At 38.2% G+C, this 144,179-nt stretch overlaps 2 protein-coding genes across 2 annotated transcripts; one reads left to right on the top strand and one right to left on the bottom strand.

The window, feature by feature from the left end:
• The first annotated feature begins 27,383 nt into the window (after positions 1-27,383).
• lhx8a (LIM homeobox 8a) lies at positions 27,384-30,647 on the top strand. The gene is made up of 8 exons (XM_067363486.1): positions 27,384-27,437; positions 28,427-28,567; positions 28,799-28,920; positions 29,351-29,571; positions 29,729-29,832; positions 29,944-30,039; positions 30,272-30,455; positions 30,571-30,647. The coding sequence occupies exons 1-8, from the start codon at positions 27,384-27,386 to the stop codon at positions 30,645-30,647; spliced, it is 999 nt and encodes a 332-aa protein (XP_067219587.1).
• A 1,575-nt stretch (positions 30,648-32,222) lies between these two features.
• On the bottom strand, positions 32,223-143,200 carry slc44a5a (solute carrier family 44 member 5a). The gene is made up of 22 exons (XM_067362679.1): positions 143,072-143,200; positions 79,742-79,790; positions 58,319-58,392; positions 52,710-52,794; positions 51,845-51,929; positions 51,632-51,760; positions 49,174-49,234; positions 46,544-46,667; positions 45,890-45,973; positions 45,349-45,461; positions 44,274-44,405; positions 44,098-44,197; positions 43,915-44,007; positions 40,774-40,861; positions 40,306-40,568; positions 40,122-40,216; positions 39,844-39,947; positions 39,681-39,754; positions 39,521-39,591; positions 37,168-37,256; positions 36,986-37,070; positions 32,223-32,479 (listed from the first exon to the last, which is right to left on the bottom strand). The coding sequence occupies exons 1-22, from the start codon at positions 143,106-143,108 to the stop codon at positions 32,340-32,342; spliced, it is 2,175 nt and encodes a 724-aa protein (XP_067218780.1). The 5' UTR covers positions 143,109-143,200; the 3' UTR covers positions 32,223-32,339.
• Between the last annotated feature and the right edge of the window lie 979 nt (positions 143,201-144,179).

Genomic DNA, 144,179 nt, shown 5'->3' with positions numbered 1-144,179 from the left:
TGCACACTAAAGAGGTCAAAGGTCAAGACAGACATCGGTTGTGAATTAAAAAGTGTATATTAAAATTCACACAAAGTGCATGTTATGACATTGACCAAAATAGGCAATAGACATAATAAAGTCCATGGGAACATACTGGGATATTAGTTGAATGTGTTTTAGTAACTACGCTGTATAGCAGAAAATTTAATTTATAATAATTACTGACTGTACACTTATCCAAAATAAATAATAGTGCACAATCAGGAGTAGAAAGTATTTTAAATTAAATAATAATTGTTTTTTCTATAAAGATCTTCGACATATCAAAATAAAAGCCCACACTTACACAATGTAAATGGACTGAAGAAGTAGGATTTAGATGTAAAAACTACTACTGTTTGAACAAATCTTCGCTCAAAAGGTTTTAAGAAAAATGAAAGATTATGTTTACTTGAAATGTTTACACATACTTAGTTGTTTAAACTGTGAATATGCTAAAAAAAACAATCATCCAAGGGGATTTTGAAATGTATTCTTTCATAACATGCACATTTGATGGAGGTGGCAGAAAGGAATTCATTGTGAACTAATCAAGTGTGATTAGAACTGAGCCGAGAGTCTGACTTGAGAGTTGTACTGTACATACAAACAACCTCTGCCATCAAGCCCTCATAAATTGCTAATGCATTCTTAATGTATGCTTAATCAGCAGTCTAACCACTCTTTGATTTCATTTCACATTATGAAAAATGATTAGCAGTAAAAGTGGTATAAAACATGCAGATTGCTCTTTTTTTTGGTGCATTTTAACTTTGACCTTGTTGCTTTTATGTGAATACAAAAATCAACCAACATCTGTACTTGCAGCCAGGCAAACAGAAGTCATTCAGTAGTTGCTACTGAATGATAAGTGGAGGTATTTTTAACTACAAAATATCTAAAATTGCAATCACTGCTGAACTGAAGACTATTATAGTTAAAGGTTTGGGATCAGTACAATTTTTTTAAAAAGAAATTCATACTTTTATTTAGCAAGAGTGTGTTAAATTGATCAAAAGTGACAGTAAAGACATTTATAATGTTACAAATGATTTCTATTTTAAATAAATGCTGTTCTTTTGAATGTTCTATTCATCAAAGAATATCACGACTTCCACAAAATTAAGCAGAACACTTTGTTTTCGATAATTATGATAATAAGAATGTTTCTTGAGCAGCAAATCAGCATTAGAATGATTTGTGAAGGATCACGTGACACTGAATGTGCAGATCAGAGGTGTAAAGATTACCTGAAAACAATACTTGAGTAAAAGTACTGATACCTTACACTGCAAATGACTCCAAGTTACAAGTAACCAATTCCAATACGACTTGAGTAAAAGTCTTAAAGTATCTAATTTTAACAGTTCTTAAGTATTTTACTCATGCTGAATATACTGTAGGCTCAAAGATGCACCAGTTCTCAACACCTGAGAGACATGCCAGTGAAAAAAAGAAACAATTGATTTGTAAGATGAGAAATCAAGTTTATTTTCTAAAATTAAAATAAAACTGAACACCTCAATGTTGCTATCAATCAAGGTCGGCACAACGACCTTTTAAACATCTACAAACTCTCAAGTCTCAGTTGAGCTCAAGTGCACAGAAAGGCCATAATTAATCCAATATACTTCAAAAAGGTCTTGTCAATATAGCGGATAAATAAAACAATGTTAAGTAAAATTAAATAGTCCAAGTCTACTGTATGTGCTGGTTTGAGCCTCATCACCAGCTGCAGTCATTTCCTCATCTAATAAATAAAACATCGGCGATAAGCAACTACCTGCTAATACACTCACATTCATGTAAAGTAGCCTTGTTGACAAGTTTTGGGTGAGTAAAGGCAAAATGCACAAGATATAGTACCTTCAGTGCCCTTAGATGGCGATATCACTTCTTTATATCAGAAACAAACTGCTGCAGAAAAAGTTATCTGCAATGAAAAATGTAATTTGTAATTGCATTACACATCACAAATGTAGTGGAGTAAAAAGTACATTCACTTGTTCAAAAATGTAGTCAAGTAGAGAGTAAAAGTTGCCAATATCTTTGATACTCAGTACAATTACAAAGTAGCCAGAAAGATACTTAAGTACAGTAATTAATTACATTTACTCAAGTAATTTACACCACTGGTGCAGATGAATATGTCCCTTCACAATATAATGTTTTTCAATGAACTCTGCTACATTAAGGCAATTTATCTGTTCAATATAATACTCACCTATAAAAACACCATTGAGATTTAGCAGCTCCATGTCAATGTTTCTCACTCATTGTGACAACTTACCTACGCCACTCCCGCACCATATACGCATCAAAGTTTTAAGCATTTTGAATTAATATCATTCTATGTACTTAGTATAATCATTAACTGATTACTCGATTTGTCATGACACGACACAACTTTTCTCTATTTGTGGATATGGCGAGACACGTACGAGTGATGCTGCCTTGACATGCTCTCGGTATTATCATAAATACAAGTTTCCCAGGTAAAAATTGCACATGAACGCCCTCCCTTTTAATAATCACAACTTCAGAAGTGGGAATTATCAAATTTCCGATAGCAAGTGAAGGCAGCATAAGTTACGAATGTACGCAATTTCCCGAGAAATCCATCCGGTTGGTCTAAAATATAAACACTTAAAATATAGGCTTACCATAGTGAATCAGGGTAAGACAAAAACACGCTTTGGAAGACGGATTGATGATGTATTGACTCATTATTAAAACTTTATTAATTTTGAACAAAATAGTTACATAGTGTACCTTTAATCAAATAAATGCAGCCTTGGTGAGCATAAAATAATTCTTTCAAAAATGCAAATAAAATCTTACTGATTTCAAACTTTTGAATATATATTATACACACACACACACACACACACACATATATATATATATATATATACATATATATATATATATATACATATATATATATATATATATATATATATATATATATATAGCATAGCAAAATAAAGTAAACTGTGACATATTATAACCAAAAATTCTTCATATAGTGGACTACCAGTAAAACTGATAAAAATTTGGAACCAAAAATTATTCAGACACTTTGACACTCTGACATAGTTAAGATATTTTTTCTGACACAGTTTAACTCTGAGATATTGTCATATTTTATTTCCATTTTTTTTAACTATAGTGAATAAACTGTAATAATGAATGAAATGTTCAGGTCAAATTTTGGTTTGACTGTATATATTTCATGGGGTTCAGTCATAATCTGGGATTAAAATATCATTCTAACCTGAAAATTAACATTTTTAGTATTTGAAGAAAAAAATACAATTTCACATTATTGATATATTGAATAACACAGTGAGAGTTTTTTGTGTAAGAGTAAGAGAAATGTAATATTTTGTTAATTTAACTTTTTAGTCAAAATGTTGATATAATTCAAAATATAAGATTCTAAAAGAAATTAGAAAAATGCAAAATAAAAGCATTTTCACAAGTCATCTATAGACCCCACTGTAGATGGTAATCATTGTGCCATCAATCATCAGCACAGAAGATAAACATCTGTGCACAGACGTGTGCCATTTTTAGAGAGAAAATTAAAATAATTTATGCTGCTTTAGAACACTATCCTTTCATGTAAGGAGAATTTAGTGTGCCTAGATGTGATAATGAGGCCCTTTTAAGTTGGAATTAAGGGGGATTTGATACATCTGTAGTAATAATACCACAGATTTCCTCCCAGAGCCATAAGCACCTCCAGGACCGCCACCATCATGAGATATAACAAAACATTGCTACAGTCCTGTGTTACTGCACCCAAAGCCAATCTGATTGGCACATCTCCCGTTGTTGGACATTTCAGTGGTTGTCCTACATGGAAGCTGCTTCAAAGAAGCCAGAGCGGAGTGCCATGTTTTCAGATGGGGCCTGTGATAACAGCCATTCATCTTCATTGGCTGGAACAAGCCTTGGAGTGATCAAGGCACGCTAAGCCCTTTTATACCTCATATCTGTGGGGAGGGCAAGACTAAACGATATGGAAAAACCTTCATGTCAGTGCAGGTTTCTCAAAACAGCCCTCAGATTGTGTGCCACACCGGTCTCTCCTTTCGACTCGCGTCATACTCACTGCTTGTGTGTGTGTGCTGTGTCAGACGGAATTGGTTTACTGCTGACACAGATTGCACAAACATTTATTCATGCGACACTGTGTTGATGTCCTCACACGCTTTGCTTTGTACAATGTTTTTGCATGTAAGTGTGGATGCCGATGCATCCATGTGAAAATCTAGTGTTTTATTTGTCATCGCGGTGCTCACAACAACAAAAAAGATCTTTAAAAGCCATTCACAATATAAGTTATATTCAAACCACCATGAGTGATAACTTTTGACTCTTACTAATAATTCTGTATGACGTCCTCTTTATGGCACTGTGTTTATTTATGATGAAATAAATTCACAATGTAGCAAGTACATGTGAAATATTTAATGTAGTCTAACTTTATCTTCAAGAATAATCTTGTTTGAAGTAAAAATAAACATTTTTTTCCTTTGTGGTATAATAATTCGGGGTTCTTATAGTTAACTAAAAGCATAAAAACACATTTCCATTACTTGAAATAAAATAAATGTTAACTGAAATAAAATATAAATAAACTTAAAAATTATTTTATTTCATCTAGTTACCAAAGCAACATTTCTCATTTTCACTTAGATTAACATTATGTATTAAAATAAATAGAACTGAAATAAAAATGAATAAAACCCATATAAACTAAACTAAAAAAAATGACAAAAAAACAGCAAAAAGTGACTAAAATATAGACATATAAAACTAATCAAAATATTATTAAAAACTATAATAGTATCTTAATCATACTAAAATAACACTGTAATAATTCATCAGAGTGTTAATTCATATCCATGTGCAAATATTTACATGGGATACAGAGCTGTATATCAGAAGAGAAAACTAATCTTTAAGAAAAGTCATTTTCAATGACAACTAAATTCTTCATCTGTGTTTCTTTCGACTCTATAAATGAACCGACACATCAAGACACTTTCTCCCTTCAAACGCTCCGCGGCAACATCTTACCGCAAGTTTTTCTCTAATCTTTCAAAAAGGCTTCTATTCTTGTAAACACTCCAAATGAAGAGTGTTGATGGGTACAGGATTTCAAAGCATGCTTTGTTATTTCAGGACACTTGACAAAACTCCTTTAAGAGGAAAATTTAAAAAAAAACCCTGAACATGTATTAAACCACTAAAAGTGCTTCAACACATTTGCACACTGTGCAGACTATAATCTTCAACCATCTCCTTTATGAAAGGCTTATTTGTTTATCATACAGCACCATATCTGTAACCGTTTTCCTGTCAGTATCAAGTAGGACTGTTAAAAGCCTTTGATGTGGCATAAATTTGCACAATACATCCACTCTCCCCTCTTATGTCGGTCTAACCTTTGACGTATCGTTTGACGTCCAGTTATTTTTGAGACAGACGACTTCAGAATAATGTTTTGTATTTTTTATCCTGTTTTACATTGGCTGGTCCTAGCAGCTCTCCAGTCACGCTCTCAGGCACGCAATTGGCGGAAATTGGTAAATAACAGGTGGTAAGTGATGAGCTATTTTTGGTCAGTAAATGGCCTAAACAAACCAAAATAATAGGGTTAACGTCCGGGTTAGTCACAAGTATCGCTCCTGAGGTATGGATGCAGAGACAAAAGGGTCAGTTAGCAGGGAAGTAGACAGAGACACCATTCGGAAGTCTTTGTGTTTTTGGAGCTGTACAATGACTAACTTATCTGAATAATAATGATATATGTCAGTTCAGCAACACTGAAAGTGAATAAATCTCTGACATCATTTATCTTTGAAGACAGTAAATGGGGTGGAAATAATACTTCATCTCAATGATAACAACATAATTACATCGCTAAAATGTGTTAGTTCATGTGAGACACCCCAGGGCAACATTTAACATTAAAGTTTTGCAACAAAAAATGAGAAAAAAAGCACAAAAAAAAAAAGATAGATCCCATTTCATTACGCCCTGTAGCATGATGGGATTGCAGCTGGAGAAGAAGCCAAGGAGAATTAGAGTTTATTAAAGGATCAATATGGAAACTGCTGCATTATGGACCTTTTTTACTCCCTAATCACTGGGAAGAGCTCACAGGCTCACCGGAGGAAGGCCCCACTTGTTCTGATTGTCAATTTAGGGCTATTATTTGTTTGATGAGGCCCCCTGATATGATGCCTCGCTCCTGGACAATCAGGGCTGAGCTGGTGGCGGCGGCAAACCAACACCACAGGAGGACTGGAGCATCACTCTGATTGGAGCACCTCGCAGGAACAGACAACATGTGGTGCGAGACACTGAGCAGTTTCATGGAATTTAAGAAACGATTACAGTGATTCAGAGGGAACACTGGACTGAGGCTGAATTAAAATGAATGGACAGGCAGACAGAGAGACAGAGAGACAGAGAGACAGACAGATAGATAGATAGATAGATAGATAGATAGATAGATAGATAGATAGATAGATAGATAGATAGATAGATAGATAGATAGATAGATAGATAGATAGATAGATAGATAGATAGATAGATAGATAGATAGATAGATAGATAGATAGATAGATCGATAGAGTACAGTCCAAAAGTTTGGAACCACTAAGATTTTTAATGTTTTTAAAAGAAGTTTCATCTGCTCACCAAGGCTACATTTATTTAATGAAAAATACAGTAAAAAACAGTAATATTGTGATATATTATTACAAATTAAAATAACTGTGTACTACTTAAATATATTTGACAAAGTAATTTATTCTTGTGATGAAAAGCTGAATTTTCAGCATCGTTACTCCAGTCTTCAGTCACATGATCCTTCAGAAATCATTCTAATATGCTGATTAGTTCCTCAAGAAACATTTATGATTATTTTCAATGTTGAAAACAGTACTTTTTTTTTTTCAGGATTCTTTGATGAATAGAAAGTTCAAAAGAACAGTGTTTATCTGAAATACAAAGCTTCTGTAGCATTATACACTACCGTTCAAAAGTTTGGGGTCAGTAAGAATTTTTATTTTTATTTTTTTTAAAAGAAATTAAAGAAAAGAATATTCAGCAAGGATGCATTAAAATCAATCAAAAGTGGCAGTAAAGACATTTATAATGTTACAAAAGATTAGATTTCAGATAAACACTGTTCTTTTGAACTTTCTATTCATCAAATAATCCTGAAAAAAAATATTGTACACAAATATTTTGTACAGTTGTACACATTACATGTTTCTTGAGCAGCAGATCAGCATATTAGAATGATTTCTGAAGGATCATGTGACACTGAAGACTGGAGTAACGATGCTGAAAATTCAGCTTTGCATCACAGGAATAAATTACTTTGTCAAATATATTCAAATAGAAAACAGTTATTTTAAATTGTAATAATATTTCACAATATTACTGTTTTTACTGTATGTTTAATTAAATAAATGTAGCCTTGGTGAGCAGACGAAACTTCTTTTAAAAACATTAAAAATCTTAGTGGTTCCAAACTTTAGGACTGTACTGTAGACAGACAGACAGAAAGAAATTAAGAAAGAAAGAAAGAAAGAAAGAAAGAAAGAAAGAAAGAAAGAAAGAAAGAAAGAAAGAAAGAAAGAAAGAAAGAAAGAAAGAAAGAAAGAAAGAAAGAAAGACAGACAGAAAAAGCAACACCATCTGACCAAAAGTTTACAGGAGATAGAAGTTCTGGGATATGTGGAATAATCTGAGCACAACAAAACCACAAGACCTACCAATACAAGATGGAGAAATCTGGACAAAACATTTTGAAAATTTATATAAAGAAATCCCACCAAAACAACTCATTGACAATTATAATCTGATCAACCAAAATCTACAAACTTATGAAGACACAATTAAAAATAATCAAAATCCACTCGACTTCCCAATTACACATGAAGAATTGACAAACAAACTCAAAAGCCAAAAATTTAAGAAATCTTGTGGCGCTGACAGCATTCTGAGTGAAATGCTGAAACACAGCACACCTGAGCTGAAGACGGCTGTGCTCAAATTATTCAACATTGTACTTAGTTCAGGCTGTTTTCCTGACATCTGGAGCCAAGGACTTATTACCCCAACTCATAAGAGTGGGAATAAATTGGACCCTAATAATTTCAGAGGCATTTGTGTGAGCAGTAATCTGGGGAAGTTATTTAGCAGTATTTTAAACAATAGAATTGTAAACTTCCTTACCGAACACAATGTCCTGAGTCCGAGTCAGATTGGCTTTCTTCCAAATCACAGAACAACCGACCACATTTATATCCTACACACCCTAATCAATAAACACGTAACACAGACTTTGTTGATTTTAAAAAAGCATTTGATTCTATTTGGAACAACGGATTATATTACAAACTTTTACAAAGCGGTGTAGGGGGTAAAGCTTATGACATTATTAAATCAATGTATTCAAACAACAAATGTGCAATACGAATTGGCAACAAACATACAGAATTCTTCACCCAGAAGACAGGAGTGCGGCAGGGCTGTAGCCTGAGTCCAACGCTGTTCAACATTTACATTAATGAACTAGTGGTGCAGCTGGAACAGCTCCCGGACTCACTCTACAAAACAAGAACATCAAGCTCTTGCTGTATGCAGACGACCTGGTGCTGCTGTCACCCACAGCACAGGGACTACAGCAGCACCTGGACCTGCTGGACAACTACTGCCAGAACTGGGCCCTGGCAGTAAACATCAAGAAGACCAACGTTATGGTCTTCCAGAAAAAGCCCAGATGTCAGGAACACAGATACCAGTTCAGTCTAGGAAGCAGCGCCCTAGAACACACGCTGCATCGGGGAGTTTCAGTATGGCAGTGAATGCTCTCAAAGATAAAGCTCGAAGAGATCTATACGCCATCAAGAAAAAATTCCAAAACATTGATTTACCAATTCCAATCTGGTGTAAAATCTTTGATAGTGTGATTCAGCCCATTGCGCTGTATGGAAGTGAGGTTTGGGGTCCACTAAGTGATCAGAGCTACATTAGATGGGACAGACATCCAACAGAAGCCCTACACACAGAATTCTGCAAAATGATCCTTAAATTACAAAGAAGAACAACCAACAATGCATGTAGGGCAGAATTAGGCCGATTCCCATTCATTATTAATATGCAAAAAAGATCCCTCAAATTCTGGATGCATCTAAAAAAAAAAAAAGTCCCACAGAATTGCTACATTTTAAAGCATTACAAACCCAAGAACTGACTGTGACACAACATTACAAACCCAGCACTGGCTGTGAGATACGTGTGGATGTGCCACAGCCTGAGAGACAGCAGGTTAATGTGTGTAATGTGTGTCTAATGTGTGCCAATTTTGAATTTGATAGATAGATAGATAGATAGATAGATAGATAGATAGATAGATAGATAGATAGATAGATAGATAGATAGATAGATAGATAGATAGATTGATAGATTAACAGACAGATGAAACGTCTGTTTCATACAACCTATAGCACTGAACACACTGCCCAGTCTTGCCATAGAGTTTGAACCGTCACTGTACTTGCAGTGTGAAAACACTGATGGAGTGTGATGGATGTGTAGCTGATCTGTGCTGCGCTCACTATAATGACAGGTGTGTAGGTGCATGTGGGGAGAAGGTCTACCTGCGTGTTTGTCTTGTTTCAGTGCGTCTTCTCTGGCACACTTGGTTTCATCTGTAAGCACTTGAGCATATGTAGCCTAGACTAATACACACAAATACAGATGCTCTGACAGGCCTCTTCAGCATGTCTTTATTTACCTTTGACACCAGAAGTGAGAAATGTGACAGTACACTACATTATGGGTTTAAAGGTTGAACGGCAGTGATTTAGGGAATTTTTGGAGGATTTTGCAAAGAAAAAAAAAACAGCCCAGCAAAAACAGATCACCAAAATATGCTTTGATACTTTTAGCCATTTGACCCATGTGTGTAAAATTGATGTAGAAACTGCGTTTGTTTATAAATTAAGAAAGAAAAAATAAGATTTATTTGTAGAAAATCAAAAACAAGATATTTAATGAATACCTGGAATAAATAAATGACAAAATACATTTCTTTCAAAGATTCAGCGAAGAAAAACTCAGTCATGATTGAAATAACATAGGAAATGAATACGGCTCATTTTTGACCCATGTTGCGCATTAGAAGGGTAGTGATACAAAAATGATTTTTATTCAAAAAGTAAGAAAAAAAAATAAAAATTAGGATTTGTGATGATCAAAAAGAAGTTAATTGAGGAATACCTGGAATACTGAATGATGAAATTCATTTCTTGCAAAGATATAGAAAATAACAACTCAGCCGGGTCATTTTTGACCCATGTTGTGCATCAAAGGGTTAAATATCCTGTTTCTCCTTAGTAATCTCACGTCTCCCCTGGAGTTTCAAAAGTGTCTTAAACTGTGCTCAGATTTCCCAAGACAACCAATTCCGAAATCAACAGTTAAAAATTTTAGTTTGACCTCTGATTTTTCTAATTTCTCTTCTAAATGATGCTACTCATTCTATTTTTAAATTTAAATTGATTAATTTAATGCAATTTTATATATATATATTTTTTTTTTTCCTATTCACTGTGTGCACTAATGCCATTTGCATCTATTTTTATTTCTCTTTTAGGAAGGAAGAAATTTTAGGAGAAATGTCTGATACAAATTTGATACAAATTTGCTCAGCATACAAAAAACAAGGTTCGTCTATGAGCAGACAGGTTTGTCAACCAGTAAATCTCACCTTTACATTCAGGGCTCATTTATTGCCATGCATTTACTGTCACTGTATTAGCTCAGATAATTAGCTGCAATAACAATTAGTACCAGTGTTTACTGACGGGAGCCTTCGGGCTTCATCTTGTGTTATCCAATGGGGCATAAAATGATTCCCTTTGTAATGACATGTAATCTCCCTCAGTGATTCGTTGTCTAAAAGAAATGGTTACTAGCCTGAGAAATCTGCTGTTATCTGCTGAAATCTTTCTGCCAATCTGTCAGCACTCGCTACAGATGCTGTTTTATACAGGCACACACAAGACATCCCCTGAGTCAGCGGGCCTATCTGTTAGTGTTCTGAAAATAAGGGCTGTGTGTATGTCTGTGTCCCCATAATCTGAAATCTGCTCGTAATATAAAATATGCCTGCATTGTTGTGGCTGCAATGAAGCAGAGAAGTTCCTGGGAACCTTTAGACTGAGCTTTGTTTTGTTTTTATGACATATGCATGAATATAACTGCTGTGAACACATAAAAGTAAACTGCTTCTGACAGCTGTTTCTATTCGTGATCCACAAGTCAGAAAACTCGACCTGTCGGAAACAGTTAAAACTAATCTCATATTCTCAGTTGAAATCGACACTCGCATTCAGGCCACGTCCAAAGTTTTTTTTTTCTTTCTTTTTTTGCCCTGCTGATCTTTGCAATGAAATGAATCTATTTTGGGGGTTTGCCTAAGTTTGAAGGTGACAAAACCCTGGAGAGAAACGATTACTTTCTGACACGCAAACACTCAATTTAGGAGCTGCTGCCACATTCAGGCTGAGGCATGCCATCGGCTCCAAAAACTATTTTGACAGATGGTGGTTCATGATAAACGAGTCTCTTTTTTCGTTGCAAGGTAAGTATTTCTCACAGCTCATAGACAGTTTTGGCAGAAATACCTCCTGTGCATTCATGGGAACCAGGTTATGTCAGGTTATTTGCTGCTGTGCACATTGTTGTTGAAACTACATGTGTGGCCACTTCATGTCTAAATGTGTAGTTCATGTGCCAGCTAGTAAAAACCCTGACCACCATTCCCCACATCACAACCATTTTGATGAAGATGTATCTTTCTTGCTCTGCCTCCACTTATAAACATTGGCCACATTCACACAGCAACAGAAAGGGTTTTCAGCCCTGTATTTGAGTGCTTAAAGGAGCAGTTCACCCAAAAAATGAAAATTCTGTCATTAATTGCTCACCCTCATGTTATTTCAAACCCTTAAGACTTTTGTTCATCATTGGAACACAAATGAAGATCTTTCTGATGAAATCTGAGAGCTTTCTGTCCCTCCATTGACAGCCTACGCAACTACCATTTTCAAGGCCAGGAAAAGTAGTAAACGCATAATGAAGGTAATCCATGACTCCAGTGGATTAACCTTTAATCAATTTTATAAAGTGAGGCAAGTACTTTGTTTGCACACACACACACAAAAACATAATTTACCGCTTTCTTTAGAAAATATTCATCTCTGGTGCACGTTCACGAGAGCACCACGACACATGCATGCTGTGTTGACATGAGAGCAGATGTTACCAAAACGCACGTTGGAGATTCCCACACTTATTCATGGGAGTGTAAATATAACCAAGCTCACACAGTACATTTTAAGGACTCACAACTGTATTTTTGGTAAAAATACTCACTGGACAACTATTTATTATGTTTAAATAGTGAGAAAGTCATTATGCGCAACACCCGCACGTCTCTTGTGTTTTGCATGATTTCATTTGTGGTTTTCTAGTCACTGCCTACTGCAGTTTTGCAGTCCAAATGGTCAGTTACAAACCCACTTCAAATGTTACGCACGCCGCCGTCTTCTATACTGGGTCTGTTGGCCGTTGGCCCAAAGCAAACAAGAATAGCCTCTATATTTTGAATTATATTAAATACTTAAAAGTGTCAGGATTAATCAATAGAGTTAACTTAGGATGTAATAGTAATTTATTATTATTATTATTCTGATCCAACTATAATTTGTACGTTCCACACTCCAGTCCAGTAGGTGGCAGAGATGCATGTTTGACGTTGGTTTAAGATTTTTGTTTGCTCAATGGGACAGACTAAATCACTGCATCAATGTGGTGCTTCATTTTCGAACGTTTTACAAACTACATATTATCTTTCAACCTAATCTCACAGCAATTTGTACGTATTTTATGAGGTGGCTAATTCGTAACTTCTTTGCTAAATCGTACATATTTTACAAGTTGCCATATTTTATGTATGAATTTGTATGAATGACCAACCTCTAACCCCACCCCTAAACCTACCTGTCACTGGGGTTTAGACAAATCGTATAAATTTATATGAGTGACGTTGTACGAATTCGCCACCTTGTTAAATATGTACGAATTGGATGTGAGATAGCATTGAATCTCTGCACTAATAAAAAATGTGCAACACAGTTTATAAACAGATTATATTTAACATCTAATTAATTTAGCTCAAAGTTTTCTTAGACATGACACAAAACTGGGCACTTAAGTTCATGAATGTGATGTATGACGGAATACGCTTAGTCTCAAAGATCGCTTCGAAGTGGTATAGATAGTGTTGATTAAGTGTGTGTTAAGTGTTCCGCGCTTTGGTGTTTTTCAGACTTGGGACAGTCTTGCGCATTTTTTTCCTGTCGATTACACACGCTCTCAAGTGGCTGCAAGTGTAAATATTTGGACTTGGTCACTGGCTGTATCACAATTCCCTACATTACGACACTACTTCCGACCGATAAAAGTATGAATGTGTATAGTATGAATGTAATCAGTACATACTACAACCCTCTCTCATGTTCGGCAGAAGTAGTAGGTCATCAAAGTACTTTTCGCCCACCGTTTTATGAATACAGACATACTACTCTTTTGTCTTTTCACATACTGTTTTTTTGCATACTATATAGTAGCGAAGTATGCAATTTCGGATGCAGCCTGAGTGTGCTGGAAGCCATGCTCTGGTGGGACGCAGGATTCAGCAAGACGCTCAAAGTGCGTGGGTATTCTACCAGCTAGCCATTGAGTGTACATCGTTTGTACACTTGCTATTGTGGTGCATTATGGGATTGAATAAATGCATTCAGTAATGTCCTCTAAGGCTACGTTCACACTGCAGGGCTTAATGCTCAATTCCGATTTTTTGAAAAAATTCGATTTTTTTGCAAGGCCGTTCACATTTTCAATTAAATGCTACCTTTTGTGATCTCCTGTGTGAACGTGAAATGACCCAAAAGTGACCCGCATGCGCAGAAGAGTATGCAACGGTCAACGACGTCACTCGTTGTTTGCGGAAGTAGACGGCCACTTCGTTTGTTCCAGGCTTTAACCTCCTTGTATTTGGCTCGGAGGCTTTTTATTTTTCGCTGGCATTGGAGCCAGGATCGTCTGTAACCACGCTCTGCCATTTTGCTGGAAATGTTTTCGTAAACCGCCCGGTTCCGATAAGAGCCCTCGAGTTTGGCCTGAATAGAGCTGTCACCCCAAATATTAATTAAATCTGTGACCTCGCTTCCCTTCCATTGACTGGTCTCAGCAGCATCGTCCGCCATGGTTGTTGTTTATCTTCTAGTTCCCGCCTACTTCAACGCACAATTATGACATTTGTAGCGTATCAATGACGTACGGGTCGGATACATGTGGTCTGGCCGTTCAGACGGAGGTCGCATTTCAAAAGATCGGATACGTATCGGATTCAGGACCACATACCCAAGTGGCCTGGGTCACATTTGAAAAGATCGGATCTGTGTCGTTCAGACTGTCATGAAAAGATCAGATACAGGTCGCATAGAAAAATCGGAATTGGGTCGTTTCAGCCTGCAGTGTGAACGTAGCCTAATAGAGTGCCCCAGGGTCGACGCGTTTTTGTAGGCCAACCTGGAAGTTAGCGGCGCACGGGTTCCCTCGGTTGAAAGCCTATGTATTTTCCCATAGACTTTTGGAAAATCGCAGAAAATAAGCTCTGTGTTTAACAAAGGGTTATGACACTTACACGTTTTGTCTATCAAGATAATCTTTACAAGTTAACATAACATTTATACATTTTGAAGCCTAAATAAAGTCGTCAGATATAAAAGGCTAACAGTAGGCTATAAACGGACTACAAAACACCATGGTTGCGGATCAACGTCGTCACCACCAAGCGTCCTCAAACTTTATTTAAAAAACAACTTTATTTAAAAACATGCTCACTGATTATGATCTGTGCTGTTATGAATACTTTTCCAATTTTTCATGAGAAATGCTGTCCAAATGTCCCATTTTTAATGATGATGTCTAAAGTCCCCGCCAAAGGACGTAGTCCCTTTTAGCAATTTGTTAGCAACCGCCGATTTTAAGACACAGTAAAAGTTTAAAAAAGTCATAAGTGGGTTACATCTGGTGTGTTTTATGTCATAGATCAAAACGTGAAAGTATTTAGAGGCTTTGTTAACCACAGACCTTATTTCAGGCCATTTAGCAAAAACCCATTCAAAAAACCCATAGACTTTACGGCGTTGGAACCGGAAGTCCTAAAATGCTAACTCGCTTCCGGGTTTTGCCTACAAAAATGCGTCATCCCTGAGACACTCTATGGCTGTCCCCTGAAATAGTGCATTATGGGGCAATTTGGGTCTCAGCAATTATTTATTTGTTCATACAGTAGCAGCTTGAATATGTAAACTGTTGTGCGATCAGGACAGTTTGAGAGTAACACCTGTTATAAAATACAGTTGCCAACTCTAAAAACTCACTAGTCTAACCACAGAAAAAAACAAGACTAAACTGCCTGGATCTGTCCTCATCCACCGTTCCCAAAAAGAGAACAAGCCATCAGAGCAGCAACAGCTTCTGAATGTGAATCCCCAACACTGCAGCTCATGGCCAGATCAGCGTTGAAATGTGGCCGGTCTGTTAGGAAAACAGTGAGTGTAAAAAGGCTTCCTGCCGAGAGTTTAGGCACCATGTAATTTATGCTCAGCGCCAGCCAAGAGTATTTCTTTCACTTGAGAACCACCTCTGCAGCTCCACTTTACCTTAAAAACCAACTGCCGTAATAGGAATAACACAGGTTGTTTACTGGTGGTCAGGCAGGACCTGCGGAGTGTTGCGCTGGATCTGGGTCTTTGGAGGGGCGATGCATGCACATGTCAGATGTCACTAGGGCTCTGAATAGGAGATCACCCCCCCCTTCCCCTCACCTTCCCCAAGCTGTTTATGTAGGCCTAGCAGGATATCCTGCTACATGATGAAATAATTAGAGGCCCAGCATGAGAGGGCAATGCCATGCCTGAAGTCAGGAGAGTCTGTGGAAAGGGGGAGGACAAGTCAGATCATTTCGATTCCTGAAAGATTGGTTTCCCTCCTCTCAAGAGCCTATTTATACATGTTATTCATCTTTGGCTGCTGGTGTGATTTTTTTTTTTAACCATTCACCCAAAAAAGTTACCCCACTGACAATGATCTTTAACACTTAGCCCAAGGGAGGATGAATTTCTTGGCAGCTTTTAATATTAAATTATCCAGAAATATGGAAGGCACAAAGATGCTTGTCATTCTGATAAAACCTGAGCTTTGGAAATTGCAGTGCAAACCACAAAATTATACAAATTAAACTCATCCAGCAGCTGTTTGTAAGATAATTCACTATTTATTTCTTCTGCTATTAACTCTGTATTCTAAGCATGTATTTGAATGAACTGGTATAAATAAAACAAAGCGGCGTGGAATGCAAACGCACACATTCTGTTTGTTTTAGAAAGCTTTCATGGTTGGTTTCCTTCTACAAGAAAAAAAAAAGGAGGATAAACAGAATCTCTAAAACTGTGTGATACTGTATATCATTGCATTAATGTTATATGATATCATAACAATTACGCAATCTCCACACGCAGCTCGAAACTATTTACCGTTGTGAAGAACTATGGGAAAACATTCAACATCTACGTCAACACCTTGTGGCGAGAGCCGCGCAACTGGAAAAAAGGCTTTGCTTGGAAAAGTTGTGTGTGTGTGTGTGGTGATGTCATGCGTTTGGTGTGCATACAGCTGCAGTGAGGTGAGGAGGCTGCTGGGACAGGTGCAGGGCTTCAGTCCTCTGCGTTTCTGTTGTCATAGCTGAAATAATTGGCTAGATTACCGTCACCTCGCCTGCTTCACGCCTGCCTTCCACTCAAAAGCTGCCTTTTCATCCACACTCGCTTGTTTCTTCTTCACAACTTTACACTGGGATGTCAAGGAACAAGAAATGCAGAAAAGTCTGGCCGCACTTATGTGTGTTGAACTCCATTCATATATAAGATCCAAAAGAACTGCGCAAAACAGGACAAGTGCTTTTTGTATTTATTAAAAATGACATACATGTTGTTTTTTCAGTTACTGTATAGTTATGCAGGTTTACATTTGTCATTAAGGTGACAGCATGGGGAAAATGCTATAGTTTTGAGTTCAGTTTTTATTAATGTTTTAACGGTTGATAAAGTAAAATTACTGATAAAGTAATTTGAGATATATCAACAGAATTCATGTCTAATCGCGTAAGTACAGTGTTTATTTGGATGTTTACATTTGATTCTGAATGATTTTGAGGCTGTGCTCCGTGGCTAATGGCTAATGCTACACTGCTGGAGAGATTTATAAAGAATGAAGCTGTGTTTATGAATTATCCAGACTGCAAATGTTTAAAAATTAAAATAGCGACGGCTCTTGTCTCTGTGAATACAGTAAGAAACGATGGTAACTTTAACCACATTTAACAGTACATTAGCAACATGCTAACGAAACATTTAGAAAGACAATTTACAAATATCACTAAAAATATCATGTTATCATGAATCATGCCAGTTATTATTGCTCCATCTGCCATTTTTTGCTATTGTTCTTGCTTGCTTACCTAGTCTGATGATTCAGCTGTGCACAAATCCAGACGTTCTGCCCTTTTCTAATGCCTTTCATAATGTTGGGAACATGAGCTGGCATATGCAAATATTGGGGGCGTACACCCCGACTGTTACGTATGTTGTTATGTTGAGATTCGCCTGTTCTTCGGAGGTCTTTTAAACAAATGAGATTTATATAAGAAGGAAGAAACAATGGAGTTTGAGACTCACTGTATGTCATTTCCATGTACTGAACTCTTGTTATTTAACTATGTCGAGGAAAATTCAATTTTTGAATCAAGGGCACCTTTAAAGGGTAAGTTCACCCAAAAATGAAAATACTGTCATTAATTACTGATGAATGAAGGTCTTACAGATGTGGAACGACATGACACCCTCATGTCGTTCCACATCTGTAAGACCTTCATTCATCTTCGGAACACAAAATAAGATATTTTTGATGAAATCCAAGAGGTATATGACTCGTTATTTTTCGACTGTTTTAACGATGTCTTTAGTACCTTTCTGGACCTTGAAAGTGTTGATTATATTGCTGTCTATGGACGAGTCATATACCTCTTGGATTTCATCAAAAATATCTTAATTTATGTTCTAAAGATGAACAAAGGTCTTACAGATGTGGAATGACATGAGGGTGAGTAATTAATGACAGTATTTTCATTTTTGGGTGAACTAACCCTTTAAATGCAATTTTTGGTGAACTCATTAAACTATACAAAATGACATAGAATTATGATGATATAACTTAAATTTCTTTATCAATATAGCTCACAAATCTGAGCTATTTTTTTGAAGTCATGTCAAAAATCATCAAAAGCTTTGAAAGGGAATAATGCTAAGGTCACTTTACCAAAACCATCAATCAGTTTACTTAGCAGATTTTTCTGTATTTATCTAACAGATATTTTGTTTATCTATGCTATCTATTTACAGTGAATTTATCCATCTCTTTGACAGTGTTATTTGATGCTCTATGAAGAAATGTAATCAACGATCTCTTCAAAATGTCAGATCGCACCTTATTTATAAACGTATCAATCAAATGACTTAAAAAAACATGGACATTTATTTTTCAGGCCCTGAAGGCAAGTCATGTTTCAGGAGTCTGTATAAGGAATCTTGGGATTCTTGTTTGTATTATTATAATTATACAACAGATACTCTAGTCTACAGGGTTGTTCATAATACAAAACAAAAGTTAAAAATGTATTGTTCCCTGTTAAAAAGGCCAGCACAGACCAACATGAATTCCCATGATGGTCCAATCTGGGTTCAAGCTAGTTTACGCTGGTCTAGCTTGAATGCTGTTCACCAGCACCATTTTTGTTGATGCTGACTGACCGTGGATTATTGCTGGTTAAAGCATTCCTGTATCTCAAACAGCAGACCATGGCAATGGCAAGGTCATGGGTTAGATGGAATGCATGAGCTGATAAAATCAACAATATTGTTCAATAGATTAATATGCAAATCAGCATATTAGAATGATTTCTGAAGGATCATGTGACACTGAAGACTGGAGTAATGATGCTGAAAATTCAGCTTTGCCATCACAGGAATAAATTACACTTTAAAATATATTAAATTACAAAATAGTTATTTTTTTTAATATATATATATATATATATAAATATAAAATGTGAAGCTAGTCAAGAAGCATCCAAAAACACCAACAAAACATTCTATGAGAAGCACAAGCGCTGCATATAAATTCTCATTTTTCCAGAGTATACTTTGAATTAAACTGTAGACATGCAGGTGTAATATAAATACATGCAAGTAAGTGTGTGAGCTTTATCACATAACACTCTGAAGAATGAAGATCAAAGCATTCAAAGTTATTATAATTATTATATATCTCGTCATTAACAATCCACACATTAGTCCAGCACTGGTCTGAGGTCAGCTGTACCTGTGGATCTGCCCACCAACAGACCCAGGCTCTCTCTCTCACTCATCACGGCAGTAATCAGAGCACTCCCCTGACTCTGACTGTGGCAGACGCCATGCTGAATGAGGGCCAAGGGTACATAGGCAAAGACAAATCACTACCAGATGAGAGCATTTACACTGTGCATTTCCTTTCTCGTTCTCTCAGAGGGAGGCTAAGTGCCCTGCCAGGTTTTAAGTGCCCATAAAAACCCCACCGAACAAAGTAAAAGTATGTCGATGCGTGCCGACTATACCGACCGATTTCATCGAGACAGATGCAACCAAACAGGGGGTGATCTTGATCGTTTTTTAAAAAAATGTCCACTTCAATCAAACACCCCATTCAGACTTCTGTATTTTTCTGCTTCGATTTAATCGGTTGCAAGGCCATAACCATGAACATTGGGTGAGGGAGCAATTTTTTTATATAGTGTATAAAGAAAAAGAACGGCAAAGTAAATTCTAGATCTAATTTTAGTTGTGAAGAAACCAATTTGAACGATTTGCAAATGCTATTTTAAACATTCACTCTTATTTGCATGCATCATATTTTGAAAATGTAAAATGTTTCCTGTCTAGTCACATTCAGTTATGTATTATATGAATAATCACATAAATTATAGCATATTTTCATATCAAATCTGCAAAATTTGAGAAAAAAGTTGAGTAGTTTGCATCACTTGATATATTACTGTTGGCCATTTAACATTTCTATGATAAAATAGTTATCAATTATTAAAATGTTTAGCTATTTCTATCTTACCTCTCTCTTTTTCAACATTTAAACTGAAAAATTGTGCTGGAACTCATGCTTGTCTTTAAAATTGGGACTCTTATATCTATCTTAAAGCTGCAGTCCGTAAATTTCTTTGGTTAAAAATGATCCAAAATCAATTACTGAGTAAGTACATAACCAGCCAGTGTTCAAAACTACCTCCTTACCTTAGCCCGATTCAAAACGGTAAGCTTGTAATAATGTTTTTTAAATTGAGTGGTACTGGTAGGTTTCCGCGGGACATACGAGTTACGCGTCATTACGTCATGTCTGTATACATAAAGATGGAGTCCTGGATGCTGCAGGTTGTGGTCATTTGTAACCACTTTTTACAGCAGCTGGAATAATTAAACGTCATTTTGATGGCAGATTGTAATCAAGAAAGGTAAAAACAACCATCATCATTGACAATTAAAATCATTGTTATAATTGTAGTACAAAGCAAAAGACTTTGGACTGTGGAGTGGCTACATCAAAAAAGGGAATGCTAAATATATTATTTTAATTATAATGCTAATTAGATCACGCTAATACACACTAAATACATGAAGTCAAGCAATGTTGATGGTGTTAACTTTAAAAATGAGAACAAAGTATAACAATAATTATTTGCACGGTTTGACGTGATATGAGCTAACTTTGCGATAGTTAGATTTAATAACCATTGGCTTGATTTATTGTAAAACTCTTTTTTTTTTTTCAGTTGGTCAGAACAAAAGTGGCAGGCATGTTACTTCCTTGTTCAGATGACATTTTCCAGTGAAACATATTATTTTGGAAACGTAATATTTCCAAGACGTAGTATCTGTAATTACGAAGTACAGTGAATATCCACACTGGTGCGGTGACTCACATGCACCTCAAAATAGATGATATATATTTATCCACGCTGAGGAGCCGTACCGATGCACAACTCACGTAAAGTTGATAATTCTGCAAATAACTGCAATTGCAGGTTTCAAACAGAGATGGCGACAAACTTACAGACTGCATCTTTAACAACAGAGAGTGGTGGTGTGTAATGGAGTAATCTGACGTCTTGTCAACCCCAGGCGTCAGAGGTTACTTGAATCGCAGTGAAGTTAATGGTGATGTGCGCTCGAGGGCTGAATGCGCTTTGGCGGCTGCAAATATTAATAATGATACAGGAATGCATGTCAATTCAAATGAATTCAAGATCAAGCAAAAGTGTAACCGAATAGTGTTGTATCTGCAGAGGGAGTTTCATTGGATTCATTTCCCAGACCGATGAGCCTTAAATCTGGACAGATGAAAAGCGCTTTAGTTTAAAGAGCAGGTTGTCTCAAGAGACAGCAGCTATGTATGAGGGGTACAAGCACTGGGTTTTGGGGTACACCTGATGACTTAACTTCTAAAACACACATCCTCCTACCAGGATATCCCCATTGGAGGGTGGCCAAGGAATGGCTTTCAAAAGCCACTGGGATTATTGTACATTTGAATTTCTCTTGATAGGCTTTGCATGCAAGGAAAATCATTTTCAAAGCTAGCCGCACAAACACAGCATTAATCACGCTAGCGGCTCCAAATAGCAACACTGCTGGGCCTTATAAACAGGCGTCAGCGCAACAAGCCCCAAGATGTTGACTTTAAAAACATCCTAACGTTATTTACAGATTCATTCAGCACTTTGTACCGGAACTGAGTCATTGATAGTGGAGACACTCCTTTGTGGCGACGAAACAAAGCATTCGGTTGGAGCCTAAAGTTGCAGTGGAGACACGAAGAACAGACACTTAAGTGTATGTGTTTTGGGTATAACTTCCCTTGTGGTGGTCATGTTGTAATCTCTGTTTCCTGTGGTCTGCATGATAGCAGAGGCTCAGAGCCCCCTAGCTGCACGAGAAACTGTCATCAGCTCCATTTCCTCAGAGGGCTGCGCTCCATCGACACGCAATCGGCACAAAGATGGAGATGGAAACTGCAATGCTGAGATTATAGAACGGGACATCAGTGACCAGACACAATGGTGGGGGTTTCGAATCTTCATGTCTGCATTTACAGGTCAAAGCTGGTTATATAAATTGTTAAATATAAAAAGGTTCAATGTTTTATGAGTTTGAATTATTTTTATCTATGCAAATGTATTAAATTATAATGAAATGATTCAGATTTGGCACTATTTAGATCACTAATCAAAGTAAATCTGCAATCATTTGAACTCTCTTGTACAGGGGGTCAGATGTTAAATATAAGATATATATTTTTGATTTCAACTTTTCACTTAAAGTGTTATCCTGATAATATAACTTATAATGAAAAACAAAAAAGAAAAAAAAAAAAAGAAAAAGATTAAATAGAAGTACAGTTTTATGACCATACAGTTATATATTTGCACATTATAGAGAGCTGGTATACAAATTAAGGGGCTGTTTACACAACACCATTTTCAACTAAAATGTGTTTTTACGTGTTACACGGATCTGTGAAAACTAGGGGTGTAACAATATGTCGTGTCACAATATATCGCAATACAAAAATGCAACAATACAGTCAAACCAAAAATTATTCAGACATTTTTGATATATTTTTACTAGTGGGTGCAGGACACTGTAGTTAATTTATGTAAGTGAGGATAGTAAAATACAGTAAACTGTGACATATTATACCCAAAAATTCTTCATACAGTGGACTACCAGTAAAACTGATAAAAATTTGGAACCAAAAATTGTCTGAATAATACTTTGACCTGACCATGTTTTGCTTAAATGTTATCTGACATAATTAAGGTAAATTTTTTTCTGACACATTTTAAAGGGATAGTTCACCCAAAAATGAAAATTGAAAAAAATAATTTACTCACCCTCAGTTTGTTCCAAACAAAATTTCTTTGTTCTGTTGAACACAAAGGAAGATATTTTGAAGAAAGTTTGTAACTAGGCCGCTTTGGGGCACCATTGACTTCCATAGTAGGAAAAAAAATAAACATAAAGGTAGTCAATGGTGCCCCAGAACTGTTCAGTTTCCCACATTCTTCAAAATATCTTCCTTTGTGTTCAACAGAACAAAGAAATTTATACAGGTTTGGAACAACTTGAGGGTGAGTAAATGATAACAGAATTTTTATTTTTGGGTAAACTATCCCTTTAACTCTGAGATCTTGAAATTTTATTACCACTTTTTAAACTATAGTGAATAAACTGTATAAATGAATGAAAAGTTCAAGGTGTCTGAATAAATTTTGGTTTGACTGTATCATGGATAATGACAATATGTATAATGTATAGTTCACCAAAATAAAAATTACTGTGAGAAAAAAAATTCAAGTTTACAGAACTTTAATGTTAGTACTTCATTAAACTACTATAATGTATAATAATGCAGTGGGCGAATATTTGTGAGTCCATATAATGCCAAATGTGATATGTCACCTGTAAAAAGTGGCCTACTTTATTTTAAATATATCTAGTCAGTAACAGAGTGCAAAGATATTTGTCTAAGATTAAAAGAATTTAAAAAATTAATATTTTTATTCTGGTGTCACCATTGTCCTGTGCATTGGGTTACCAGCACCAAGTCAAGCCTATTAATTTCCACCCCCAATCTAATACCAAATGTAGCATTTTAATAAAGAGTTCATTTTTTGTTAACCTTTTACCATATGTCTTGGAGTATTGCAATAATATTGTATCGTGAGTTCAGTATCGCAATATGTATCGTATCGTCACATCCCTAGTGAAAACAGTGACAGCATGCACATGTGTGCATATTACGTGTTCTTAGGCAAACGCATTTAGTCTTTCTTTACAAAATGACATCACCAGCTATGCTGACCTGGCAGGAATAATACATCGTTTTTAGTCGTTTTCACGGATCTGTGTGAATGGGGATCGTTTTGACAGCGTTGTCATCCATACAAAGAAAAAAATAATAATTTTAACTACAATGTTGTCATGTAAACAAATCCTGAATGTGGTTATAATCAATGATTTCCAGAAAGGGCAAAGGTCAAACAGAAATTATTTAAATCATATTGTAGGAAATGGTTTAAGTCAGGCATTCTGGTACTAGCAAACATGATGAATGATCCTTGAAGTGTTTTTGGACTACCACTAAAATCATGATGCACCGTTGCTTCAGTACATTACATTCAATACCTTTTCTGCACGGGCCTCCGTCTAGCACTGTGTTCCCCTCAGTGTCTGGAGACTCACTGTGCTGTCACACATCTGCCAAATGGGGTTTCTCTTCCTGCGCTGGCCAGCTTTAATGCCAGCAGAACTGGTCAGGAAACATGACCACAGCGCTCCCCGATCAACCTGTCAGACCTCATTTACTCAAAGTCAAGGAGCTCTGAGACCCCTCACCTCCCAGACCCTCAGTGTCATGTTACAGCACCCCCCCAAACTGCATCAGATCTCTGCCTCATGAATGAAAGTCAATGAATAAACGAATGGCTCTGTTGTTGTGTAATGAATGATGCTGGCTGCTGACTTCTCTCTCTTAGGGATCTACATCTTTTAGAGGACAAATTTTTCTTTGCGTTACAGTGGCAATTACAAGGGTCTGCAGGTTATTGTTTTTGTTCAAAGTTCAAAGATTTGGAATAACAAGAAAGATCTGTTATGGAGGAAAAACTAATGTGGTCATGATCAGGATGACTGCAAAACAAAACAAAACAAAAATAAACAAAAATAAAAAAACTAAACAAAATGTCAATTTCTGTTTAATACTGGATAGCTATATTAGAGATGTTTTTCTTATCAACACGGCCAAGTGGATCTGATTGCAATAGGAAACAGTACAGGAACAATGTTATTTAGCAGGCCACTGCTTGAATAGATCGAGCGCCAAACAATCTTTCCACCCATCTTAATACAGAGACAGAGCAAACAAATAGAGTAACAGGTGGGAGATCACTGAGCATGAAAACCAGACAAACACTCCAGATGAAGATAATTTTGCTCGAACGGGTATAGAGGAGGTTTTGGTATTTTTAAAATATACACACTCTTAAAAATAAAGGTTCCTTATTGGCATATGGTTCCAAAAAGAACTGTTAACGTCCATAGAACCTCCATTACACAAAAGCTTACAGTGGAAAAAAGTTCTTTAGAGAAAATGATGTACACATAAGAAAAAAAAAAATCATTCTGCTCAATGGTTCGTCTATGGCATCATTGCGAAAACACCCTTTTGTAACCTTTATTTTTAACAGTGGCATGTGTGTGTTTATAGGCCTATATAAGAAATATAAATCTATGAGAAATACATAGAAGAGGAAGACAAAGATCGTTAGAATTTGATGAGCATTCCAAAACACTATAGTAACACTTTAAATTGGGATTTTCCTCTTTATATTATATTATAATACAACACTTCTTTGAAAAATCAAGAGATGAGATGAACTCCGAAGCATGACAAAAGAGGATAAATGACGATGTAATGTGTGAGGTGATGTAATACACGTTCAAACAAACACAACAAAAATGTTGACATTGTATGATATCAGATATGATTTCTCTGTAGCGGTCATGTCATTTTTGCAATAGCAAAAATAAACCACACAAAGACGCTGCTCATTTGACAGTGTACGCGCAAAAAAAACCAGAAAGTCTCCCCGGAGAGGAAACTTGTATTAAAAATCTGAACAGAAAAAAGTCAAAGAAAAAGGTCACGCGCTTTGACTTGACTGACACCTCTCACATATCCCAGACTGCCTTACATCCTCCCCGTCAAACAAACCAATCCACAGAGCCGAGAATAATCTGAATGGAAACTGATATTATTGCTCTTGTAATGAAGACGTCAGTGTCCGTTCAAATGCAGTGAGCTGACTAAAGTCAAATGTCTGGCTAGAAAATTATATTATAACTCCAAATAATATAATGCTAATTTAGCTGGCGACAACATGATTGATATAAATCAAGAACGAAATAGCCTATGTATAAAACATGGATGTAAACAAAATTATATTTAGGCTATAGCCTACTGTACACGGTTCAGCGGAAAACAGATGAATGCTATTTTTTTGGATATTTTATTAACCATGAGAACGTATTTTTAATGTATTTTTTTTTATTATTTAAATAACACAATTACACTCCTGACGTAAAAAAAGCGTTTAAACAACATTTAAACAACAATTAATTGTGAAGCAAAACTGCGCAGTGACTTTAGAAATAGCTAGCGATTTAAAATCGTGAAAATGCGTTGAACATGAGATTAAAAAAATAATAACTATTAAAACATAAGGAAAAAATAAACCCGTAACAATAAATAGCTATAAAAACTAATAGTTTAGTTTAAAAAAAAAAAAAAACTAAACAAACGACAATGATATTGACATGAATTACAGGGCCATTATGAACAACTGTTACACTCAATCCTACAGCTGAAACACGGAGAAATATTTTACAAACTCGAAATGTTTAATTTTATCATCATAAATCGCCATCTGAGAATATTTCCATGCTGACAGTTGATGGGCAAAATGTCAAACCCGCGCAATAACACGAGCATACATATGAATTGCAATAATGCAAAAATAATTTGACTGAGATGCTGTTATCACCGAGACACTGGCAGGTAATGATGTTCAAAATGATAATTCTGATGTTTAGCTACTGCTGCAGTATCTTAAGATGAAAGAGACTAGCTGTATTATTTAAGCTCTATGCTATATGTAATGTAGCCTATTTATCGCCATAAAAAATCGTTTCCAAAACTTTATTAAACAAACATTATGCTGCTTGCTGTTTGTTTACAGATCTTTTCATTTCACGCAACCTACTGCTCAGATAGGCGTGTGTAAATGTGACAGGGAGGTGCGGCCAGAGGAGTGAGAACATGAGGAAAAGTTCCACCCTCACTGAGGAAAACAAAAGTTTGAGTTAAAACATGGTCACGACGTGCATTGAGCTGCAGCAGCCGTATGGATTAATTCTCGCTGTACAGGAGGACCAAGAGTGGATATAACATAGCTACTGGATACAATGTACTGGAAAAATGAACAAACCACATCGAAGGAAAGTCCAAGCAAGAACACTGTAAGTGACACATTAATTACTTACATTTCAAATGTCTTATTGTGCTGTTATTTTAACTTCTTTATTGTTTTAGCCTATAAATAAATCCTGATAGCTGGTATTTAGGGTGCATATTGTGGAAAATTTTCAATAGGCCTAATAAAAAAATCCACAATATTTTAAACATTACACTTCAAAAACATACGCATGTGTTTTATTTTACATCACACAAACTATTATTAATTCCTGTTTGTCAGCACGAACCGAAAGAGCCTTCTGAATTAGCCTACGGTACCATCCTCAGCTGTGCCTCAAGCAACGCCTGTGTGCAATTAATATAAATTAAGTGACTGTGATATGTTTTCTTCTTTTTCACGGCGACACGTCGGGTTTTAAAAGAGAGTTTGGAAATAGTTAAAATAAATAAATAATCCACAGTCAGTTTGGACAGCGACATAAGTGCAAAAAAAGACTACAGAAAAACAGTTAATAATATTACCTGTGGAGTTTCAGCGCTTCAAATGAAGAGGATGACGCTTTGTGTTAAAAAGCGCCCGTGTTTCTGCATCTCCCCTCGCTTGTTTGCAGAGGTTGTCATCGTAAAAAGGCGAGTGGTTGTTAATGGGTCGCTCGGCCGCGGAGGTTAAAAGGCGGCGGCGCGGACGAGCGCGCGATACAGTGTGTGTATTCGAGCTGTTCTCGTCATGCCCGCGAGCTGCGGAGGTTCAGTCCTCCACACACCGCACACCATTGAGTCGCCTCAGGTGATAAACGCAGGGGTATTTATTTTACTTTTTTTTTTTTTCTATTTCGGGAGCTGCAGACTATACTGTTATATATTATTAATTTTAGTCAAAGGCTTCAGTATTATTTGGGAAGGTCACTGATGTTCCCTAAGGCTGAACTCTCGTCCCTTTACATCTTTTAGAATTATTTACGTGTGTGTGTATATATTTTTATATGTAGGCTATATAAAAAAAAACATAATTCGCCTCATCTTTGTTTTTTAGGATAAAACCCAGGAGCTGTTTGAGGAGGTATCGTGTTCGTCGTCGCTTTCTTTGTCGCCCAGCTCTTCACCTCATGCCATGACAGAAAAAGCCATCTGTACCAGCTGTGGCACTGAAATCGTCGACAAATATCTGCTCAAGGTACGCATTAAATATTTTACACGTTTATAACGACAAACGACTCTTTCAGACAAGTAACCTATTACATTACATTACATTACATTACTAAATACTTCAGCTATGGGACGCTGGGGTTTTCCAGAGTAGGCTATTTAATTACAAGTTTAACATTTTAACACCGTAAATCCTATATGTATGTATACAAAAAAAATATTAGACTCGTAATTGAAAACTGTTGCTTTTCCACCGCAGGTGAACGACATGTGCTGGCACGTGAGATGCCTGTCGTGCAGCGTGTGCCAAACGTCTCTGGGCAGACACATCAGCTGCTATATAAAGGAAAAGGAGATATTCTGTAAATTGGACTACTTCAGGTAACTTTTTTTTTTTTTTTTTTTTGTAATTTATGAAAAATAAATGGGGTTACTTCAAAAAATATTGCTGTCAGGCTGCTGTTGGACGACCATCATTATCTATGTTAAGTGCAGTGTGTGTTTTTGTTTTAAAAATGTACAAAACCATTGTTTACAGCATTTCTAAACTGGGGAGAACTTTGCATATTTTTATGTAGTGACTGAATATTTTTTAGTTGTTTTCTACCTAAGCATTGCATGCTTTCCTCACTCTTTCCCTCCCTAAATTCTAGAATGTATATGGACAATAGTCAACCAATGTTTTCATTCCATCTCTGTGGTTTTTCCTGGAGTGCCATATATCTCTACCAAACAACCGCTGTAGCCTTCACTAAAAGAAGTGCCACAAAAGCTTGTTTACCTTTTAAAGATGGAGATTTCTTTCTGGCAGGAAATACGGAACACGTTGCGCTCACTGTGGCAGGAACATCCATTCAAACGACTGGGTCCGCAGAGCAAAAGGGAACACCTACCACCTGGCTTGTTTTGCTTGCTTCTCCTGCAAAAGACAGCTGTCCACAGGAGAAGAGTTCGCCTTGGTGGACGAGAGGGTCCTGTGTCGTGTGCACTACGACTGCATGCTGGACAACCTCAAACGCGCCATGGAGAATGGTTAGACGCTGCCTGGATGTGTTGACGTTGTATTAAATGGTCATTTTCAGTTGTTCAGAATGAACGCACACAATGTTTATTCCGTATCCATTCATTCAGTTCGTATGGAACCACAGCTTAAGTTTAATTCCGCTCATCCTTATGTGGTTTGCCGTAGGAAAAGGAGTGAATGTGGAGGGAGCCGTTCCCTCAGAGCAGGAAGTAAATCAGCCTAAACCAGCCAAGAGGGCACGCACAAGTTTCACAGCTGACCAGCTACAGGTTAATACTCAAATTCTCATCATAAATTCATAAAAAGATTGTTTTTGTAATTGCTGCTTGATGTTAGTCTTTGTTTTGCATTTTTTTTTTATTTAATTTTATTTATTCAAGGTAATGCAAGCTCAGTTTGCTCAGGACAACAATCCAGATGCCCAGACTTTACAAAAGTTGGCAGAAAGAACCGGTCTAAGCCGGAGGGTTATTCAGGTATAATGCAAGATTTTTTTTGTTTGTTTGTTTACTATTTATGAAGTTGTCTTGGTTTCTTATTTTGTGCCATATATGTACTGCAGACCATTATCTAGTATTCTTAGCATATTATTATTTCAGTATTAATTTGGTTTTAAAGTGGCTTATTTTTATTTGCTGTGATTCTTTGTGCGTCATCAAATTTTCTCTGTACTGTTAATAAGTTTTGTTTCATCCGCCTGCCGCTCAGGTTTGGTTCCAGAACTGTCGAGCTCGTCATAAGAAGCACGTCAGCCCGAATCACTCTTCAGTCACACCAGTGTCATCTCTGCAGTCTGCTCAACTCTCTCCTCCTCTAATAGATGATCTTCAGTACACTGCTTTTGCCCCTGTGGACACCCCTATGCTGACTGCGCTACACTCCTATATGGATGGTACATTATTAAGTGTGTTCAGCTTGATTTAGCTAGCTTTATTTTAATGTTGTGCATATGCTGACCAGAGATTTTCACTGAAGTTTTTGAATTTTTTTTTTTTTTGTCCTGGTAGTTCACTCTCCCAATTCGCTGGTGCTGCAGCCTCTCTTGCCCCACTCGATGACACAGCTGCCCATCAGCCATGCCTGAGATGCCCACCGCCGTCGTTGCCACACGGTCAGGTCAGAGTCCGGAGGACAGCATGAGGAAATACTGATTCTTCTATTGACTGAGTCTTGAACAAGACCCATGCTACTTTATCTTTCATGGGCACTTACTGAAGGATATCTGTCTTGCAATGATCGAAATTGAAAAGTCTCACTGTAATTGTGAAAAGAGCCTGAAGTTTTTGTTTAATATATATTATATATCTATATAGTGATGGAATAAATGGCATTTAATTTATTTCTTGTATGTGACTGAGCACTTTGTTTTAAAATAAATCTACCATGGAATTCTTAGTTTCTGGTTTAGTCGACGCACATTGTGTTTTGTTTTGATGGTTCTAAAGAGAATTTGAAGCTGAAGAAAAGCCAATAAAATCTGATTTGCCTCTAGCATTGATCAAATTAAAGCTGTTGGTGTAATTTTTTTGTTTTTGTTTAGTGATTATGCTTAGGAACTTTGAGTTGAATCAGAAGCTTGAGTTGTTTTGGGACTATAGGTATGGTTGGAAAGTTTCTTTATATTGTTGTTTCTCACATTTGTTCTTGAGCAATCTAGACTACACCATTAAATGCCATTTTACAATTTAATTTAATTAAACTGACACTTAAGAACTGTGAAACCTTTAAATAAATGCCAGAAACACCCATAACTTTACATCTTGGTCCATATGATGCTCTACAATGTTTCTTTGTGACTGACAAAGTGTTTTATCACGTCATATCACTTTGATAATCATTTTGATATTTTAGTCTGATATGCTTAGTTAGTTCACCCAAAAATTAAATTTCTGTCATTAAGTACTTGCCCTCATGTCATTCCTTCAGAACACAAATTAAGATATTTTTGATGAAATCAAAGTTTTTTTGTTTTTGTTTTGTTTTTTGTCTTTGATAGAAAATTACCACATTCAAGGTCCAGAAACGTAGTAAAAACATCATTAAAATAGTCTGTGACTACAGTAGTTCAACCTTTGTTATGAAGCGAATATTTATTTATTTTTTTTAACGCTATTTTCACCAACTCCGTATTGGCCGAAACCTGTTCATGTGAGCAACACGAGGTGTGTGTGTGTGTGTGTGTGTGTGTGTGTGTGTGTGTGTGTGTGTGTGATGCTGACACAGGAGTCGGCCAATACTGAGCCGACGTTCGGACGTAAACACTGAAGCGCTGAACTGTTCACTGCTTCAACTGCATAGGAGACTGATGGTAGAGAAGAAATTATTGTTTTTTTTTTTTTTTTTGTTTACTTTTTGTGCTAACAAAACAATTCTTGTTGCTTCATAACAATAAGGTTGAACCACTGCAGTCACATTGACTATTTTAACATCTTTCTGGACATTGAATGACTGTAATTATGTTGCTTTCTGTGGGGGATAAAAAAAAAAAAAACCCTCTCGGATTTCATCAAAAAATCTTAATTTGTGTTTTGAAGAACGAAGGTCTTACGGGTGTGGAACGACATGAGGATAAGTAATTATTAATGACAGAAATGTAATTTTTGGGTGAACTAACCCTTTAATGGTCACTGGAAAATGTACCACAATTTCTTGTACAGATCTACAGGCATAAAAGCAGTTTGCAAAGCTATCGATCCTTATTTATGCAGCCCAAAAGCATTGAAAACTTCATGTACTTAAACATGAGAAATCAGTGAATAATTTGGAGCCGCTGCTATTATCGTATGCAACGGGATGATGTCTGTTTATTTCCCCCGTGAGCCGTCTTCCCTCGAGTTCTTCTGAGGATTTTTCTCAGCGAGCCGGTTGTGTAAAAGGGTCGAGCAGCTGATCCATCGTTTTCCTCCAGGTCTAGAGCTGCAAGTAGACATAAGGATGATTATACGTGCCTGTCTTTGTGTTTAACTTGTGCAATTTCCGTTAACTCTGGTATTATGTTACTTGAAGGCATTAGTTACTGTTAAAATATCACTTTAGGGTTAAGCGTATAGTCAGCTAATGGTTTTTGATGAGAGATCTACAAAACACATTTTTGAAAAATCAGGGGTGTTGAAGTTTTAATGCATTTCAATGGCAGTTTAATAGAGGGAATTAAAGCTTGAGAAATAATGTTTATTAGTGAGAGATTCATCACAGCTGTGCCGTATTGTTTGACAACTTGGGATAAAAATGCCTTTTGTGGGAAATGTGTAATTTGCAAAATGGACCTGAGGGAAGTCATTCAGGGAAAATTTTCTTTAAATACTTTTATTCATTTAAATATAAAAGTCACAATTCCATTTTGTGGTACAAAAGTACAAATACAATAAATACTCACTCCTACAACATTACAAAAGTGGTTGAATCTAGGATTATAAAATGATAGCACTTGAATCTTGTATCTCACAGTACAAATAAACCTAAATGACTTCTTTGAGAAGGACAGTTCTTTTATTATATTTCCAATTATTCTCAAAAAGATCCTTAAAAGGGGACCTACAAAAACAACAATGGTTGGTTTGGTTCTTTAAGCTTCTTCAGGAAATAAATTGTTACAGGAGGAGTTGAAGTGCTTATTCCTCACTCCTTCTCACTGGTCAATCCTGAAAGAAGCATTTACAAGCGTACTTTGTCTAAAGTGACGGTCCTTCTGCAAGCCAGATAAATCACAATCACTTCAACTACACAGAAAAGAAAAAGCTATGAAAGCCCTTTGCTGATTTCAGGTATAGAGTGCTTTTTAAACCTCACGTTAAAGTATTTTGAGCAGGGGGAAAAACTGACATGCATTCATGAGTCCCAAATAAAGTGGCACAGTACACATACAGTAGTGATGTGTTCATTATTTACATGTAAATAAACCACTGTTCGCATTTTGTCACGACAATATAGGAGACATTCAGTAATTATCACCATTAAATTTTAATGAATACCTCTGTGCTTCATATTCAGAGGAACGTTTCATTGAACCAAAAATATTATCGAACTGATCTGGAAGACTGTAGAATTGTTACATTAATTACTGTACATTTCTCTTTAAATTAAGCAATAAGGGTTAAAGAAAACCAGACTGAACACATAGAGCTCAAAGAAAGAATGCTGCCTGAAGATAACGGATGCATACTTGGTTTAAGAGATGCCTAGGCTGCGTCCGAAATCCATACACTCTTTTGAATAAGTTACTTTACAAGTGCTTAAGCATTATGTTCTAGAATATATGTGTACTATAGAATAACACAAAACGTGTCACTCGTATTGTTTTGAATGGGAGAAAGTGTAACGCGCAATATGGCGGAATAAGTCCCGCCTTCTAAATAAGAGCCAATCGCCGACTGGTAAAGTCATCGCGTCACTGCAGCAGCCGTTAGAAGCACTGGTTTCTATAGAAACAGTCAGACGCGCGCCTCTGAAACATGGAAGAGACGCGCATTTAGGTCTGCGCATGCGCATTAGCTTGATCCAGCCTAAAAAATAGTTTTTTTGCCATGATTCGAGCGTTTGGATAAAACATTTATAAGACAGCTGTTGTCAGATTTTATCGATGATTTCAAATATAAAATGTAATTGTAAGGTTGGCGAACAGTTTTGGAGAATTTGATGTTTCCCCATTCAAAGAGATAGGGCATGATGCCCAGGATGCCCGAGAGGCGTTTCAAAGATGGCCGCCGAGTGAAATGACTTGTCTTAAAGGGACTTTGGTATGACTGAATGTAATCTGGATTTACTACATTCGTCATGTCATTATCATGTGACCAACCAGCTTCAGATGCATCGCCATTCACAAATCCTCTCCCATGGGATATTAAAGTGTCCATCATATTCACACTTCAGAATCTCGCCAGAGATAGTAGGTCATCCATTTGCCTATTCTCCTATATGAGTAATGTGAATTTGGACATACTTCTTTTGTCACATACTGTTTTTCGCCTACTATTGGGAAGTATGTGATTTCGGATGCAGCCCTAGTCTTTATACACAGCTGTGTTTTGTCCATCTGATCTGCAGTTGAGCTACTTTGATACAGGATATTTCTTTGCACTCCATCACAACTGCAATGCTGAAATCGACAGCATTTGTGACAATGTTGATATAATAACCAAAATAAATGTCCACCTGTCCCTCCTTTTCTTTAAAAAAGCCAAAATCTGTTTTGCAGAGTGTACAAGACATGTGTTAACATGATTTCAGAAAAGTGATTTCAAAACTTTTATAAACCCTTAAATGACTGAAAAATGATAATATATTACAAGAGAATAATTACTATTAAGTGTTTTTAAGCTTTACAAATACTCCAAAAATGGGATCATTCACTTTCATTGTAAATGCCTCACTGTACAGTAACTTAGATTTGTGCCTTTTTTACTAAAGAAAATGAGGGAATAATCAAAATTATTTCTGTTGTCATAAACATTATGCCACAAATGCGGTGGATCGAGTTGAACTTAAAGGGTTAGTAGAAAATGAAAATTCTGTCATTTATTACTCACCCTCATGTCATTCCAAACCTGTAAGACCTTCGTTCATCTTCGGGAACACAAATTAAAATATTTTTGATGAAATCCGATGGCTCAGTGAGGCTTGCACTGACAGCAAGATAATTAACACTTTCAATGCCACTTTAAAACAGTTCATGTGACAACAGTTGTTCAACTTTAATATTATAAAGTGACGAGAATTTTTTTGTGCTCCAAAACTAACAAAATAGCGACTTTATTCCACAATATCTAGTGAAGAGCGATTTCAAAACACCGCTTCATGAAGCTTCGAATCTTTACAAATTATTTGTTTCGAATCGGTGGTTCAGAGCGTGAATCAAACTGCCAGAGTCACGTGAACTATTGAAGTTTCAAAATGCTTATGACGTAACCAAGCCTCGTTTACTGAAATCATGTGATTTGGCACTCTGAACCACTGATACGAAACAAATGATTCGTAAAGATTTGAAGCTTCATGAAACATCGCCCTTCACTAGATATTGTTGAATAAAGTCGCTATTTTGTTTTTTTGGAGCACAAAAAATATTCTTGTCGCTTTATTATATTAAGGTTGAACAACTATTGTTCCATGAACTGTTTTAAATGTCTTTAGTAGCTTTCTGGGCGTTGAAAGTGTTAATTCTTTTGCTGTCAATGCAGGCCTCACTAAGCCATCGGATTTCATCAAAAACATCTTAATTTGTGTTCCGAAGATTAAAGAAGGTCTTACGGGTGTAGAACGACATGAGGGTGAGTAATAAATCACATAAATTTCATTTTTGGGTGAACTAACCCTTTAAATTAAGCCTGAAAAATACTCCTTTAATATACATTATCATTAAAATGATCTTCATATGCTGTACTATATTATAAAAAAAAAAAAAAAAAAACAGGATTTACATTATCATTAAGCAAAATATTTTTTTCTAATGTTAAATATAAATCCTTAATATGAAGTATTTGATGTTTAAATGTCAAATGTTATTCTGTATACCAATATATGCATTGGTTTTTCCTGCAGGGATTGTATGAAAACCATTTTAATCTCAGATTGGGATTTGTTTTAGCTGTAAAACCAGCTCTAATTGTACATGAGAAAAGAAAACTATATTCAATTAATCAGTCGTTCAGATTTACGCTGAAATAGCAAACATTAACTCTCAAGTTGGGCTTTTTTTCCTCAAGGTGTCCAATCTCAGGCAGCTTTTTAAATGTCAGTAATCATTTTCCCAGAATAAGGCAGCAGTAAGAGGCAAACATGTTAATATGCAGTGTAGGGTCTGTGTCAGAAAGGCCAAAGCTCCGTGTCCTGGGTTAGTTGCTGTTACAGTGCAGAGAGAGTCTTTGGTCTTTTCTTGAGGTGGATGGTCACGTCACCACTTCCCATAGTCCTCATCTCCCTTTACAAAATGTAGTCCACTTTAGATATTAATATACTGTAAGTTAATGCATGCTAAGTATGTACTGTAAGTCGGATAAAGGTCTTCTCATAGATTCGGAGGGTTTTATCCGCGTGACTTTTTGGGGCTCTGCTCGGCTCTTCCCAGAATTCTTTTCAGGCCAGGAGACATGAGGAAAGGCTTGGCCGTTGTCCCGTCATTTCTCTCTAAGTCTTCGCCTGTGAGTGCCGCACAGTGTCGTACGATTGAGAAGAGAAGAAAAAGATGTTCAGGAGGAAATGGAGACAAATAGAGGTTATAGTGCCACAGGAAAGTCTGCAGTTTAGAAATATTTTTGCATAAAGAGTGAAAGTCTAAAGCCAGTGGTTTCAAGCTGAGAGAAGGTTTCAGAGAGACATACAGGAAAAAGTAGCAAAAAAGTAGATTCTAGTTAATCCATGCCAAAATTGATCATAACACACCATTATTTTCAATATTAACTGTTACAAAATAATGCTAGTAATACTCACAGAAACAAAGGAACAACGTGTCCACACACATTGCATAGACGCTGAAGAAGCTGTGCGCAATTAAGTATGAACCCAATATTACTGTCTGTCAAAGAAAGAGAGACCTGCCAGTCAAAATACTATCTCAACCAGAAACGAGTTCCAGTTTGAAATAATAAATAATACTAAAGAGACTTTCTCACCAAGAGAGGCACGCAGTAGTAATTCAACACGGGAACCTCCTCTTGGATGATGGGTATCTTGCGTGTAAGGAGGAGGAAGGCAATAACACCTGCAGGATATAATTGATGGAGCGCTTAACCACAAACCTCAGTAGACCGTTGCTCAGTTCACTGTGATACTGTTACACACTCACGCCCTCTTGTGGTCAATGGAAATATGACCATACAGGCCAATAAAAGCCTAAATTCAATCTGTTCATCATATAAAACGATCGAATCTCTTCAGAAAATTTGGACTAAACCACTCAATTCATATGGATTAGTTTTACAATCTCTTTATGAACTTTTTGAAGCGTCAAAGTGGTGCGTAATCGTCTATGAAGGGACAGAAAGCTCTCAGATTTCATCAATAAGATCTTCATTTGTGTTCCGAAGATGAACGAATGTTTACTGGTTTGGAGCGACATAAGGGTGAGTAATTAATAACAGAATTTTCATTTTTGGGTGAACTATCCCTTTAAAGGTGCCATAGAATTGAAAACTGATACCTTGGCATACTTGAATAACAAGAGTTCAGTACATGGAAATGACATACAGTGAGTCACCATTGTTTCCTCCTTCTTATGTAAATTTGATTTGTTTAAAAGACCCCTGAAGAACAGTAGAATCTCAACATACTGTAACACCAACTGTTACGTAACAGTCGGGATCATTAATATGTACGCCCCCAATATCTGCATATGCCAGCTCATGTTCAAGGCATTAGACAAGGGCAGGCAGTATTAACGTCTGGATCTGTGCACAGCTGAATCATCAGACTAGGTAAACAAGCAAGAACAATAGCGAAAAATGGCAATAATAACTGACAAGATCCATGATAACATGATATTTTTAGTGATATTTGTAAATTGTCTTTCTAAATGTTTCGTTAGCGTGTTGCTAATGTACTGTTAAATGTGGTTAAAGTTACCATAATTTCTTACTGTATTCATGGAGACAAGAGCGTCGCTATTTTCATTATTAAACACTTGCAGTCTGTATAATTCATAAACACAGCTTCATTCTTTATAAATCTCTCCAGCAGTGTAGTGTTAGCTTTAGCCACAAAGCATACTATCAAACTCATTCAGAATCAAATGTAAACATCCAAATAAATACTATACTTACGTGATTAGACATGCTGCATGACGAACACTTTGTAAAGATCCATTTTGAGGGTTATATTAGCTGTGAGAACTTTGTTTATGCAATGTATTATAGAGTCGCGAGCTCGGGGGTGGGGAGCACGAGCATTTAAAGGGGACACGCGCTGAATCGCCGCATATTTAATGATGCCCCAAAATAGGCAGTTAAAAAAAAAATCTATGGGGTATTTTGAGCTGAAACTTCACAGACACATTCATGGGACACCTTAGACTTATATTACATCTTGTGAAAGAACGTTCTATGGCACCTTTAAGTACTGCATATGTAAAGTTTGGGGTCAGTAAGTTTTTTTTAATGTTCTTTTATATGCATAAGTCTCTTATGCCCTCTAAGACTGCATTTAAAACTACATTAAAAACACATTGTGAAATATTATTACATATATTACTGTTTTCTATTTTAATATACATTTTAAAATGTAATTTATTCCTGCGTCAAAGCTGAATTTTCACCATCATTACTCCAGTCTTCAGTGTCACATGATCCTTCAGAAATCATTCTAATATACTGATTTGCTGCTCAAGAAACAATTTCTTATTATCATATTGTGGAAATCATGACATTTTTTGGCATTCTTTGATGAATAGAAAGCTCAATAGAACAGCAATTATTTGAAACAGAAATCTTTTGTAACATTATAAATGCCTTTACTGTCACATTTGATCAATTTAATGTGTCCTAGCTTGCTGAATAAATAGTATGAATTTCTTTAAAATGAAGTAAAATCTTTCTGACCTATCTATATTTTAATATTTTCCTTTGAATTCAGAATATATGGTATTTTATGCCTGTTCATAACATCACTTGCAATGCTTCATGGGATGCACAGTTCATTATCTTTGTCTTTTTTTTATTCTAATAAACTTTTAGATTTATTCTAATACAATTTTTGCTATGAGTCCCAGTTAATAATGTTGCTAATTTATTTGATTGAAGGTTTAGTATTTTTTTTTAACTGCTTATGAAAAAAAAAGGTAAAGAAATACTGCAGTAAACAAGGCCCCTGAAAGTGTGCACACTGATTACCTCTTTAACCTTATGTTAAAAAAAACCTTTTATGACAAACATTTAACCCTCAAAACTCAAATCCTTATGTTCTAAACATAAAACTAAGGAATTACTTCAAATTTCATGAATTAAACCGCCACAATCAAACGCCAACACTCACCAACACTCCCTGCTATCAATAGTTTCCCCAGGAAGAGTAAGAAGTCGGTGACTTTGTCTAACACTGCCACCCTGCGGCAGAGAAGAGAAACTACAGTAAGAGGACGGTCAGTTCTGATCTCACTGCTAGTTCACTGACATACTGCACAGGATATTCTCACCTCACTACATTCCTCATCAATAAATAGAACGCCTCCCGTGCCGATGTGCAAAAGTTCTTTCCATAAATAGCAATCTAGTATGAAACACAAGTATACATTACATCCTTACATAAGACTTACTTGTTCAATGTGTATTTGATTGGGCAGTATGGCAGACTCTCACCATTATATAAGCATTCCTGTTCATAAAGCGTATAAATCGCTCCAGACACCAGAAGCAGCACTTCAGACAGCAAAGCAGGAATCGTGCAAACACATTGTGAGCTCCTAAACACACACACACACGTACACACACAAATGTTGGGTTTTTCCATAGACATAATGATTTTTATACTGTACAAACTCCATCAAAATCAATCTATCTGTTGTAGAAATCATAACTGAACAGAAAGGAGCAAAATATAGTCAAAAGGAAACAAAGGCATAAGGACATAAAGCAACCTTTAAGTTTGTTGTCCAGATACTCCAAAATGACTCGAATAAGTTGAACCACCGCTAGGATGAGAGAGCCAAAAGCAAGAGACCCTGTGTGATACCTGCAAAACATAGCACAGCTGAATGTATCTTCTTCCAGGTCATGTTTTGAGCATTGCTTTGACTTAAATAGGAAACACTGGAATTGTACCGTATGGCTCTGGAAAAAGAGGAGAACACTGGGCAGGGGGGGATGTCTGCAGGCTTCCTCCGGGCCCAGTAATACGAGGCGAAAGCCCCAGCGATGGTGCACTGTCCCAGAGCAATAGTGAAATTAACCAGCCAGAGGAAGACCAACAGATTACAGAGCTGGAGGATGAAGATGTAGCGATGGTACATGCTCTCACCCCCGTAAAATGCAAAAAGACACTGAGCACCTGGACACTGCTTGGTGATGTTGGTCCTGTTGAAGCTCTGTTGATAATGAAAAAGCATAGTCATGCTAAATCATCACCAGTGATGTGAAGAAAAATAATGTTTTATTCCATTAAAAATGGACTATTCTTTCTCTGAAATATTCCAATTATTTGTCATATCAATAACACATTTAGAAATAGATTTTTATATTATGGAAACAATAATTAAAGTATTACAACTATATAAAATGGGGGATATTTACCTCAGGACTGCAGGTTTGGTTGGCGTACTTGCAGTTGAGATGGACTGATGTGACTTTGTAAACAGCATCACCAGAAGATGCAAGAAAGCTTCAGGTTTAATTAAGGTCTGAAGACAAATATGTGGCACTAGTATTTTTGGAGTTTCTGCTAAATTACAAATGTTCTTGACTGTTATCTTTTTTCTTTTCTTTTTTTTGAATGATTCATAATTATAATGATTATTAGTAATCGTAATAATAATTCATTTATTTAAATGCATATATAATAAATTATTTAAATTAATAAATAATAATTGTTAATAGTTATTTAATAGCATTCAATAATTAATAATTTAATAATAATTTTTATTGAACAAATAATAAATTCTTTACTAATGATACTGTTTAAAGGGACAATCGTCCATATTGTGGTCACTTTTTATGCTGAAATTCACATTATTAGCTGTTAATAATAGTGCCACCAACTGGACAGAAAAACAAACATTCCAGTGCAGCTAGAGAATATCTGTCTCATTCTTTTAATTCCCCCAAAATAACACAAATGAGTACAGGAATTATACAGGAAGTATGGGAATTATACACCAATCAGGCATAACATTATGAGCACTGACAGGTGAAGTGAATAACACTGATTATCTCTTCATCACGACACTTGTTAGTGGGTGGGCATTTTGTCCTCAAAGTTGATGAGTTAGAAGCAGGAAAAATGGGCAAGCGTAAGGATTTGAGCGAGTTTGAAAAGGGCCAAATTGTAATGGCTAGACGACTGGGTCAGAGCATCTCCAAAACTGCAGCTCTTGTGGGGTGTCTGCAGTGGTCAGTATCTATCAAAAGTGGTCCAAGGATAGAACAGTGGTGAACCGGCGACAGGGTCATGGGAGGCCAAGGCTCATTGTTTCACGTGGGGAGCGAAGGCTGGCCTGTGTGGTCCGATCCAACAGAAGAGCTACTGTAGCTCAAATTGCTCAAGAAGTTAATGCTGGTTCTGATAGAAAGTCCTGTGTCCTGTGTAGACCTGTGTTGACTTGGCCTTCAAATTCCCCAGATCTCAATCCAATCGAGCATCTGTGGGATGTGCTGAACAAACAAGTCCGATCCATGAAGGCCCCACCTCGCAACTTACAGGACTTAAAGGTGCTCTAAGCGATGCCACGTGTTTTTAGGCCAAAACATTTTTTTACCACATACAGCAAACATCTCCTCACCAATGTTCCCTCTAATTTTTTTTCTCGATAAGCAAAACTTTTCTCTGTTGAGCGCACATTTTGGCCACCTGAGCAAAAACATACTTTATATCAGACCTGTACAATGAATGTAAACACACACAAAAAAAATGGTTTTATCATGCAACTGTAACATTTAACTTTAATGTGCCGTTTCTATTTTAAATTAAGCACATTTTAGGTTACTTGAGATTTTTTCATATTGATTTATTAACTGTACCAGTCTTTACCAAGAAATTCTATTAAAAAATAATTTCTGTCCTCCTGCAGGACAGTTCGATTCTTTATATAATAATATAATATGAGCAGTTACGATGATGGTTTGGAACAACCATAATGTATTTTTGTACAGTCAATTATTAGCAATAAACAGTGTAAAACCATCAAAATTACATGTTTATTGCTTATGAATTTCCCAGATTTTATATACCAGGAGGTTAAGATTTTTCATGGCAAGGAGCCCTAAACAATCCCCTTGTGAGATAAATTTCAATAATAATCAATTATAAAATATAATATAATATTTAAGTATTTAAACTGATATACAGTATTATATCAGTTTAAATGCTTCCATTTGTTTTAATATATTATGTAGTGAAAACAAACTGAAGCATTTAAACTGATAGCTAAATATTTTTAAGAAAAGTGAACGTTAACTCGTTTAGTTATCTAAACATCCCTGAAACCCACACACCACCACACACAATCTATTTAAACTGAGGTATATCACTTATGTATTTTGAGTTTGCAAGCTACACCTGTGGTGGGTGTGTAATTGTAAATGTAACGTTAAATGAGTTTTGTTAGCATTCTGTGCCCATCATCCGTTATTTCCGCCACTTTTCATTAAAACATGATGTTTTATTTCACATTGTAGACCTGTAGACTATTGATGTATTTATTCCGCAAACATGACAGTATTCTTACCGCGACTGATTTGGCTCAGGGCCAGCCAGCTCACACGCGCTCAATCGTTCTCTTTCTATGAAACCTATAAACCGCATTCACCGGTTCCAACTCTATAGCAACAATAACACTATAGCGGATGTCCAGAGCACTGCAATTATTTCTCATTTAAACTACTACAATCATTTTCATGTCTGTTCTCTGCGCGGCAATTATTTCTTCTGCGCACGCACGCAGCTTAGAGGGAAAATTGCTCCTCACTATCCGCTAGCTGCCTGTCTCCTGAACACACTGTAAAAAACGCGGCCTCTGTAGTCGCCACAAGCTCCAAAAATGGCAACAAAAACTACCTGGTGCAGCCTGGACCACAAAACATAATAAACATGCTCCAGCCAATAACCGACATGAATGATTTTAAATGCGCGTTCATGACGGTTTCAGGAAGCACGGAGGGGAGGGGGAGGAGAAGGAGGAGGGAGGGTCTAGCTAGCCTCTGTTTTGTTTGACAACACTTCGAATGTCAACAGGAAGTTACTCCACCCAGGATCGCTTAGAGCACCTTTAAAGGATCTGCTGCTAACATATTGGTACCAGATACCACAGCACACCTTCAGGGGTCTAGTGGAGTCCATGCCTCGACGGGTCAGGGCTGTTTTGGCAGAAAAAGTGGGGCCGACACAATATTAGGAAGGAGGTCATAATGTTATGCCTGATCGGTGTATATTAACATAAAAATGTTAAATGAGCTATTTTATAATTGAGCTTCCTCCGATTTCCCACTCTTTTTTCCAGCTTCATGAGGTGCATTCTGGGATGATTTTTAAATGCTACTGAAAGGGTTCAAAATGTATGCTTTTCCTTCAACATCACATCCAACTCACTCAATTGAGTTAAATTTATTCAGTATTTTAGTTTTGTACTTCTATTTGCCAAACAAAATGAATTTCAAGCATGTATAACTGGCTTGGCTTGAAGATTTTGAGCGTTGTATATCAGTAAATGAAGAGGATACAGTGCAGTCATGGCCCAGTAGGCGATACAGACGGCCAGCAGCATAAAGGTGATGATGGGGTAGAACAGAGCGGACATGATGTAACTGATGGCCCTGCAGAGACACACACACAGATTATCAAAGCAGCTGTTATTCTCTTTGCTCACACATGAAGGTCAGACAGAGAGGCAAATCGAGACTCACCTGCTGCCCTCTCTGAGCAAAGCGATAGCAATGCGAACCCGCTTTCTCAAGAATATGAGTATTAAGACTATGGAGACTTCAGTCAAACCCAGAGTCACCACTAAGAGGAACAGAAGAGCATGAAACAAGGAGTATTGCATAAAACGCAGTCAATTACTGAAGAACGAATCACTTACTGAAGACTAGCCATGTCTGACTGAGTTGTAAGTAGACATGGAGGTCAGTCTGAAAGCCGATGTCAGAGATAGTGACGTCCGCTCCGGGGGTCTGCCTGAGAACAGTGAACTCCCAGTAACAGTGCCAGATACCTGCAAACAGGAGACCATTTGCAGTTCGTATTAACAGGTTACAGCTTTAGCAGACGCACAAACAGCAGCTATTCAATAAATCCAGATGATAAAAGCTGTTTATATTCAACACAATTATGTGGCTGAGATTATAATTATCTGTGAAATGTGATTTAATTTAATTTCCATTTAAAAATTAAATGTGATGAATTAAATGTAATTACATGCAAATTTGATTTCTCAACAACCTTGTTTGTAATTATTCTTGATAGTCAACATCTGATAACCATTTCATAATTTATGGCTGTTATGAAGGAAAAAACTCACTGTATAGTAAGCCAGAAATCATTTTAATTTATATTCAGAGCTGCGGTTGAGTTACACAGTAGAAACACTGCCAGAGTTAACACCGTTGCCACAAATGATTGTGGTATGAAATAGGCCAAGCCATTAAAACAGCAAGTGTTGTTATTATTTTATGATTTGGTAAACTATAAGCCATGCTGTGCTGGCTGTTTTTGCCTCCTATTTTTTGGATGTTTGGCGACACATTTTTCCCCACTGAAATTACTATCATTAGTGTGTTTATATAGTATAGTAATTAAAATTACTGTTTTCTATTTGAATATATTTTCAAATGTAATTTATTCCTGTGATGGCAAAGCTGAATTTTCAGTATCATTACTTCAGTCTTCGGTGAATCATTCTAATATGATGATTTGGTGCTCAAAAATCATTTCCTATTATCAATGTTGAAATCAATATGCTTCTGTGGAAAACATATATTTATTATGATTCTTTGATTAATAGAAAGTTCAAAAGAACAGCATTTACTTGAAACAGAAATCTCTTGGAAGATTATAAATGTCTTTAGTGCCACTTTTGATCAATTTAATGTGTGTTTGCTGAATAAAAGTATTAATTGCTTTCAAAAATCATTAAGATACACTGTGTATCTACTGACCGTAGGCCACGAGCAGAATAACAGCGATGATGATGAACCAGAGGAGGAAGCCTGCGGTGAATCGTAGCAGCAAGATGAAGATCAGACTGATGACCAGCGCTATGACCAGCCCTCTGTCACATTGAGAAACTTATGAGTAAAGTACACAATAACAAAGAGATATAGCAATTCTATACTGCAATATACACATTTAGAGATTATTACAAATAACAGTTACTCCAGTTCACTGGTTTTAGTTATAATTCATATATTAAAGGGATAAAAATAAAAGTTCTGTTTTTATGGAGTAGCTTTGACATTCTGCAAAATTCATACAAGTTTTGAATGACGTGGGTCATATTTATTATATTTTGATAAATTATTATATAAAAAAATATATAAAAAATATACAAAAAACTTTTTTACTTTTTGTTTATAAAAGAATGGATACAAATTCTAAATTATTTGGCATTTTGTTCACTGATGCTCACTTACAAAATCTCACTTAATGCTATTCAGTCAATGTATAATACAGTATGTGCTGAGATGAAAGGCTTCTTACATCACTATCCAGTACCAACAACTGGCATAATCCTCCACAATCTTCATTCCCACCTCTTTGGCCTCATGGATACTTGTAATGCCACTGCAGGGAAAAATATGCATTTGTGCATAGAAAACACATCAGATAATAAAGGGCTCAGTGTTTGTCAAATAGAAGCTTTTACCACATAAACTGAATCAACTACTTTCTATAGCATTTTGTCTCATTAAAGGTGCTAAAGAGGATGTTTTGTTTTATACATTTTTGCAATATTACTTGAAACTGTCTTTACTAACTGATAAAAGACTATTTATTAGGTGCACTGAAAGGAATAATACTAATATACATCATCTGTGCACGAGGTAGGGTCTTAAAAACATCAGCCAATCGTTTACGCGATCATCGCTCTGGCTTGTCAATCATGCAATGTTTTTGTCAGGAGACAGGAGTAACAACTGCAGATTATGAGTTACCTGCGGTGAGTCCGACATAATGAATCCTCTAACACGACACAGCAAATGCCGGTGGTAAACACTCGTGTTCCAAAACTCGTGCGCTCGTTACGCATGCGCTCATTTCAAAAACTCACACTCTTCAAAAACAGTCTTTGGTTTCTCAGTCGACGAAAAGATCCTCTTTAGCACCTTTAAATAGTGAAGATGATATACATACTTGGCTGCATCTCTAAGTTCAGTCACACTTCTGGCTGTGTCCAGTGCATCTTTGAAAGCTGTTTTGTTAGCGACTGTTAGGGTGCCATTTCTGGTGATGAAGTCTGGGAAGCAGCGCTGTAAAACTTTCATGTAAGTGAGGAAAAAAAGAATGTTCAACTGCTAAAGGAATAATAATAATAATAATGATTCTTAAAACATGTAATATGTAACCTAATACTCACTTACTGAAATATACTGACAAGAAGCAATGATAACAAGAGTCTGTGTGTTCATTAATGGTTTTGGGTTTTTCCCTCATAATAACAAAAATGTAGGCAAAAAGTCTCAGATTATGTACAGTATGTAACCCGCTTCCCTGAGAGGGAAACTCGATGCTGCGTCATGGTGTTGGATTTAAAGGGATAGTTCACCCAAAAATGAAAAATGTGATGTTTATCTGCTTACCCCCAGCGCATCCAAGATATAGGTGACTTTGTTTCTTCAGTAGAACACAAATGATGATTTTTAACTCCAACCGTTGCGGTCTGTCAGTCAAATAATGCTAGTGGATGGGAACTTCTACTATAAGAGTAAATAAAACATTCTTAGACAAATCCAAATTAAACCCTGCGGCTTGTGACGACACATTGATGTCCTAAGACACGAAAGGATTGGTTTTTATGATAAACCGAAAAGTATTTATATAATTTTTTACCTCTAAAGCACCACTATGTCCAACTGCATTCAGCACTCGGTTAGTGAGGTCTGATCGCGCTCTGACAGCAACAGTGATGTCTAGCAGTCATTGAAGTATATGCATGAAACATCACTGCCGTTGTCAGAGCGCGATCAGACCTCACTAAGCGAGTGCTGAACGCAGTTGGACATAGTGGTGTTTTAGAGGTAAAAAATTATATAAATACTTTTCGGTTTCTCGCACAAACAGATCGTTTCATGTCTTAGGACATCAATGTGTTGTCACGACCTTCAGGGTTTAATTTGGATTTGTCTGTGCATGTTTTATTTACTCTTATAAAAGAAGTTCCCATTGACCTACATTATACGGCTGACAGACGGCAACGGTTGCAGTTAAAAATCATCATTTGTGTTCTACTGAAGAAATAAAGTCACCTACATCTTGGATGTGCTGGGGGTAAGCAGATAAACATCAAATTTTCATTTTTGGGTGAACTATCCCTTTAATTTTCCCATAGCGCCAACGCCAAATGCAGCATCGAGTTCCACTCAAAAGAGAACGGCTCAGGTTACTCACACAGAAGCTATGGGGAGCCGATGTTCGAAGCACTTATAGAAACGCGCCAATCTGATTGGCTGAACGTATGGACGTCATGACGTAGTGTAGCGCATCTCCGAGTCCATAAAGACATGCCCAAAATACATGTCGACAGATTCAATTTGTCTGAAGAAGACAATCAGGTGTAGTTGGGATGTGGCAACACAACACAGTGTCTCGTTCCCTTCTCAGGGAACCAGGTTACATACGTAACCTGAGATGTTCTCTTTCAAGTGGAACTTGACGCTGTGTTTGGCATTGACGCTATGGGAACGTCTAACGTCGCCACGCCCAAGGCAACAGAGTCTGCCCACAAGGCTGTGTAAAGGCACAGGCACTTGTTGAGCACAGACTGGGATTGGGTTAACCCTGAAGGATTCGGGATCCTGAGGCCAGTTGCATAAACCTCTAGGACTAGTCTTACAAGTTAGTCATCATTTTTTTAAGACTTTTCATTACTTTTTTAAGTCAGTTACATAAAAGCATAGATTGGCCTAAATGGATACTGAAAAGTAATACTGACTGACCCTTGACTAACTGCTAGATCAGCAACAATACACACTAACTAAAGTTAAAAAAGTGAAATTGCAATGAACCATCCCTTTAAGGTTCCTAGGACCAATGCTAGGTCCCAAGAGGGAACACATGACTAGTACATAGGCTCAAAGTTAACTGGGTTCACCTCATGCTGTCCACACCATTACAAACAGTTGCCATTTTAGGGCATATAGCTTTCTAGTAGAAGGAGCTCTAGAATTGAGGATTGTCTCAGTGACCTCAGCCAAAAGACCAGAATCTATGTGCTGGTAACCTCAGAGGCCAGACTCAAAGATTCCAGATCTCTGGCCGGGGATTAAATAGTGTCTCCTGCACTTGAGAGAGAGGATCTCTCCAGATTGGGATATCCCAGGAGAGGTCGTCCAGAAGATACATTAGTTCTACAAACCAAACCCGGGCTGACCAGAACAGAGCCACTAGAAGGAGGCAATCCTGCAGGGTCTTGGCCCTTATCCCTTGAGAAAAAGGCCAAGTGGGATTGGAGCTTGCAAATCATATGCCCAGCAATCATACGGCTTCTGTAGACAAAGAAGCTGACAAGACACATTTCTGGCATCTATTTATGTACTACGCTACGTCACAACGTCCATACGTTCAGCCAATCAGATTGGCACATTTAGACACATGCTTCAGACACTGGTTCACACAGAAGCATTGACCTCATAGCGTCAACGCCAGGAGGCTGTGTCAAATTCCACTCAAAATGGAAAATGACCCAAACATTTATTTTGCTATCAAAATGGGGACATACCATAGACTTTCTATAGGACACACAAACACACACACACTGCACTTACATGGTCGGCTTGGCACTATCATTGATGGACAGTCCTCATCTCGCAGCACTTGTGCCACAGACTGCAATAAAGAAAGAGCTGTCCTTAAACAACTCTACCGTATGACAGCATACAACTCTATCAATGTTAGCAAGTCAGAAATTTGATGAATGACTGCTCGCTATTCTGAGGACCCATTTACATACATTATGGGTATGAACATTAGAAGATAACATAGACATAACCAGTGCAAAACTATCAGTCTGACATCAGCTGGAGCATAAAGTTCTCTAAAGTAAAGTTCAGTACTTACACAGAAAAAAAAAAAATCCACCAGAGCCAAAATGGCTCTTGAGAATGATGTCTTAAAAGCCCTGAAATAGCCTGTGGAATTATTCTTGTCAGAAAACAACTCACTCCCTGCTGGAAAACTGGAAAACTGATATACATGCTGAGGCATTGCCTTCAAACCTCTTCCAAGGGGTTGTCCTAGTCTAAATGCATTCATAAAGACACTTGAGGAACATTTATTGCTCAGGGGTTACTCTTGCAAAGCTAGTGAGATACAATATTATGGATATATATATATATATATATATATATATATATATATATATATATATATATATATATATATATATATATATATATAATTTTTTTTTTTTTAAAGAAGTTTCGTCTGCTCACCAAGGGTGCATTTATTTAATTAAACATACAGTAAAAACAGTAATATTGTGAAATATTATTACAATTTAAAATAACTGTTTTCTATTTGAAAATATTTTAAAATGTAATTTATTCTTGTGTTGGAAAAGCTGAATTTTCAGCATCGTTAATCCAGTCTTCAGTGTCACATGATCCTTCAGAAATCATTCTAATATGTCAATTTGACAATTTTGTCAATTTTCAAGAAACATTTAATGTGTACAATTGTACAAAATATTTGTGTACAATTTTTTTTTCAGGATTATTTGATGAATAGAAAGTTCAAAAGAACAGTGTTTATCTGAAATCTAATCTTTTGTAACATTATAAATGTCTTTACTGTCACTTTTGATTGATTTAATGCATCCTTGCTGAATAAAAGTATTAATTTCTTTAAATTCTTTTCAAAAAAATTAAAATAAAAATTCTTACTGACCCCAAACTTTTGAATGGTAGTGTAAAATGTTAAAAAAGCTTTGTATTTCAGATAAATGCTGTTCTTTTGAACTTTCTATTCATCAAGGAATACAAATATTTCTTGAGGAACTAATCAGCATATTAGAATGATTTCTGAAGGATCATGTGACACTGAAGACTGGAGTAATGATGCTGAAAATTCAGCTTTGCCAACACAAGAATAAATTACTTTGTAAAATATTTTCAAATAGAAAACTTTAATTTAATTGGAATTGTAATAATTTTTCACAATATTACTGTTTTACTGTATTTTTAATTAAATAAATTAAACCTTAGTGAGCAGACAAAACTTCTTTTAAAAACATTAAAAATCTTACTGATCCCAAACTTTTGAGCGGTAGTGTATATATATATATATATATATATATATATATATATATATATATATATATATATATATATATATATATATATTATGTAAATAAATTGTATTTATTTTAAAAAGAATGCGCTAAATTGTTAAAAAGTGACAGTAAAGATTTTTTTATTATGTCAAAATGGTTTCCATTTCAAATAAATGCTGTTCTTTTTTACTTTATTAATATTAATATTCATCAAAGAATCCTGAAACATGTATCACAGTTTCTATAAAATATTAAGCAGCACAACTGTTTTCAACATTGGTAAGAATAAGAAATGTTTCTTAAGCAGCAAATCAGCATATTAGAATGAATTCTGAAGGATCATGTGACACTGAAGACTGGAGTAATGATGCTGAAAATTCATTTTAAGAATAGAAAACTTTTAAATGGTAATAATAATAATAATAATAATTCAAAATTTTTACTGTATTTTTAATCCAATAAATAAGTAGAATTTCAAAGTAATAGTAGTACATAAAAATATATAGAAAATATTTCTCAGATACTTCTCGTAAAATTCATGAGAAATGAGAAAAGTTAGACATCTGTTGACATACAGAATACAGAGCTATAAAATTAACATGGATAATACAGATCAGATAAATCAGTTTTGGAGTAATTTGATGAACAGTTTTCAAGTTTATATTAAAACATTCAACTTTTGCAGACTCTGGTATCTTCACAAATGTATGTACAGTCTGGGAGCTGCGATCTTAATTTGCCTAATTTGATAAAATATAAAATTTCCGGAAGTAATTTTTGTACCCCTTTTAATTTGTCACTTTGCCTCAATGTCTTCTGAAAACACACAGAAGGGATAGATAGCTATTAAACAGTTAACATCAACTGAATTTTATCGAGTTCTTTTTCAGTTCTTTAAATCTAATAGTCATTGTGCATTTATTGAGTTCATAGCAACTCTTCAGCATGCCTACCTTTTTGGGGTTGTTGAAGCCTGGCTTGCAGAACTGTTTATAATAATCCCAGTGGCTCTTGTTGAATCTGTATTGGAGCTGCATATCTGTGTATGTTGCAAATCGATCTGGGCACTTGGAAACACACATCTAGGAACAGTTTAGGTTATTTAGACAAAACATCTGTTCAGCTGGGGCAAAATGAGAAATATTAGTGATGAACAAGTGTATTACCTGAGTAGTAGGGCACTGGAGGTTTATCAGGACAGCAGGACTGGCACATTTCAGTATGTTGAAGTAGAATAATATGGCTTTCTTTCTACGGAGGAAATTAATTATAGTGTGAAAATGGCAGTATTTTGCCAGTAGGTGTCAGTGGAGCTATTCAGCTGTGTTCATAGGGTGAAATCAATGTTTTAGGCAGCTTTCCACTCCAAACATTCAGTTGCAGTGCTCATCCAGCTGTAATAAAACTCCTTTCAGTGTTGCTTTGTAAATCACAACATATAACCCTGATTCAACACTAAATAACCAGAGTCCTCCAGCCTGCTGAATAACTGAAATGCTGAGAGAATTTTTTATGATATAGATAAAAACTCAGTATTCAATTTTTTTTGTCTGGGAAAAAAAGTATTAAGGCCTTGTGTGTCAGATTCCCCCTACTCATATTTCCATAAGCCACTGAGGGAATCTCCTAATTATGAACCGCACAGATCCAAATGCTTCCAATACACCACCAAGTAAACATCTCTCTCTCTATAGCTGTGCATAACAAACACTCTTATCAGTGTGTCCCAGCTCCTCTAATGAACAGTTCTTTATTTTCCCCAAGGTTATGTGCTGCCAATCAACAAAAAACCTCTCAAAAGGGAATTCGGCACAAAAGCATTGATGTAAGTTTGAGAAGGTTTAAGGATTAATATTTTGTGCTTTATATATGGTAAATAGATACACAAATGGAAATGAAATGTACAATATACGTGTAATAATCATAATATTCTGATTAGATGGCTGGTGAAAGATGTTTTTATTGGATGGAGTGTATTTTGGCCCCTCCCACCAAAGCTTACGATTGGCTTGTGGTGTTTCTGGCACTTACGCATTGGGTGTGCCCTTCTGCCCACAGAACTGACCCGTGCTGTCCGTGGGGTAAATTACTTTCCTTGGGTCTCCGTGAATCCATGCTACAACAAAGAAACACAATTAAATTAATTAATTCAAAAGTAGGCATGTGACGGTATCAAATTTTCATGTTGCGATAATTGCTTAAGCTTTTATCATTGTGTATGGTATTATCACGATATTGAAATAAGTTGCAAAAAAAGTGTTGTCATAGCATAACAGATTTAAAAAAACTATTTATATATATTTATATAAACCCTGAACATTTAAATACTTATTTACAATAAGGTCTCATTAATGTTAGTTAATGCATTAAGTAAGATTAAGAATGAGCAATAGCTACATACAGAAGGTATTATTTTTTTGTTAATATTATTTAAAAAAAATACAACTGATCATTGTTAGTTTTAGGTCCATTACAACTTTTGACTTTGGTTAATGTTAATGTTTGGTTTTGTTAATAAACATCAACTAGAAATTAACATTAACTAAGATTAATAAATGCTACTTTAAATGCTAATAAATGCTATAATAATAGTATTTTTCATTGTCGGTTTGGTAATAATGAATTAACATGTTAACTAATGAAGGCTTACGTCATCAAGTGTTACTGAACAATAACAAATAATCAGAAAAAATTCAAAGATTATAGGGCATGATGTAGTCCATATTAAAATATAAAAATGTTTAAGTTTGAAAATAGCCTATTAAGTCTTTAAGTATTAAGTATTTGGTGCTGTGATGAACAACATTGAGATTACAAAAAAATGAATGGCTGTTTGAAGCATTTTAAAAACTGTAGTACTGCAGCTGCTTTGTTAACGGGGTTTCCGGGGTAACCGCTGCATTTCTGCTGTTCCATCAGCACCCTCTGCTGTCAGAGAGTGAACGTGTACTTTCATTCAGAGCGCCTCTTTCACTCATTCTGCTATGTGCTTCTCATGCACGCTGGGTTTGTTTACATAGTACGCATGCCTCTTTGACGCCGCATACAGCGGTGTTGTGGATTTTATACGGTTGATGGGTAAAGTATTCTTAAAATGTAATATAAAAATTAGAATAATTCATAATAGATAATTATTCATGGTATTCTGAGGTGCCCATGGTAACAATATCATGTATATTCATTATCGTGATATATTGTATTACCAAATATCGGCAAATGTCTATTCAAGAGGGAAAAAATTTCCAAATGTTCTTTACAGGGATCATAGTATATAATGAAATATTGAATTTTCATCAGTGAAATAAAAGATTCTACCGCCAAATGCCCCTCTCAGCCCTTGTGGTCATCCTCTAAATCCATACTTTGGTTACATAATGCTGTATTAGTAGCACACTGTCATGTAACAGCAAAAAATTTCACTTAAGGGACCTATAAAATAACCACCTATCTAATACATCAATCTCATGAGCATATAATGACTTGGGAGACCCTTGTTTATATTGCTCAGGATGATTAAATCTATTCAAATGTACCTGGAGGAATAATTGATTCCAGTCCTATTTTAGGATGAAGTCACTATAGAAACAACCTTGTATCAAAGTCTGTTTGTAATCTCTTTGATATAGATATGAAACAGATTTGTGATTCGCAAAATTAAATTACTGTATGATAAGAGCCACATCTGTGATTTTGCCTATTTTGGTGTTTAAATGCTATTTCACAGCAAATCTTCATGAGAAATTCAGTCTCTTAATAAATCTTCTAACATGAAAAATTCTGTTCCCAGCATTTTACAACAATCAACCAACAAATAAAATGGTAATACACAGAGAGATCAGTTGATGTAATAGCATCCACATTCTACAGGCCGCTAACATAAGGTACTCAAGATGCTATTTCTCTCCTCACATAGCAAAACGATTTCTGCCATCTGAAAATTGTTCTGAATGAAACTGAAAAACAACTCAAAAGCTCTGCTTGCTACAGCTCCATGTGAAGTCACCTGCTGAGCAAAGGCTATTAGAGCTGCATTTCACAGAGCTGTGAAATGAGATTCGCACCACAATGCCTCGCTTTAATGCTAGAGTTAAGCTGCAATAACTTTGGCCACAAAAAATGCATGCAAAAAGTAGTAGTAGCAAAGTTCAGCAAAAAAATACATGTCACGCAATGTGAATATTTCAAAGTGATGCTCTTTATACTCCAATATACATATAAGATGAAGTAACCACACGTTTTCTGCATCCAGAATGCTGAATATTTGAGACTACAGCGGTCACGAGACAAAGTGTCTTAAGGATGATGTCATAGATGATTTCATCTTTTGCCTGTAGCAGAGGGAGATTTGAGTGGTCTCTTTTGGGGGGGAGGGGATGGGCAGCTCTTACAGGGTGACATCATTCTTCTGCCAGGGGCAATATGAAGTAATAGCATTATTGCTTCCCATTAGTGCCTGCACAGACCCTGCAAAAGAAGGCTAGACCACTGTGCTACATGCTGTTCATGGAGGGATCTGAGTGATGGAGCACTCTGCAGATTGTGAGTCAGGATGTAAGGTGTTTACATTCAATACAGGTACAGCTTGACTTGTCAGCTGTATCATTGTGTTCATAGCTGTACTTGGAGAAACAGAACGACCTTAGTGAAAACACATGCCGCTGTACTAATCTCATATCTGGTGGAGCCTAAAATCTCTTTCTCTCTCTCTCTCTCTTTAAAAAACAAAAAACACAAAACAAAGCCAAAAGAAACACAAAAAACCCAGAATAAAACAAAAAACACAAATCAACAGAAATTCAGAAGACAAAAAAGCAAAACAAAAACACAAAAGGAACAAAACAAAAAACAACAAAAGAAACAAAAAAGCAAAACAAAAAACAAAACCCAAGACAACAGAACAAAACAAAACAAATCATCACAAGTTTTTTAAATTTTTTATTAGTTATCTCAAACTTATCAATGAGCCTAAAATGTATCTTTCAAAAAACAAAAAAACATAAAAAACAAATACATAAAACCCAAAACAAAACAGATTAAAAAAGAAAACAGAACAACAAAAAAAAAAATAACCACAAAATGTAAACAAAAACAAACAAACAAACAAACCAAAACAAAACTAGAAAACTGCTGATCGTTTTTGACATGTTTCAACTAGTTTTATTAGTTATATAGCCTATAAATTTTACTAGTGGGTGCAGGACACTATAGTTCATTTATGTAAGGATAGCAAAATAAAGTAAACTGTGACATATTATACCCAAAAATTCTTCCTTGACCTGACCATGTTTTGCTTAAGTGTTATCTGACATAATTAAGATTATTTTTTTCTGACACAGTTTAACTCTGAGATCTTGTCATATTTTATTACACACATATATATATATATCAGCTGTATCACGGTCATAATAATGCTTGGAGAAAGAGTATGGCCTTAGTTAAAAGTAACACCACTGTACTTATCTCATCTCTGGGGAGCCGCGCCCTACATCTACAGCAAGCCTTCAAAGTGACTCTCATTTCCTCTTCCAGCGGGAACATCACGCTGTGAAACTATTGGGCATCTATGCGAGGGGTTTTTAAACAAGGGCTCTCCGTGCCCCTGCCTCGCTTATCATTTATGCACTTCAAACCCGATCAGCATTTGCTGTGAAGGCATGTGTGTGTCATCGTGGCCATCAGCACCAAAGGGTCTGGATGTACAGTACAATGATGTGCTTGATATCAGTAAATCACTCAGGAAGATCCCACAGCATGCTAAAATGAATAAGGATCAAAATCGTTTGATGTGACGAAATTATGGCATTTCCGAACTCAGGCCCAAGGTCTTTTGTCCTTGAAACAAACAGTATATGCTAACAGAACAAAGCCATCCCTGTGGCAATGCTTCTTGCATCAGCTTATCCACCGTAAGAAGTGCGTAGAGTATTATTAGCATTAGCGTTAACTTTAGCCACGCTTTGAAGTGGAGAGAAGAACTGTGGAGAAGCTCCTGGTGGAGTTGAACATCATAAAATATTCATGTATGATCTTACATCAGAGGAGCTGACAAGGAATGCACAGACTTTGCTCTTCATTCTCAAAAATATTCCTCAGAAAGAGAGATGCTATATCTCTCCTTCTCTTTCTATCTATTTTTCAGTCTTTTATGTACCGAACACCCACTTTAGCATCTTTATATGTTGGATGTTGATTCATCTGCAGTCTATGGGGTTCGTGTTAAAGCTTGTTTTTCTCTCGAGAACCAGAGTGGTTCAGAATTAGAGGAAGATGCCTCATCTGATCAAAGGGCTAGTAACCAACATGAGAAATATTGGTTGCTGGCCCTGCAGATCAGTATTTTAATTACTGGATAGGAGAAAGCATTTAAAGGGATAGTTCACCCAAAAATGAAAATTTGATGTTTATCTGCTTACCCCCCAGGGCATCCAAGATGTAGATGACTTTTTTTCTTCAGTCGAACGCAAATTATGATTTTTAACTGCAACCGTTGCCGTCTGTCAGTGAAATAATAGCAGTGATTGGGAACTTGAACAATAAGAGTCGAAAAAACTTCCATAGACAAATCCAAATTAAACCCTACGGCTCGTTCACTAACAGGAAGCTAAACGAAGTTGGACATAGTGGTGTATTAGATGTAAAAAATGATATAAATACTGTTCGGTTTCTCTCACAAACCGATCGTTTCGTCTCTTAGGACATTAATGTGTCGTCACGAGCCGCAGGTTTTAATTTGGATTTGTCTAAGCAAGTTTTATTTACTGTTATAGTTGAAGTTCCCAATCACTGCTATTATTTGACTGACAGACGGCAGCGGTTGCAGTTAAAAATCATAATTTGCGTTCGACTGAAGAAAAAAAGTCACCTACATCTTGGATGCACTGGGGGTAAGCAGATAAACATCAAATTTTCATTTTTGGGAGAACTATCCCTTTAAAACCACCACAGTGTATGCAATTATGCCAACCAGCCAGAAGTTCTACTTCATTAAGATTTTGGGAGAAACTAACTAGTAACTTATACTATAACATTTTTATTAGTATGCCAGTAGTGTTTTCAAAACAATGTAGTTTTTCAAATAACAAGCTATTTCTTTCCCACTAGAAGTGGTGTGGCATGACCTTTACAATCATTACATCGGAAATGCCACATTGTGATTTTTTTTTGTATTTATAGCCAGGTGAGGGTATAACAAAACATGCTCTTCCAAAATATATCTCTCAAATGTAATGTTGGGAAGTCAAGATGGAAAACAAAACAAAACAACAAAGCAAAACAGAAAAACTGTTCACGTGACTTGCCCTTGGTAAGCTTGTGAAATCATTATCTACAACTAGCATTTTACTAGCATAGTTTTTTTTAACAAAACAAAGATCAGCAGTCATCAACCAATCATGATAATAATTAATTATTCAATATGTGTCACATGAAAGCAGCTAAATAAGCTTACAACATAATCCTTGAGAAAAAAAACCTTTATAACTTTGTCTAATTTTTGAAATAATCGTTATATATTGCACCTGTTATCATGGAACATATATTTGCTTGTATTATGATACTCTAATGATCTAGCCTGCTGTTTATCTCACAAAATAAATTATTACAGTAAGTTCCTTCAGTAGGAAGGCAGATGCAGCACTTACCCACAGTGCCTAGTGCAATGTAGCCGAGGATGACAATGACGAAGAGCACACAGCACAGCACATCTGTGCAGCCTCTGCAAAAGAAAAGACAATGCAAATGCAGTCTCATCTGATTAAATGATCTTAAGATGTATTATTTCCCATCAACTTGTGAATGAAATGTTATCACAAAATCTTACATAACCAATTTAATGAAAACCTGAATGAGAAATTTTCAATTTACATGAATATTATTATACACATTAGTTTCTTAAGACTTAAAGGTGCCCTAGAATCAAAAATTGAATTTACCTCGGCATAGTTAAATAACAAGAGTTCAGTACATAGAAAAGACATACGTTTAGTTTCAAACTCCATTGCTTCCTCCTTCTTATATAAATCTCATTTGTTTAAAAGACTTCCAGAAAACAGGTGAATCTCAACATAACACCGACTGTTATGTACAGTCGGGATCATTAATATGTATGACCCCAATATTTGCATATGCCAGCCCATGTTCAAGGCATTAGACAAGGGCAGGCAGTATTAACGTCTGTATCTGTGCACAGCTGAATCATCAGACTAGGTAAGCAAGCAAGAACAATAGTGAAAAATGGCAGATGGAGCAATAATAACTGACATGATCCATGATTACATGATATTTTTAGTGATATTTGTAAATTGTCTTTCTAAATGTTTCGTTAGCATGTTGCTAATGTACTGTTAAATGTGGTTAAAGTTACCATCGTTTCTTAATGTATTTGCGGAGACAAGAGCCGTCGCTATTTTCATTTTTAAACACTTGCAGTCTGTATAATTCATAAACACAACTTCATTCTTTGTAAATCTCTCCAACAGTGTGTAATGTTTGCTTTAGCCACAGAGCATAGCCTCAAACTCATTCAGAATCAAATGTAAACATCCAAATAAATACTATACTCACAGGAATTGATGCATGCATGCAGCATGAATGACGAACATCTTGTAAAGATCCATTTGAGGGTTATGTTAGCTGTGTGAACTTTGTTTATGCACTGTATAACTGCACTTATAGTCGAGAGCTCGGGAGGGCAGGGAGCGAGGGATTTAAAGGGGCCGCACAGCCTGAATCGGTGCATAGTTAATGATGCCCCAAAATAGGCAGTTAAAAAAATTTATAAAAAAAAATCTATGGGGTATTTTGAGCTGAAACTTCACAGACACATTCAGGGGACACCTTTGACTTATGTTACATCTTTTGAAAAGAAGTTCTACGGCACCTTTAAGGCACACATGTCATATTTTTAGGTCGTCAGAACTACAGTTATTTAATATGTTTGACATGCAGCTTCTTTCCGTTGACTGTCACTTGACCGTTAAAATTTAAATTGTCACTGCAGGAACCCAACAGCTTGGTCATTAATAAAAATAGCCCAATGATATTAAAAATGACCCAACATTTTTGGAAAATAACCCAGCATAGTGACCCAATATGTGTAACCCAACAGTTGTGATTATCCAACAAAAATCATACACTATTATTTGACATCACAGCCAAAGTTTTGAAACACATGAAAAAGTCTGTTTCCAAACACCCTTAAAATGGTGATTTTGGGTTTTGAATTAACCAACAATTAAAATGAACAGTTTCATACTTCACATAATCTCTTGAATTCATATTAAATTCAATGTGGTAAAAATGCCAATGTGAATGTAGAAGGTCTGCAAAGTTTTAAAGATGAAAGTGCACGATAAATAAAATTATTGTCTCCCAAAAGAAAGAAACAATTATGCCTAAAACTGCCTGAAGTCAGTCGTCAGTAATTCTAGTCTAACTTCCTGCACAAACCTACGTATGTTTGTAACAAATTTGCATTATGCCAGTCTTCATTGGTTGCCGGCAAATAACTTCGCCTTTGACCCTCAAACACTGTAGTTGTAGCTGAGACTGGAAGAGTTTGGTTCGTGCTGTCGACGTGTCGACAAGATGCTGTTTTCTGAGCTGTGAAAGCAAATCCACTACGCATTCACATTTAAAGCATTAAGGCCTGATCCTGGAATTGATACAATAAAACGTCTCGGTTACGTATGTAACCCTCGTTCCCTGAAGGAGGGAATGGAGACGTACGTCAGTAGTGACCGACGAATTGGGATATCGCTTAGAGAGCCCTATCATCTTCGTGTAAACTAAAACAAGCCAATGGAATTGGCGTGCGATATTTGCATAATGCGCACCGCCCCCGTCAGGTGTATATAAATAGGAAGCAGATGCAATCGCACTCTGTTTTTCGCTGAGGAGACAACTGGTGTCCGCGCTACAGCGAGGGTACAGAAACTGTGGCGACGGGACGTACGTCTCCGTTCCCTCCTTCAGGGAACGAGGGTTACATACGTAACCGAGACGTTCCCTTTCAGTCGGTCACGTTCGACGTACGTCAGTAGTGACCGACGAATTGGGATCCCAACTAAAGCGCCACAGTTACGAAACCCCTTCCAGTGCCCAGCGCAAGCTCAGCCGCCCATAGCACCGGCTGGCGGTGAAGGGGGCGAGCTTACACCGAGAGAGTCTACTGCTGTCTAACCACTACCCACTAAGTAAACTAGACACACTGGGAAAGCAAACCCCTAAGGGACGCTGCGGAGACCACTACCTACCCAATGGGGGAGGAGTTTACGTGGGAATACACACATGGACTGGCCCGGGGGGGCAGTACGCATATCGAGTCCCTGGGATGGCTCCACCTGGATAGGGGGAGACTCATCTGACAGGTGACAGCAGAGCTGGCTCTGCTAAGGGAAAGACACGGACTCGGCCCGTAGGGAGTTTTAAACCGTGGAAAATACACATATGGGACTGCTCACGTAGAGGGGTCACGACATATGGGCCCCAGCCAACAGACAGCGTCAGCGACGGATGTAGGCCTGGCATCAGACACTCCGCAATGTCCGAGCCGAAGGGGGAGGCGGAGGAACTCGACAGGGTTCGCCAAGCGGGGAACGCGACTGGAGTGAAAGTATGCACGTATCCGGCCAGTGGCGGGAATGGCATTGCAAGCCGACACTTAGAGTGGGTACAACACGTCTACCGACTAGTGGATGCGAGTACACGCGAGGATACCGGCTCTACACGTAGGCTATAAAACCTAGCGAACGTGTTAGGTGTCGCCCAGCCCGCAGCTCTACAGATATCTGTCAGCGAGGCGCCATGAGCCAGCGCCCAGGAAGAGGCCACCCCTCTGGTGGAGTGGGCTCTCAACCCGAGCGGGCAAGGCACGCCCTGGGATTCGTACGCCAAGGCGATGGCATCCACTATCCAGTGGGCCATCCTCTGCTTGGAGACAGCCTTTCCCTTCTGCTGGCCTCCGTAACAGATGAAGAGCTGATCTGAGGTCCTGAAGCTTTGCGTTCTGTCCACGTAAACGCGCAGAGCGCGGACGGGACAGAGCAAAGCTAGGGCTGGGTCTGCCTCCTCCGAGGGCAGCGCTTGCAGGTTCACTACCTGATCTCTGAAGGGAGTGGTAGGAACCTTGGGCACGTATCCAGGCCGGGGTCTCAGGATGACGTGAGAAGCACCGGGCCCGAATTCTAGGCACGTTTCGTCGACCGAAAATGCATGCAGATCCCCTACCCTCTTCAGGGAAGCCAATGCAACCAGAAGAACCGTCTTAAGAGACATTAGTTTCAGGTCGACTGATTGCAAAGGTTCGAAGGGATGACCCCGGAGAGCTGTGAGAAGGCGCACCATTCGACGAACAGGTTCCACTTCAGCGCGTAGAGATTCCTAGTGGAAGGAGCTCTAGCGGAAGTGATGGTGTCTACGACCGCTTGCGGGAGATCACTCAGAACCTCCGCATCCCGTCCAGGGACCACACGTGGAGGCTCCACAGATCGGGACGCGGGTGCCACAGGGTGCCCCGTCTCTGAGTCAGGGGGTCCTTCCTCAGAGGAATCGGCCAGGGAGGTGCTGTCACGTGGAGAATGAGGTCTGAGAATCAGGTCCGAGTGGGCCAGTACGGAGCCACTAACAGAACCTGCTCCCCGTCCTCCCTGACCTTGCACATGAGTTGTGCGAGAAGGCTCACTGGGGGAAACGCATGTTTGCGCAGACCCGGGGGCCAGCTGTGTGCCAGGGCATCCGTGCCGAGCGTGCCGCCGGTCAGGGAATAAAACCACTGGCGGAGGGCAGTTTCCGGGGAGGCAAGCAGGACTACCTGGGCCTCGCCGAAACGCTGCCAAATCAGCTGGACCGCCTGGGGGTGGAGCCGCCACTCGCCCGCAAGTAGATGCTGCCATGACAGCTCGTTGGCTGCACGGTTGAGCACACCTGAGACACGAGTGGCCCGAAGGGACCTCAGATCCTTCTGACTCCACAACAAAAGATGGCGGGCGAGTTGCAACATGCGACGGAAGCGTAGACCACCTTGACGGTAGGTGTACGCAACGGCCGCAGTGCTTAGTGAGCGGACTAGAACGTGCTTGCCTGACAACAGCTCCTTGAAGCGGGCCAGCGCAAGACGAACCGCTAGCAACTCGAGGCAATTGGTATGCCAATGCAGCTGAGGCCCCGTCCAAAGACCTGTCACTGCATGCCCGTTGTACGTGGCCCCCCATCCCGTGGCAGAGACATCTGTGGAGACCACAGCGTGCCTGGACACTCGTTCGAGGGGTACTCCGGCCCACAGGAACGAAGGGTCCAACCACCGGACAAGGGTGCGACGGCAGCTCGGTGTCACGGGGACACGGAGCGTGCCGCACTGCCACGCCCATCTCGGGACCCGGCCGCGGAGCCAGTGTTGAAGCGGTCTCATATGAAGCAATCCGGCTGCAGATGCCATATGCCCCAGGAGCCTCTGAAAATCTTTCAGTGGAGCCGCTGTCCTGCACTTGAGCGAGCTCAGGCAGTTCAACACCGACTGGACGCGCACCTCGGTGAGACGCGCAGTCCGTGCGACCGAGTCTAGCTCGAGACCGAAACAAGAGATCCTCTACCCGGGGGCGAGTTTGCTCTTGTCCCAGTTGACCTGAAGACCCAACCGGTTGGGAGCTACAACCATGTCGGGTAGGACTTTGTACTGACATGCCCGACCCTCGAACGCAGACCGACCTAGGAAGGGTCTGTGTCGAGGCAGAATCGAGACATGAAAGTATGCGTCCTTCAGGTCTATTGCTGCAAACCAATCCTGGGGACGGTCCAGGATTGGCCGTATCCCACCGCCCTTTTACGGTACAATGAAGTAGGGGCTGTAAAACCCCGACTTCATATCGGCTGGAGGGACCGGCTTGATTGTACCCTTCGCCAGGAGGACAGCAATCTCCACCCGGAGAACAGGAGCACTGTCCAACGACACCTGAGTGAAGTGGACAGCCCTGAAGACCGGGGGACGCCGGGCGAACTGAATCGCATAGCCGAGTCTGATAGTACGAATGAGCCAACTGGACAGGCTGGGGAGCGCTATCCACGCTTCCAGACACTGAGCCAGCGGGACCAAAGGCACCACAGACGCACCGGGGGTGGGGCAGCAAGGCAGAGAGGGACCCGACTCGGACGGCTTGAGGGCGGCCCGGAGTGGGGTCGGACTCTGCGAGGCAGCAGTGTGCATGGGAGACGGCGCACGGGACGCGGTCTGCACCATCACACTGCCACCTGCTGGCGAATGGGGAGGGAGCTGACAGCAGCGAGGCGGAGCCTGGCACACTGGCAGACACCCCTTGTTGTGACCTGGAGTTTGAGGAAACTGCTCCTTTTGTGGCAAAGTGGGTACCGCTGGACTCCGGAGAGCCAGCGGCGGTAGATGGACAGCCGCCACAAAATCCCCCCCGGCCCTCCTCCGGGGGTGGGAGAGCAGATGGAATACTCTCCCAAAGGGCAGGAACCTTCCGCTCCAGGTCGCCCGTCTCAGGGCCGAGTTTTCCCCGACCGCTTGCCACCTGGCTGGCAGAGACGGGCTGGGCACCACGTCCGCGCCCGGCACCCTGCTGTTTGGCTGGTGTAGGCTGCTGCTTTGCCAACTTAGCAGGGGCGGAGGAAGACGCAGGCGGGCGCCCTCGGCAACGAGCGGGCTGAGGCTGAGCCACGGGCGGCTGGGTGGAGGCAGCAGCGGACCGCCGTGGCATGACATGTCTGATAGCCTCAGCCTGCTTCTGTGCAGCGGAGGACTGTTGGGCACAGCTCTCCACCGCGTCGCCGAAAAGGCCGACCGGAGACACGGGGGAATCCAGGAACCAATGTTTGTCGGTCTCCCTCATGTCTGCCAAGGTCAGCCAGAGGTGGCGTTGCTGGGCTACCAGAGTAGACATCGCCTGGCCAACAGAACGCGCTGTCACCTTCGTTGCCCGGAGGGCAAGGTCAGTGGCAGCGCGCAGCTCCCCAAGCAGCTGTTGGTCAGGACCTTCCTGGGGCATCTGCGACAGCGCTTTTGCCTGATAGACCTGCAAAAGAGCCATTGCGTGCAGGGCAGAGGCAGCCTGCCCACAGGCACTGTAAGCTTTCTCAGTCAGACCGGCTGAGAATTCACAGGCCTGGGACGGGAGACGCGGCTCACCGCGCCAGCCAGCGGCCGTTGGACACAACTGCGTCGCAACAGACCGCTCGACTGGCGGGATCTTCGCGTACCCCCTGGCTAGCCCGCCGTCCAGGGAGGTGAAGGCGGACGAGGGACCAGGCCCTGTACGAGCCCCATGCGGAGCTTGCCAAGACCTGGTCACCTCATCGTGTACTTCCGGGAAGAAAGGCATTGGGGCGGGACGCTGGATTTGACCAGCGCGACCCCCCGCCAAGTACCAATCGTCCAACCGAGATGGGCCGGGACAGGGTGGAGGGTTCCACTCAAGCCCGACGCACAAGGCGGCCCGGGAGAGCACAGCCGTGAGCTCGGGATCCGACTCGGGCAACGCTACCGTCCCGGGCGGCAGCGCGTCCGAATCCTCCCCCGAGGACTCAGGCTCACCTTCCGATGCAGCGATCGACATCCGATCCGCCGCCAGCACACCAAAGGTAACGGCTGGACAGTCCGTAGAGGGCCCAGCGGAAACCAACGGTGGCACGATGGGTTGCGGTGCTGATGAGGCGGCAGGGGCCCGAGGAGCGTTTCCGCTCGGCGGGGAAGCCCTGACCGTAATCCTCCGGTCACCCTTCCTATACAGCGCCGTACCGTCATTCCGGTTCCCGGGGCCGGAAAAAACGGTCGTACGCGGCATAGGAGAGGGGACCCCCGCTTCCTGAGACTTCAGGAAGGAGAGTCTCGACCTCAGCATCGCGATAGTCATGTTCCCGCAATGGGAACATAAACCATCCACAAAAGCTGCTTCAGCGTGCAGAATGCCCAAACACGAGATGCAACGATTGTGCCCATCAGCAGGGACCAGGGAACGACCGCACCCATTAACGCACAGACGAAATGACATACTGTCAGGGTTCGTCTGTAAAGCTCTTTTAGAAGGGGAAGTCAACTCACTCGTGCTGAAGCACCCAGGGAGCGGCGCGATGTGTCAGGTACACCACTCCCTGACACACCGAGGAACCGGCCCAAATCGCTACACACGCACACACTCTTTGTGTTGCTGTGAAAACAGCAGTTTTCGAGCTTATAGCTCAGCTCCTCGGAGACTCGCGACCTCGCTGAACGTGCCCTTTCACCAGCACTGAAAGCTCGCTGTAAATCCTCTTCTGAGGCAATGTTTTAGAATAAAACAAACGAAGAAAGGAGTCTTCTAAAACAGGACACCAGTGAATGGCTCCGAAGCGAAAGACAGAGTGCGATTGCATCTGCTTCCTATTTATATACACCTGACGGGGGCGGTGCGCATTATGCAAATATCGCACGCCCATTCCATTGGCTTGTTTTAGTTTACACGAAGATGATAGGGCTCTCTAAGCGATATCCCAATTCGTCGGTCACTACTGACATACGTCGAACGTGACCGACTGAAAGGGAACTGATGCCATTGTTACTGTTCATATCACTGTGTATACAAGTGCTGAGGAAGCCCCCAGAGCTAAAATTCAGATGAGGGGTTTAGAAAAACTGAATCCTTTATCTAACTGTCTCAGACACTGAGAAAAGAGTTGCTGCAATGTTCTGAGAAAATTAGAAAGTGTTTTTTGACCTTGAATGCATGTAAACATATTGCCCTAGAACTTTTTTTTAAAAAGATGTAATATAAGTCTAAGGTGTCTCCTGAATGTGTCTGTGAAGTTTCAGCTCAAAATACCCCATAGATTTTTTTTAATAATTTTTTTTTAACTGCCTATTTTGGGGCATCATTATAAATGAGCCGATTCAGGGCTACTGGCCCTTTAATTCTCCTGCTCAATGTCCACAGAGCTCACGCTTGCCTTGAACAGTGTTGCCTTGTTCGTCATGCATGCGGCGGATTATGTGAGTATTGTATACTATTATATTGTTTACATTTGATTCTGAGGCTATGATCCGTGGCTAACGGCTAATGCTACACTGTTGGAGAGATTTATAAAGAATGAAGTTGTGTTTATGAATTATACAGACTGCAAGTGTTTAAAAATGAAAATAGTGACAGCTCTTGTCTCCGTGAATACAGTAAGAAACAATGGTAACTTTAACTACATTTAACAGTACATTAGCAACATGCTAACGAAACATTTAGAAAGACAATTTACAAATATCACTAAAAATATCATGATATCATGGATCATGTCAGTTATTATTGCTCCATCTGCCATTTTTCACTATTGTCCTTGCTTGCTTACCTTGTCTGTTGATTCAGCTGTGCAGATCCAGACGTTAATACTGGCTGCCCTTGTCTAATGCCTTTCATAATGTTGGGAACATAGGCTGGCATATGCAAATATTGGGGGCGTACACCCCGACTGTTACGTAACAGTCTGTGTTGTGTTGAGATTCGCCTGTTCTTCTGAGGTCTTTTAAACAAATGCGATTTATATAAGAAGGAGGAAACAATGGAGTTTGAGACTCACTGTATGTCATTTCCATGTACTGAACTCTTGTTATTTGACTATGCCAAGATAAATTCAATTTTTCATTCGAGGGCACCTTTAATAACTTATATTACTACAAGTTTCCCCCCTTTTCTAAAAATTAAGACCTAACATTATTTTAAACCTTTCACTGCGTGAATATTTGCTCAGAACAACAGGAACTGATAAAGAGCTGGATGAAAGAGAACTTAAAACAGATGAAGACACGATGACTGGCTGACTGAACATTATCCCTTACGTATGCAATTTCATGTACTGAATATCGACCAAAACGTCGATAGGATGTTGAGATTAGGCACATCTTTCAAACGTGAGCTGATAACACTGAGCAGCAAGGTCACATCTACTGCTACTGCACATCTAATACTCTGAAGATGGAGTCGCACATGCACATCTTTGACAAGGTCGACAGTGATATGGAGAATAGAGAAGAAGAGCAACTCTACAAGTAAGAGAAAGAAAGGCAGAGACAATGTGCTGTGTTAATCACATGTCAAGCGCCAAAGAACTCATCAGGCCTTGAAAGTACTTTAATCGAAGTACTTCGGAATCAATAAGTTCACTGTACAGTTTACAACCAGTTGAACCTGGTTGAAGATTATACACTCTTAGAAAAAAAGGTTCAATGGGGTTCTATATTGAAGCAGGAGCGGCTCCTGGACGTAAATTTAGGTAGGGCAGATTCTGGGTCTTAGCGCTAGTTTATGATAAACATTTTGTAAGCTTTATAGTCTAATCACTGAACACATTTTTGGCAGAGATTGTGTTATTCAGCCTGAGGGTGGCACTCTAATGATGGCTTTAGTACACATGACACATGTATAGAATGCCATCTTGTAGTATTTATTGCCTCTGAATATTGTTTTAGAATGTTACAACTTGTGTAGGAATTCCAGTGAGGAAAACAAAGTCATGTCTATTCTCAGAACAAATATAAAACAAACACAACAGAACTACTGTATATAAAGGCTATTCACATGAGCATGTTTAAACTAAAGGATTTATACTTCGATTAATTTGCTACTCCACACTAGGTACTGACATGAGGCAGACTAATAGCTGAAGCGGATTAATGTCGTCATGGTCTAGAGCGAGGTTTACGTAAGGTAATGTGAAAATAAGCAAGGCAGCCTGAAATCTGCCCCGATGGCTCTCAATTAGAGCATGCTGCAGTTCCATTTTTCACCACAGATTTACATTGGAAAGTAGTAAATTATTCCTGCGCAAATGCTACCATTACCCATGGACCAATCAGAACCTTATGAAGATTTACTGGTCTTTCAGAGGAAACTGAATTTGGTCTACCAGCTAGACCAGCACTATACCAGTTTTACCAGCAGGGCCTATATGGTCAATATAAGATTAATTTCTAACATTTTACATTTCTAATCAATCTGTTTTAAAAGACAACATCTAAATTCATATATTATATATGGTCCTTAATTGTAGTATTATTATTCTGCTTATATTTAACCATGTTTATCACTCGCTTTTTTAATTGCTTACAGATTGCTTTCAGATTCCAGTTATTATGAGAAATGGAGATTCCACAGTTTGTTTGTTTATTTTGGATTTATGACTTATCCAGCTTTCAAACATCCTATACCAAACTTTTTATCTTTCATTTGTCTCATTTTATGATTTATTTGTGTTTTGCAAAACAGACAGATAAACATACTCTTAGTAAGCAGGTTGTGTCTGGATATTGCACTAAAAGACCTTCTTCAGAACTCATAAAATAAATATTTGCTTGTCATATTTTGAAGCTGAATATGGGCTGGCAGTAAGAAAATTGCACTGCTGAAAGCAGAAAGTAATTATAAATGTCTAATTCTCTTGCTGGAAACAAATTACTTTGCTTGCCTCTCAAAGGGTTTGATGAAAATGATTCTTTGGAGGAGACAGCTGTGTCTGAGTAATTTCAATAAGAGCATAGAGGTTGAAAGGTGGAACTTTTTAAAAAAGTTCAAGCTCTATACACATCTCTTATTACAACAACATACAAAACAATTAAGTATTCAATTATTATAGTGTGACCTTTCATATAGAAAGATAAGGGAAGATGCCACCCTCATGATAAGTGAATTAAGCATGTACTGGATGATGATGCATCCTTGGAAATAATGAAGGGAAATATTAAAGGGGTGGTATAATGACATTTTTACAAGATGTAAAATAAGTCTCTGATGTCCTCAGAGTGTGTATGTGAAATTTTAGCTCAAAATACCCCACAGATCATTATTTATAGCATGTTAAATGTGTCACTTTTTGAGGGTGAGCAAAAACGCTCCGTTTTTGTGTGTGTCCCTTTAAATGCAAATGAGCTGCTCCTCCTAAGCAGAGAGTGGAGTTTCAAGAGCTTGTTTTAGCATCAGGTTAGCAGCTCACAAAGACTGTTCAGCCTTTTATGTTCAAAACGAAGTCAGACAATGATGGAGAGACTCAAGAAGAACACAACAGGATGTTTCTGAATGGTTAGTTGCTTAATTTACGTTGCTGATATGGGATATCTTAAAGTCATTGATTAGTATATTCTGTTATGATAATCTATAAATCGTTCATGTGGGAACTGTTGTAAGATGCGAGCCAGAGAATATATGCTGCATGAAGATTGAACAGGTATAGTTTAGTTTAATTACAGTTATAATCATGTTGACATCTTGCTTTTATGTACTGTATTGCAATAACATGGCCTCACCCCTTTGTTGTGTGTTCTTGGGGGGCAGGGTTTATGTACATTTCAGGGTTAGTGATGTCACTACCCCAGGAAGAAGCTTGTTGTAGTCCCTACCAGCCGTTTGTTGTAGTCCTTAAAAAGCAATTTCTTTAAAAGAAAATATCTCCCTTTGCTTTGAACTTTGAGCGTCTTAACTTTGCAGATGTTGTTTGTGCTCTAACAGCAACATTACACACTAACTAAAGTTAAAGGTGCCCTAGAATTAAAAATTGAATTTATCTTGGCATAGTTAAATAACAAGAGTTCAGTACATGGAAATGACATACAGTGAGTCTCAAACTCCATTGTTTCCTCCTTCTTATATAAATCTCATTTGTTTAAAAGACCTCCGAAGAACAGGTGAATCTCAACATACCAACGTTACGTAACATTACGTAACATATGTAACGTACATAATGAACCACCCCTTTAATAAGGAAAATAAATAAATTAATTCTACAGGATGTCCGAGTGACATGTGTATTGCGTTCTTTAATGGTCCGCCTGGAAACAAATGCCGTGATGCCAAACCCCCTTATGGAAGAACGCTGTCGTGTTCACAACTGTGACAACGAGCTCTTACCAGAATCAACTAAACATAGGATTTTCAAAAGTATGTGAAGTTTGCGGCTCCATTGTTGCAGTAAACTTGCACAACATTCTTGAATTTATTAGATGCACGCCGGTCTGTTATTGTAGGGACATCGATTTCATGCCCCTAAACATGATGTGGAACAAAATGAACTGTGATTGGTTGTGTTACATGTCAATCAAATGTACTCTTGGGCGGTCCTTAGCCAATGAAAGCTGCGATAGAGTCCAGATCTTCTGCCGTCAGTCTGAAGGTCTGGCTATGCAAGATTAGTAACAGGGAAACTCTCAGAATTGTAGCAATAGCACACTAGACTTCAGATTAATAAGAGTAGAACCAATAAATAAATGTGCTGAGATTAGATTTATTGACAATAAAAGTTAGGACATCTTACCCCATCTTCCTCTAATTCACATATTCATAGTCATAGTCATACCTTACAATAAACCTTGAAGGTCTTCAGCCTAGATAGAAGTCTTGATTTAGTCATGCTTTACTAATCACGGTCTGATTGATAAAACCACGGGCAGCCGGCCAAAATGTCAAGGCCAGACTGCATGTGACCCTGCCTTAAGTTCAGAATAGGGTAGCAAGAGGTAGAAATATCCATGTCTGCCAAATAAGATCTCTTCAATGCAAAGAATGGCTATGCCTGATTTTCTATACTTTTCAATTGCATTTTAGCTACACACAAACATAAGCAAAATAAGTTTGCAGTACATATACCTAGCTGAAAATGAGGCCTTGAGAACAGGCTCAAATAAAGGCTTTACAGAGGTACAAGGAGAAGTATTATGACCATTATTAAAACAATTACCCTTAACTTGCACCTGAGAATGATGCATGATTCAGACATTTATGAGACTATTTATACAGACCCACATTCTCATGCCAAGGTTACTCTAAACCTGGTTTGATTGAGGTCAATCTCACCGCCCTCCAAACGTAAAACCTTAAGCCCACCTCCTCTGTAAATAGATATGGAAGGGCAGGAGAGATTTCAAACACATAAGCCGATTAGAGCTCATTATCAATAGCAGCAGGTGGGTCAGTGCTCTACTAAACACTGAGCTCAGCATAGCCTCAGTCCAAATGTGTTGCTCACTGCTAACCAATTTCACATAATGCTTAATCGCATTGTTCAACTAGTTTCAGGGATATTTCTGTTCCATAAATGTTTTCATATTTAGGGTTAGATTTGTTTCAATCACTAACTGTAAGTATTAAACTTTGATGTTTAACTTGTCTTGCACCATTTGTGCAATCATACAAATTATATATTTTTCTTCTGGCGAGAGAAAAAACACAAAAAAAAAATCCCCTAGACTTCAACTCAAGGAGGAACCTCAGCCATATACCAGAACATCACAGAGATTCTTTTGACTTAGACTAGTAAGCAAACATCCAGAACACCATAGTAACTACCTGGAAATCGTAGAAACAACCCACAACATTCTAGCAACCACCTAGTAACACCCTAACAACCAGCTTGCAATGCTAGCAACTACTTAGCAGTGTGAGAAACCACTCATAACATTATAGAAACCACATATGAACACCCTAGCAATTAGCTATCAATGCTAGCAACCACATAAAATGTTAAACCACCCACAATATTCTAGCAATGACCTAGTTACACCCTATCAATTAGCTAGCAATGCTAGCAATCACCTAAAAATGTTACAATCAACCCACAACATTCTAGAAACCACCTATCAACACCCAAGCAATTAGCTAGCAAATGTTAGCAACCATGTTAGAAACAACCCACCAGATTACTAAACCAATGTTACAACCCACAACATTCTAGCAACCACATAGTAAAACCCTAACATCCAGCTAGCAATGCTAGCAACTACTAGAAAACACCCATAACATTTTAGAAACCACCTATTAACCCCTTAGCAATTAGCTAGCAATAACAACCACCCAAAAATGTTAGAAACGACCCACAACATTCAACCACCTAGTAACACCCTAGCAACCAGCTAGCAATGCCAGTAGCAACCTCCTAATAAAGCTCAACAATAGGGTGACCAGATGTCCCATTTTTCCCAGCACAGGCCTGTATAGTGTCCTGACATGAAAAAAATCATGTTTTGTCCTGTATTTCTTCTTTCCTAAATTGTATTTGCTAGGTAATCATTTTAAAAGCGTGTTGTAGTCTTCTGTCACGCAAGAACGGCCTAATCAATGGTAGCCAATCTCGTCATAATATATTTTGGAGAACAAAATTACCATCAAATCACAATTCATTATCGATTAACTTGCAGCTAGTGAAGGTGGGATATTACATAGCAAGATGGAGATGAAGTCAGATGTGAAGATGTCAAAAAAGCATGCGCGTACATTTAACGCAGATCTTCATCAAGTTATTATGCACAGTAAGTTGTGAAAAAAGAACTCAATGTGCTATCACGCTGAATGACATACATCAGAAGTGGTCTCTCAGACAGCACACGATCTCGTCTGAGTGGTCAAATACAGACACAGTTGTTAAAATGCCCATCAAGTGGAGTATCTCACGTAAATGCAGTTGGTTATGGCTTAGGCACTCTGTAAAAAATGGATAGCGATATCTATGTGTCATATTAGATCCTAACATCCAGTACTAAATTGACAGCAGCCTAAAATACCAGTCTCTGTCATTAATGTTAATCAAATAACAAAAGATGTTAAATAAACCTACTGTACCTGAAAAATGTAGTTTTGTTAATTTATAACTCTTATCGTATTTTTGTCCTATTCTGTGTAATTGGCTTCTTTGTTCTTTTTTATGTAACAAAATAAAATAACTATATGATAAATATCGTTATCATGAAATTAAATTTGTCATAAGAGATATGTCCATCCCATCCTGTATTCCACCATGAGAAATCTGGATACCCTACCTAACAACCACCCACACCACTCAATAAGCAGTATACGCTAGAAAACACCCACAACACTTTAGCAAACTGGCTGACAATTATAGCATCCACCCACAACACCACAAAAAGCATCTACCAGTACTTTAACAGTATTTTAAAAGCATACAGTCAAGTTGTTGGAAGAAGTATAATGATTTTTACAACATTGCAGGCAGTTTTCATGAGAAAGTCATTGATATGGTAAAATACCAGATGTCTTTCAACCAGTCTCATCTGATGTTCTTAGGCTCACTTGTGATTACTTTACAATGATTTTCTCAAACTCAGAATCGATTGGTCAGTGAAAATGCGCTTTAGAGATCTCAAGGATGAACAAAGAAACAGCAGACAGCTTCATTACCTGGTCAGAGGTGTCTGAGAACCAGCGTGAGGAACTGCATTCAGTTGAGCCCTCCTAAGCTCTTATAAACACATCTCTCTCTTACTAAATAATTCAACTGTTTTTCTCGGTCTCTTCCTGTATTTCATTTTTTGCACTTTTGACCTTTTTCTTTGTTCTTACCTGCTTCTCAGCTCTACCGACTACAACAAGCAGCTGAACTGACTATGGACTTTAGATTCTTTTCCAACACTCCTACATAAAAACACTCCTTCACACCCAGCTCATGGAGACACACACCTTCAGACTGACTCCCGTTGTAATACATTTCTTGTCAATTATTGCAGTCTCTCCATCTCTGTGCTGCCAGTGTCTAGATTATCTTCATGCTCCTCCAGCACAACTTCACCTGCTATTCTGCCATCTACAGAAGCCACTCTCATGTCTCATCTCAGAGACGTTTCTAAAGAGGTTCGCTCATCAGCTCATATGCCCTATGGATTTCACCCTCAGATACGCCAACACTGGAACTGAGAAAAATGGCTTATAACTTTTCTGATTCAATTTTAATTTGACTCTAGATCAATTTTAATACCCCGTTTTCTCTGAATCTTGTTGCCAAATGTGCCAAATGCATTCTGTCACAGGACAGATCATAGAGTCCAAACCAGACATGATGTGATACAGCAAAAAGTGTTAAAAATATAGAGTTTTGTTCCAATCAACCATTTTGCCAGCCACTTTGTTTCTAATGGACCCTTCGCTAAGCCCCGCCCTCCTTAGTTACTGTTGCTATGCCTGTCAAGCTTTCGAGCCTGGCAAGTCATTTACAGTATGTATGCACCGGTGTCAGACATTTTCAAGGAGATAATTAGTCATTTTTTGGCGAACAGGTGAAATATCTGAGAGAGCAAGACAAAAGGGACTGCAGTATGCATTCGAGGGATATATCCACGACATAATATGCAACTGATTAGAAAATAATTTGATCAAAATTGAAGCTAAAGCTCCCAGCGCGAGCAGCAGCCGCCTCATACGCTGACATTTCAAATGTGAAACACACAATTTATTGAGGAAAAGCTTTGTTCATCCACAGCAGGTTAAGTGAAATTTGTGAACCTAATAATAACCGTAAGTCTTGTGGAATAAACACAAGACGTTAGCCTGGCCACTTTGCAATGATAACATTCTCCCGCTTATATTTTTAGCAGGCCAGGCTAACGTAACTCCGTCTTGCCTTTAATTATTTTATTTCACGTCTAAATATATGAATTATGAACAAAAAAACGTCATTCTTTCCAAGCAATGATGTGCTGAGTTAGCTAGCTAACCTAGCCGTCAGATTATCCTACCCGGGCTTACTGCAAATGCATTCATCAATATTACATCATTGTTGTCATGATAAATAACACAAAATTACTGTATTTGCATTATTGTAAGGGTAGGTTTAATGTTGGGTAGGTGTATATGTTAAGAAAGCCATAAACCATCACGCTGGAAGCACAATCTGATTTCGGATTTTTCGGATTTTGCTAACGTTACCCACTGTTTCAATGGGAGGTAGCAAAATCTGACAGGGTAGCACAAATTGTCAGAACACCGGCATTTCTCCCCTTGGGTTTTAGATTTCGCTCGAAAGCTTGACAGACCTCCCGCGCCTAGTAACGGTTGCTCAACCACGATTGGCCTGTGGCGGTTTTCGGGCGTGGCTTAGCGAAGGGTCAATTCTCCCAGTAACTTCAATGGTTTGATCATAGGATCAGGATGTACAGTTTACAGTATATACAGTTTTTACAGTAAACCCTATGCCAAATTCCATTAATTGTTATCCATCTCTTGTACAATACAATATATGTTCAAAATAAGTTAAGTCCAAGATAAAGAACTTGTGGCATCATGTTGATTACATTCAAGATAAAATTTTGACCTGACGCTTTACAATAGAAGTGAATTGGGCCGAAGCATAACCATTAAAATTCTTACTGTTTCAACAGTATAGTAGCAGCTCTATATATCACAGCTGTGTGTGTGAGTCCTTTGAGGGACGGCAGATTGACTGTGCTGATAACAGGCAGCAGAGTACTCTGACTGGCTCCAGTCGAGTACATGTGTTTCTCCCTGAATGAGACTGCTGCCCATGTGCAAGGACTATTATACTCATGTAATGATGTGGTGTTACACAAAGGATTCATTCTGAGGTCTGAGGGATTTACAGCACAGTCACTAATCAGTGGGCTAGCTTGACAAGGCTTAAGAAGTAGGAGTAGGAGGTAGACAGGAAATAAATAATAACCCTTTTTAATTCAAGGGCATTCCATTTAAAATAATGACTTGAACGGCACTCAAAGTCAAATATCCGACTTGTGAATTCAGGGTAGGTCCATCAAACCAGGCCTCAGTGAGAAGCATCACTTGACACAATTGGAAAGATGCTGTCTACTGACGAGCTATCGGGAAATTAGGTTTATACAACACACTCATGGCAGTTTGAAAGTATTTTGAATTTTGGCAAATTGGTGGCTAAATTGTATCAATTCATACAATCTCATTTGTATGTTTTATATGATTTGCTTATTTCCAACTGATGGTTATGTTTAAGGGGTGGGGTTTAGGGTGGACCTTCATGCTTACTTTTTTAAATAAAAATCAAACCAATTGTTTCCAAATGAACCACATCATACAAATTTATAAGAAATCACCACCTCACGTTTTCACACAAGATTGGGTTGTGTTTATAATGTAATATATAAAGATACCTTTTTTAACTTTTCGTGAGCATTTTGTGTTCATTACTTTTGTTTTTGCCATAATTGACAGAAAAACACAAATTGAGTCACGCCGCCATCGAAAATTCCCAACTATGTCTGGAATGCGTGATAAGACAGAAATTAAAGATGGTTGTGCAAGATAATAGAGTGCCTCAGGGATGACGCATTTTTGTAGGCAAAAACCGGAAGCGAGTTAGTATTTTAGGACTTCCGGTTCCAACGCCGTAAAGTCTATGGGTTTTTTGAATGGGTTTTTGCTAAATCGCCTGAAATAAGGTCTGTGGTAAACAAAGCCTCTAAATACTTTCACGTTTTGATCTATGACATAAAACACGCCAGTTATAAACAACTTGTGATTTTTTTAAACCTTTACTGTGTCTTAAAATCGGCGGTTGCTAACAAATTGCTAAAAGGGACTACTTCCTTTGGCGGGGACTTTAGATGTCATCATTAAAAACGGGACATTTGGACAGCATTTCTCATGAAAAAGTGGAAAAGTATTCATCCTCAGCACAGATCATAATCAGCGAGTATGTTTTTAAATAAAGTTGTTTTTTTAAATAAAGTTTGAGGAAGCTTGGTGGTGGTGACGTTGATCCGCGACCATGGTGTGCTGTAGTCCGTTTATAGCCTACTGTTAGCCTTTTATATCTGACGACTTTATTTAGGCTTCAAAATCTATAAATGTTGTGTTCACTTGTAAAGATTATCTTAATAGACAAAACGTGTAAGTGTCATAACCCTTTGTTAAACACAGAGCTTATTGTCTGCGATGTTCCAAAAGTCTATGGGAAAAATGCATAGGCTTTCAACCGAGGGAACCCGTGCGCCGCTAACTTCCGGGTTGGCCTACAAAAACACGTCATCCCTGGGGTACTCTATTGGGAAGCTATAATGAGAGCAGGAACAAATGACCATAAAAGGACATAAACATCTGTAGCATACTGCACAAAATTTGGCAAGCTCTAATCTGACTGGCTGACTTCACGCAACTCTGAGAGTACAGGCACATAGGTTATTTTAGCCAGTTTAACTTCTGAACTTCGAATATGACTGTCATATACTTCCCATTAGCCAAGCTCACTGACCTCATTCAATATGAAACCAATGGGTGAGACAAATCGAACCATCATACATGAAGAGAAAGCGTAGAATAACTTCGGCTTTGCTGTACATAGTGCGATCTATAATTACATCTCCAGATATCAAAAGCCAATCGCTCCTGTCTCCCTCTTCCCACTTCAATGGAATATAAAAGGGGCTGGTGAAGAATTTAAATGGCTGAAGAAGCATTCAAACCTCTGCCAGGGAATTATTCATCCCTAATTTCTCCTGCTAAAGACTCAGAATGAAGAAAAGCAATAGACATTCGAGGGTAATGTCTTGTGCTTTGACTCGCTCTCTCTCTCTGTGTAATTGCTTTGCATCAAATGTGTAATCATCTCATCCAAATATTCACATCAGAGTGCTAATGGGCTCATTGAAGCCAATCATGTCAGGAACCTTTTACAAAAGATGCCTTGATAAATGTCCACACAGCATCAGCCCATGAATCGGCAGAATGGCCAGGGTGATCTCTTTCGTAGAGCATATACAGTGTACCAGGAAAGTATTCACTTTTTCCACATTTTGTTATGTTACAGCCTTATTCCAAAAGGGATTTGATTCATTATTTTCTTCAAAATTCTACAAACAATACCCCATAATGACAATGTGAAAGAAGTTTGTTTGAATTTAATGAAATTAATAAATATTAATAATATGTAATAATACATATTTTAATAAAACATAACATTAATACATATTTCATTAATAAATAAATATTCTTTCATAAATAAATAAACCTATAATCTATTCATACAGTAGGTATAATTATTAGTACAACGAAATAAACCTATGAATTCCATGAGTGCAATCAATAGGGACTTTCACTATGCTGATATTGTCTTTTTTTGCCTAACTGTACAGAAACAGAACTACTCTTTACACAAGGATCACAACAAATACTAATAATATCATGTTGAAATGACAAGTCCACTGTGCTTTGAAATGGTCTGACTGTGATCTTTCCTTTGAAAAGAGGTAATACAAGACAGCAGCTTCTTTCTCCCTTGGCCACACTTTCACTAGCCGCACTCCCTGCCTTCCACTCCTCAACCAGACATGATTAGTGAAGTGAACAGTCTCCTCATTCTTTATTTAATGATCCATCATCCCTCTATATGGGTTACTGGGCCTCTGTTTGCTCTGCTTTTGATTGTTTTACAGCTGCTCAGATTCCACTCACTCTTACTTTACTAAGTAAATGCCATTGATTTGTGCTGTTTTCCAACAGCATATAACCTTTAGCCTTAAATAGATACATTAATCTATTAATAAACTATGCCCTAGATGCAGAGTTTTATCAAGCCCACTGATTTACAGACCAGGCTATAAAGCATCTAGCTGTGATGTATTGGCTTCGATCCACATGATACCTATACACTTAAATAAATATTTAGCAACATATGAGATCAAATGAATGCAATAAAAAGGAATGTACGGAGAGCATCTCCATGACAACAGTGAATGTTTCTGTGAGAAGAGAATTGCAAACAGAGTAATAAAGTGAACAGAGACATTACTGTCATTGCAGTTACCCTTTGTTGCATTTATTATTAAAATCAAAGGACAAACTTTAAAACTTAATGTTTCTTTTTACTTCAAAATCTATCACCTTCAATATTTACATGCAAATATTATAAATTACATATTATAGAGTATAATATATATTTAACTTTATAGAAAATAGCAATAAATACTCCACAAGTGCTTGATGCATCACCACATTCATCAGCTGTTTTGAATTTATTACTTTTGTGAGTAAAGGTCAAAGGTCAGAAAGCTATCCTCATGATGGTTTGTATGTTACATCACATCCTGGGGTGCATTTCCCAAAAGCATTGTTAGCCAACTATGGTCGCAAGTTGGTAATGATATTGGTAATGACGGAACTTGCGATGATGGTTGGCTTTGAGAAACCCACCCCTGAATAGTTAAAATGGCTTTTGAATGATGAGGACACTAGCACCAGAGCTTCATGATGTCAGAAATAATGCTGACTGTGATCAATGGATTGAGTCAAGTGTAAATCTGCAACACTGAAAAGACATGAAAGTTGATTTACCTGTTATAAACTGGCCCTCTAAATGTTGGGTCAAACTTGCGAGGTTCACCTATGGAAATAAAAAGGAAACATTTAACGTTAATTAGGTATAAGAGATATGAGGTTTAGCAGGGCAAATCTTAAACAAATATAAGGTACAGAGTACCACCCTAAATGGCTTGGTTTGTGTTTGACTGGCTGTAGATCATCCCACTTACAGTATACTGCTTACCAAATAAATAAATACTGTACATTAAAAAAAAATTTCATTTGTCACATCAAGATAACATTAAAAATGTTTTCCTTTATTTATTTTTTTTTTTTTTTACTGCTTTTCAAATGCCTTTTATGTTAAAAAATATGATAATCTAAACAAACAATTTTAGGATACATAGGGCCAGATTTACTAACAGCTTGCACAAGAGCAAACACACTTTTGTCGGGACTTACTAAAGACACACAGTGAAAAATGAATGCTGAAAAGGTGTGGACACAGTTATTTTTGTAGAAGTTTCCCTTTCAGATGCAAAATTTATGGGAGGAGAATATTTAAATGAATCATGCAAGGTGATTTACTAAGGTTTGCACTAGTCAATTTACTGGTATTTGCATCATTATTTACCGCCCAAAATGAAACACTAATTTGTGTTGCTCTTGGTAGATTGCATTAGTCATTATGGAAATGATCCAGCAGTGTCTGTGTTCTTTAATGTGCGCGCCGCCAGTAGATCATGCACAGAACTTTCCACTCCCATTGGCGCTTTTTTGGAATTGCGCTCTCATGCTAATTTGCCCTGTTTAGTAAATCTGACCCATACAATGCTAGCTGTGAAATTGGTCAAAAATACAGTCATTTTATTCCAAAAATGTTCAAAATGTCATTTACACCACCATCATTTTTGTCACCAAATGCTATTAAGCACAATACATTAGTCAAGATGCGGTGGAAATTTTTATTTATTTAGGACAAAAATTCACAGAACTCTTATGTGATGTATTTATGGGTCAATGACGTGATGAGTTTTTTGTCCAAAGACCTTAATAATAATAAAAAAATAAAGATATGATGTCCAAAGTATGTAAGGTAGTACAACTAGATCTCTTTTATTGAATCCAAAAGGTTTTAGTTATATTTTACTACATATAAAGGTATTTTAAAGATTTTTAAGTGTCAAAAATTCATTCAGTTTAACCGTCCAAAGGCCAATACAGCCATTTAATCATTTGTGATTAAAATATCTTAAAATGTAATAAATGTATTTTTTTTATATTCTGCATGACTTTATAATATCATATATCAACATAGTGCAAAATGGCATTAAAATGAGTTATGAGAAAGAATGTCCAGAAAAATTAATTTCATTGATGTCATTCTTTTGCTAGCTAGCTAGGTATCAGCCTGTTAGCATTGTTTGAAAATATCGTTATTTGGTATAACCAAAAGTGTCATTCGGTAAAACCAAAATTTTAGTAAAACTGAATGACTTTTTGGTGACAAATTTTGTCCATCTTGTAAAAAATGACAAAAGCAGTGTTAATCGATTATAAAAACCTCATAATCTCATTGATAACACTTAATAAAACTTCAAAATTAATTATATCTCCACTATGTGTTTTTTTTTTTACTTTTAAAAACCTTATTTGTCAATGACCCATATACATATTGGACATTTTCAGTGGACAAATTTAACTCTCCAGAGTGTGAAAATTCTGTTTTAAAAGACTTTATTTTCTAAAAGTCAACAAGGTTAAAAGTGTCCACAGTCGAAGAAACAACCATCACAGAAGAAATGTGCTTCTGTCACATAACGTGAACTGTAGGTGAGTCGAGTTGAACCCTAGAACAGTTTACCACAGATGAGAACAAATACAAAATAAACAAAATCAGACGATGACTTGAAAAGTGAGACTCACTGACAGAACAAAGCTCGACCATCGACTAGGGAAACATGAGGTCTATGAATGCACATGAACTAATAGAAACAGCTGGGAACAATCAAGGAACGAATAAACAACAACCTACAAAGGGACCACAAACAGGCTCTGAACAAGGCAAAATGCAAACTAAAAGACTACATAACAATAGCACAAAGCTCTATATCATCAATACATTTTTAACAAACAAACATGCTACAGATGGGAAAAGAGCTAACAGGATATAGCCTACTTTGTGGAAAAATTCTCATTAAAAATGGTTGGGATTTCCCAAACTTTTTTCATTGAGAGTGATTTCTTTTGCTTGCTATTGCTACAGTCCACTGCTGTCAACAAGCGGATGACTGACTGCTGGGAAGATTTAAGTAAAAATGGCAGATATTTTCGAATACAGTAGGAGTAGGAAAGAAGATACAGGATGGAGATCCAAAAGCTTGCTTATGTATTCTAGTTTTATTCCCTGCCGTTCCACCTGCCAGGCTGTCTGTCAGTGAGCAATCTTTAAACTCTTGCCAGTGCAAGACACTGTGTTTGGATTATTTCTGATGGTTGTTAGTGTTCTACGACTACAAAATGCTTTGTTTTGTCTTAGCTTTTGGAGGTAAGAGGAATAGCTGAAATGGATCTGTGATTTTTTTTTTTTTTTTTTTTTTTTTTTTTTTTAAGGAAACCTTATGGCAGTTATGATAATTTTCAACAAATACACAAGAAGCTTTCATTAAATATAGGCCCTACATACAGTACATAGGCATGTATGAATCAGGTTTGCTGTATATTTCATTTAAAGTAATATACCAACAACAATAAACCAATCTCATGTGTCTAAACGAATCACTGAGGCATCCTTATCAACATTTCATCTTCCATTGCTCTGAACCATATGAACTGCACATCCCTCCTGGTATTTCCTGAATTGTTTTTCTGCAGTCCAAATCATGTTACTACCGCCATGCTGTACACCTTGTTTGAATTGGTCTGTCATCAGAGAAGTGACACTAAATCGATGGAGATGGCCGCGGCACATTTAGCGGAGTGACTGAGCATTCCATCAGCTCAGCACAATGGGCTTTTTCACCCATCAGCCACCTGTAACGCTACAGTGAGCAGAGGGAGCCTTCTGACTCATGCAATCACTGTGGACCGTGGCCATAGGGGGCAAAGTAGTGTGGTGATGTGGAATTAGTTGCCAACTGTTCAGTTTAATATAGCAATATGAAATCGGAAATGTAAAATCATCCTATATTTAAGACATGGTATTGTATTCCATTCAGGACACAGTTTGATCTGTATTTTACCATCTTAAAATTTTACATACAGTGGCATGAAAAAGTATGTGAACCCCTTGAAGAATCTGTGAAAATGAGAATTATTTTCATAAAATAAGAGGGATGATAACAAAATGCATGTTATTTTTTGTTTAGTACTGTCCTGAGTAAGATATTTTACATAAAAGATGTTTGCATTTAGTTCACAAGACAAAACAATAGCTGAATTTATTAAAATAACCCCATTCATAAGTATGTGAACCATTGATTCTCAATACTGTGTGTGGTTACCTGATGATCCACGACTGTTTTTATGTTTTGTGATGGTTGTTCATGAGTCTCTTGTTTGTCCTGAGCAGTTAAACTGAGCTCTGTTCTTCAGAAAAATCCTCCAGCTCCTGCAGATTCATCAGTTTTCAAGCATTTTTGCATATTTTAACCCTTTCCAGCAGTGACTGTAGGATTTTGAGATCTGTGTTTTCACACTGAGGACAATTGAGGGACTCAAACACAACTATTAAAAAAGGTTCAAACATTCACTGATGCTCCAGAAGGAAACACAATGCATTAAGAGTTGGGGGGTGAAAACTTTTGAACAGGATGAAGATGTCACAATTTTTCTTATTTTGTTTAAATATCATTGTTTTTCATTTAGTACTGCCCTTCGGAACCAACAGAAGATACTTGCATGTTTCCCAGCAGAAAAATTAAGTACAATTTACCTTGATATTTGAATTCAAAAGTTTTCACCCCTCGGCTCTTAATGCATCGTGTTTCCTTCTGGAGCATCAGTGAATGTTTGAACCTTTTTTAATAGTTGTGTTTGAGTCCCTCAATTGTCCTCAGTGTGAAAAGATGAATCTCAAAATCATACAGCCACTGCTGGAAAGGGTTCAAATATGCAAAAATGCTTGAAAACTGATGAATCTGCAGGAGCTGGATTTTTCTGAAGAACAGAGCTCAGTTTAACTGCTCAGGACAAACAAGAGACTCATGAACAACCATCACAAAACAAATAAAACAGTCGTGGATCATCAGGTAACCACACACAGTATTAAGAATCAATGGTTCACATACTTATGAATGGGGTTATTTTAATAAATTCAGCTATTGATTTGTCTTGTGAACTAAATGCAAACATTTTTTATGTAAAATATCTTACTCAGGACAGTACTAAATAAAAAAATAACATGCAATTTTTATTATCCCTCTTATTTTATTAAAATAATTCTCATTTTCACAGATTCTGCAAGGGGTTCACATACTTTTTCATGCCACTGTACACTTTCATGTAAGTTGTATGAGAGAGAATCATATTCTTAATGCATCGTGTTTCCTTCTGGAGCATCAGTGAATGATTGAACCTTTTTTAATAGTTGTGTTTGAATCCCTCAATTTTCCTCAGTGTGAAAAGATGAATCTCAAAATCCTACAGTCACTGCTGGAAAGGGTTCAAATATGCAAAGATGCTGGAAAACCAAATAATTTTTGGGACCTGGAGGATTTTTCTGAAGAACATGATCAGTTTAACTGCTCAGAACAAACAAGTGACTCATGAACAACCATCACAAAACAAAAACAAACAAACAAACAAAAAAAAAAACAGTCATGGATCATCCAGGTAACCACACACAGAATTAAGAATCAAGGGTATGTAAACTTTTGAACGGGGCCATTTTAATAAACTCAGCTTTTATTTGTTGTCTTGTGGACTATATGTAAACATCTGTTACGTAAAATATCTTAGTCAGGAAAGTACTAAATAGAAATTAACATGCATTTTGGATGATACCTCTTATCTTGTTAAAATTATTCACATTTGAACAGATTGTAAACGTTTGATTGACTTTTGAGCTCAACTGTATATATATATATATATATATATATATATATATATATATATATATATATATATATATATAATCAATAAACATATTGATAAAAAATATAACATTATAAGAATAAAGTTATAAAATTTGGAGTTAAATGGAATAGTATTGGATGAATAATATAGAATCATTTTAGTTAAAATTTACAATAAAATCATAAATGCATGATTATAGGTTACCAAGCCATTAGCTTCTGCACTAGCATCATTGCAAGAAATTAATCTGAATTCTATTAATACTGTAATATTATTTTTGTCATTTTGACTCAAAATATTACCACTTTAATCTCATAATTGTCTTTATTCTTGACATTTATGACTTGTGAAAGGCCCTATTATGAGATTACAGCTTTATTCTTATAATGTTACTACTTTTCTGTAAATCTTTATCTTTTATTTATTTTTTTTACAAGTAAAATTAAAATGCGCACACACCTCAAATAGCTTCAATATAGCTAACTAGAGGGTATCTTGACCATAGATAAGATATTTTGAAATTTTGAATCTTGAGAACACAACTTACATGAATGATGAATAGGGTTGCAAAAATTCCAGGAATTTTCAAAGCTGGAAACTTTCCATGGGAAAGTTACAATTGCTGCAATAAAAATATATTTTACATATTTACTAAATTAGAATTAATTGAATGTGAAAAACAAATAACCGTTATTTCATGTTATGACCAAACAAAATGTTTATATTTATGTTTTTATATGATACATTTTATATAAATATTATAAATTTATATAAATTTCCCAAAATTTCCAATTAATTCCCATAAATTCCTGTTACGTTTCCAAAATGGAATATTTCCAAAATTCCCCAGGTTAAGTTCCCGTGGAAAGTTTACGGAAAGTTTCCAGAAACTTTCCGCCCCTTTGCAACCCTAATGATGAAACACTTAAAATGCATGATGTCACATGGTTCAAAATGAAGAGACCTTAATTATGAGTACGCAACTCAAACCTTCACCACATGTCAACACTGTGGATCTTTTATTTGATCTACCTTTTATTTTCAACTTGCCACTAGAGCAGGGACCTCAATTATCCACAGCATGACCATCTGACATTTGAATACAATACAGAAATTGCAGTGGATATCCAGTGTAGCTGTGAATTAAAGCAGGATGGCAGCCTACATCCTTATAAATTCTCCTCGACTACCCAGCTCTCAGAGTGGAGGAGGGCTACAGCTCGAGAGTAATTAGAGTTAAGAAAGTAAAGTCGCTGGAGATGTGGCTTATGATTTAATTCTTCTCTGGCATGGGGCCTTCAGCACTACACACTAATTAAAACAAACAAAGCTAGCTGTTGTGCATTCACCTTTCTCCACAGTCATTCCTTCAGAGGTATTCAATCAATACGCTCCATTAGAGACCCCGCCACATGCAAGAAAGTCAATATCACACACTGAAAACATGCACAACACAATTCAATGCAGTGAATGCACATTAACACACCCTCAGGAAACTTGAGACAAATGCTCAATAAACCACTTTTAATAGAAAACTACATATAATGTGACATTACACAACTTTAACTGTATCAGTAATCCAATACTATGGCCAATATAAGTTCCAATACTGAATAATTTCTGAGATTTCTGGGGATAAAATGGGTAATTAAAACCATTACGATCATTAAACAGGCCTAAACTGCAAATTGTCAGACATTTTTTGTTATTTATTAGCAAAAAAATAGAATAGATGGAATAGATGCCCACACACTGATATTGAAGACAATATAATGCACAAATAGACAAATATAGTCCCACGCCATAAATCACACAACCCATCAGGGTATTTTATCACTAGCTATGTTTTTGTTGTCTAGTAGAACACAAACTGAAATTGAATTAATTTCTTTGTCAAGAAGAGTTCATAAACTTTTTAGCCAATATATAAAAATATTGAGACTTTTTTGTTGAGTAAAAGAATCTGAGATAACATAATGCAATTGCACCACTGAAATAAATATTATCATTGATTTTAAATAGTGTCTGCATTACTGGACTCCTTTAAAAGACACAAGGCATTCTGCACTTTAAATAATTCTGACTCTGCACATGGTGTCTACCTCACAACCTCCCTGCTATGTTCACAACAACAATTATATTATAACTATAGACATTATATACATGTTATATAAATACTTTACCATCACAGGAATAAATTACATTTTAAAATATTTGAGGTTGTAATAACATTTCAGAATGTAAATTTTTTTTACTGTATTTTTTATCAAATAAATGGAGCCTTAGTGAACATAAGATACTTTTTCAAAAACATATATGTTATTACATATATATATTTATGAGGCATGATGTTCTAAAAATGAGGAGGCAAATTCCTCGCTGTTTTTTGTTTGTTTGTTTGTTTGTTTTGTTTTTAATCCAATGTAAATGCATGTTCCAGTTACACTTCATTTTAACATATTTTAATAAAAACTTTACAGATCATGTTTAAGTCATTTCAAGTTTGACATGACATAAAGTGGTGATATCCTTTTTTAACTTCTTAACTAGTCTTCTCATTAGCACCATTATTTATTCATTCGGACCGATTCTCAAATATAGAATGCGCACAAAAACAAGAGGCGGGATTTATCGTGTGAACAGCCAATCATATCTTGATGGAGACATTGCCTGCTCTCACGTGACTTTTGCATATTTTTTCTCAATTCACAAACCCACAGCACACTTAAGGTGGTCTGTTAAAACTCAATGGGCTCAGGGGAGGCAAGAGAGACACTGCTTCATAGTGTAACACACATATCTTTAACCACTAGTGTCGTTGTTGGACAGTGTCACTTTAGAAAAATTAGTGATTTATACACTTTTTAATGTCATATTTCATGATTTATTTTGTGAATCTCAGCCATATCCACCACTGTATTTATGTACTGTTTACACACACACATCATTCCAACAAATTACATTCAATAGATGTCCACAAAAAACTCTTTATGAGTACTTCTTAGCATGGCTCAAAATACATCAGGCTTATTCTACTGTGGTAAACATACAATGGATTTGGCCCAGAGCTACAGCATTAATGAAAGCCCAGGAAATCCTGAGTTTAGCGGGGCTTCAGAGGTGCATGGATGGGCCCTTTTATCTCTCTGTTTGGTGGAGTGGGCATCCCGTAGGCACTCAGAGAATGAGAGCTGCTCGTTACAGTCAGCACTGCACATGACAACCACTCAAAACATCTTTATTCTTAGAACAAGCTTCACTATAGTGTCTCTACAGTAGCGTTTGATGCACAGCTGGAGTGATGGACAACTTTTGAAGTCTTTTGAAGGTCTTTTTTTTATTTTACAAAGTAACTAATTTAAAAAAATGTCTACAGTATATTGAGAACGATACACAAAAAGCTCCAGTCGCACATGTGTTGTTAGAAGTATATAGCAGGCTGTTCTTCTGTTTCTGTTTATTAGCGCAGAGCTGTTCTCATCATTACCATCTATCATCACTGCTCAACTTCTTCTTAGGGTCATACACACTGACAGCGAGGCTGCAGAGGCTAGCCTAAGGAGGTCTATAACACCTGGAGAAAGCCATCCATTAGTTATCTCAATGCTTCAGCTGCTGCTAACTCTGGAAGTAGGCAGTTTCAGTTCTGCCATCTCATGGGTGCTCAGTTCTGCAGCCAGGTTGTTTTGAGCCAAAAACCTGAGTTGGAGCTAACAGGGCCATGTTAACCAGGCAAACATTTTCTTTTGGTTCAGTCACCAAGGCTGTGAATGAAGGAAGTTAATGGCTGAAAATCAAAAGAAAATCACCTTGGGAGATTAAAATGGATGCATATCTTCAGTGAACTGCTGATTCATTTTCATCCAAGTATGACCAAAGACTCATTGCTCAATGTTAAGTCATGGTAACATTGGTGTTATCACAAGGTATGCATGTTACAATTTACAGACAAACTGATAATTATTGACTGATAACTGGCTAATATTAAGATTTCTAAATATAAGACTAAATTAGATTAAAAAATAAAACACTAAAAACTAAAGTCAAATTATTTTAAATGCTACATGTGAATTCAGGGATCATAACATTCTAAGTCATAGTATGAAAATGGCATTCATTTTGAGCTTTTCAATTGTTATTCTAAACACACTATAGATGGATGTCTTTAACCGTTTCACTAATGTCTTTTGAAGCATATCCAATGAATCAGAACAAAAAAACAAAAACAAAAAGAATAACTCAAATTTTGAGTCATCTTACAATTGTTTTTCCAGTGTCTATATGTTTTTTTGTTTGTTTGTTTGTTTTTTTAAAGAATTAATTATTGTCAATAAGACATGACAACGTTAAAGGTCCAAAAATATGCAAAAAAGCTCCATACACAAAAGGAAGCAAGTAAAAAAGACTGTCTGCATTTGCCAGGGATATAAAGGATTCGTGGAGTGAGATTTGTAAACACTACACCACTCCATCCCCCACTTTCTCTTATCCTGTTAAACAGGCCCAATGTCCCCTGCGTACCTTGGAGTCGTGCTCAGAGACAGGATTGATTACTGTGGACAGGCTCACACCAATCCCACTGCAACCTGGAGGGAAAACCCTACAAGCAGAAAGAGTTTACTTCTGTTGTACAGGTGTGCTCGACTGATTTCCTCTACAGGTGAAACTGTGGCCTGTCTATTGATTTGCTCACCAGAACTCTGGGTCTGATGTAGAACTGAAGGGAGCCACAGGGGCCATGTGGAAAAGGAAACCCACAATGACCTCTCTTAACAGCAAACAATCAATAGAACATTGAAGTGACAAACAAAAATAATTCTTGAAGTAAAAAAAAAAAAAAACTTTTGGAAATCTTACTAAGCAAATATGTTTGTCGGACATGTGTACAAAACATCAGATACAAGAATTATATGAGCATTTGCATAAGGAGCCATTGTAACTGATGAATGTCCTTCCCTGTATCTTAACGCTCGCAATCGGCTAGGCGGCTCCATGGAAACAGACATTTAATTCATTCGGGAGGCTTAATTACATTAGCTTAATGTGTGCCACTGCACGGATCTGCAACAATTTAGATGGAGTTAGACAGTTGATATTTACCTCAGCATTAATAACAACGAAACTGAGGTTTAAATTGGGATCACTGGGTGGCAGTTATTAAAGGGATAAATCATAGAAAATAGAAAATTCTGTTATCATTTACTAACTCCCATGTATGTAAGTATCTTTAGAGAGAGAAAAAAAGTCTTCCGTACAATACCGTTCAGAACTTGGGGTCGGTATTTTTTTTTTAAGAATTGGTAAATTCGTCGGCTTTGACGTTATGTCGATACTGATGTATTGGGATCCCTATGGAAAGCGCCACCACCACTGAACTGTGTTACAAGTGTCTGAGATGCAGATGCTGGCAAGCTGTAGCATGCCCTTTTGACAACTGCCCCCATTTGTAACCTACTCAGTGCCCCAAGTAAGCCCGAAGAAAATAGTCCTCCATTACAATTGGATGGAAGGGACAGGGCTTACCTGGAGACAGTCATAGCTGCTGTCTCTCTTATCGTGATATTTCACAGGGAAGAGTGCTTCGTATCTCAATTCTCATATTTTTCAGCCATGAAGAGTGTTGTTAATGCTGGGGAAGCATGCCTATTCCAATGGAGATTGACGCTATGGAAGCCACACCCTGCCGAAAGGGAGGTAATCTGTGGTGGATACACATATGGACTGACCCGTGGGGCAGTGCTACATATGGAAGATCTCTGCGGTAGGCCCTACCTAGCCAGGGAGGAACTACTATCTGATACAGAGGAGAACTGCCCAGGGAAAGACACGTGTTTAAAGAAAGGGAAACCGTACAATGTAAAGTATAAATATGGGATTACCAAAGGGGATTCACAGCATACGGCCTTCTATCCCAGTACAAGGGTTGACATCCACTATCCAGTGGCCCAAACTCTGCTTGGAGATGGCTTTTCCTATCTGCTGACCTCCAAAGCAGAGCTTCAGCTGCTCAGAGCTTCTGAAGCTCTCTGTGCGGTCCATGTAAATACGCAGTGCGTGAACAGGACACAGCAACACAAGGGCTGGGTCTGCCTCCTCCAGGGGCAGTGCTTGCAATTTCACCAACTGATACCGAAAGGGAGTGGTGGGAACTTTGGGCACATATCCGGGCTGGGGTTTCAGGATCACCTGAGACAGCGCCAGCCCGAACTCAAGGCATGCTTCGCCAAAGACTATAGATATAGAAAGACAGTTCCTACTATTAGTTATGAATGGGAGAAACTGCAACACGCACTATTGCGGAATACATCCCGCCGTCTAAGTAAAAGAGCCAATCGCTGATTGATAAAGTCATTGTGTCACTGCAGCTGCTGTTTGAAGCTTTGGTTCACATAGAAACCTGAGACTCATGCTTAGGACTGCATGCTTTGGCTTGTCTAGCTTGAAAAATAATCTTTTTTAAAGCTATTTGAGCATAAGAAACAACATTTATGGGACAGTTCATGTCAGATTTTGTTGCTGATTTAAAATATGTTATTTAATTCTGAGTTCGCCAAGCATTTTTTTAGATTTCAGGATTCCCCCATTCAAATAAATAGGACTTGGTCCTGGATGCCTGAAATAGCTGCCCGGAGGCGTTGAGAATATGGCTGCTGAGAGAACAGACTTTCCTTGAAAGGGACTTTGGCTTCTCTGACCGAAATGCCTGCAGGTCCCCCACCATCTTGAAGGAAGTGAGCGTGGTCAGGAGCATTGTCTTTAGTGAATGGATATTAAGCTGGACTGACTCTAGCGGCTCAAATGGAGCTCTCTGCAAACCAGAAAGGACCACAGAGTGGTCCCAGGAAGGAATGAGGTGTGGCATGGGAGGATTTAGCCTCCTGGAGCCTCTCAGGAACCTGATAACCAGATTGTACTTTCCCAGTGGCCTACCATCAACTGCATCGTGATGTGCTGTGATGGTGGCAATATACACTTTCAAGATGGAAGGGGACAGCCTCCGCTCCAACCTCTTTTACATGAAGGAAAGCACAGAACTGATTTAATTTCTAAGGGTCTTCCAGCCAGGAAGAACACCAGTCAGTGAACAGACTCCACTTCAAAGCACAAGCGTGCCCCAATATGTCAGAATCAATGTAACGTCTCTGTTCCCTCGTTCAGGTAACGAGGGTTACATCAGTAACCGAGACGTTATTTATAGTAGAAAAAGTTTCTGTAAATAAAAAAATAATAATAAAATGTTCTTTACACTAAGAAAAAATGGTTCTTTTAAAGAAATGTTCACTGAAAAGTACTTTGAGGAACCCAAAATTGGCTCTTCTTTTGCATCACTGTGAAAAAAAAAACCCTTTTGGAACCTTTATTTTTAAGAGTGTTGGAGAGTATAAGAGACTTCTTTCAAAAACATAAAAAAAAAATCCCTACTTTTTTAAAAAGTTTTTGATATTCTAAGGGCTGGTTTACATAGAACATGTCTTTGCTACTAAAAACACAAGACAGATGTCAGTACAATGAAAAAAAGCTCATGGTCTAGAGACAAGTTTTTAAATGTAGAACTACTTTTAACTTGAGCGCTGCATTTTTAGAATGGTGTGTCAATGCTGCAAAAGACACAAGACACCAACGCAATGGCTAAAGACATCAATCTAGTACGTTTAACCCTTAAATGCATACGTCATTCACTAGCCTCCTGCTCGTTCATTTTTTTAAAGTTAGACATCAACCTTCTTGGTATTCCTCAACCAATTCATTATAAAGAATATAACAAGAAAAAAAATCATAAAATTATAAAAGAATGCCTATTTTTGTATTCATTTTTTGTAAAAATTGTATAGGGTCGCTATCGACCCGAGGTGTGTATGAGTGTAGGTATATTTTTTCTGCACAACAATAATTGAATCTTAGATGACGGACTAAGCGCAATTCACCTTTATTCCACAAGGTGGCAATGTCTGATACTCAATGCTGAAGTGACAACTCATTTAGACAGAAAACGAAATAATAAGAAAAACATGAAATGGCTCAGCGATTTACTGCAGAACAAGTACTGAACACAATCAAATATGTCTGTAACTGTTACAGGATGGATCTGGTGAAGCTGTTAGCGATCAAAATATTGATTTTGAAGATGTTGAAAATTATATAGTTTTGAGAATATGTTTGAGATCGCGAATGGGCTCATATTTGTGACCTCAAACATAAAAATAGCCTATTTGCTGAATTTACTGGGAAATGAGCTCTGACGAGGACAGTGATGATGGCATAAAACATCTGCTCAAACGGAGCCCTTTCAAGCTCCAAAAGGTAACGAAATATGCTTTATTTTATTCTTCTGTAATTGTTACTCTAATATCAGAGGAGTTTTATATTATCACGACAGGTAGAGATCCTTCCGTGTTAGATATAGATCCGGGTCGATAAAGACCCGAATATGTAAGAATGATCGGTGAAACAGTCATGCATTTAAGGGTTAAAGTAGCACAGTGGAGTCTCTAAGTCGGTCCTGCTGTTATCCTCAACTACACGTAGGGTCTTCAGAAAGCTTCTCCTTATGGTCCAGGAATTTACGAGAAACAAACCCATTACACAAGCTCCTTAAACTGCATGCCCTGCAGCATAACATATATTACTGTTATCATCGCTCGTCAGAAACAATTACAATTAATCACATCTCCAGTGTGCATGAATGGATTTGCAGCCGAGTGAGTGGCTTTTCAGCTTGGCAGGCACATGACAGAAGAAGGCAGTAACAATAGTGGGTTGGAACCAGCTTGACCTTTCCAAACACTTAAAATCATCTTTACTAATCACAAAACTGATCTCAGATCAGTGTGAAATGATAACTCCCACTGAAAGGGTGACAGAGTTCACATCCAGACGGCCTGGGTCAGACCCATGGAGTCTGGGCTTAGTTGGAGCTTTGCCTAATCTGGATTGAGCTCTCTGGTCCAGAGCGCTGCTCCACACGCAAGTAGCCTCCCTCAGACAGGATTAAAACTCTGATTGGTCAGATAAAGGAATAACAGTGGTCAGCAGGAGAAGCGCTAGTCAGGCACCTGTGCAGTTGAACTGACAGATGATCCTGTTTGCTAATAGATGAGAAATCTGGCAACAATGGAAGTAAATCCCAAAGCTGTAACTCAAAGTTGTATCAAATTACACCTATACACTGGAGAAATAGATACCTCATAGGCTCATTCAAACACCTGAGAATGTGATCCATGCATTTCACCAAAATAAATAAATAAAATAAACATTATTTATAACATACAATTTATATGAAAATAAAATAAATAACTGATATAAAATTATTATAAAATAAATACATTTAGAATATAAAATGCTATTATTATTATTATTATTATTAATTATTGAAACTAACATTAAATGGAAAGCCCTGAAAATTACTGTAATGACGAGCTTACGGTATTGGCTGTCCGTGCATTCATGGGAGGGTCAAGTTCTGGCGGAAGTTTGACCTCTGACTCGACATATGACAAAGGCGTGGCAAAAGCTCAGGTTAGAACTGACGAATGCGGAAGCTCAGAGGATACAACAAAACAAAATGCCGGTCACAAATCAGAAGTTTAAAACGAGAAGTTTTAAAGAAAACTGTCAAAGGATTTCGATATAAGAGAAGCTACGTCAAACGTCAGGTCAGAGGTCACCCTTCTGCCAGAACTGAACTCTCTTGTGAACGCGCAGACGGCCGTTACCGACAGCTAGTGATTACAGTTTATAAAGTTGTAAGTATGGATATTTTTCTTACAAAAACACATCGCTCCACTTCAGAGGGCCTTTATTAACTCCCTGGAGTCATTTGGATTACTTTTAAAGGTGCCGTAGAACGTCTTTTTAAAAAATGTAATATAAGTCTAAGGTGTCCCCTGAATGTGTCTGTGAAGTTTCAGCTCAAATACCCCATAGATTTTCTTTAATACAATTTTTTAACTGCCTATTTTGGGGCATCATTAAATATGAGCCGATTTAGGCTGTGGCCCCTTTAAATGCTCACGCTCCCCGCCCACGGAGCTCGCGCTTGCCTTAAACAGTGCATAAACAAAGTTTACACACCTAATATAACCCTCAAAATGGATCTTTACAAAGTGTTTGTCATGCAACATGTCTAATTGTGTAAGTATGGTATTTATTTGGATGTTTACATTTGATTCTGAATGAGTTTGTTAGTGCTCCGTGGCTAACGGCTAATGCTACACTGTTGGAGAGATTTATAAAGAATAAAGATGTGTTTATGAATTATACAGACTGCAATGGTTTAAGAATGGAAATAGCGACGGCTCTTGTCTCTGTGAATACAGTAAGAAACGATGGTAACTTTAACCACATTTAACAGTACATTAGCAACATTAGCAATATCACTAAAAATATCATGATATCATGGATCGTATAAGTTATTATTGCTCCATCTTCCATTTTTCGCTATTGTTCTTGCTTGCTTACCTAGTCTGTTGATTCAGCTGTGCACATCCAAACGTTAATACTGGCTGCCCCTGTCTAATGGGCTGGCATATGCAAATATTGGGGGCGTACATATTAATGATCCCGACTGTTACGTAACAGTCGGTGTTATGTTGAGATTCACCTGTTATTCGGAGGTCTTTTAAACAAATGAGATTTACATAAGAAGGAGGAAACAATGGAGTTTGAGACTCACTGTATGTCATTTCCATGTACTGAACTCTTGTTATTCAACTATGCCGAGGTAAATTCAATTTTCAATTCGATGGCACCTTTAAGATGGATGGATGTGCTTTTTTTGGGCTTCAAAATCTAGGGTACCATTCACCCCCATTATGAAGCTTGGGAGAGCCAGGATATTTTCTATACAATTTTCAGGCATTAAATTGGATTTTAAATGCATTCTCACTTCAATTCTGGTGTAAAGACGCCCTTAGAGTAAGATTACAGATTTGTTCCTTATTAAACTTAATCCACTTCATATAACTTATCACTTCTTCCAAGAGCAAAACTTCCTCAACTCCTTTTGTGTCTTAGTCTGATCTACGGGCTTCACGCAGTGAGCCCTGCAGCAAAAAGAATTTTCCTCTTTTGAAAACGGAGGACATTTTTTAAGCGCCTATCACCACCATCATCATGAAGTTGCTTCCTGTAAAGCAATGAGCTCTTATGTAACAGTCAAAAAACACCCCCAGAATCACATGCCCACACGTCTTATTCCTCACATTCTTCAAACTCAATTTTTATCTTTCTGTTTGTATGATTCTCTATTTTGCGGCTCAGAAAGCAAACTAATACATTTCAGACCAGCCCAGAGAGCGTGCAATCCTGATTTAAATGTGAGGGAGCTTGATTCGAGCATGTAGTAGAACTATCATCTCTGGTCACATATTATTATTCTTCCTGTGGAGGTGCAGTTAAGACCAGTGAACCGTTACATCACAGACAATGAGCCTGTGGCCTCTAGAAGGTGGAGTTTGATGTTATTTAAGCAGTGCCTTATGTTTTGGAAAACTCTGCCAAAGAATAACAATGAATATTTTGAAGAGAATCGTACGTGACTCATGAATAAACTGACTGATTGGACAGGAAACTCATAGACAACCAACAATCTGGCCACACAGACAAATACATACTCCTCAAAGTGATTGGTTTGGCTTTGTATAATGAAGTAGACGCTGTTCTGCTTACAAAAGAACAGAAAAATGAATACTGTTCATTGAGATTCAGCTTCAGAAGCACCGGATCCAACCTGATATTAGGTACAGTTTTTTGTTGAATATTACATCTGTCTGTCTTATTGAACCCTGAGGGGTTTTTGAGGAGTTTGAGAGTTTTCCAAGTCAACTTTACATTTTTACAGCAATATAAGTGCAATCACTACCCTGCATTGTTTCACAAAATTACAGATCCAAACCCCAACCACTAATTTTCATTTACACACCAAAGCTGGAACTGATATTTACTCTATTGAGTCAATAGAGTTTTGGAACACTGACATTGTCTACTAATTATGCTGCAATATAAAACAGACGTTTACACCAAGAAACCAGAGCCAGTCACAGCAGATGTGAGAAGGAAATATCAAAAAGAATTTTTGATTAGAGTTGTGGAGGTGTGTTGCTCCACACAATCTCAAACTGTGATGCTGAAGTCGTACTAGACTTTCTGAAGTGCAGTGAGCTTTTCTCTGCGGTTTTATGGAAACAACAGCAAAAACTCACTCACAATGAGCCTGGAACGAACTCGCTGTTAGCGTTAACCTCTAAAGATTACTTTCAACAAATCATACCTTTAGGCTCAACATAGGCAAGCGTTTTGTTGAAGAACATCAGGTTTAATCTGTCCCTGAGTGGAGCAAAGTAATAAACAGAAGGGCAGATGAGTGCCATATCAGTGTGAATCTGAGGTACTACAGTTATTACTTCTGTTGTCTCCTCATGAGGAAACGTACAGAGAAGAGAAATGGAAAATCGAATCAAGCCGTGAGTTGGACTGCCATCTTTTCAGTTGACACAGTAGGAAATTCTCTCCATTTAAATTCCTTTGTTTCAGTGCTGAGAACAAAAACAAATCAGCATTTTGCACCAGTACAAAAGAGTTACATCATGTTCATTAATGGAGTCATAAACGTGGCCCATAAAAATCACTTACACTGTCTGTACTCATTTAGAGAGAAGCGATTAGCTGCCATAACAGATTCACTCTATTCTCCTCCCATTCATACAGACGCCTCCAAACAATCAACGGCAAGATGATAAATAATGAACTCCCTTCTACTTAGACTAAATTATAATTATAATTGTTGGTTGTCAATTAATTAAAATATTTAATCATGATTAATCTCACTTTTTCCATAATTAAAGACTACGATTTTCACTTCTTTTTAAAAGACAAAAAACTAAACAATATGAGTACAGTAACTACTGGGTTCTGCAGTTTGTGTTGGACTCATGTACCACCTGTTCCACTCATGGTGGAATTACAGATATTATATTGGTACCGTTTTGGCTTCTATGCAAAAAAAAAAAAAAGAGAGAAAAAAAAAAAAAAGGAACTACATACTGTATTTCCAGTTTACTGCAACTTCTCAGTCACAAACACTTAGGAATGTGAATTACGTGAAACTACAAGACCCCACGTGAGACTAAAAGAATTCAAACCCAAATGTTATCCCAATTAGTTGAAAGCAGCTGTCTAAACAAAGAATTTCAAATGTAACAATATTGCTGAAATGTTAAGGATTTGTGAGTTCCCAGCATGCAGTGCAGCAAGAATAAGTAATTTGTCTACTGTTATGGGATTATTGTTTTGCTGTTTGCTGACCTTTTTTTTTTTTACTTTTGGTATTGCTTTGTCTTTATTGTTATTGTAGTTATTTGCTGTGATGTTAAGAGCTCATATTTTTACATTTGTTGATTTGTCACCATTCCTGAGGTTTATGTTTCAAATGTTGAGGTCTATCTATGTACAACTTTCTAAAACATCTAAAATATCTCATATTTTATGGACCAGTTTCAACCAATTACATTTATGCTTAAATGATTATTATTAATTTTTACCATACAAAGGCTGCAAATGAGTTTTGCTAAACATCCCATGTGGGTTTGATACATATGGCATAGTAATTATGCATAAAACAACAACAACAAAAAACACTTAGTGTGCCAAAAGACATACTTGTGCTGTGGCTCTGAACAGTACCAATTAGCTCTGAAAATACCACTACATGTTTACCTGACTAATTAATACAAAGTAATATTAACCCTGCTGAAAATTAATATTATCCTTTATTTAACCATGAAGTTCCCATTTAGATAGCATCTAAGTAAACAAACACAAAAACATTACAACTTCAAGGGATAAGAAACAATTGGTTGCACTTTATTTTACAGTACGTGTACTTACCTAAGTAACACTGGTTAAGGTAACAACAGTGGTTAAGGTTAGGTTTAGGGGTAGGTTCAGGGTTAGTACCTTGTTATTACCCAGTTATTACTGTAATATGTATGTACATGGGGAACAGGACTGTAAAATAAATTGCTACCAATTTAACTAATGCCCATCAGCAAAAAAGGTGAAGGTGGTCAACCAGCAATGTCCTCCTAATTAAGTTTACTCATGTTGGGTAAGCTAGTTAAGCATCCTGGTGTACACACCAGCACCCCAACAGTCAAGGACAGTTTTGGACAGGATCCAAAAAACACAAAATATGCAGGTGGTCATTTCAGCAGGAAAGCAATAAATATTCACACACACATTCAATTTCACTGAACAAGATAGCCAGAAAGAAAAGTAGAAATACTACTGTGATTTGGCCCAGAAGAAAGAAATGGGGGTAGTATATAGTAGAGCTCTCCAACATAATAGGATGGTATTTGTTAGAAATGATTAATGTTTAAAAAGCAGCATGTTCTAAAGTAGGTCATTTCCACAGGCAGAGTGGGTGACTGCTTTAGCACAGACACACACCCTTTATTTCGTCTCATATAACTGCAGACTCTAGAGTATAGAATGAATTTAACAAAAGATGAAAGAATTGAACACCCAGAATTTTTATTCTGGTTTATAAGTTATAACCTTGAACAGTAAAATGATAGTAAGGAATATGTGAATTTTCATGTCCCCATTAAATATGCCATAAAATATTGCAATGATTTTCAATTTGTAAAATTCTGTTACAGTGGTGTTTTGAAATGAAGTTTTCTTTTTCTTTTTTTTTTAGGTAAATTCATGTTCCAGTTACACATTTTTCAGGTTGAAGGTTCAGGTTTTCAGGTTAAACCCTGTGGTGAAAATCAGGTTTTTAATGATGTTTATCTATGTGGTGTTTTTAATATGCTATGTTTACCTACCTGTTTACCTACGTCACTAACAAATAACCAATCTTGTCAATGTGTGGTGCAGGGCTTTTCCACAGTGAGCACAAGAACACCTTTAAGAAGGGACATGAAAAATCAGGTACATGTAGCAATGTAATGGGTGAATTGAATTATGCATATGAGGTATATTAGGATGTTACGATGAACTATAAGCCTTTCTCCCTATGAAGTTCAAAGTGTTTCTAAGGATGATGATTTTTAGAAGGCAGCTGTCTGACTCTGCAATGGTGAATGGGAACATGGTTTGTGTAACATAAGCAACACTTTATTAGCTGTTTGATGATGTAGTCAAGCCAAAGTCTAATCATATCAATCACCGCTGTGTCACGTTGTAGAGCAATACATAAAATGCATTACCTTTCTGATACATTGACTTGTAGACAACCCTACATAATTCACTCTTCCTCTTTTTCTGAATAAGTTTCTGGTTCAAACATATATGGCTAAATTAAACCAATATTTCCACTTGCAATTGTGTAGCGTTTGCCACAGTTGAGTAGATCAGGAAGTCAAGTATTATTAAGTGGAGGCAGGGACTAATTTGCATATTCACTGCTTATTTTCAGATCATCAGCCATCAAAGCATGGTAAACACTGGTCAAACACTGAGATTTACTCTTATTTTCACCAAACTGACTGCTCACTAAAAAAAAAAAAAACGTCACAGATCATGTTTTCAAGTCAATTCAAGTTTGAATGTGATGTGATAAAGTGGTGGGTGATTTGTTTATGTGCAGAACACACACAAAAGAAGAGGCAGTCCATCCATTCTGTTACACACAATTACGGATATTATTAGTCCACTTTCAAATAAAAATTTCCTGACAATTTACTCACCACCATGTCATCCAAGATGTCCATGTCCATCTGTCGAAAAGAAATTAATGTTTTTGATGAAAACATTCCAGGATTATTCTCCTTATAGTGGACTTCAATTGGCCCCAAACGGTAAAAATTACCGTTTCACTGCAGCTTCAAAGGGCTTTAAATGATACCAGACGAGGAATAAGGGTCTTATTTAGAGAAACGATCGGTCATTTTCTAAAAAATAATGTAAAAATGATATAAGTTTTAGCCATAAATGCTCATCTTGAACTAGCTCTCTTCTTCTTCTCTATTAGAATTCCGGCAGTGTAGACGCTGCTAAGAGTATTACTGCCCTCCACAGGTCAAAGTTTGAACTAATTTGTCATATACAATATGCTAGTGCAAGTATATAACAATTAGTTCAAACTTTGACCTGTTGAGGGCAGTAATACACTTAGCAGCGTCTACACTGCCGGAATTCTAATAGAGAAGAAGAAGAAGAGAGCTAATCAAGAGGAAAGAAGGACATGGACATCTTGGATGACATGCGGGTGAGTAAATTATCAGGAAATTTTTATTTGAAAGTGGACTAATCCTTTAAGATTTTATCAAAATTTTGAATGATGGTTCAAAATATAACAAAATTAAATTCAAGTTTATGTCTTCATACAAGTTAACTGTCAACTCCTCAAAAAGCAATGGCTTTAGCTTTAGCTCTTTGTGTCAGCCATGTTCATTTTCTTGCAGGTGTGTAAATAATTAAGCTATAAGTGTAGTTTAAGTTTGACTAGACAATATGTTCTTAAATTATAGCCCAATTATATTAATTTTTCAAAAGTTATAGTGTTTAAAAGGTACTGCAGAAAGAGGAATGACTAATATAATGAGACTATGACATGAAGCTTGAAGCATGAAGCAGAGCACACACAAGTTGATAGTCACAAGATTGCTCACAAGCACACACATCAGAGAACATCAGAGACAGCAACCAAAGTGGACCACACGGTTCTCACACTGCTACTTAGTGAAGTTCCTAAACGTAATTTAGGGAGGAGCGAGCCCATCTAATCTTCCAATCAACAGCCAGAGTATATAAGCAGCTGCTTACCTCTCTTCAGTCTCAGCTGTTTCAGCATCCCTCCACCTCCCCAAACTCCACCTTCATTTCAGGTACCTTGCCCTATGTAATCACATCCTATATTTATTCACTGGGGGGTGTATCAGAGCTCGAGTTGAAGATGCTTCATCGAGCCCCTCCTCAGTGGACAGCAAGCCAAATTGGCTAACCTAATATCCTAAAGATTATATGGGCAAACGAACTCGTTAAATTAAGGTTGAATAAGCACAATTCTCCCACTCAACTTTAGATGAAAATGCATAAAGTGCCATAACTGTGTGAGAGAGAGAGAACAGAGACTTTAAAGGTATATCTTAACTAAAGTTATACCCTTTCTAGGCATGTTCCCTGAACTATACCTTAGAAGGTTGCTTAAAGGTGCCATCGAATTGAAAATTGAATTTACCTCGGCATAGTTGAATAACAAGAGTTCAGTACATGGAAATGACGTACAGTGAGTCTCAAACTCCATTGTTTCCTCCTTCTTATATAAATCTCATTTGTTTAAAAGACCTCAGAAGAACAGGCGAATCTCAACATAACACCAACTGTTACGTAACAGTCGGGATCATTAATATGTACGACCCCAATATTTGCATATGCCAGCCCATGTTTAAGGCATTACACAAGGGCAGCCAGTATTAACGTCTGGATCTGTGCACAGCTGAATCATCAGACTAGGTAAGCAAGCAAGGACAACAGCGAAAAATGGCAGATGGAGCAATAATAACTGACATGATCCATGATATCATGATATTTTTAGTGATATTTGTAAATTGTCTTTCTAAATGTTTCGTTAGCATGTTGCTAATGTACTGTTAAATGTGGTTAAAGTTACCATCGTTTCTTACTGTATTGACGGAGACAAGAGGCGTCGTTATTTTCATTTTTAAACACTTGCAGTCTGTATAATTCATAAACACAACTTCATTCTTTATAAATCTCTCCAACAGTGTGTAATGTTTGCTTTAGCCACGGAGTACAGCCTCAAACTCATTCAGAATCAAATGTAAACATCCAAATAAATACCACACTTACGCGATTAGACATGCTGCATGACGAACACTTTGTAAAGATCCATTTTGAGGGTTATATTAGCAGTGTGAACTTTGGTTATGCAATGATAGAGTTGAGAGCTTGGGAGGGGGCGGACAGCGCCAGCAATTAAAGGGGCCGCAGCCTGAATCGGCGGATTTCTAATTATGCCTCAAAATTGTCACAGACACGCCAGGCTCCACCTCACCACAGTACCCACGCACCCAATCACCAGCATACTAATCACCGCCACCTGCATCTCATTCACTCTGCAATCACCAGCACTTCAAAACCACCACACTCACACACACTCACTGTCCGGTCTCGTTTGCAATACCTTGTGTTCATGCTTACCTTAAGGACTCCCCTTCATCATACTTACCTGCTCCAGCGATCTCCTTCATCTCCTTCGTCTCCTGGTCCCTTCGTGTGCTTACCCTTCTGTGTGTGTGAGTGTCTCCAACGTCTCCCTTCATCTCACCTCAGCTCCTGGATTAACAACCATACAAGGACAGTATTACTCTCTATTTCATCTCTCAAGAACCCGATAACAGCCATTACCACTCTGTGTTCTCATATTGTTCTAATAAACTCACCTGGATTGCTTTTATCTCTGCCTCCATGTCTATATCATAACAGAAGACCGGACCATAACAACTAACGGCATGAGTACAAACGATCCATTCCAGGAACTCGTGGACGTGCTGCGTCGAGCACTCACACCACAGCCCTCAACATCGTCATCCCACAACACGGCTGTCTCCGCACCCACCAGCACCACTCCTTCACCTGCATTCACCGCCAGTCCCATGGCCAAACCGGCGCCCTACTCTGGATCGGCGGAGGAATGCAGCGGATTCCTTCTACAATGTGAGCTGGTCCTGGAGATGCAGCCGCACCTCTACACCACAGACACGGCTAAAATAGCGTTCATTATTTCACAACTGCAAGGGAAGGCTCTGCAATGGGCAGATTCGTTATGGACCCAGAAAGGCCCAGTCGTCCAATCTTATTCGGCGTTCGTCTCCCACTTCCGGGAAGTATTCGGGAAACCTCTGACTGATTCCTCGACTGGTGAGAAACTTTATAATCTAAAGCAAAGAAACCTATCTGTTAACGAATATGCCTTGCAGTTTCGAACGCTAGCCGCCACCAGCGGATGGAACGAGCAAGCCCTCATCACCACGTTCCGTCAGGGGCTGGAACCCTCCGTGCGGCTGCATCTCGCTGCATACGAGGACTCCATGGGATTAGAACGCTTCATCCAACTCGCCATCCGCGTGGGGTCCCGTATGCAGTCGTGCATTCAAGAACACCAGGGCCAGTCATCCACCACCAACCTCCTCCGTCGGTCCGAACCCGTCAGCTCCCCAGAACCAGCCAACGAGCCTATGCAAATAGATCACTCTCGTCTCACCCCAAACGAAAGACAAAGAAGGCTGGCCCTGAATCTCTGTCTCTATTGCGGAACAATGGGGCATAATCTCTCCACATGCCCAATCCGTCCTCCTCGACCCGTGGTGAGTGCAATATTTCCCTCCATTCAGAAAATGAAACCACTCACTACAACTGTAACCCTTACTGCTGCTAACATCTCTGTTCCAGTGGTGGCGCTCCTTGATTCAGGGTCAGCCGGAAACTTCATCTCAGGCACCCTCTGTAGACAACTCAACCTTAAGATCTCTCCTTCACCGACGAGCTATCAAATCCACTCCATCACGGGCAAACCCCTAAGCCGCAGACACATCCGTCACTGCGTGGGTCCACTTCAACTCAGCATCGGTATCCTGCACACTGAACACATCCATTTGCTGGTTCTGGAGGAATCCACCGCTGACGTGGTTCTAGGGCGCCCGTGGCTGGAACAACACAACCCCAACATCTCCTGGCGCACGGGCGAAGTCCTGAAGTGGGGCGATCACTGCTTCCCAGACTGCTTCCCAGCGCTTCCTGTTCCAAAACCTCCACTCTCCAAGTCTCTTCTCGTTAATGCCACGTCCATCGAGAGCCCTGTTGAGAAGCGCTCCGTGGATGTTCCCCCTGACTACGCCCCCTTCAGCGACGTTTTCTGCCCGCAACGCGCCTCCAAGCTTCCTTCACACCGGCCATGGGACTGCGCCATTGATCTGCTGCCGGGTGAACCAGTGCCCAGGGGACGCATATACCCCCTGTCCATACCGGAGGAGAAGGCCATGGAGGAATACATCAAGGAGGCACTCGAACAAGGTTACATCCGCCCGTCTACTTCCCCTGCTGCTTCAAGCTTCTTCTTCGTGGCAAAGAAGGACGGAGGCTTGAGGCCCTGCATCGATTACCGTGCACTCAACAAGATCACCATAAAGTTCCGCTATCCACTTCCCCTCGTCCCAGCGGCCCTGGAACATCTCCGCGGTGCCACTGTGTTCACCAAGTTGGACCTCCGCAGCGCGTATAACCTCATCCGGATACGTGAGGGGGACGAGTGGAAGACCGCCTTCGTCACGCCCACTGGACACTACGAGTACCTCGTGATGCCGTATGGCCTGGTCAACGCCCCCTCCGTATTCCAGGATTTCATCCACGAGGTGCTCCGGGAGTTTCTCCATAAGTCCGTTCTGGTTTATATAGATGACATCCTCATCTACTCCCGGAGCTTGGCCGAACATCGCCACCACGTTGCGGAGGTCCTCCAGCGCTTACGGCAGTTCATAGTAGAGGTGGACGCATCTACCACCGGAGTGGGATCGGTCCTTTCACAGCAGCAGGGGACACCAAGTAGACTCCATCCATGCGCCTTCTTCTCCCGCAAGCTCAACCCGGCGGAGGTCAACTACGACATCGGTGACCGCGAACTCCTGGCCGTCAAGCTTGCCCTTGAGGAGTGGAGGCATTGGTTGGAGGGAGCTACTCACCCATTTCAAGTCCTCACTGATCACAAGAACCTCGAATATCTGAAGGCCGCAAAGAGACTCAACCCTCGCCAAGCTCGCTGGGCTATGTTCTTCTCTAGATTCAACTTCTCCATCTCCTACCGTCCTGGTTCTAAGAATACGAAGGCTGATGCCTTATCTCGCCTCTATGCTCCTGAGGAAAAGCCCAAAAAACCTGATACTATTCTGCCGGAATCCATCTTCGTGAGCCCTATCCAGTGGTCCGAAGAAACCATTCCCTCCGCCAATGCCTCCACACGCACTCCGCCGGGTTGCCCACCGGGCTTGCAGTACATCACACGGACACGTCGCACTCCACTCCTGCACAACGTTCACTCTTCACTTGGCACTGGTCACCCGGGGGTCAAGGAGACCCTCTCGTTGCTCAAACAACGCTTCTGGTGGCCCAATATGGCCAACGACGTCAGGAGGTACGTGCAGGGCTGCAGGGAGTGCGCCATCTCCAAGAGCCCACGCCATCTTCCCACCGGCAAGCTCTTTCCTCTGCCCGTTCCTGAGAGACCCTGGTCCCACCTGGGAGTGGACTTCGTCACCGACCTCCCCGAGTCTGACGGTCACACGTGCATCCTGGTGGTAGTAGACCGCTTCTCAAAGTCCTGCCGATTAATACCCCTGGAGGGTCTACCTACCGCCATGGCCACCGCAGAACTAATGTTTAATCATGTCTTTCGCTATTATGGATTACCTGAAGACATCGTCTCCGACAGAGGACCCCAGTTTATCTCCCACGTCTGGAAAGCCTTCTTCTCCCTCCTGGGTGTGACCGTCAGCCTATCGTCTGGATACCATCCTCAGTCGAACGGGCAGACGGAACGGAAGATCCAGGAGATCGGCCGCTTCCTGCGTACCTTCTGTCACGGCCACCAGAACTCCTGGAACCAGTACCTGGGTTGGGCCGAGTACGCACAGAACTCCCTCCGCCAAGCCTCAACTGGACTAACACCCTTCCAGTGCGTACTCGGCTACCAACCCCCGATGTTCCCCTGGGACGGGGAACCCTCCGACGTTCCGGCAGTCGACTACTGGTTCCGGGAGAGCGAGAGGGTGTGGGACTCAGCTCACCACCAGCTGCAGAGAGCCCTGCGCAGACGCAAGATGGCAGCCGACCTTCGTCGCTCCGAGGCCCCTGACTACCAGCCGGGGCAGAAGGTCTGGCTGTCCACCCGGGACATCAGGATGCGTCTGCCCTGCAAGAAGCTGAGTCCCCGCTTCATTGGCCCATTCACCATCCTTCGGCAGATCAACCCCGTCACCTATCGTCTCCAACTCCCGGCACAGTATAGCAGAATTCACCCTACATATAACAAAAATAGGCAGTTAAAAAAATTAATTTAAAAAAATCTATGGGGTATTTTGAGCTGAAACTTCAGACACATTCAGGGGACACCTTAGACTTATATAACATCTTGTGAAAAAACATTCAATGGCACCTTTAAGGTATATCTTCTCAAGTGTGACGTTACCAGGTGCTGTCCATGGCAGCGGTGCTGAAATTGTTGACATCGATGGCACAAGAATCGATAATTCACTCTATGCAGGGGCAGCTTCACAACGTTATGCGAGTAAGCGGAGGTCTTTATAAAAGAAGCACTTCAGAAGTTAAAATTGCATTTATAGGACTCATGGGATCTTATAAAAATAATCCAAATTACAAAATAAATCTATATTGTAATTTATCTATATTCTGGGAGCTCTATATTCTAGCTGAACCCCCAGCATGAGTTTAAGGCTACAGTTATTTTAGAACATTATTTTAGAACGTATTAATTCCTTGGAGATGCTTCATGCAGCTGACCGTAATGTAGGTATCACATTTATTTCCTTTTTTATTCAAAATATTCACAAACTTGTTCACTATATCATGAATTATATGAAATATTCCGATTGTAAAATATGTTTTGTCACGTGATGAGTTTGCACCACAATTCAGAGCTGTCGGATTTATGAAATTTTCCCAGAAATACATAAAAGTAGGTGGCCGGTGAACTGGGAGAAGAATAGAGTAAACTTTATTGTTTCATACAAAATGTGTATCTGATATGAAAAAAAAAAAAAAACACTTTGTCAATTTATATAATTGAAAAGATTATTATTGCAGCTTCCATAGACATCAGTGTATGGAATTTGAATTTAACAAACTATAAATGTCTTTTTTTGTATGGCCTAGTGCTTCATTCAAATGTCTATTCAAATGTCTGAAACCTAAAATAAACCTGATGTGGTTGAAAACACTGAATAGTTGTGATATATGACAAGTGCTGAGCACCACTGTATCTGGCTCAACACCAAAGCACATTTGAATTTAGCAGTGACTCACTGAACATTCTAATCACACCGGTGTGATTGTACGTGTCAAAAGGTTAAAATGAACCCCGTTCGTTTCAGGGGTGGAGGGGGTACAAATCGAAACTGAGGGGGCTGCGCCTCCTTTTGCCTCTCATGGCGCGGAGCCTGAGTGGGACCAACAAGATCTAAAAGCGGCTGAATTTGCTGTGGCAGGCAAATTTATTTTTTTTAGAATTGCAGCTTCTGACACGGTAGCCAGGGGACTTAAGTTTTCACAGATGAAATAGTGCACATACACTAAATGACGCTGTGTTTGATTTAGCACAACAATTATTTCTGCCATAGTTTTACCAAACTCCTCAGTATTAATAAAAACAGATTAGACAACACACAAAATTACAATTCATAACTTTTTACAATTTGGCAAATTAGTGGCTCATTTGTGCGATCTCATCTGTATGTTTTCATACATTCTGCTTATGCCCCACTGACAGTTAGGGGTGGATTTTCAGTGTAGAGCTATTCATTTGTCCTGGATGATTAATTAATTAATGATGGACCATTATTCTAAAGTGTTACAATTGCAATATTAATTTTATGTTGTTGTGTTTATATTCTCTTTGTTTGTGCTGCACTTGAGGCAGCAGAAATGTGCTTTATATATATAAAAACACTAAACTAAACTGAACTAAACATTTCCTAAAGAAAAGAAAATGTGAGTAGTGTTTGTCCAAAACCGCCATCACAATGTCAGTGTGTGGTGTGTGACTGCCAGGGTGTTGCTACAGTGTGTGGTTGCAAGGGTATTCTGGGTGGTTGCTAGGTGCTTGCTTACTCACCCAAGTTAAAAGAGCCCACCACTTGCTGACAGTTGTATTTTCTCTCTAGTCTCTGTTGTTCTCATTCACACACAAACATGCATGTCATTCCAAAGTGCAGTGATCAGTATTCTGTCACCTCACTTAATCAAGTGGAAGTTTGAAAAGGCCATGGCAGTGTAAAAGTAAATCCATGCCAAGTGATGGACCTCTCTGTGCTGTGAACCGTATTTCTGCATGGCAGCACACAATAAGTCATTTGCCCTCCTTCTCTATTGAGTCCAATAAAAGCATTTATTTCAGAACCTACCGGGCCACATTCATACTATAAGATATTGGTAAAACATCATTCTGAAATAATGCTAATAGTATAGTTTGCCTAACTTAAAATCAACCAGTTAGCTTAGTTTATATTCTGTTTTTAACAAATGTTTTCATTTGTCACACTTCTGACATGGCTAGATCAGAATATACAAGGTCCAAGATCCCAAGCAAATTGAACACTGATTCAAAACAATTACAGTACTAAACAATATAATTTCTTACAGTAGCATGGTTAAAGACAACTTTATAAGGTGAATTCCCAATAAAAACAAGAGCAGTAAGTTACTTTGATATCAGCATGCATTCATTTCACTGTAAATTTCTGTCTATAGTAATTTATTGTAAAATAATCCTCTTCAATCCTGTACATTTCTGGCAAATTTTACAGTGCTTAAAATGCGTAAAATGTCACTGATTACATTTTACTGGTGTATATTAAGATTAGCTAAATAAACAGGCTTATCTGAATGTGGAAGTAAGCAGAAAATTGTTTCCATACCATATGTTGTTGACAAAATCTACAGTATTTTGGTTCATCTGTCACTTAAGATGCACACATTGAAAGTTTGTGTGATGCCCAGACTACATTTTATGAAAATTAAAACATGGTTTTTGATGACCATAATGTTTTTTGTGTGTTGTTATTGTGACAGAATATATTTAAAAAATTGTATTGCTGACTGCCCCTTGCAATCTTTAAAGCCTTAATGAATATATTTATATTATCATGTGCAAGAAATACATCATACTAATTATGATATTACAAAGACATGGGAAAGAGTTTGGGAAAGAAATAAGTCTCTTATGCTCACCAAGGCTGCATTTATTTGTTAAAAAATACAGTAATATTGTGAAACAGTATTACAATTTAAAATAACTGTTTTCTATTTGAATATTTTAAACTGTAATTTATTCCTGTGATGGCAAAGCTGAATTTATAGCATCATTACTCCATGATCCTTCAGAAATCATTCTAATTTTGAATTTTGAATTTTGATTTGAATGAATGCAGGCGTGTTAAGGGTTATTTTGTTATATTATGTATTGTCTAAATCCAATACAGATGGGAAAATTCTGTCCAGGAAGCTAATGAACAAGGACAGTGGATGTAAACTCTGGTTTGGCGAATCCTACTTGCTACTTTTAACAATGTACTTGCTCTGTGGGAAGTAGTACGGTTTTAATTGACCATGTTGGACTGCCAACAATCATTTGCTTCTCTTTTGGTTGCTTCCAAAACGAAGGCAGAGGAAAATGGAAATGGAGAGGAAATGCTTTCAACCAATAAACAGACACAGCAGAAAGTAGGCCTACCTTTCTCCAACAGGCTAATGCAGTTTGATGTGAAGTAACTTTTATCTGAGGTTTCTATTGAATCTCACACATCAGAACTCTGCTGTCTTCTGCCATTGTCCTCTGGGAATGAAACAGTGATACATACCGTACCAATCCCTATCTGTTTCTGTCTCAAGAGTCCCTCTCACATTGACAGCACAGAGACAAGACAAGAGAGATGCTCTGTAGACCCAGAAGAGGTATTTAAAACGTCCCTGATGGATACTTCTCAGTTGTGTGGCCACCAGTGCTGACAGGAGATGAAACTGGAGTGCTGCAGTTACCAGTTATTTTTGAAACATGCTAAAAAAATGCATCCAGAAATGAAAAGACTCATTTATTCATACTCATCTACTATTTAATTATGTATATATATATATATATATAGCTATATAATTATAGTATATTGCATAGTTATTGCATAATTTGTATCAGCGATTGTTTTTAATACAGTGCTTAGCGTAAATGAGTACACACCCTTTTAAGAAGTCACATTTTAAACAATATAATGAACAAAAAAACAATTTCCAAAATGTTGACAAGACTAAGTTTTATATAACATCTGTTTAACTTATAACATGAAAGTAAGGTTAATAATATAACTTAGTGAACAAAATTTTCAGCTTTACTCAAATTAGGGTGATGCAAAAATGAGTACACCCCACCGAAAGTCTCTGGAGCAAAGCGAAATTTTAGACTACAAATGTCTAATTTAACAAGAATTCAAGCACATGTGAGTCTAATTATTCGTTACACAGGTGTCCAGCAGACAGTTGACTATAAAAGGGCGTTAAAACCACTTCCCATTTCATGCTGTCAGCAATGGCACCACATGGAAGAGAAATGTCACAAGACCTGAGAAAGAAAATAATTTCTTTACACCAGAAAGGTGAAGGCTACAAGAAGATCAGCAAAGCTTTACTTATCAGTCAGAATACTGTAGCAAAAGTGGTACAAAAATAAGATGGAACTGCAACCATCTCACAGTGACGTCCAGGTCATCCACGGAAGTTAACACCTTGACAGGAGCGTCTTCTGATGAGAAGGGTTGAAGAAAATCGGCATGCAAGTTCACTGCAGTTATCTAAAAAAGTAGAAAGCCAAACTGGGGTGACTATTTCCCATGACACAATATGGTGTACACTGCAGAGGAATGACATGCATGGGTGTTGTCCACCAAAGAAGCCTCTCCTACACCCCAGGCACAAAAAAGCCCACCTAGAGTTTGCTCATGCTGACAAAAGATGAAGACTACTGGGACTCTATACTCTGGAGTGACGAGACCAAGATAAATGTTTTTGAAACTAATGGCTTCAAAACTGTATGGCTTTGCAAAGGTGAGGAATACAAAGAAAAATGCATGGTGCCTACAGTGAAACATGGTGGTGGCAGTGTCCTTATGTGGGACTGCATGAGTGCTTCTGGTGTCGGGGAGCTGCATTTCATTGATGGCATCATGAATTCACAGATGTACTGCTCTATACTGAAAGAGAAGTTGCTACCATCACTCCGTGCCCTTGGTTGTTGTGCACTTTTCCAACATGACAATAATCCTAAACACACATCTAAGGCCACTGTTGGATTTCTGAAGAAGAACGGGGTGAAAGTGATTCAGTGGCTCCTGATCTGAACCCAATCGAACACCTATGAGGAATTCTGAAGAGACAAGTTGAGCATCACTCTCCATCCAGCATCCAGTGTCTAAAAGCGGTCATTCTTGAAGAATGGAAAAAGATAGATGTTGCAAAATGTCGCCAATGTCACGATCACCGTCGGCCCCTGTCAAGTTTCGGACTACATTTCCCATCATCCCCCCTGCCGGTCACATGCTCACACTCCTCTCCAATCATCATCTGCCACATCCACCCTTGCACACCACACTGATCACCACACCCAGCTGCAGCTCATTTACAGGACTATAAAGGACTGTCACATACACCACCTCACCGCGAAGTCTTGATTACCTTGTGTGTCATTTCCGAGCGTTTATATCCTGTTTACCTGTTGTTACTGTTCCTGCCTGTTACCCGTTCTTGACCCGTTGCTGCCTGTCCTGACCCTTGCCTGATATACTGTTCTGTGAATGATATCTGCCTGTCCTGACCATTGCCTGTTTCCTGATTACGATTCTGCCTGTCCCTTGCTGTTCTCGTCTGATCCTGATTGACCCTGCCTGTATGACTACGACATTCTTAATAAAGCTGCAAATCTTACCATGAGTCTGCATTCGTTACAGAAGACGTCGCCACCACCAAGATCCAGCAGCTTTCCCGGAGGACCTTTACACGGTATGGACATTACGCAATTGTTATTGTGGAGCTCGCAGGGCACACGCTCATTAGAGGAATATGTGAAGGAATACTTGGACATTGCTTACCTCTCTGATCTTCCTGACTGTGCACTGATTGACTTTTTTTGTGATGGCGTCAACCAACCTCTCCAGACTAAATTAAGACGAGAGGGACCGCGTTGTTCACTTAGCAGCTTTATGGACTTTGCTTTGTTATCTGTTGGTTCTCTGTTTACTGTGGGGGTTGTGGAGGAATGCGACACCGTGGTAGAACACGTAATGGCCGCCGCGCCAAAGGACATACACAAAATGGTGGCTACCACCATAACAGCACTGAGCCATGTCACCGCTGATCGCCCAGAGTCAAGTCACGTCTTCGTTGATCGCCCAGAGTCAAGTTATGTATCTGCTGATCACCCAGAGCATCACCACGTCCCAGCTGAGCGCCCAGAATCACGGCACGCCTCTGAATCTGTCGGAGTACGGAGAGGATTACTTTCCAGTGTGGCTGATCCACCGCTGATTTCAGCATGAGTGGCTGGCATTCCCAAGCATCAGTCGGACGCTTCGCACTCCAGCCCGCCGGCCGCTACGCTCTCAAGCCAGCCGGCCGCTTCGCACTCAAGCCAGCCGGCCGCTTCGCACTCAAGCCAGTCGGCCGCTTCGCTCTCAAGCCTGCCGGACGCTTCGCACGCAAGTTCGCCGGTTGCTATGGACTCCGGCACCCTGGATGCCCTGGACAAGATGGCTGCTTTGCCAGTGCCCACGGGCAAGATGGCAGTTCCTGCAGTGCTCAAGGATGTGGGGGGCGTTCCAGCCATTGAGTCCGCTCCAGAACCCGCTTCAGCCAGTGAGTCCGCTCCAGAATCCGCTCCAGCCAGTGAGTCTGCTCCAGACCCGCATGCGCTTCCTGTCAGTCCTGTCATGGCCAGAAGGACTGTATTCGCGTTCTATGCTCTGGCTGTTTTGCGGGCCTGGAGAATGCACTTAGGCTCCTTTGACCATGGACCAGTCTGCCCGAGCCCGCTGCCGTCCTGGAGCAGCCCGCTCTCCCTGACACGGCCACGGAGGCCGTCACCGAGCTGCCCGCTCTCCCTGATACGGCCACAGAGCACCCTTGGTCATCAAATTATGGCAAAATGTTTTAACCTATTAAGAGCACTATCTCTTGAAGAGCGCATATTGTTTGTCTATATAAAATAGTTTCTCGCAAAAAGTACAATAACCTTTATTAAAGTTACTTTTAAAAAAGCTGTTCACTCTGTTTGGAAGACAAACTCTAAAATGGGGCACAAAGTGTAACCTGGCAAATTTTGTGAGCAGGATGAATGACATGACATGAAATGCGGAATTTCATGACTGAATGATTTACACTTTGATGCATTTCATACACAGGTAACTGTCTTTAAACCTATAATCTCTGAAATCCCCTTTTAACAGGATAGTTCACCCAAAAATGAAAAATTCTGTCATCATTTACTCACCCTCAGGTTGTTCCAAACCTGTATGAATTTCGTTGTTCTGCTGAACACAAAGGAACATATTTTGAAGAATATGGGAAACTAAACAGTTCTGAGGAACCACTGACTTCCATAGTATTTTCTTTTCTAAGATAGAAGTGAATGGTGCCCCAAGGTGTCCTGGTTACAAACTTTCTTCAAAATATCTTCCTTTGTGTTCAGCAGAACAAAGAAATGAATACAGGTTTGGAACAACTTGAGGGTTTGTAAATGATTACAGAATTTTCATTGTTGAGTGAACTATCCCTTTAAAGCGATATTTCAGCTACAAATTATATTCATCATTGACTCACTCTCATGTTATTCCAAACCTTTGTAACTCTCTTTCCTCTGTGGGACTTAAGAGGATAATTTGAGAAATATATATAACTATAGATATTTTGTCCATACATTGGAAGTCAATAATAAACTAAACTGTTTGGTTACCAGCATTCTTCAAAATATCTTCTTTTGTGTTCCACAGAAGAAAGAAAGTCATACAAGTTTGGATCAACATGAGGGTAAATGATGACACAATTTAAATTTTTGGGTGGACTCTCTCTAAAGTCTTTATTGTTAGTACAAATATCTCACTTTCTCTCTCTCTTGCTACACATTCTTACAAAAAGATCCCTGTGATTGAACCAAATACAAGATAGAGTGTGTGTGTGTGTGTGTGTGTGTGTGTGTGTGTGTGTGTGTGTGTGTGTGTGTGTGTGTGTGTGTGTGTGTGTGTGTGTGTGTGTGTGTGTGTGTGTGTGTGTGTGTGTGTAAGATAGAATATATGATGCATGTCCTTGGATCATTTGTCTATCACAGCATTTCAGCATGAGCATCATCTCCAATTACAGCCCTATACATGACTGTTACCATGGCAACTACAACAAAGGAGTTGTTAAAATTTTGAGCGAGGACACAAATACAAATGAACATGAGATGTTAACTCATTAGGACCAATGTAGACGTCAATAGCTTTCCCTGAAACTGACACAACAAAAACGGCAATCAATGGCCAATTAAGAGGCAGATGTGATGAAATTCTGCTTCTGCACAAGAAACAGCATACTTAAAGTTCTACAACTTGTTGGAATAATAAAGTCTATGCTAGTGAAGAAGGCCCCAATATACTTCAAGTGAAATCAAGGAACGAACTGGTAATGTCTTTTCAAACAAAATGAGGCCAAAACAAAGTTCGTTTGGAGATCCTGAGTGCAAAGCAGCCTGCCAAAACAAACTTTCTGGAAAAGTTTGCTCCAGGTGGTAAACACCTTCAAATTACCATTGGTCTGTGTTGATTACATAATAGATAGCTGTGGCTCTGAGGCTCAGCCTTCTTTGACTTGGAAACCTTCTCTGATTTATTTCTTCTGTTCAGTCAGTCAATTGGATTCGACAATGGTAAATCTCAACTGTTTAACTCTAGGGGAGTTGGAAAATGAGCCTATTTTCAAAAAAAGTGGAGTGTTCCTTTAAGCAACATATAAATTTATTAATGTCACTGCATTAGACCAGTGGATCTCAGCCTTTTTGACTTCAAGGCCCACCCTTTGTTCACAACAATATTTGAAGGCCCCTTGCCCCAACTCACAAATTTATTCCCACTAAAATAATTTAAAGTTTGGCATACCTAGAAAGATGTATATACCTTATGAAAAAAAAAAAAAAAAGCTAAGAAATATTTAGATTTTTAGTTGTTTCAGCTAATTTTTATTCTAGTTTTGTCTTATTTTAAATAATTTTAAATCATCTTGAGCCCCCCCCTAGTTTGTTGAAGTTTGCTTGTGGGCCGCAGTCCCCTGGTTGAGAACCACTGCAATAGACAGTAAAATATCAAAGCAAGTGCTGTTTCTTTTAAATGTCAAAGATCAAACAGGCAGTGTTTTGTTTATGAAGGTTCCAGGTTTTAGACAGGCTTCCAAGGAATCATAACATCATGTCTAATGATCTATAACTATTTTAAGTGAGCTTTAAAAATAACCAAGCATCTAACCTCTGAAATAGTCAAGCTATTAAACTTATGAAAATCTTGTTATTAATAGCCAAAAAATGTATAGCTTTGAAATGGAAAGCAGACTTCGATGTGCCAATTGGACTGTGGTTGTCGGAGGTTTGCATCTGTGTACCTTTGGAGAAGATCACATATTCAGCGAGGGGCAGGGGTGATCTATTTTATAAAATCTGGAAACCCCTTTTTGAATTATATAAATATAGTGCCACATGACTTGATTTGATAGTTGTTGCTTTTTTAACTGTTTTACATGTATCTCTTTTATTTATTTATTTATTTTTGTGAAATAAAAATATGTTTTGTCAGATGTTCGTTGTTGTTATATTTGAAAAAAGCTAAATAAAATTTTCAAAAAAAAAAACAAGCAAATATGACTTTAATTTTATTTTTATAATTTTGCCTGAAATATTTAATTAATGTATAAAGTCATGTTTAAATAATGTATAAAAATAAATAATAAATAAATAAAAGTGACATTTATAAATACTTAAAACACAATATTCCACTTTATACTCCCAGTGAAGAGAGATATTTTATAGGTTGGATCCACTTTGTTTTGATATTTTATTGCAAATACAGTGGAATTCCTACATTTTTAAGTGTGCTTAAAGGGACGGTGACACTTTTCTTTCCATTGACTTCCATGCGTGTACAAATGCTGAAGACCGTAAATACAAGCTCATTTAAATTTTGCATTTTGCTCCATTCCAAAGTTCAAGTTTGGTGAACTCTGACCTCATAGCTAAATAACACAATCTTTAAAGTTGCAGGTTTGCAGCTGTAGCTGTATTTGTATGTGTTTATATTTTTAACTTATTATTTGATATACACCGATCAAGCATAACATTATGACCACCTTCCTAATATTGTGTTGGTCCCCCTTTTGCTGCCAAAACAGCCCTGACCCGTCGAGGAATGGACTCCACTAGACCCTGAAGGTGTGCTGTGGTATCTGGACCAAGATGTTAGCAGCAGATCCTTTAAGTCCTGTAAGATGTGAGAGAGGCCTCCATGGATTGTACTTGTTTGTTCAGTAAATCCCACAGATGTTTGATTGGATTGAGATCTGGGGAATTTGGAGGCTAAATCAACACCTCAAACTCATTGTTGTGCTCCTCAAACCATTCCTGAACCATTTTTGCTTTGTGACAGGGCGCATTATCCTGCTGAAAGAGGCCACAGCCACCAGGGAATACAGTTTCCATGGAAGGGTGTACATGGTCTGCAATAATGCTAAGGTTGGTGGTACGTGTCAAAGTAACATCCACATGGATGGCAGGACCCAAGGATTCCCAGCAGAACATTGCCCAAAGCTTCACACTGCATCTGCCAGGTTGCCTTCTTCCCATAGTGCATCCTGGTGTCATGTGTTCCCCAGGTAAGTGACGCACATGCGCCTGGCCATCATCCACGTGATGTAAAAGAAAATGTGAGTCATCAGACCAGGCCACCTTCTTCCATTGCTCCGTGGTTTAGTTCTGATGCTCACATGCCCACTGTTGGTGCTTTCGGCGGTGGATGTGGGTCAGCATGGGCACCCTGACTGGTCTGCGGCTATGCAGCCCCATACGCAATAAACTGTGATGCACTGTGTATTCTGACACCTTTCTATCAGAACCAGCATTAACTTCTTGAGCAATTTGAGCTACAGTAGCTCGTCTGTTGGATCAGACCACACAGGCCAGCCTTCGCTCCCCACGTGCATCAATGAGTCTTGGCCACCCATGACCCTGTCGCCGGTTCACCACTGTTCCTTCCTTGGACCACTTTTGATAGATACTGACCACTGCAGACACCCCACAAGAGCTGCAGTTTTGGAGATGCTCTGACCCAGTCGTCTAGCCATCACAATTTGGCTCGCTCAAATCCTTACACTTTCCCATTTTTCCTGCTTCTAACACATCAAATTTCTGCCTAATATATCCCACCCACTAACAAGTGCCGTGATGAAGAGATCAACAGTGTTATTCACTTCACCTGTCAGTGCTCCTAATGTTATGCCTGATTGGTGTACACTGAATTTATGTTTCAAAAAATATGTAGTAGATTGTGACTTCAGATCACGAATATTGCAGTGTCCAAAGAAATTTTGCATTGAAAGTCTAGTGTGATCGTTCCTTAAACTGTGGCCACTATACATTCTTGAATTACAGAGTTATAAAGGAGGGTATCAGAAAAATTCGAAAGCTTTTACAAATTTTGTCACGAAACATAATGCATACACCATTTCACAGCAAGATCCATTAGCTTCAGAGTTCAGTTCTGGCAAGTTGTTGAGGGGAATTAGATGTGAATAGAGCAAAAACTTGAGATCCTACTTTCGTCGGTGAGGTAGGCGAGAAAGGTTGACTCACATCTACCCGAGGGAGCGCACAAATCTATTGGGTGTGTCAGATGAGAAAAAAGAGACAGGAAAACCCAAGACAGCACTTGTCAGTTTGTGCCTTTGAAACTAAAATGAACACGGATGAGATAAAAGAGCCAAGACACGGGTCAAAAAGCAGAAATGCTTTCAAAAGCAAGAGGAGGCAAAAGATCCTGAAGAATCGGTAATATATTCATATTATTCACAGGAAGGCGGAAAGTTGGAGGCAGACTGTTGCGTAATACTCAAAGGCAGTCAGGAAAGGCAGGTCGGGGGAAGCAATGAGAAAATAGCGAACAATTATTCTGAAGGGAAATATCTTAAATGAATTTGACCACTGACTCATATTCGAAGATGTACAATTTCCCGAGAGCGGAGGTCACAGGGGTTCAATGAAATTCACAGAAGCAATTTGCACCATGGATTGTTTTACATATATATTAGTATGCAAAGCTCTTGAGGTGAAATTAATTCACAAAACAATTTTAAACACATTTAATATTAAACTCTTTTATGCCTACGCACAAGCCGAACACCTGTTTTTTAATTGAACCACTAGAGATAAGTACATTAAACAGATAATAATTGTTCATTGAACTGAGTACAGAAAACAAGCACCTTCTAAACATAAGTAACACTGTGCTACAGTACTGACAAAGAACACAGTGTTCAGTAAATAACCTTTTGGAGTTGACTTTCCCTGACAGTGCAGTATTTCTGACTCGCCTCGCACCTATAAGTGATGTTACGTAACATAGATGTGGGAATCTGAAATTCAAATCAGGCTCTATTCAGACTGTTTCATTGAGAAGCAGGAGGTCAGCGTGTGCCAACTGCCTACGAGTCATTTGGCAGCTCCTGCTGTCATCTCATCAGTGAGCGCATGACCATATGTGATGCCTCCAACACTCCACTATGTGTTAGTACATCACAGGCATTGGACCATATTTCCCTCTTTCTTTTATAGTATCCGGTGAACAAACACAGATGGGCACATACAAAAGGCACAATATAATGCAGCTAAAGCGGTGCCATTATGATTGTTGCTTGTCATTTTTAATAATAAATACAATATTGACGTACAGGCCAATCCAGACTGTACAACATCAATGGTATTATGTCAACTGTTTTCAGCACTGATAAAAAAATAATTGTTTCTTGAGCAGCAAATCATCATATTAGAATGATTTCTGAAGGATCATGTGACACTGAAGACTGGAGTAATGATGCTGAAAATTTAGCTTTGACATTATGGGAATAAACTACATTTTAAAATGTATTCAAATAAACAAAAACAGTCATGTTAAACTGTAAAAATATTTTACAATGTTACTGTATTTTTGATCAAATAAATGCAGCCTTGATGAGCATAAGAGACATTCAAAATCATTTTAAAAAAAATGTTACAGAGCCTAAACCTTTGAATGATACTATGTTGCATATAGACAAGCTATTTTCTTTCACACATACACGTGTAATCAATGATGCTTCACTAAGAGAAGCCCCTCTTGGCTACTGTTGGTAATTTTTTTGGGTTGAATTATGAAAACATTTTTTTTCTTCAAACCACAAACCACTAAATTATGCATTAACATCACGTGACTTAGGCGGAAGTACAGAGAAAGTGTTTACAAAGCGAACGTGCAAAGACTAAAAGCCCTGATATACTTCAAACAAAGTTCTTTTCCGTTCTTCGTAAACAAAGTTTGGAATACGTAACCAGCGATATACTGTAAAGTTTACTGTAAACGAACATCTGACGCCGCCCACACTGCTGAGACCGGCGTTTAGATGAATATGTAAATATGTGCTGTACACTTTCTTCTCAGTAATGAAATAAACACAACAAAAATGAGAAAATAGTAAGCATTTTTTTATATAAAGCATAAGAAAGCGTCTGTTCATAACAACTTCTCTGTTCATAACAACATGGGTATGTTAGCACGAGCTCTGCAAAGTAGCACTCCAGTCACGTCTTCATATAGCACTTTATTCAATAGATTGCTTAAAATCAAGCAGCTTTACAGTATCAAACATGAAAAACAGTGTCAAACTTCGTTTTGGCCTTGTTTTGTTCGAAATGATGTCACATCAGTTCGTTCTTCAATTTAGTCTGAAGTATATGGGGGCCTTAAGTCAAACGGCCTTTACAAAAAAAGGTAAAACAATGATGTTGGACAATTTTTAAGTTGGAGGAGAAAATGAGACGGAGATTTTCGCCCTACCGCGGTACTTCCACCTATGTTACGCATGACCTTTCCAACGTGATTACGCAATGCGTAGTGTATCGTAGAGCTAGTGCAAGATGAGAATTTATGGTTAAAAAGTACATACTTTTTTTTTTTTTTTTTTTTAATTACCAATCGTTTCGCAAGATAAGACCCTTTTTCCCTTGTCTGGGATCAACTTTTGAAGCTGCATTGAAACTGCAGTTTGGACCTTCAACTCGTTGGTAACTGTTGAAATCATATATAGAGAAAAATCCTGGAATGTTTTATTAATTTCTTTTCGACTGATGAAAGAAAGACAAACATCTTAGATGACATGGGGGTGAGTAAATTATCAGTTAATTTTAATTCTAATCCTTTAAGGAATTTAGCTAAGATGTTAAGCAATATAATGACTTCTATTAGAAAAAAAAGCAAGTTTAAATGTAAAAAAATTAATAACACAATGATTCATGGAGTATGTTTTACAAGAAAATAATATTTCAGTCTTTCAAAATTTCACATTTAAATTCAATGTTACTTGCCATTTCTTTTAATGATTTGTTAAATTTCCTAGCAATTTCTGAGTGAAAATGGTTTCAAAATAAATCCTATACCAATATTTTTTAAAGTGTGGACTAAGCAACGGTAGTCCTTTCACTCGATGTGCCGAGTGAATTAGAGTCCCAGTTCTCCCAACAAACCCAGACAGGACTGACATATCAGCTCAGTGAACAAATGTTGCTTCTACATTATTTACACAAAGGTCAGATTACCAATACGGTAACCTCATGGGTACGACTTTACTCAGTTTTATCTTTTGCTGAAGTGACAAATTATCACGGCACAGCGACCAAAGTGGTCATCTCCTCTCGTTCTCCTCAAGAAAGCTTTTTAGCCACTGACTAACCTTCCTATCAAAAGGAATTGTGATTTTACAGCGTCCTGCCTGAAGCTGAAATAGTGCCAATCTCGTCCTAATGCAGCAAGGAGGATGCGTAAGTAAGAGGAAATTGCGTGTCATCTCCAACAAATTTCCCCTGGATGGGAAGTACAGAACGCATAAGGAAGGATCACTGCAGGGGTTCATCCTGCTGCAGTCGGCATCTACATGCACTGCAGTGTTTAAACGCAGGACACCTGGAGGATTGCTATACAGCACAGCTTGTGTGTCCCTTGTTTCAAACTGACCGTAAAAATAATGACAAAGAGCCATCTGGGTGAGAACAGACATGAGATACCGAACATTATGTAGATGCAGATGAGTTTTGCATGATGCTGGAAAAAAGACGACATTATACGGGGGAAAAAAAAACTTCTGGACGTAGTCAAAAACGCATGTGACCACGTCGTAAGTATTAATGAGTTATGAACAACACAGAAGTCCCACGTACTCACCTGTAAATAAACCACTGCATTAAAACAAGGAGATAGAGTCAGCAAGAAGGCTATAGTTATCCATTTATTCCTGTGAGGGAAACAAACAACCTTCAAATAAAGCCAAAAAGAATTTGGAATATTTAAAAGCCATAAATATTCCTATTAGTGAGTGAATTTTCAGCATCATTACTCCAGTCTTAAGTGTCACATGATCCTTCAGAAATCATTCTAATATGCTGATTTCAATGTACTTTTGGCCTACTGTTTTATAAATACTGTGAATTTTACATGTTTGCATACAGTTTTTTTTGTTTGTTTTACCTATAGTATACAGTACTGAAAACATGTCATATGATGCCACAAGTTCTGTAGAGAAAAAGTAAGTTGTTATCATCAATACAGTTTAGAATCCAGTCTGATATTCTCCAAGCACTTTAAACTTCAGTATATGACCCATTGCTGACTGCTGTCACAGCAGTTTTCTTGTGGCTTCATTTTTTCTCGTGGTTGGCAGGCGATAAAACCTCAGTTCTGGGATTCTAGCTTTATTTGAAGTGCAAAAACAACTACACATCAGCTTTTCGGCATGTTTATTGTTGTTAAAATTTATTGTCGAATATCTCGCATTGTCCTCTTTGGTAACTATGGCAACAGGTACTTCTTTCCACATGCTAAACCAATGCTCCCAGTGTAGAACATGTTACTGAGTGTATCTATGCAGCTTTAAAAGAAAATAACCATCTGATCTGAAAAATATGGAGACAGATCATGTGTAGCGCTCCAGTTAATAGAGGTAATCGAGTAACTGTTCAATACGCATTTGCGGTCAAATTGCAATTAAGTACATTTTTGCTTTTCTTTATCCACATGTAATAACTAATATAGTATGCATACGTATAATATATGATGACCCTCATCTTGAGACACATTTAAGGCACTTTATTACCAGATATACATGTGTTCCAACTGATTGTCATCATACCAGAAAGTGATTTTAATAGTGGGTGTAAATGAGGCATTTGAAAGATAAAAATATTGTATTCAAAAAAGATCTCTAGTTTTATTTATAGACTGATCTTGCTTGGCACACTAGAAAAATGTGTTGACCTCCTCCTTCACATGAAGACTACAGTAGTTTCTCCCAGAAAAACTTGCACAAATGACAGTTAATTGTGCTTGAAGTGAACTAATGAAGAAACATCAAGTGCACCATGTTCTTTATGTTCTCTCTGATAAATATTTTATTCAGCTTCTTCCACTGTGTTTTGGTTCAGGAGATATTTCAAGCTATACATATGTTTTAAGCCACTGCTGTGCAATGAAACATCTTACGCAACACACACTTTTACTCATCTTGCTGTTATTTTGTGTTTTTCCTTTCATGGCTTTTCTCTGAAACTTTCCTGAAAAGGAGTTTCTGAGAATCCATGAAGGACTGTAATCAGGGCAATTTCGGACAGAAGTAATTTTCCCTTCGTCTGCCTCAAAGCAGGATGCACAGAAAGGTAGTGCTTTGGTGTAGTGCACCGCTGACAGCACGCAGCAGAGTAGGGACAAGATTGCTTCTTCAGGACGGAGGAGCTAACCGGAACGCTGTGAGTCAGCACCGCTGCGCCCCACGCTACACTAACTCAAACACACACTCACTCCGACTGCACACTTCAAATGAGGCACAACCCTTATAAAAATGCACTGTAGCAGCAGCATGGGACACTGAAATTATTTTTTTACTGAAACCTAAATTGAAATTTTCGAAAATAAAGTTTTGGTAATGTTCAGGGTGTTAGGGTTTACCTGATGTAGCTTATCAGCATGTGCATGAAAAAGACACTACATGTAAATACATGTGTCAATGGAGAAAGCTTAATTAATTCATTATGCATAATTTACTGTTATTACTATAGTAAGTGCATGAAACATGTAACTACATCACCTTAAAATAAAGTGTTACTTATTATTCTAGTAACTTTAATAAAACATTCAAAGTTATCTGGGGCGGATTGCATAAACTGCTAAGACTAGTCTTAAGGCTGATTTATACTTCTGCGTCAAACCTACGCTGTAGCTACATCATAGGCTGTGTGTAGGACGTGGAGCCTATGGCGTAGCCTGACCAAAAATGTAACAACATATTAATTCTACGCAGACCACAAGCACATAATCCATATTGCATATAAAACAACACAAATATTACAAATTATGACATTAAAAAGAGCGCAAGCCACTCGTATTTCTTAAGGAACACTGCCCAACAGCGACACCTGCAGGAAAAGTTACAGCAGGAGGCATGCCTCCCTTTGCTCTCATAGAAAACCATAGAAAACCATTAGACCCCCGGCGTGCGGTGGGTTTTGTGGGGGGTAATTGAGAATGAATGGGGGAAAGTCACGTGAGATGAGGCAATGTCTCCATCGCGCAATGATTGGATGTAATTAGTTATGATTAGATATGATTGGTTTGTGTGATAAATCCTGCCTCTTGTTTACGTGCACGTTCCGCGTGTCAGTTTGACTAAACAAATGATGGCGTCAATGGAAAGACTAATTGAAAAGTAAGTAAACAGATCACCCAGTTAGGTATCACCGCTTTATGTCACGTCAAAATCAAACTTGAAATGGACTGAGAACATAATAACTGCGGGTCTTTTTTTAGTGCAATCAGCTTGGTGACATTAAAAATACAGTTCGTCTGTGACAGATTGTGTTTACAGAGCATGACTGATGATCCAAAATAGCATAATTTGACAATTAAAAAGAAAACATCAATACACAAATAAAATATATTGTTTAAATTATTATTGCCTTTAGTTATTATTTTGGAATTAATGTAGAAATGCTTAAAACACTAACTTGATGAGATTGACTTGGTTTTGATAAATAGAACATTACATTGTTAATGTAAAATTACAAAATAGAATTGTATTTGGTTTATTTTTTATTTAATTTTTTGATGTAATGTAAAGTAATGTTCATTTAACAAGGAAGATGTGTCAACGTTAAGAGTAATGCACATGAATTTACATTGATTCATAAATAAATAAAAAAATTACCTCCTCATTTCAGAACACCACTGCACGCACTGGTGTATGCCCTGTTTTGATTTATTTTTCATTGTGTTTAGGTTCTGTTTTCCATGTGCCTGTCATCTGACCCAGTTCCCCAGTGCATCTGGGAATTTCAGTTGATCTTGCATCAAGTACGTGGAGTGGGTACTGGTGAACTTCGATTCGCTACTTACCATCGACCTCACTGAGGAGGAAGTCACCAGCCCTGTTCCAAATCCAGAACCCCGCCTGCCATCACCCAGCTGCACGGACCATTTGCCTCAGCGAACGTCTTGACGAACGCCTGACCAGGTGTGTGAGCCGGAAACACCATGCCTCCCTGAGAGGGTTCTCATGGTGTTTGAGGGAATGTAGTGGAACCCCACCACAGAGGTTGACCTGCCACTGGACTCCATGTTTTGTTGTTTTGATGAGGATGTTTTTGAAGAGGATGTCCCCCTCTCTCTCCCTTATGCACTGGTCGCACCCAGCTTCAAGCCTCCAGCGTCTGCTAGGATCCCTCCCACCCTCTCTCTCTCACCTCCTCTTCAAATTCCAGCCAGTTCCTTTGCCCAGTTGCTGCTGTCTGCCGTCAGCCCCTCAGTTCCTCCTCTACCACCCCCCTGTGGTGTGCATCCAGCATCCAGCTCCTCCTGGATGAAGGCATCCCCTGGCTCTGCCTCCAGCCGCTGATCCCGTCACTCCACCTCCGCCCATTGTCCAGACTCCTCCACCTTAGCTCCCCCTCCCTCGGCTCCAACTGAGACCATCAGCCTAATGGCTCCACCGGGTTCCCCCCACCTTGCGAGCTGTCCGCTATACTCCGTCTCTCCACCCCTACGGCTCTGTTTGGCTCCGCCCTCCCTTTGGAGCCAAACGGAGCCAAACCTTGGCTCTTGGTCGCTCCGGCTCCACCTCAGCCCTCTGGTACCCTGGTTCAACCTAAAGGGGTCATTGCCAGGGCTCTGCCGTGGCCTCCGAAGCCTAGAGATTCGTGTTTGACCATCTCCTCTCTGTCTGCTCTCTGGGCTCCCTCTTCACCGGCTCCATCTCCATCCGTCGTCCCCATGGCTTCATCGAGGAGATCTCCACCATGGCTCCTCCATCCCTTGACTCCACCATGTGGCTTCGTCCTGGCTGGGCTCTGGACTTTCATCTGGCACCCCCTTGGCTCCTCCCATCCTCTACCCCCCATAGACTTATTTGTCGAACTTAGTTTCATCTCGCCACTCTACAGTTCCTCGCCCTCCTCCAGAGCCCCACCCTCCCTACTCAGTTGGAGTATTAACAGCGAGAGGATTTTAGGGAGGGGGCGTAATGTAACATATATGCTCTGTTTTGATTTAGTTTTGTTTAGGTTCTGTTTCACTGTACCTGTCATCTGACCCAGTTCCTCAGTGTGTCTGATTAATGATTACGTTTACCTGTTCTGTTAATTACCTTGTTAGTTCTCCTTATAATTTAAGTTGAGTTTTTCTCTATTCTTTGTCCGTTCTCATTTGAGTTAGTTTGGTTGTACTTCTCTGTTCTCCTTAGCGTATGTTATTACAGATTAATTTGAGCAATTTATATTCTGCAACCAACTGTGACACCTAGCCATGCAGTCTTCATTTACACAAACAATTGCAAAAAATGGGTTGTTATGAAGAGCTCAGTGAATTCAAGTGTGGTATTGTGATACTATGCCACCTTTGCAATAAGCCAGTTTGTAAAAATTTCATCCCTGCTAGATATTCCACGGTCAACTTTAAGTGGTGTTATTGGAAAGTAGAAGCATTTAGGAACAACAACAAGTCAGCCATGGAGAGGAAGACCATGTAAAGTCACAGAGCTGAGTCATCAAGTGCTGAGGTACATGGTGCGTAAAAAATACACCAGTGCTCTGCTGATTCCACAGCTGAAGATTTGGCATTAATATCAGCACAAAAACTGTGCAGTGGGAGCTTCAATTCTCACATCACCAAGCACAATACCAAGTGTCAAATTATGTTGTGTAAAGCAGACCACCACTGGCCTCTGGAGCAGTGTAAACGTAAAGTTTGGTGGAGGAGAGATAATGGTATGGGGCTGTTTTTCAGGGGTTGGGCCCCTGACTTCCAGTTTAGGGAAATCCTAATGCTTCAGCATACCAAGACATTTTGGACAATGCTATGCTTCCAAATTTGTGGGAACAGTTTGTGGAAGGCCTTTTTCTATTACAGCATGACTGTGCCTCAGTGCACAAAGCAAGGTCCATAAAGACATGGTTGGATGAGTTTGGTGTGGAAGAATTGGACTTGGCCGCACAGAGCGCTGACCTCAACCCCATCTAATAGTTTTGGGATGAACTGGAACGAAGATTGCGAGCCAGGCCTTCTCATCCAACATCAGTGCCTGACCTCCTGCAGGGAAGGGCAATGTCAGTCCTAGAGTGCTGCTGTCCTGCAGAGTTTAGCTGAAAACCCTAATCAAACACACCTGTACAAGCTAATCAATGTCTTCAGGATTACTAAGGCTACAGGCAGGTGAGTTGAAACTACACTCTATAGAACAGCAGCACTCCAGGACTGACATTGCCCACCTGCTCTACTGGATGAAATGGCAAAAATTCCCACTAAAATTATGTGGAAATCCTTCCTAGAAGAGTGGAATCTGTTATAGCTGCAAAGGGGGACCAACTCCATATTAATGTATATGTATTTAGAATGCAATGTAATTACAGTCTCTGTTGGTGTAATGGTCAGGTGTCTCAATACTTTGTCCATATAGTGTATTGTTAGTCGATACTGGAATTAATTGTGCATGCTATCATTTAAAGTTAACACTAATAATTTAATAACACAGTTTAAATATTTAGCAAATCTCAATATAAATAACCATTTTTTGTATTATTTTCATTTATTTTGACAAAATAGTATAGAATTTTAATATTGTCAATGGCCATTTATCTGTTATCGGCCATTAAAGTATCAGCTTATAGATATTATAGATAGCCATATTTGTCAGGCTATTTCCCAAGATAAAATGTACATATAAACACATTTAAAAGTGCTAATGAGAAAATAAGTAAATAAAAAGTATTGCATTAAATATAAGATTACAAATAAATCATATTATAAAACATTAGATTCTTAAAACAACATGGTAAACCTTTGATTAATTATATTTGTAAATAAAATATAATTACAGACAAATTATATGACAATTGAATTATTTAAACAAAATTACACATAATAAAATAACAGCAAATAGTAGTTGTCACATTTGACACATTTAGTAGTACATCTGTAGCAGCCAAACTGACCTATAAATTGTCAGCTTGTACAATCCCAGTGAAGCAATAGATTATTAACACCTTATTCAAATTCTGTGTAACAAGTCCTTTAAATTTTTTAAGTCAGATTAATGTGTACTGAGTGAAATCAAGATACTGCTCATCAAAAATGAATTCACTTACACTCAACAGCATCACACCGACTGACACTGAAAAGCAAAATGCTGCCCAAACACACACAGCATCACACTCTAGCACAGACTCTGCCTCACACACACCCCACTTATTTTTTTATAAGCACACTTTCCTTGTGTGAGTGACTCTAAAACAGGAGACCTTACATATTCATGATCTCTGGAGTTTATCTCCCATGCCAGGCCCCATAACTGAGTCAGGTGCTGACGCCTTCAAATTTAACTACAGCCACTGAGCTATCGCCCTGGTTAACAGCACTGCAGACTCCTACTGAATTATGTGTTCAGTTTACACTAAACCAGCTGCTCCAGAGAAGCTATGAACAGGAAGAGAGGAGGAGGATGGTAGCAAACATTTATAATGATACTTAATTATACAGCAAGCCATGCTGTTTTCTTGCCACAATGATAATGTAACCTTTACTTTAGGTCAAGTTTGAGAGCTAATATATCTTATGGAACTATTGAGCATGACTTTTCAAATCACACCTAGCACCTGATTTTATGCAAAGACAGTGTAAACAGTACTGTTGTTACGTTATCTTCACATTATATCTATGTGACTTTCCAGCTTTGAAGTCAAACCAAACTGTTTTAGTGCTTGTTTAAGTCAACATGAAATCAAACTTTTACTTAAATCGGCATGAAACTGAATCTGTGATAGTTTTTCTTCTCTACTGTGACGTATATCCAAGTTAAACAGCTTCTCGAACAAGAAAAAATGTACGGTGAGACTTTTTCCATCGGGAATTGATTGAATTTTGTCCATCGGGACTTGATTAAATTGATTGGATGGTTGTGGTTTGCTATTGCTGTGATGTCATGTGAGTGACAGGTTGCCCTGCCCTCATTCCAGTAAATACATCATCAGAGAAGGGAAGAGATGCTGCAAGAGGGAGGGGAAGTTATTTTGATTAAAGGTTATGAGGGCATATGAATTTTAAAAGAAAAAGAAAAAAAAAGATGTGCAATGCACTGATAAATCATTTTAAATAATTACAGCAATATTTAATAAAAACAATTTCATGGTGACTTTAAAACCATAATGTAAAGATATCCTTTTACTTTACAGTAAAAAAACACCCTAAAGTACATTACATGAGACAAAAAGACGAAGAAACAAAATATTTACATAAAATATAAGCAGATGTGTCACGCAGAGGAATGCTTCAAACATCCTTTTACTGTTTTTCACTGTAAATTATATAGTAATTCCTAGTTTTTACTTGTAAAACATAAATTTGACACTATTTTACAGTAAAATTGCACATAATGTTTACACAAAAATTACCATATATTGTCAAATATAATTTTTTTTTTTACAGTGCTTGTCCTCTTGCACATGATTCATCAGTGTACAAACGGTAATTTGTTTGTGAATAAATAGTAATTTGTTTGAGAATAAATCATTCTCAGTCACTTGACTCATTCACTGTTTGGCTTCTGCTGTCAAGATTGACAACAGCATGACTAAATAGAATTTCGAGTGCAGGACTGATCGGCATTTCACTGGCTGCTGGATTTACTGAATACCCTCTTTTCACTGTATCTGCATCTGAATGAGACTTCTAGTTCGTAAACAAACTGAATGAACTGGGAATGATGTAACATGCAGAAAGAGACTGAGCGAATCAGTGAACAAATCTGAACCAATCTTTTTGGTGACTTAAAAGATACAAATCACTGAGTTTAATCAAACTTACCATTACTGCATGACACAGCTACTGCAATGAGTGTATTTTCACTCAGAAATATGTCATATTATGGGAGTAAAATGAGTTTTTGAGTGTTTTGCCTACACAAGCTACAGACTACATTTTGCATGCACTACATACACTACACCAATAGATGGGTTCTATTTTAATCAAAGTACTTTTTTTAACCTTGATATCCCCTCCCCCCTTTGAGATGAGGGTATGATATGTGGGACCACTCTTGCTGAATCAATGAAGTGCTAGCAAACACTGAAGGCCACCCTCTAGGGCCTGATAATATGGTAGCAGTTCAAGGGCAGAAGCTTATTCACTCACCCACTCTCGAAACAAAGCTCTTGCCTGCCCTCTCTAAAAGAGGAATGATATGTATTAACAATGAAAGACGTCTGAAATATTCATCCTGCAGAAGATGCAAATACAGAGGCTTTATGCTCAGATGACATGATTCATTGTCAAGTCAAGGACTGGAGGGATGGTAAACGCACAGTACATGCACCCTGTGAACCTGGAGCGAATGTTTCTACCTGCTGTGTGAACATAAAAAAATCATTGCGCATTGGCTCATTTGGGCTTTTTCTCTTGTTTCTGCCTATATACATTTATTTGTACAGTTTTTAGAGTAACTATTTTAGAACACATACAGAAACTCTTGCAAAATATGTAAAGGAACGCAATGTTTGGATTTCAGTTTCATACAACAAGTTCAGCACAACATGCTTTACAAAGAGAAAAAAGTAGGGATGCACTGATACCAATTTTAGCTGTTACCAATAAAATAATAATTATTTTCATATTATGGTTGATAATCAATAACTTAATCATTGAAAAATAAAGCAGCAAAATGCTGCAATTGAATTAAGGCATCACAAAATTATGTACAGTGTGAACATGGACATTCATTTATGCTAAAGATTATATTTAAAAGTCTTATTAAATTGATTATTTAAATTTGAACTTTGAATGTTAGATGAAAACAAAGATAATCTAAATGTAAAAATAGGAGAAATTAGCTGCACAAGTTCATATCCAACATTAAATTATCGTTATCGGCTCATCATCTCCATTAACCTACTCTGTTCTGAATGGTCAGATGGCCCAGTTTTTTGTGACTGGTCTACCGTTTGATGCACGGGTTGGAAACGAAACTGGCATTACCATATATGTATTTCAGCTCCCCAAAGGCTTTGTAAGTGTATCAATTCAAACACAAGTCCTCATCCTTTTGAAGTGCATGCAAAGTGTATTCGTAGTGCAGAAAACAGTGTCTTCTCAACATGTCCAGTCTCAGCTACAGCTACAGCATTTAAGGGTCAATGTAGACGTTGTTCATAGGCAGTCAATGAAGACCAAAGGCTGGCATTATGCTTTGTTACCTACACTGTGTTCCAAATTATTATGCAATTGAGATATCAGTAAGATTTCAGTACAATAAACATTCAGATTTTAGTTTTCTAAGAAAATGTTTGTTTGTTTATTTATCCATGTCTTTTTAGATATCTGGGATCAATCTCAGACAAAATAATTTGCCAGATCTATGGAAACCCTACTTAGAGGTCGTTCCACATTATTAAGCAAGTCACAGATCTCATGCCATATGGGGAGGAAGAAAGATCTTTCTGAAGATGAAAAGCATGAAATGGTGTAATGTTGTGCAAAAGGCATGAAAACAACTAATATTGTGTGAAACTTAATGGAGATTATCAAATTATCATAAGATTTCTGAGTGATTTAGAGCACAGCAGAACTCGTCAGATAAAGGCTTATTAATGAAAGTTCCTGTCAAAAAAATGTATTGTATTAAAAGGGCAGCTATATAAAAATGCCAGTGTTAAGCAGCAAACAGGTATTTGAAGCTTCTGGTGTCTCTGGAGTCTCAAGAAGCTCTCCATGCAGGCTGGCAGTTGTGCATAAAGATGCATTTTAGACACCACTAACCAAATCTCACAAAGAGAAACACTTACAGTGGGTGTAGAAATACATTTTCAAACAGTTTTATTGCTGTGGTGTTTTTTTGCAGCATGGGATAGTGCATAGTGCATTGTACAATAGTGAATTGTACTATGCACTATCCTCCTTTTTATACCATAGCTGTAAAAATGGCCATTTATGAACTCCACATATCTTGCAAAAGTCATTTTAATACCCTCCATCTCACTTTCCAATATTCCAGCCCAAATCATCACCCGCCAGCTCCTTGCTGACGTCGCAGTCTTGTTGGAACGTGGTGGCCATTCACCAACCATCCAGAAATCCATCCATCCAGAAATCCATCCATTGTAGTACGGCATTAGTCAGTGAATAAAACTATTTAAAAATGAGTCTTCGTGTATTTCTAAACCCACTGTAAATGTTTCTCTTTGTGAGCTTTGGTTTGGAGTGGCTGAAATGCATCTTTATGCACAACTGCCAGCCTGCATGGAGAGTTTCTTGAGACTCCAGAGACACCAGCAGCTTCAAATACCTGTTTGCTGCTCAACACTGGCTTTTTTTTTTATAGCTGCCCTTTTAATACAAACAGAAACTTTCATTAATAAGCCTTTATCTGACCGAGTTCTGCTGTGCTCTAAATCACTCACAAATCTTACAATAATTCGATAATCTCCATTCAGTTTCACACAATATTAGTTGTTTTCATGCCTTTTGCACAACATTGCACCATTTCATGCTTTTCATCTTCAGAAAGATCTTTTGCATCAAAATTCCTGAAGGTGCGGTCACATTGCCTAAATTTCGGTGAAATTTTGTGGGTGAAATATGTCCACTGTCCATTAAATACACATCACTACCCTCAATAGTGTAGTGATGCATGAAGCAAAGTCACGCAAAAGTCACTTTCAAACCAAGCAGATTTCTGTTGGTCAATGCGGCAAATTTGTGTGGCCAACAATGCGAAATGCATGTGGGGGAAATTTTCACCCTCACTGGAAACTTCAGATCATAAGAATTCTTATTGAAATAACTGGATATCGAATGCGAAACTTTGCTGAGCAATAGAAATGTGACAGCACCTTAAAGGCACAATATGTGAAAAAAATAAAAATTAAAATATGCAAAAAAATAACTAGAACAGTGTTTTATATTTTGTTGACTTGTGTACTTACATTATCCCAAATGTTTCCAAAATATTTGAATCCAAAGAAATAAGCAATTTTAACCAGGAAACAGAGCGTGTCCACGCCTATCAATGACATCACACCAGTGTTACCCTCGGTTTCCGGTTACCATGTTTTACCCTGCCTAATATTGATCTATCTTACTGCAGTGTGCAACAAAAGTCTCATAGTAGCCACCGAGCAAATGCACAGAGTAGCATTCTAACAACTTTTAACACACAAATGTATCTAATACGATAAAACAGTGCAGCTTTACCCCACATAGGTGGAAGCGCTAGTCTGCGGCATAATAAAAGTTCCGTTGCTCTCGAGGCGTGTGTCGCACTTGTCTCACTTGGCATACTACAGTAATGTTAATAATCTCATACATTAACATGATTCCCATCCCGATTCTTTTCCACCGGCTGTGAGGTGAAGACAACATCTCCCAAGAATTTGCGCTCAATCTCACTGTCATCAAGCTACACCTTTGTTTTGAATAAGCAACCTCTAGCGGCGAAAATCTTTAACGATGACTTTGACAACATGGGATAGCACAAAAAAAGGAATTCTCAAAGGACTGGATGGAAGCGTAAGTTGCGTCCCAAATGACGCACTATGCACTTATACACTAGGTACTTATGCACTATGTACTCATGCATGTAGTGTGTGAATTGTAGAAGGTTATTTTGTCATTTAACATTGGAGTCTGACAGCCCCTTCCCTCCATTACGTAATTAAAGCTGTGACAGTTGAATGTATGAAGTGTCCTACATTCCACACTTCGTTTTTTAGTTAATTTAGTGCATCATCCGGATATTTAAAGTGTACTTTTTCTTTTCGGAATTTTTAGTGTGAACGCACTACTCACACTATTTATACTTAAAAACGTCATAGAATAGTGCATAACTACGCGAATTGGGACGCACCTATATATTAAACCTTTAGCATTTGTTGCCATGACAACCCAAGGAATCTCTCTATATAGGCTACAGTAGTTTGTTAACTTAGTTTAGGGGATGTGCTCTATGCATCGTCACACGTGTAAATCCCTGGTCTTATTTCCAGCAGCTGGGAAGAATGGCCCAGTTTAGAAAAGCACTGTACCACAGTGGCGAGGAAGCTGACAGGTTGGATTATCTCCTTCTGACAGGCCAGGAATGCAACTGTTTGACTATGGCTACTGCAAGATAAGACCTGGCTGACAAAAACGAAGAAACATTTGTTTGCTTTCCTTTCTTTTATCTTCAGTAACAGAAGCCCAGCGATGGTTAGTGATTGTATCAGCCAAAGACCGATTATGTTTTCATTCTTGCTTCAAGAGGACAGTGTTAAGGTGATGTTTTGATTTTAAAACTATCAAAATATACAACAGGGTGACCTTAGCAATGAAACATCAAAAGAAAAAGAAAAACAGTGCTACTAAACACCACAACACCAAAGATATTTTCAACCCTTGTTACTCATCAGGGGCAATTCTAGGATTTCACACATACAGTCAAACCAAAATTTATTCAGACACCTTGAACATTTCATTCATTAATACAGTTTATTTACTATAGTTTAAAAAAATGGTAATAAAATATGACAAGATCTCAGAATTAAACTCTGTTAGAATCAAATAATCTTAATTATGTCAGATAACACTTAAGCAAAACATGGTCAGGTCAAAGTGTCTGAATAATATTTGGTTACAAATTTGTATCAATTTTATTGGTAGTCCACTGTATGAATAATTTTTGAGTATAATATGTCACATTTTGCTATCCTTACTTACATGAATTATAGTGTCCTGCACCCACTAGTAAAAATATATGTCTGAATAATTTTAGTTTTGACTGAATGATTTGATGTTTCTCACAAGAGATTGAGAGTCAATCTTCCTCAACTGCTAAAAGGTTATATATCGAAATGGCATCTGTAGATCAGTAGATTAGTAATAGTGACATATTTGGTCCCATTTTATTTTGTGATGATGAGAAGACCATATTATACCTGCCTATCTATTATGTGCACTAACGTTCAAGAGTTTGGACTCAGTAAGTTTTTGTTTAATATATATATATATACATATATATATATATATATATATATATATATATATATATATATATACAGCTATGGAAAAAATTAAGAGACCACTCCAAGTTCAGAAATCAGTGTTAAGTGGTCTCTTAATTTTTTCCATAGATCTATATATATATATATATATATATATATATATATATATATATATATATATAAATTATGTTTTAATACAGCAAGGATGCATTAAATGGATCAAAAGTGACAGTAAAGTCATTTTTAATGTTACAAAAGATTTCTATTTCAAATGATTGCTGTTCTGCTGTTCTGAACTAAATATTCAACAAAGAATCCTGAAAATATCACAATTTCCAAAAAATATTAAGCAGCAAAACTGTTTTCAACATTGACAATAATAAGAAATGTTTCTTGAGCTGCAAATCATCATATTAGAACGATTTCTGGAGGATCATGTGACACTGCAGACTGGAGTAATGATGCTGAAAATTCAGCTTTACCATCACAGGAATAAATTACATTTTAAAATATATTCAAATAGAAAACAGTTATTTTACATTTTAATAATATTTCACAATATTACTGTATTTTTGATCAAATAAATGCAGCTTTCCCTTTCAAAAATATTAAAATCATTTGCAACCCCAAACTTTTGAACGGTAGTATATTTCTCTTTAAAGTTACACTCTAAAAAATGCTGGGTTAAAAACAACCCAAGTTGGGTTGAAAATGGACAAACCCAGCGATTGGGTTGTTTTAACCCAGCAGTTGGTTTAAATGTTTGCCCAACCTGCTGGGTAGTTTTATTTAACCCAACTATTGTTTGAAAATGACTATATGGCTGACTTAAAATGAATCTAAAATTAAATTAAAATGTTCATTTATTAAACATATTAATAAATGTTAATTTTCAAGATATTTTGGGTTCATTTTAAGTCTAGCCATATAGTCATTTTTAAACAATAGTCGAGTTAAGTAAAACTACCCAGCAGGTTGGGCAAACATTTAACCCAACTGCTGGGTTAAAACAACCCAATCGCTGGGTTTGTCCATTTTCAACCGAACTTGGGTTGTTTTTAACCCAGCATTTTTTAGAGTGTATATTCTTCTATATTATCCTCATGCAGTGAACACTACTCTTATTCATAAGCTCTTTCAAAAGACTACAATTACAAAAGAGACCAAACATTGCTAATGGGAACAGACATTCAATTAATTCTATTTCATTTCATGAACAGAATCAATCCTCAGAGAAAAAAAAAATAATAACCTTAGAGGCTTACATTTCAAACATCGGTTTCTCTAACTCCTGACCATGAAGAGGTAATTGACTCCCGTTTAAGATTTCTCAGCTTTGGCTATATGGCTTTTCACAGAGGTGTGGACATCACATCACTTAGCGATGGCACATCATAAAATTTTTATCCTCTGGTCCCAAATTTGCCGTGCTGAATTATTCATGGTCTTTACTGCGGTCCAACTAAAAATAGACACTTCTTGTTTTACCTTTGCGTAAAGGCTTTAACACTACATACTGTAGTAAAGATAATGATGAGAGTATTTCCTGAGATTCCCGGCAGTCTCTTTGACAATGATCTTTCTGTGGATGGGTTACACACCAATTATCAGTGCACCTGTCACAATTCCCAGAAAACAGAATGAACAGAATTCGAGGCCCTCAGAGTCACATCACATCTGTTTATTTAATAGCGTTAACGGATAGGTTTAATTTTCAAGCTCCCATCTGCAGTGCTGCTGTTTGTGATCAAATAAATCTAATCCTGCGGAAAAGTTACAAGAACATCTCATTGTCTGCTCAGACAGCTTTAACTATGAGGTTTAGTTACTCACTATTAGCTCGTGTCATACCTGCTCACCTATTTAACTCTGAATATGCAGCCTTTTAATAGTTTATTCATTCAATCCAACACTGTAAACTCGAATAAGTTGGGCTAACTCAAAAAATTGAGGTAATCAGTTACATCAATTTTTTTTAGTTATGATGTTCCCAATTTTAAGTAAGCAGAACTATCAAGTTTTGATTTTGTAGTACTCATGCATGTTAATTGCTCCAATCTTTAAAGGTCCCGTTTTTCGTGGTTTTTTGAAGCTTTGATTGTGTTTATAGTGTGCAATATAACGTGTTCATGTTTCGCGTGTAAAAAAACACAGTATTTTTAACATAATTTACTTATCTGTATACCACTGTTTCCACTGTCATAAAAACGGGCTGATGACTTCCTTGTTCTATGAAGTCCCTCCTTCAGAAATACGTAACGAGTTCTGGTTGTGCCAGCGGTTCCTGTGTTATGATTCAACAGCAGCTTAGCGAACCTTGCCCGGAAAGGTCACGCCTCTTACCATAACGTGGAGATGCACGCGCTCAGTGTTATTGTAAACATGTCTTTAATTTTACCCTATCAATTTGAGCCGGAATCAGACCCGGTGATTGGACTGCGGGATGAAAATAACAGCGTTTCGACGACATGGCCACAAACACACTCTACAAACGCAACTCTTGTGTATTCCTGTGGGCGGAGGTTAGTCAAAAAACTGTTTTAGTGACGTCATTAAAGAAGGAAGTAGACGGATGTAGTCCAAACTGGCCGTTCGATGTAGGCGACTTCTGTTAAATAAAATATCTCTCTTGGCATTGAACTTTGAGCTTTAAAATTTTACAGATTTTATTTATACTCTAACAACAACATTACACACTAACTAAAGTTTGAAACATGGGATCACGAAGAACGTGAGCTTACTCATACCATTTTTATTGTTCTTAACTTGAAATATTTGAGAACACTAATTTATACATTTAACTTAAAATGATCAGGTTAACTTAATGTAAATATTTTGCTAGCTATATCAAATTAATTCAGAAAATGCTAATTAACATGTTAATTTGCTAACATGTTAACAATAGCATGGTATAACACTTTTTGAATGAGTACAGCAACTTAAAACATGTAACTTACCTGCTCTCAAACCAAGCAGCATGCGCCACTTATCACCATGATGGTAACTCGCCAAAAATCAACAATAACACAAACTCTTCTAAATTAGCATAACAAAACATTAATCATTACTAAATCTCCCTCACCATTATCTTGCACAACACTTATTTTTAGCATTTACTCACCCTTTCGAGTGCCATGGGCAAAGCATGCTGGGAAACAGAAATCCCAGCCCAGTTTCACTTAAATTTAAGTTAGTCTAAATTAAAAGAAATTAGTTCATAAAACTCAAAACAACAAAACGGTTCAGTTTACTTGAAATATGTCAGTGCTGTGAACTCAAAAGAAAAAGAAAGTTCTAAATACTCATAACAGTTCATTTAACTAAACTAATTTATTTAATTTAAGTTTGTCCAACTCAAACCGATTAAGTATTTTGAGCGGTATTCAGTGAATATGTGACACTCTTAACTAAAACAGAAAACTTCTTATGCGTTTTGGCCATTCATTTACATAATAACATAATTTTGGTGGCCTGAAAATGCATACTTTTGAAAACGGGTTTCAGAGTGCACAATACCGTTATCGTCTCCATGTACACTAAAAAAACTTGAATTTCTGAAAATGGTGACGTCATGCCCATGCATATTACATGTTCAGTATATAGATGCGAAGTGTTTCTTTACAAGGACATTGCCAGCTGCCGGCCTGCCATGCATAATACAGCGGTTTTAGTCCGTTTTCGTGGATCCATGTGAACGGGGATAGTTTTGACAAAAAACACAATGAAAAAAATGTTTCTGTTTTTAGTACATCAATGTTGTGTAAATGTACCCTTCGAAGAAAAGGTTCTTTATAGAACCTTAAAGGGTTCTGTCCAGAGCTTCATAGAACTTTTTAGGGGTTCCCATCATGGGATCATTTTATTGATTTAGTGTTAATTAATGAATTTAATTCATTTTGAATTTTAATTAAATTCATGAATTAAACAGCTTGTAAACATACTTTATCACTAGACAACATTGAAATAACCCATTACACATAAAAATGTTATACAATCGTTTAAGACATCTCTCCTATATAGAACTTTCTTGGCATAAAGGATTCTTTACAATTGAGTCAAGAACCCTCGGGAACCACAATTAACCTTTTTTTTCTAAGAGTATGCTTTGATATAACTTTCATTTGAGTACTGTTTTTTTTTTTAATGAGAAACTGAAAGCTTTTCTGTGGTTAGCCTTCAATAAATAAATAAATAAATAAAACAAAAAAAATTGAGCATGCAAATGCAGTAGGTTTGGAACCTTTTCTAAGGGTTTTCTCCCAACCTGCATATTTATTCCTCATAAATATTATATAAGGGTCAGCTAGTTCCTTATGCCATTTAAGAATTCACAACAGCTATGAAAAATATATTATAAAATATCCTGAAAAATATCAGTTTTGTGCTTTCAAAAAACATTTACATGGACCTAACAAAGCCATGTACGCAAGCGCGTGTAGATTAGATGTCTAATCTGTCTGGTTTCTGGATCAAGCACCAATTTAATTACATCTCCCTGTGACACATAAGTAATGGCGTCAAACTGAAGTGATTTAGTAGCAAGCGAGACTAAACAACAATAAGTATAGAGAGCATTACCATGGTTAATAGAAATATAAATGAGAATGTGTAGTTTATATTGCCAGCACTGAATGGACAATCAGTACAGCATTACAAATGATTTCACTCAGCAAAACAGCCACGGTCACAGATGTGCAGCCACATAAAACACGATTAAACCAAACAAAAACAGGCAGGCCCTGAATCTTTGAATTCTCATGATACTGTAAGACGTGTATTTGAGGAGTGTATTTAGCTTGCCTACCAAAATTATGCACACATTTTGGAGCTATGTGTTACTGCCTAAACATTAAGCAGTTATGCTACATATCTTAAAGGTATCTGAGTTTTCACCAAAAGTAACATGTCATACAGGTACGACATTCCAATCAACCAATCAGATTTGAGAGAAAAGTTTAAAGTTTATGTCAAGTTTAGGCTTATAACCAGGGTTGTTCTATCTGTGTTATTCACCTATCATTTCCCTCTGATTTTAGGGATAACTTATAGGTGGGGTTAGGTTTAGAGGTAGGGATATGGTTGTTCCAGGATCAACAACATATGTAGACCCAGGAACACATCCAACTTGACAAAATCAGGACGTGCTTAGAATAGAATAATCATTCAGTGGCAAAGTAGAATCTGAATTAAATCAATATGCAAAAGTAAATCAACAGTTTTGAAGAGGTTGCAGTGTCTCTGGATTCAAATTCTGGCATCTTTTCTCCAACATGATCATCTCACACTATATTCATACTGTACTAGATTTGTGGGTAAAATTAGAAACAAACTTGCTACACTGTAAAAACTGAAAGATTTGAAGGCACCACTTTAGTTCCTCCGCTTGCATGATGGCAGAACCCTCTGAAAAACCATCTTGTCGAGGTACATTAAATATATATTGCAAACTCAACTCAAGGTTCATAGTAGTACCTTAAGAGTACATATTACTACTCTAAGGTACTAATATGCTTCTTTTAGGGTAGATAAGATACAAATTGTCCCTTTAAAAGGGATAGTTCACCCAAAAATGAAAATTCTGTCATTATTTACTTACCCTCGGGCTGTACATAACCTGTATGAATTTCCTTCTTCTGCTGAACACAAAAGAAGATATTTTGAAGAATATGAGTTGATTGGCCCCATTGACTTCCATAGAATGTAGAAATAAATACTATGGAAGTCAACAGACCCATCAACTGTTTGTTTACTGACATTCGTCAAAATATATTTTGTGTTCAGCAGAAGAAAGTAATTCATACAGTTTTTTAACAACTTGAGGTTGAGTAAATGACAGAATTTTCATTTTTGGGTAAACTATCCCTTTAAGGGTACTGCCTTTTTTTGACAGTGAAAGAGCTTCAATATATATGAAAAGGTGCCGTTCTTTAGAGCAGGGTTTCCCAAATGGGGGTTCACATGTTGATGGAAAACTAATAATTATATCAAATATGAACTTAAAATACATAAACAGGGCTGTACGATAGTCACGACATAGCTTAGTGTGATTATCATATCAAAGGCTGATATTTAATAAATGATGTGCTGTGCGTTTCAAAACGAAGCACGGCTCTGTGTTCACGCAAGTAGTTTTGTGATTGGTTTGTTCAGCGTCTGAGAGTTTCTCAATAAGTTTACAGCATTTCAGATGTATTACAGCTCAATGATTCCATTTTTTAAAGCTTGAAGAATTTAAGAATTTAACATAAATATTAGTAATGTAACTTGTAGTGTAAAATAAAATTGGTACTATAATTATTATCAAATATTCATATTATTTTACAGTATACAATTGTAATTTACATGAGTAATATATTCCTGTTTTCATTTTTGTAATTAGTTAAAACATAATAATAATTAATAATTATTATTATTCAATTCAATGATTGCAAAAAATAAACACTTGCATTAAATATTTTATTTATTTACTTGAATGTTATGTGACTTTTAACCAACATCAGAGAATAGTGAACATGCAAGTGTGTCATTAAACTAATGAAATATTACCTTAAAATCTTAAGGGGTACTTCAAGTATATATTTTATGTTTAAGGTGTTTGGCTGTCAAAAAAAAAAAAAAAAAAAAAAAAAAAAAACTTTGGGAACCCCTGCTCTAGAGGGTTCTGCCAATGTCACAATCTGAGGAACCACAAGCCAAAGCATTGATTTTAATATTCATTGTGCATATTTCAAAAATATGAAAAATACGACAGTAAGCATGAATACATAAATCTGAAGCTGCATGTTAGTTATCAGATGCTTGAACATTTAAAATGTTGGTACGCTTGCCTCTGCTGTCCAACAACACAAGAGCACAAAGCCGTATTGTATTGTATAGTAAATTCATACGGATGGAAAGACAGTTTACAAAAACAGAAGTCTTATGACACATGCCAGGGTTCACTGACAGGGCTTAGATTAAGCCAGGATTAGGCCTTAGTTCACTTCAATTAGGACATTTAAGCAGCTTTTATAAACATGCCTTTAAAAAAACATTACTGGTGTGCATCTCTAGACAAAACAATGGCACTGACATATTCTAAGACATATCAGTGCAAGTTGCCTTCAGTTAAAACAACTCTCAAACATGCATTTTAGTCTGGGACTAGGCTTAAACCTTGTCTGTGAAACCGGGGGTTAAATTTGTGAACTGTGCTTTTAATTCAGATATCTCACGAGCAAGAGGTTTCCGGTGATAGGCTGTGGTCTCCACTGTTCTTCAATGATTTGCTGAGAGCCAGCACAGCACATGATGCCCTTGGCAACACAAAGTTGCTGCCCCCTCTATTTCAGCAGGGTAAACAAACCATTCTAATACATATAGGTACAAAATTACAAAATTAATCATACTTCTGATTATTCACACACTAATTAAGCATATCACATATTATGCAGTTGTGGCTAACATTAATTAACCATGCAGTAATTCCCAAGGGCAATATTTTTTTTCCACGTCTGGATGCAAATAGCCTTTCAAACTTTAATTCCCATGTAAGGTAGCTGGGAACGAACACTCCTGCAGCACGCCTGCCATTGACGATTGATACAAGTTGTCCATGCGGATAAAAACTGACACCACACAATGAAGAATACATGTACTGTACATCAAGTACGCTATCAACAGCAACTTACCATAATACACAGACGGGACTTGGGATTTTCTTGCCATCTCAGCGTGGACGTATGTTGCTGGGTTTGCAGGCGCAGGTTGGTTTGAAGAATACAGTGTCGCTCGCCAAATTCCAAGTTTAATAGATTCCCTCACGCGACTAACACGTCAGTGATGTTTACAGCGGAGCGTCATCAAACGTGCGGAGCGCGGGCACCGCACTACATACTGTCACTGTAGCGAGCCAGTGAGCTCGCTCCAGCATCAATGCCAGGGTTTTACTCCAATAAAAGTGTACAAAATGGATTTATCCAGTCTGGGACCGCACAAGCTGTCTGCAGAGCGATATTTCCATGTCATAATTTGACTGAAATTTAATTTAGGAAAAAATTATAAAACAAAACAAAAACATTTAGTAAATTTGTGATGCTACATTCACGTACACTATAGCCCAGTTCTGTTAATAAAGACTGCCTTTACTTGCACTGTTATCGGACACATTATAGACAGTGCTTGAATGCAAGTTTATTTGGCCGGTGTATTGGGATAAACGAAGCTGTCCGTGAAGATAATGTTTTGGATGTCTTATACGCGTGACTTTAGCGCGGTCCAGTGGCAACAAGCTACACTGCATTAGGGGTTGGACAACTGAATATTGGGTGTTATGAAGTTTCACGCCTATATGCGCAGCCTGGTGGCCAGTCTTCGCTAATTTTACATTTAAAGTAAGGGCAGAGTGGGAAGGTTGAATTAGTTGAGCAATAGCACAGCTGTTCATAAAATATTGAAATCCACACAACATAATGGGAAACATATCGGAGTCCAAAAGAGGACAAATTATTGGCTTGTGTCTTGCTGGATCATCTGTGACCAGAACAGTGTTTGTGGTGTACTGAGAGCTACGGTATCCAGGGTAATGTTGGCATACCACCAATTAGGATGAACCACATCCAACAGGAGTAGCCTACTGTCGATGCAAGAGGAAGCTGTTTGAAAGGGATGTCCTGGTACTAACCAACTCATTGCAGAATACATGCGCACCTCAACTTTCCTGTTTCCACCAAAACTGTTAGTCGGGAGCTTCATGGTCAGGCTGCTATAGGCAAACCTTTGGTCACTCGTGGTCTTGTG

This window comes from Chanodichthys erythropterus, chromosome 16 (assembly GCF_024489055.1).
Source record: "Chanodichthys erythropterus isolate Z2021 chromosome 16, ASM2448905v1, whole genome shotgun sequence".
In the NCBI taxonomy this organism is placed as follows: domain Eukaryota; kingdom Metazoa; phylum Chordata; class Actinopteri; order Cypriniformes; family Xenocyprididae; genus Chanodichthys; species Chanodichthys erythropterus.
This window is presented reverse-complemented; position numbering and strand designations above follow the sequence as displayed.

What these genes read in the sequence shown, in the direction of transcription:
- lhx8a (XM_067363486.1), top strand. Translation starts at nt 27,384, where the DNA reads ATGTACTGGAAAAATGAACAAACCACATCGAAGGAAAGTCCAAGCAAG. An exon ending in TCGACAAATATCTGCTCAAG is followed by an intron (nt 28,568 to 28,798) that starts GTACGCATTAAA and finishes TTTCCACCGCAG; the next exon opens with GTGAACGACATGTGCTGGCA. An exon ending in TGTAAATTGGACTACTTCAG is followed by an intron (nt 28,921 to 29,350) that starts GTAACTTTTTTT and finishes TCTTTCTGGCAG; the next exon opens with GAAATACGGAACACGTTGCG.
- slc44a5a (XM_067362679.1), bottom strand. Translation starts at nt 143,108, where the DNA reads ATGGCAAGAAAATCCCAAGTCCCGTCTGTGTATTATG. An exon ending in TTGCTCAGAGAGGGCAGCAG is followed by an intron (nt 44,008 to 44,097) that starts GTGAGTCTCGAT and finishes GTGTCTCTGCAG; the next exon opens with GGCCATCAGTTACATCATGT. An exon ending in ATTGATAGCAGGGAGTGTTG is followed by an intron (nt 37,257 to 39,520) that starts GTGAGTGTTGGC and finishes TATATCCTGCAG; the next exon opens with GTGTTATTGCCTTCCTCCTC.